This window comes from Salmo trutta, chromosome 3, assembly GCF_901001165.1.
Source record: "Salmo trutta chromosome 3, fSalTru1.1, whole genome shotgun sequence".
Taxonomy (NCBI): Eukaryota; Metazoa; Chordata; class Actinopteri; order Salmoniformes; family Salmonidae; genus Salmo; species Salmo trutta.
In genome coordinates, this window is record NC_042959.1 from 34,562,240 (window position 1) to 34,681,512 (window position 119,273).

Here is a 119,273-nt window from a genome sequence, read left to right on the forward strand (position 1 = left end):
CACATACACATATCACATCCAGTCACAGCACACACACCTACACACACTGTAAAACTGTCTTAGTAGTAATCAGCTAAAAGAATGACATCCAGACACAGCCATTGTTCCCAGTTTACGTCACACATTATTCCCAGTCAAACCACAACATTCTCAGACAGCTCCCTCACCATCGCAGGTCTCCTGGATGTGGACTGTGTCCCCAACCTCCAGAGACAGCTGCTTCACCCCAAGGCCAATGAAATTCCATGTTACTAGGGGAGACACAGAGAGATGGCCAATGAATGTCATATCAGTAAGAGAGAGGGTCATAAAGTATGCTGTAGAGAGACCCTAGAATAGAGAAACCTAACCGAAATGAACCATTAGCTTTTGTTTGCCACACTTTAAAGCCAACAAAAACAATCAATGTTCCTTGTTCGGGGGAGGGAGGGTATGTTAGATTTTTGTTTTGCTTGTTGGGGAACAAGTGTATACGATGACTGTACAAAACATTAAGAACACCTGCACTTTCCATGACATAGACTGACCAGGTAAATCCAGGTGAAAGCTATGATCCTTTATTGATGTCACTTGTTAAATCCACTTCAATCTGTCACGTCCTGACCATAGAAAGCTTTTATTTTCTATGGTAGAGTAGGTCAGGGCATGACTGGGGGGTTAGTCTAGTTTATTATTTCTATGTGGGGTTCTAGGTTTGTTTTTCTATGTTGGTGATTGTGTATGATTCCCAATTAGAGGCAGCTGGTAATTGTTGTCTCTAATTGGGGATCATACTTAAGTAGCTTGTTTTCCACTTGTGGGTTATGGGATATTGTTTATGTGTTTTTGCATTGTCGTCACGGTTCGTTTATTCTTTATTGTTTTGTATTTTTTCTATGTTTCACTTTCGAATAAATTATGTGGAACGCTACTCACGCTGCGCCTTGGTCCGATCATTCCAACGAACGTGACACAATCAGTGTAGATGAAGGGGATTACAGGTTAAAGAAGGATTTTTAAGCCTTGAGACAACTCAGACATGGATTGTGTATGTTTGCAATTCAGAGAGTGAATGTGCAAGACAAAAGACTTAAGTGCCTTTGAATGGGGTCTGGTAGTAAATGCCAAGACCTGCAATGCTGCTGAGGTTTTCAAGCTCAACAGTTCCCTGTGTGTATAAAGAATGCTCCAACACCCAAAGGACATCCAGCCAACTTGACACAACTGTGGGAAACATTGGAGTCAACATGGAAGCATCCCCGTGGAACGCTTTTGAAACTTTGTAGAAACCATGCCCTGACAAATTGAGGCTGTTCTAAGGGCAAAAGGGGGAGTGCATCTCAATATTAGGAAGGTAGTCAGTGGATACATAAAAAGTGGATTAGAAATTATGCAAGTAATGTTATTTGATAGACTCCAATTCTATCAGCAAATTTCGTAGTTGATATATCCACCCGCCCCCCCCCAAAAAAAATATAATTGCTTGTCTTACAGTACCTCCCCTCCTCCTCATCCGCCTCTTCTTCCTTCTCCTGCCCTCCTAGGGGCACCCTGCTGGCAGCTGTCTGTCTGCACTGCTACACACACATATATACTGTATACTGTAACTGACAAAGAAATGCTCTCTCTCATACTAACATATCCATACATATCCACGCATGTGCAGATAAACACACACACACACACACACACACACACACACACACAGTGAGGAAAGTTCCAGAGGTGTCTGTCTGCGTCATACGGTGTGGGGCCCATATGCGTGGGGCCGGGGCCCATATGCGCGACAGGTGATATTCCGCCCAAACTCTATATGCCGTGGGCTCTCCAACCCTGTTCCTGCAGCTACCCAGTGCTTAGTTTGGGAAACCAAGTGAAATCTGTTCGGGGAACATCGATAGTGACATGTTTTCGCAAACAGAACACATTTCACTAAACTGTTGACAGCCCCTCTGCCCCCTCAAGAAAGGAATAAAGGAGAGAAAGGAAGAGATGGAAACACACGGTGGTGAGATATTCTGTATAGCTAAAGGTAATGTGTCACCCAGTTAATTATGAACAATCCCTATTACTAAGCTATTCAAAATCAAATACAAATGCACTATAATTGTAGGCTAACTGTAAGCCACCCTTCACAATCAATGAATCAACAGCATCACCTAAGGCTATATGTTCTCTCCCAGATTTGTGGGTAGACATTTTGGAGTGTAGCATAAAGTAACCAGTCCATCCAGCTTGCATAATAATAAAGCCCACACTCAAAGGCGATTACTCAAATGTGTTTAATTTGGGAGTATACCTTACACCAATTATGTACGAAAGGCATCTTTAGTCGGTTTTGTTTTATGTTTTTTCTGCCAAGTGTAGTATGCATAAGCTCTAAAATACATATGGGTGTTTTGAATGAATCGTCACCTTAGAAAGAAAGCTCTGTCCACTTCATTGTGTTAGGCTTTGAAGCAACATCCACAACGAACATGTTTTACACTCAATATTTAAGAAGGTGTTCCTAATGTTTGGTATACTCAGTGTATATGTGCTTCTTCAGATTACAAAAAGAAAATAGGATATACTGTATGTTTGTACAACTATGTCAAGAATTGTGTGCCTTCTTTAATATGACCAATAACAATAGTTATACCGCCCATAAAACATTCTTGTTCATCAGTAATAATATGGTTGTACACTGTCTTCCATTGTTCTGGTGTTTTACAAGTCTGTGTACACATGATGCTAGAAATGGAAACCTACTCACACCACTGTGCTGCTGCTCTATTTGTGACACCCAGAAACCTCATGCTACTTCCTCCCTTCTACACTTCCTGTGTTTTCAATCTAACATGAAAGAAGATTTATCCATTTTACAATTCATTTCCTGCAATTCTACACATTTTGCCCTGAGATGTAGAGAAAATGTTGCAGTTTTACACATTTCGTCATGGGACGGAGACTATAGGGCTGTGGCGGTCATGACATTTTGTCAGCTGGTAATTGTCATGCAAATGCTGCCGGTCTCACAATAATTGACTGTTAATAAACCTAAACATGTTTAGCATCTCCAGGCTTCCCCGCATACAAGCTGCCGATGCAAGCCTTCGGGAAAAAAAGTTGAATAAATCCATTTAATATAGCCTACACCATCACAATAACATGAATTATTTATTTAGTTGTGATAGGACTATAAACCTGGGAATGTATTAGAAAAATTAAAACATGATGTGACTTTATACTGATGGTTCGGAAAAAGTTGCAAGAAAGGCATGCACTCTGATCCTTGCGCTTCCAGCGGAGAGAGAGACATTTGCATTACTGCTCTGCACTCTTGGAAAAACAGGTGCTATCTAGAACTTAAAAGGGTTTTTCAGCTATCCCAGTAGGATAACCCTTTTGAAGAACCCCTTTTGGTTCCAGGTAGAACCCTTTTGAGTTCCATGTAGAACCCTTGCCAGAGAGGATTCCACATGGAACCAAAAAGGGTTCTACCTGGAACCAGAAAGGGTTCTCCTATGGGGACAGCCGAAGAACCCTTTTGGAATCCTTTTTTCTAAGAGTGATCTTGTATACCAAGCAAGTTATGGTATATCTAATCATTGGAAGATGACATAATTAAAAGTGAAATGTGAAAGAAAGGCTACAACGACCAAAAGCTGCTATTTAGGCTATAATCTGAATGGAGTTGTTGATATGTGTAGGTAAACTGTAGGACGGTGAGAAGTGCAGTAATGTAGTTAGCTAGTTTCTCTCAGTGTGACGCAGTCAAGACAGGTACTATGTAATCGGATGGAATAATAAATAACTAGCAAGAAGTTAGTCTGGCATGAGTTAACAGCGTTGGCAGTCTCTCCCACTGTGCCTGCTCCAGTGCTCTGTCTTACACACACATTCACACACACACTACACAGACTCCACCTCCCCATAGCCTACAGCTTCTCGCTCTGTGCCTCTCTCTCTCCCTCCCTTTTCTCCACAGCTCCAAAGTAGCAAAACAATTGGCTTTTCTGCTGCTTCCCTCACTCGGATCGGACCGGGTGCATAAGGTGACGGGTCTGGTTGTCCTTTAGGTACTTTCGGAACGAGTTAAAACTGTTTATTTATACATATTGGGTCCGAGGCGTTCACGTGTCCATTTCGGAACAGGACCTGTAACTCAATTTGGGTCCGAGGCTTTCACGTGGGTCCGAGGCTTTCACGTGTCCATTTCGGAACAGGACCTGTAACACAATTTGTCCTCATCATTCAGGTTGTTCAAATTCAATCAGGAAGTGTTTAGAGAGTGATTAGAGGGACAATAGAGTGCTGAGTACCAGGCCATTAGCGAGGGCCGTTGGACTGCGGGTCATGACTCATGACTGCCGGCGTGGCGGTAACAAGGTTACCATGATAGCCCTAGGCGGAGAGAAGATTTTGCCATTTTATAACAAATTTCATGCAATTCTACTCATTTTGCCATGGGGTGGAGAGAAATGTTCGACTAACAAAATCAATGGGGGTGCTTCAGTCTGTAATTTGACCATGATTACTACACGTTTAGACTAACTAACACATTTCTTTTTTTTAATTTTGGAACTCATTCGGGGTCTCAATTTACTGTTGAGAGATAGAATAGTTGTCACGTTTGTCGTAAGGATGGGACCAAGGCGCAGCGGGAATGTGTAAACTCATCTTCTTATTTATTGAGAAGAAAACGAAACAAAACACTTGAATCAAAACAACGACGAAGAAACAGTCCTGTGAGGCACACAGCTACACATGGAACAACTACCCACAAAAACCCATGAAAAAACACCCCTACTAAATAGGACCTTCAATTAGAGGCAATGAGGAACAGCTGCCTCCAATTGAAGATCAACCCAATAAACTAAACATAGAAATAGAAAGACTATAACGAACATAGAAATATACTAACATAGAACATTAACCAAAAACCCCGAAACACCTAAAACAAACACCCCCTGCCACGTCCTGACCAAACTACAATAACAAACAACCCCTTTACTGGTCAGGATGTGACAATAGTAGAATACGCATGGTGAAATGAAAAACATTTGCTTGTGCATCAGCAGTTGTCTACTATTCTAACTCTCAATAGTAAGTTGAGACCCCGACTGAGTTCCTAAAAATAAAAAGGGATGCGTGTAGCCCGTAGGGCCAATCACTGTTCTAATGCATTGTAGAACTACTGCAACAAATACAAACCCTGCTCTGAAGATCAATATGTTTATGTTTATGAAAAGTGACAGTGATAGAATCAGTCTTTCTGATTAGGAAACATGCCAGGGTTGAGCCAGAGCAACTGCTATCATGTGTGTCAAGTGATACCTGACACTCATGTCACAAAGTCACTTGCTGATGCAGCCATTGAAGCACTCGGCCATTTTGTTTCTCTGAACATAGAGGTCTATCAGTGATCTCTACCTCATCTCTCTCTATCATGTCTGTGCAGACAGTCAGAACGTTAGTCAGTTACCTGAGGTCTGCTCACTTCCTGTCAAGGAGGAAGTGAGGGCGATCGGAGATCACCCTCTGCAAGCAAGCAAGCAAACACACACAAACACATACACACACACTTGGACTGCACAGGTACGTGTGGGTTACTTACCTATGCCATATCGCTCCGTTGTGGTCGTCATCCAAGGAGCCATGACTGCCTTTCTTTTCTCTCTCTCCACCTCTCTCCCGTGTACTCTCTTTCTCTTTCTTTGGGTGTCTGAGATGCGTTTTCTGCTCTACCTCTCACTTCTGCGTTTTTTTGGTCTGTATATATGAAAGCAGATAACTCCTCCCCCTCTCCTTCCTTCCTCTTCTCTCTCTTCTCTTGCTCTCTTCACAGTTGTCATGGGATAACCGTCTCAGTAGTTGTTTATGTAGAGGCCTGTTCACTAACTGTAGCTCTCTATGTGGCCTCATACTCTTAGAAAAAAAGGGTTCCAAAAGGTTATTCGGCTGTCCCTACAGGAGAGCCCTTTTTGGTTCAAGGCAGAACCCTTTTTGGTTCCAGGTAGAACCCTTTTTGATTCCAGGTAGAACCCTTTTTGGTTCCAGGTAGAACCCTTTTTGATTCCAGGTAGAACCCTTTTTTTGTTTCCAGGTAGAACTATTTTTGCCCGTTGTGTAGAGGGTTCTATCTGGAACCAAAACGGTTCTACCTGGAACCAAAAAGGGTTCTTCAAAGGGTTCTCCTATGGGGACAGCCAAATAACCATTTTAGGTTGTAGATAGCCCCTATTGTGTAGTCCGAACGAGGAACCTGTTCTCAATGAGTGTTCAGTGGGCAGCGCGAGTGTACTATGTGAGGCAATAGTTTAGTCTAAAGTGACAAATGATCTTACTAACTTGTTGGCAGCTTATCTGAAATACAATTTATTTCATAGGCCTACTATGTTTGATATAAAACACAACAGATACTTGGCAACATGTTTCAGCTCCTGCTTGGGCAGCGTTCCTAAAAACACAAGCTCCTCTTCTCTCTCCTCTTTCTGCTCCTTTGCATGTGTGATGGAGTGACCAGACAGAGTGATGTAGCCAGCCCTGCATCTAAAACAGCTTGTGCCAGTCCACTCCCACTCTGGATGTAGCCTAATCTTGGTAAACCATCCGGGAGCTAACAATTCTGTTCCGCTGCACAGATTCAATAGGCAATAGGAGGCTAGATGTAGCTTACTACTACTACACCAATCTCTCATTATGAGTGATGGGACTGTAAAATTGATGTGTAGCATGTAGTTGCCTTTCTTATCCACAAGAGGGTAGTATACGTTACATTTTACAAGAGGTCATAACAAAATACAGTAGTTGCACAGTACAAGCAAGTGTTCGCTTTTTAGAAATATGAGAACTGAACAGACCCACACATAAATGATGAACCTTTATAAAAAAAAAAAGAATTGACTTGATAACATAATAATCGATTGTCTATGAGATAAAACTATCCAAATTTGGTGAAATTGATTTCTGTATAACACACACGATTTCATTCAAGTGACCTCTCATGCTCAGTCTGCCACAGCATGCATCCATGGTCCATTACCTACATGTTCTTGTGGCAACAGAATGGAGAGATGCTATATCAGAAGACCAGCGGTGGGAAAAAACGTACTCAATTGTCATACTTGAGTAAAAGTAAAGATACCTTAATAGAAAATGACTCAAGTAAAAGTGAAAGTCACCCAGTAAAATATGACTTCCGTAAAATTCTAAAGGTATCTGGTTTTAAATGTACTTAAGTAAAGTGGTGGAAAAACTTCTCAATTGTTATACTTGAGTAAAAGTACAAAGTAAAAGTAAACGCTACACATCAAATTCCTTAAATTAAGCAAACCAGATGGCACAATGTTCTTTTTGTATTTATTTTTACAGACAGACAGGGGCACACTCCAACACTCAGAAATAATTTATAAACGCAGTATTTGTGTTTAGTGAGGCAGTAGGGAGGACAACATGTTATATTGATAGGTGGGTGAATTGGAACGATTGTCTTGTCCTGCCTGAGCATTCGAAATGTAATGAGTACTTTTGGGTATCAGGGAAAAGGTATGGGAGTAAAAAGTACGTATTTTCTTTAAGAATGTAGTGGAGTAAAAGTACAAGTTGTAAAAAATATAAATAGTACTTTCAATTATTTTCACTTAGGTACTTTAAACCACTGCCGAAGACCTTTTCTTTCAAACTGACAGACAGGAAACCACAATGGAACATACAAAAGGACTGAATATAAATGATAACATATTTATCTAGTTTTGAAAATGTGTCTGGGTGCATGTTTGCAGAGCCGCCGGAAAACAGCCCCAGTACTACACACACACACACTAACGCACATTAATTTATAAATTATAATTGATTCATAATTGGTCCATCCCACTCAATTAAACAAATCAATGTCCCCTTGCAACCCTAAATACGTAACTCAAACGTCCCAAAAAAAGAAAACAATCTGTGCCTTCAGACCTTTTTCTTCAGTGTGTGTTGCATACTGTATGTGTATTTCTGTAATCGCGTTAGAACTCACAGACTGGGAATAGTGTGTCACAATGTATATACAGTTCAAGTCGGAAGTTTACATACACCTTAGCCAAATACATTTAAACTCAGTATTTCACAATTCCTGACATCTAATCCTAGTAAACATTCCCTGTCTTAGGTCAGTTAGGATCACCACTTTATTTTAAGAATGTGAAATAGTTGAGAGAATGATTTATTTCAGCTTTTATTTCTTTCATCACATTCCCAGTGGGTCAGAAGTTTACATACACTCAATTAGTATTTGGTAGCATTGCCTTTAAATTGTTTAACTTGTGTCAAACATTTTGTGTAGCCTTCCACAAGCTTCCCACAATAAGTTGGGTGAATGTTGGCCCATTTCTCCTGACAGAGCTGGTGTAACTGAGTCAGGTGTGTAGGCCTCCTTGCTCGCACACGCTTTTTCAGTTCTGCCCACAGATTTTCTAGAGGATTGAGGTCAGGGCTTTGTGATGGCCACTCCAATACCTTGACTTTGTTGTCCTTAAGCCATTTTGCTCATTGTCCATTTGGAAGACCCATTTGCGACCAAGCTTTAACTTCCTGACTGATGTCTTGAGATTTTGCTTCAATATATCCACATAATTTTGCTCCCTCAGGATGCCATCTATTTTGTGAAGTGCACCAGTCCCTCCTGCAGCAAAGCACCCCCACAATAATGATGCTGCCACCCCCGTGCTTCACGGTTGGGATGGTGTTCTTCGGCTTGCAAGCCTCCCCCTTTTTCCTCCAAACATAACGATGGTCATTATGGCCAAACAGTTCTATTTTTGTTTCATCAGACCAGAGGACATTTCTCCAAAAAGTATGATCTTTGTCCCCATGTGCAGATGCAAACCTGGCTTTGGCTTTTTTATGATGGTTTTAGAGCAGTGGCTTCTTCCTTGCTGAGTGGCCTTTCAGGTTATGTTGATATAGGACTCGTTTTACTGTGGATATAGATACTTTTGTACCTGTTTCCTCCAGCATCTTCACAAGGTCCTTTGCTGTTGTTCTGGGATTGATTTGCACTTTTCGCACCAAAGTACGTTCATCTCTAGGAGACAGAACACGTCTCCTTCCTGAGCGGTATGACAGCTGCGTGGTCCCATGGTTTTTATACTTGCGTATTATTGTTTGTACAGATGAACGTGCTACCTTCAGGCGTTTGGAAATTGCTCCCAAGGATGAACCAGAGTTGTGGAGGTCTACACTTTTTTTCTGAGGTCTTGGCTGATTTCTTTTGATTTTCCCATGATGTCAAGCAAAGAGGCACTGAGTTTGAAGGTAGGCCTTGAAATTAATCTACAGTTACACCTCAAATTGACTCAAATAATGTCAATTAGCCTATCAGAAGCTTCTAAAGCCTTGACATATTTTTCTGGAATTTTCCAAGCTGTTTAAAGGCAGTCAACTTAGTGTATGTAAACTTCTGACCCACTGGAAATGTGATACAGCGAATTATAAGTGAAATAATCTTAATGACTCCAACCTAAGTGTATGTAAACTTCCGACTTCAACTGTATGGATCCACATGTTTAGCAAGGATGTTCCATACCATTCTTCTCTCCCGTAAGGACACTCTGTGTTGTTTCATCCTGTTATGAGGTCTGGATGTATATACCTCACTGTATAGTCTGGAGTTAAACAGGCTGGGGCCAGGAACTACTGTAAAACTCATATTTTAAAGTTAATCCATACAACTTTTACATATACAGTACATATACAGTACCATATACAGTACAGACATGCGCACATACATGCACACGCACACACAGGGTTGGATGGATTACTTGAAAAATCTAATCAGTTACTGATTACAGATTACATGACAATAAAGGTAATTAGTAAAGTAATCCATTGGATTGCTCAAAATGAGTAACGTCATTTGATTAATTTTGGATTACTTTCTTGGTTAGCCAACATTCTGCCTCGTCAGTTTTTGGTGCAGACCAATCAGTTCCCCAAATCCCACAGAAGTGCTTGCTGAACTTCCTGCACCTCCTTGATGAAATGGCATCACTGCTAAAATGTTAGATTTACTGTCAAGTTTCAGGGAAAGCTTTCCCAATCCTCATACTTTGAATGTGAAATTATAGGCCTACTACACCCAACCACCAAGCAGATTGTGGCCAGTTATAGAGGAGATTGTCATTTGAATGTCTCACCCATCTTTAACATTACAGTCTGGCATGATAAAGCCTTCAGTAGACAGATATTTTGTATTTTTTTATTTAACCTTTATTTAACTAGGCGAGTCAGTTAAGAACAAATTCTTATTTACAATGACAGCCTACACCAGCCAAACCTGGACGACGCTGGGCCAATTGTGCGCCGCCCTATGGGACTCCCCATCACGGCTGGATGTGATGCAGCCTGGATTCAAACGAGGTACTGCAGTGACACCTCTTGCACTGAGATGCAGTGTCTTAGACCACTGCGCCACTCAGGAGCCCAATATAACAGATGTAACAGAAATCTTAATTATTTCATGAGGTTTGCGTAAATACTATGAATAGTGTTGCAAATACTATGAATACTGTTGCAAATACTGTTGTCCGGACCTCTGGCAGTCTCTATGGGGGTGCCACAGGGTTCAATTATCGGGCCGACTCTCTTCAATGCCATACAACTCTGCTTCCGTGGCCTCCAACTGCTCTTAAATGCAAGTAAAACTAAATGCACGCTCTTCAACCGATCGCTGCCCGCACCTGCCCGCCTGTCCAGCATCACTACTCTGTACATTTCTGACTTAGAATATGTGGACAATTACAAATACCTAGGTGTCTGGTTAGACTGCAAATCTCCTTCCAGACTCACATTAAGTATCTCCAATCCAAAATGAAATCTAGAATCGGTTTCCTATTTCGCAACAAAGCATACTTCACTCATGCTGCCAAACATACCCTCGTAAAACTGACCATCCTACCGATCCTCGACTTCGGCAATGTAATTTACAAAATAGCCTCCAACACTCTACTCAACAAATTGGATGCAGTCTATCACAGTGCCATCCGTTTTGTCACCAAAGCCCCATATACTACCCACCACTGCGACCTGTACGCTCTCGTTGGCTGGCCCTCGCTTCATACTCGTAGCCAAACCCACTGGCTCCAGGTCATCTACAAGTCTCTACTAGGTAAAGCCCCGCCTTATCTCAGCTCACTGGTCACCATAGCAGCACCCCCCCGTAGCACGCGCTCCAGCAGGTATATCTCACTGGTCACCCCCACTCCTTTGGCCGCCTTTCCTTCCAGTTCTCTGCAGCCAATGACTGGAACAAACTGCAAAAATCACTGAAGCTGGAGACTCATATCTCCCTCACTAGCTTTAAGCACCATCTGTCAGAGCAGCTCACAGATCACTGCACCTGTACATAGCCCATCTGTAAATAGCCCATTCAACTACCTCATCCCCATACTGTATTTATTTATCTTGCTCCTTTGCACCCCAGTATCTCTACTTGCACATTCATATATATTCTGCATATCTACCATTCCAGTGTTTAATTGCTGTGCTGTAATTACTTCGCCACCATGGCCTATTTATTGCCTTACCTCCCTTATCCTACCTCATTTGCACATACTGTAAAAAACTTACAACTGTATTATTGACTGTATGTTTGTTTATTCCATGTGTAACTCCGTGTTGTTGTTTGTGTCGCACTGCTTTGCTTTATCTTGGCCAGGTCGCAGTTGCAAATGAGAACTTGTTCTCAACTAGCCTACCTGGTTAAATAAAGGTGAAATAAAATAAATAAATAAAAACAAGGTTTGCAAAAAAACACTTCAAAGAAGTTTCCACTATTTAGCTGAGTGAGCAGCTGATTTATCATGTGGTTTATCTGGGGCACAGGAAGTGGCTGTGTTGACTAATGAAAAATGTTCAAATGTTCTTTGACACAGAGAACTTGGAGGCTGACTTTTTCTGCTAAAAAACATTCTGTGGAAAGCAACCAAGGATATTACACGTGTGTGTGTGTGTGTGTGTGTGTGTGTGTGTGTGTGTGTGTGTGTGTGTGCGTGTGTGTGTGCGTGTGTGTGCGTGCATGCGGACATGTTTAACTATTCCACAAGAATAGAAAACCAACAACATTTGTACCAACTAGGGACGTTTTGTTAGTCCCCACAAGGTCAAATGCTATTTCTAGGGGGTTTAGGGTTAATGTTAGAATTAGTGTTAAGGTTAGAATTGCGTTAAGGGTTAGGGCTAGGAGCTAGGGTTAGTTTTAGGGTTAGGATTAGGAGCTAGGGTTAGGTTTAGGATTAGGAGCTAGGGCTAGGTTTAGGGTTAGGGTTAAGGTTAGGTTTTGGGTTAAGGTTTTGGTTAGGGTTAAGGTTAGGGTTAGGGTAAGAGTATGGGTTAGGGTTAGGTAAAAGGTTACGGATTAGGGAAAATAGGATTTTGAATGGGACTGAATTGTGTGTCCACACAAGTTTAGCTGTACAAGACTGTGTGTGTGTGTGTGTGAGAGAGAGAGAGAGAGAGAGAGAGTGTTTGCGTGTGTGTGTGTGTGTGTGTGTGTGTGTGTGTGTGTGTGTGTGTGTGTGTGTGTGTGTGTGTGTGCACTGTGATACGTTATCACCTTGACCTGATAACAGGAGGGAGTCAGACACCTTGCGACTCACAAGGAGAAAATAGGGTGGAGTTTACAGGTGTGTGGGGTCTGGTGGGGCTGGAGAGAGGTCGTCGTGTAAGGTGATTAAGGGACAGAGATGAGTGTTTGTGGGTGAACCCATATGTAAGCAGGAGAAATGAGGCATAGACACTTGGATAGAAAAGAAGTTGTGGGACAGAGAGCAACAGCCACAGACAGATAGAGCAAACGAGAGGAGGGGAAAAGGTAAATAAAAGATTGGTAGGGAATGCAAGACAGAGAAAAAGAGACCCACTTGAAAAGATTTAACACAAGATCAGTAAAGTGATTCCAGAGAGAACAACTCTGCTAACTCTGAAAGCTGCGTGTTCTCGACTAAAAATACCATCTAATACCAGTAAAAATACACAACAACTGTCTGAGACTCCTTATAATGACCCATTAAAGAACATTCCAGTCCTCTCAAAAGTCCCGGGGCAAATCTCAAATAAGGACACTCTATGGTGAGCTCTTGTGAAAAGTAGTGTAATGCTGTATATGAGGAAGACAGAAAAGAGACGTAGAAGGATAGCATGAGAGCTAGCATCGAATTAACTTGCTAAGCATGGGGGCGAGTTGTACAAAAGTACCGTGGCTAATTCAGATCTGTATGCTAACTGGCATCTTGTTTTGAAAGGCTTCCCTAATTGGAGGACAGCTTGTTTACCATGCATTGTGAACAGGTACGAAACTAAATTATAAATTGTATTTATATGCAAGTGGAAGACTATTAAAGTTATTGTCAAAGTATATTAACCACGGTAGAGAGAAAGAGAACAAGGGGGCAAGAGAAAATGAGTCATACACACATGCGCGCACCCGCATCATGAACGAGTCTTTGGTTCCCATACAGCCTGACGGAGTCGAGGAACGTTAGAGCAGAGAGGAGGAAAGTAGAGAGGGATGACACAGTACAGGAGTTGGAGTACCACTGAGACTGCGGTGAGTTTTACACGTTATCTTATTCCAATGTCAGTGACAAGTGAGTACATTTGTACCAGGTGACAAAAACTTCCTCAGGAGCTGAATACATAAATGCCTTTACTATCAAGACCTGTTTTTGACCAAGTTCAAAAACCCATTTATAGGTGATCTGTTCTGAAGCTTATTAATAAGCTAACAAAAATGACTTTTCAACTCACTCAGCCAGTCACATGCACTGTTGTAATACAGTGTACACGTAACCTGCACGTAACTGGGAACACAATGACAAACACAGAGGTCACCAATTCTCTGGACCTGAGAATGTGGGAGTGTGAGTGGATGATCTGTCTATAGAGTGAAACCCGACGGAGCTGTTTGTGTTTCTATTTCAGTAGAAATAGAGGGGATTTGGCTGAAACAGAAACAGAAACAACTATATCTGGTTATGATTGTATTTTTTTAATCCAGTTGGATAAACACTCCAAACAGCTTACCTGACCGCTTGGTTCTCAGGCAAATCTCTTGTTAAGACAAAGGTGTTTGATCACACTAACAAAAAATGTTAAATTGGTATTCAAAGCATCTCACCAATCATACTGTCTTGGCACTTTGGGTGGGGGGGGGGGGCAGGTCGCCTAGTGGTTAGAGCGTAGGGCCAGTAACCGAAAGGTTGCTACAGCAAATCCCCGAGCTGACGAAGTAAAAATCTGTTGTTCTGCCCCTGAACAAGGCAATTAACCCGCTGTTCCTAGGCTGTCATTGTAAATAAGAATTTGTTCTTAACTGACTTGCCTAGATAAATGAAGGTAAAAAACATGAAAAGTCTCATTAGTCATTCCAGGCCCAGCTCTAGAGAAAAAACACAGCTGAAACTCTGGCTGGATTCCAACTTGCTATGCAAGAATGGCTTCCTTTAGCAGGACGGTTAGGTAGATAAATCGTTCCTTTGCTTCCCTTAAAACTACTGATTCAAACCCATCCAGTCCTTTCACCTTTCAATGGTCCTGAAATAACACAAGTAGACTCAGGTCAAGAGAATTGGAATGTAGATCATCTAAAAGATCATGTGAGGTCACTTTCACTTAGCATAAATCCTTGTCCTGTCACTGTGTCGTGACACAATGTATACACAGACCCCCCCAAAATACTAAACACTAATTATACTGTCTCATTATACTGTCTAAGTCCCAAATGGCACCCTATTCCATATATAGTACACCACGTTTGACTAGGGCCCATAGGGTTCCTAAAGGGCTCTGGTCAAAAGTAGTGCACTGTGTAGGGAATAGGATGTAATTTGGGACAAAGACCAAGTCTATCTAACAATAACAGGTCAACTCCTCTCTGTATGACACAACAACAATTGGTCTTCGAAGATACAGTTGAAGTCGGAAGTTTACATACACTTAAGTTGGAGTCATTAAAACCCATTTTTCAAGCACTGCACAAATTTCTTGTTAACAAACTTTAGTTTTAGCAAGTCGGTTAGGACATCTACTTTGTGCATGACACAAGTCATTTTTCCAACAATTGTTTACAGACAGATTATTTCACTTATAATTCACTGTATCACAATTCCAGTGGCTTAGAAGTTTACATACACTAAGTTGACTGTGCCTTTAAACAGCTTGGAAAATTCCAGAAAATTATGTCATGGCCTTAGAAGCTTCTGATAGGCTCGAAGATTTCAGTTTGTTTTTCAATTGAATTGTTCACATTATAGGTCACATTAACAGTAGAAAAAGTTCTGACATGATTTATCTTTGTCTCATTCTTTTACATCACAAAAACCTGGCATTTTAACAGGGGTGTGTAGACTTTTTATATCCACTGTAGGTCTGTAACAGTTTGGGTCTAGAGTGTCTCCCCCTTTGAAGAGGGGGATGACCGCGGCAGCTTTCCAATCTTTGGGGATCTCAGACGATGCGAAAGAGAGGTTGAAAAGGCTAGTAATAGGGATTGCAACAATTGCAACGGATAATTTTAGAAAGAGAGGGTCCAGATTGTCTACCCCGGCTGATTTGTAGGGGTCCAGATTTTGCAGCTCTTTCAGAACATCAGCTGTCTGGATTTAGGTGAAGGAGAAATGGAAGAGGCTTGGGCAAGTTGCTGTGGGGGTTGCAGGGCTGTTGACCGGGGTAGGGGTAGCCAGGTGGAAAGCATGGCCAGCTGTAGAAAAATACTTATTGAAATTCTCAATTATCGTGGATTTATCAATGGTGACAGTGTGTCCTAGCCTCAGTGCAGTAGGCAGCTGGGAGGAGGTGCTCTTATTCTCCATGGACTTTACAGTGTCCCAGAACTTTTTGGAGTTTGTGCTACAGGATGCACATTTCTGCCTTTGCTTTCCTAACTGCCTGTGTATATTGGTTCCCAACTTCCCTGAAAAGTTGCATATCGAGGGGGCTATTCGATGCTAATGCAGTGCACCACAGGATGTTTTGTGCTGGTCAAGGGCAGTCAGGTCTGGAGTGAACCAAGGGCTATATCTGTTCCTGTTTCTACATTGTATTGAGGTGTTGTGTTCATATTTTAGACAATCATATCATACACTTTCTCTCTCAAATTCCAACACACAACAAAAAAATCAATCAGTCAAATCAATTCAGAAATACACATAGAGAAATGTGAACACGATAGTTCTTTAAACACACAGATGTACTGAATATGTATTTGTATTCATTTATTTTAATTACGCTTTATTTAACTAGGCATGTCAGTTAAGAACAAATTCTTATTTACAATGACAGCCTACCAAAAGGCAAAAGCCTCCTGCGGGGACGGGGGCTGGGATAAAACATTTAAAAATAGAACAAAACACACATCACGACAAGAGAGACACCATAACACTACATTAAGAGAGACCTAAGACAACAACATAGTAAGGCAGAAACACATGACAACACAGCATGGTAGCAACACCACATGACAACAACTTGGTAGCAACACAGCATGGCAGCAGCACAACATGGTAGCAGCACAAAACATGGTACAAAAATGATTGGGCACAGACAACAGCACAAAGGCAAGACGGTAGAGACAACAATATATCACGTGAAGCAGCCACAACTGGCAGTAAGAATGTCCATTATTGAGTCTTTGAATAAAGAGATGAAGACAAAACTGTCCAGTTTGAGTGTTTTTTGCAGCTCGTTCCAGTCGCTAGCTGCAGCGAACTGAAAAGAGGAGCGACAGGGATGTGTGTTCTTTGGGGACCTTTAACCGAATGTGACTAACAGAACGAGGGTTGTACTGTACTTGGAGGATGAGGGTTGCAGTAGGTACAGTATCTCAGATATACAGTGACTACGGAAAGTATTCAGACCACTTGACTTTTTCCACATTTTCTTAGGTTACAGCCTTATTCTAAATGCATTAAATGTGGGGTTTTTTCATCAATCTAGACACAATACCCTATAATGACAAAGCAAAAACTGTTTTTTATTATTAATAAAATGTTCTTTTATTATTTATAATTAATTTATTACAAATAAAAAACTGCAATATCCCTTTTACATAAGTATTCAGACCCTTTGCTCAGTACTTTGTTGAAGCACCTGTGGTAGCGATTACAGCCTCAAGTCTTCTTGGATATGACGCTACAAGCTTGGCACACCTGTATTTGGGGAGTTTCTCCCATTCTTCTCTGCAGATCCTCTCAAGCTCTGTCAGGTTGGATGGGGAGATTTGCTGCACAGATATTTTCAGGCCTCTCCAGACATGTTCGTTCGTGTTCAAGTCCGGACTTAGGCTGGGCAACTCAAGGACATGCAGAGACTTGTCCCAAAGCCACTCCTGCATTGTCTTGGCTGTGTGCTTAGGGTCGTTGTCCTGTTGGAAGGTGAAACTTCGCCCCAGTCTGAGGTCCTGAGCTCTCTGGAGCAGGTTTTCATTAAGTATCTCTCAGTACTATGCTCCGTTCATCTTTGCCTCGATCCTGACTAGTCTCCGAGTCCCTGTCGCTGAAAAACATCCCCACAGCATGATGCTGCCACCACCATGATTCCTTGTAGAGATGGTGCCAGGTTTCCTCCAATCTTGGTTTCATCAGACCAGAGAATCTTGTTCTCATGGTCTAATAGTCTTTAGGTGCCTTTTGGCAAACTCGAAGCGGGCTGTCATGTGCCTTTTACTGAGGAGTGGCTTCTGTCCGGCCACTCTACAATAAAGGCCTGATTGGTGAAGTGCTTCAGAGATGGTTATCCTTCTGGAAGGTTCTCCCATCTCCACAGAGGAACTCTAGAGCTCTGTCATTTTGACCATCATTTTCTTGGTCACCTCCCTGACCAAGGCCTTTCTCCCCCGATTGCTCAGTTTGGCCGGACGGCCAGCTCTTGGAAGAGTCTTGGTGGTTCCAAACTTCTTCCATTTAAGAATGACGGAGGCCACTGTGTTCTTGGGGACCTTCAATGCTGCAGAATTTTTTTTGGTACCCTTCCCCAGATCTGTGCCTCAACACAATCCTGTCTTGGAGCTCTAATGACAATTTATTCTACCTCATGGCTTGGTTTTTGCTCTGACATGCACTGCCAACTGTAGGACCTTATATAGACAGGTGTGTGCCATTCCAAATCAAGTCCAATCAATTGAATTTACCACAGGTTGACTCCAATCAAGTTGTGGAAACATCTTAAGGATGATCAATGGAAACAGGATGCACCTGAGCTCAATTTCGAGTCTCATAGCAAAGGGTCTGAATTCTTATGTAAATAAGGTATTTCTGTTTTAAGATTTTAATACATTAGCAACATTTTCAAAAAACTGTATTCGCTTTGTCATTATGGGGTATTGTGTGTAGATTGCTGAGGATTTTTTTTATTTAATCCATTTCAGAATGTGGAAAAATTCAAGGAGTCTGAATACTTTCCGAAGGCACTGTATGCGTTCTCACAGACTGAGTCAAACAGACATACAGACACACCCCTTTGTGCCTTGTCTGTGGAGTGGCAGTCTGTAGTGGGGGTATGTCAGGCCAGCAATAGACATTGGGGGCTGCCCAGATATGGACATACACTATGGGAACGAAGCTTTGCCAAAAGTCCTCCAGTAAAACATAGAGTGGGTGAGTCAGAGAGAGAAAGTGTGTGTGTGTGTGTGTGTGATCGGTAGAGGTATATGTTATGGTGAGAATGCGTGTGTGTTTGGGGGATCTGAGAAATAAGTCTGTCTGAAGAGATGAGTCTTCAATTTGGTGCCTTTCCATATGTGGTCAGAGTCAAGGCAAACAGAATCTCTGCATATATTTTTGTCTTTCTTCCTATTTCTTCCTATTTTCTACTCTTTTCCCTTTCTCTCTCACTCCACCCTCCTCTCTACCCTCTCCATCTTTCTCCACCACCCTTGCCCCCCCCATTTCTATCCCTCCCCCACCCCCTCTCTAACACTCTCGCCATGTGGTGGTAAATTATATACCGTTTGAGTGATTAGACTTCTACATTCCAAACCTGGAGCGTGTCCCAAATTTCCATTTAAGCATAAGAGGGAGGGAGAGCAAACACCCCTTGCGACTTACTGACGCACATTCACAGACACACGCACGCACACGCACGCACACACACACACACACACACACACACACACACACACACACACACACACACACACACAGTTTATCTTATCAGCCTCTCTTATTGAATATTCCACCACTAGACATGTGTAACTGCTGCCCTCATTTTCCATCTCACTAATCTTGATAGCTTAGTAAGTGAGCAATATTCGTCTGCTGCCATTTCCTTTAATTTGCTTCCTATTTTCTGATAGTGGAAGTACCTGCACTTGTAAGTAGCTCGGTAAAGTATCTCCTTGCAGTATAGAGGCCATGTTACTTTGTTTTTGGGGCTGTCTGACTTTCTGTTGCTCTGTGTTTTTAGATGAAGTTGTGACCTGAATGCGAAAGCCAGCTGAGTGATATGGATAACATGGAGCAGTGTGGACCAGTCACCAACAGAGGGCAGTGTTCTACAGCCCATCACCACATACTGGACCAACCATCGGACTCCTCATCGCCCCTTCTCTCAAAGGACCTGTGATACACTGACCTCTCCATCCAGAAACCAATACAATCGGATATATACATATATATATATCAAATATACACAAACATACCAAGGAAAATAGCTCAAACACACAGATGAATGTCCATCCACGTACATCAGTATGGATACAGCCACACCAAGATGAATTTTCTCTAAAGGATTTATCCACTAGTCTGGACTGAGTTGTTGTAGGGCAGGGGTTAGGGTTAGGACTGGGTGTAAGGGAGGGGTTAGGGTTGTGACTGGGACTCCACAGTGGTGTAGGGCAGGGGTTAGGGTTAGGACTGGGTGTAAGGGAGGGGTTAGGGTTGGGACTGGGACTCCACAGTGGTGTAGGGCAGAGGTAAGTGTCAGGACTGGGTGTAGAGCAGGGGTTAGGGTTAGGACTGGGACTCCAGTGAGGATGCTGTCTATGGTGATACTCGGTGTTTTCCTGTCCCTGCTCATCCTGCTGACAGTGTTTGGTAACGTCCTGGTTTGTCTGGCCGTCTGCGCCACACGACGTCTCCGCTGCCTCACCAACTGTTTCATCGTCTCCCTCGCCATCACTGACCTGCTGCTTGGCATGCTTGTCCTGCCTTTCTCTGCCCTCCTCCAGCTCAGCGATTGGCCTCTGGGGCCGACCATCTGCAACATCTACATCTCATTGGATGTTATGTTATGCACCGCCTCCATCCTCACGCTATTGGCCATCAGCCTGGACCGCTACCTGGCCGTGACCGCGCCCCTTAGATACTCCTCACTGGTGTTGCCGAGGCGAGTTGCCTTTGCTATGGCGTTGGTGTGGGCGGTGTCGCTAGCGGTGTCATTCCTGCCAATCCACCTGGGCTGGAACACTGTGGACGGCAACGTGCAGAATCGCGGCCAGGGGGACAACATGACAGAGTGTAACTTTGAGCTGAACCCATCGTACACTGTTGTGGACTCCTCCTTAACCTTCTACCTCCCCCTGCTGATCATGTGCTGGACCTACCACCGTATTCTTCGCATCGCCCGGGCGCAGGCAAGGCGCATCATCCACGCGCGCCCCAGACTTAACAACAACAACAGCTCCTCGTCAGCCCCTCGTCAACTCACCTCAGTAACAGCGGTGGCTCTACGGGAACACAAAGCCACAGTGACTCTAGCAGCAGTGATCGGGGTCTTCGTGGTGTGCTGGCTGCCCTACTTCACCCTGTTTACCATTATGGGTCTGAAAAAGCAGAACTACCCAGCAGCCTACCCCGTGGTGCAGTGGCTGGGGTACATCAACTCAGCTCTGAACCCTTTGCTCTACGCTGCCCTAAACAGAGACTTTAGGTCCGCCTACGCCCGCCTGCTGCGCTGTGGTTACTACGGATACGGCAGGGGGAGGGGCCGGCCACCATCCCCCAACACATTCATGACAGGTAAAAGGAACAAGGGAAAAGACAACATACACTGGGAAGGAACATACACAATAACTCATAACTTCAAAATCCATTTTTTTTCTGGTGTCTAATCAAATCAAATCACATGAAACTTTATTTGTCACACGTGCCGAATACAACAAGTGTAGACCTTACCGTGAAATGCTTACTTACAAGCCCTTAACCAACAGTGCCGTTCAAGAAGAGTTAAGAAAATATTTACTAAATAAACTAAAGTAAAAAAAAAAGAAAAAGTAACACAATAAAATAACAATAATGAGGCTATATACAGGGGGTATAGGTACCGAGTCAGTGTGCGGAGGTACAAGTTAGTTGAGGTAATTTGTACATGTAGGTAGGGGTGAAGCGACTATGAATAGATAATAAACACTGAGTAGCAGCAGTGTACAAAACAAATGGAGGGGGGGGGGGTTCAGGTCAATGTAAATAGTCCGGTGGCCATTTGATTAATTGTTCAGTAGTCTTATGTCTTGGGGGTAGAAGCTGTTAAGGAGCCTTTTGGTCCTAGACTTGGCGCTCCGGTTTCGCTTACAGTGTGGTAGCAGAGAGAACAGTATATGACTTAGGTGACTGGAGTCTCTGACAATTTTATGGGCTTTCCTCTGACATCGCCTATTATATAGGTCCTGGATGGCAGGAAGCTTGGCCCCAGTGATGTACTGGGCAGTACCTCTTTAGCACCTTATGGTCAGATGCCAAGCAGTTGCCAGACCAGGCGGTGAATCAACCGGTCAGGATGGTCTCGATGGTGCAGCTGTAGAACTTTTTGAGGATCTGGGGACCCATACCAAATCTTTTCAGTCTCCTGAGGGGGAAAAGGTTTTGTCGTGCCCTCTTCACGACTGTCTTGGTGTGTTTGGACCATGATAGTTCGTTGGTGATGTGGACAAAAGGAGCTTGAAACTCTCTACATGCTCCACTACAGCCCCGTCGATGTTAATAGGGGCCTGTTCGGCCCGCCTTTTCCTGTCATCCACGATCAGCTCCTTTGTCTTGCTCACATTGAGGGAGAGGTTGTTGTCCTGGCACCACACTGCCAGTTCTCTGACCTCCTCCCTATAGGCTGTCTCATCGTTGTCAGTGATCAGGCCTACCACTCTGGTGTCGTCAGCAAACTTAATGATGGTGTTGGAGTCGTAATTGGCCACACAGTCATGGGTGAACAGGGAGTACAGTAGGAGATTAAGTACACACCCCTGAGGGGCCCTAGTGTTGAGGATCAGCATGGTAGATGTGTTGTTGTCTACCCTTACCACCTGGGGGCAGCCCGTCAGGAAGTACAGGATCCAGTTGCAGAGGGGGGTGTTTAGTCCCAGCTTAGTGATGAGCTTCGTGGGCACTATGGTGTTGAACGATGAGCTGTAGTCAATGAACAGCATTCTCACATAGGTGTTCCTTTTGTCCAGTTGGGAAAGGGCGGTGTGGAGTGTATTTCAGATTGCGTCCTCTGTAGATCTGTTGGGGCGGCACACGAATTGGAGTGGGTCTAGGGTTTCCGGGATAATGGTGTTGATGTGAGCTATGACCAGCCTTTCAAAGCACTTCATGGCTACCGACAAGAGCGCTACAGTGGCTTGCAAAAGTATTCACCCCCTTGGCATTTTTCCTATTTTGTTGCCTTACAATCTGAAATTAAAATTGATTTTTGGGGCGGTTTGTATCATTTGATTTATACAGCATGCCTACCATTTTGAAGATGCAAAATATTTTTTATTGTGACGCAAACGAGAACAGAAAACTTGAGCGTGCATAACTATTCACCCCCCCAAAGTCAATACTTTGTAGAGCCACCTTCTGCAGCAATTCCAGCTGCAAGTTTCTTGGGGTATGTCTCTATAAGCTTGGCACATCTGGCCACTGAGATTTTTGCCCATTCCTCAAGGCAAAACTGCTCCAGCTTCTTCAAGTTGGATGGGTTCCGCTGGTATACAGCAATCTTTAAGTCATACCACAGATTTTCAATTGGATTGAGGTCTGGGCTTTGACTAGGCCATTCCAAGACATTTAAATGTTTCCCCTTAAACCACTCAAGTGTTGCTTTAGCAGTATGCTTAGGGTCATTGTCCTGCTGGAAGGTGAACCTCCGCCCCAGTCTCAAATCTCTGGAAGACTGAAACAAGTCTCCCTCAAGAATTTCCCTGTATTTAGCGCCATCATTCCTTCAATTCTGACCAGTTTCCCAGTCCCTGCTGATGAAAAACATCTGACCAGAGTACCTTCTTCCATATGTTTGGGGAGTCTCCCACATGCCTTTTGGCGAACACCAAACGTGTTTGCTTATTTTTAGGTTTGCAGGTTTGTTGTGGTGCCATGTTCTTTCCATTTTTTAATAATTGATTTAATGGTGCTCCGTGGGATGTTCAAAGTTTAAGATTTATTTTTATAACCCAATCCTGATCTGTACTTCTCCACAACTTTGTCCCTGACCTGTTTGGAGAGCTCCTTGGTCTTCATGGTGTCGCTTGCTTGGTGGTGACCCTTGCTTAGTGGTGTTGCAGACTCTGGGGCCTTTCAGAACAGGTATATTTATATATATATATATATACTGAGATCATGTGACAGATCATGTGACACTTAGATTGCACACAGGTGGACTTTATTTAACTAATTATGTGACTTCTGAAGGTAATTGGTTGCACCAGATCTTCTTTAGGGGCTTCATAGCAAAGGGTGTGAATACTTTTCCGCTTTAAATTCTTTCAAATTTTTTGTAACAAGTAATTTTTTTCACTTCACCAATTTGGACTATTTTGTGTATGTCCATTACATGAAATCCAAATAAAAATCAATTTAATTTATTACAGACTCGGTCAATGGTGAGACTGTGTGGACAGAATATACAATTCTTGTCTTCTGGTCTTGTAACCCTCTCAGGTGGGGGGAAAGTATGTGGAGGGGAGGTGGATCTATTGTGTGGACACTCCTCTTCCTGCAGGGCGGGGCCAAGTGAGACAGGTATGATGCTACAGGAAGTCAGCAGAGGAACGGCCACGCCGTCTCCTCAGCTAAACAACGGGGCCGCTGTCGCCAACGGCAACGACAGGTGATTGGAGATCACTACTGAGCTAAAAAAAAGCACAAAATGATCTGTATATTAATCTGTATTATTACACAGTTGATACCTTATACCATTCTGTGTCCTGTGTGTCAGATCCTGCTGACCCTGCGTCTAACTGTGAGGAGGATTCAGTGTCCCACCAGTCATGAACGCTGAGCCCAGCCAGCCTGACCCACACACCTAGCCCAGGGGTCAATCACATCACTGACAAGTAAGACACACCCTGAAGTTATTCATGAGTTCAAATGAAGGTCATTGATGAAAGCCGAAACGTCAATCTTTTAATAGTTACACAAATAACATAAGATGTTTTTTATGGTGAGAAAACGTTGCGCCTTTTTCCTTTCCAATAAAATGTTCATAAAAGTGAACCACTACTCTATGTTCTCCCCCAGGACACAAGGACTATTTGGCCATCTCCAGAAAGGAGAGCAGGCTACGGATGTGAAGGAACTCATCCAAAATATCACAGGCAATCCAGAACAAGGATTCAGAGGACTTTCAACCAAAAATGTTTTTATCAGATTCTATTTCTATCCCCTCAACCAATGAGCAGTGACTGGGGAAAGCCACGAGTCACTTTGTTCTCGAACACTGATACCTGGAAAGAAATATCACGGGATGGACAGAGAGACAGAAAGACTAAAACTCTCTTCCCAGACTGGTAGTGGACTCTAACCACTGGTGTTATTCATATGAACCTGACTGTAAGTTTCCAATGTAGCAGATACTTTGCCCCCAAGCAATGGAATATGATACCACAATCTGACAAGGAGACTAGACGCTTAGCAATTATTTAATTCATATCAAAATAATCAGTCTTCTGAGAGAAAAATAAAAACAATCTTTGACAGTGTTTCATCTTTATGAGGAATTGTTTGATTGTGCAGCTACTGTATATGGGTCTTCTACGATGTGTTATAGATGTATGTATGTGTACATGTACTGGACTAAAACATGCTCCAGAAAGTCTTGGAATCCAATATTTGTCATTTCTAACCACAGTGCCATCTCTCTGTTCTTGAGAGGCTGTGAAGGTATGCCCCCTCCATCCAGGGATGGTACTGAATGCCGGAGGTGGAGTGGTACAATAAATGGTATTTACCAGTAGTCAAGGATTCTAATAATAGTATAGCATTTATTTGCTTCAGGAGCTCTGTCATGGAAGCCTAATCATAACTTTGTACAAAAATGATGAAAAATAAAAGTAAAGTTCTTGAAAAAAAATAACATAACTTGTTTAGGACAAATTAAGAGAGGATTTTTAGTTTGTAAAGAAATGTGGCATATTGCTGGTCTGCACACATCAACAGCCAGTCGCTTAGGCCCAACCTGCGTGTGTGTGTGGTGGTACTAATGGTTTCTCACAACTGATGGCTTATACGGTTGTGGCTAGATGGAAGTGACTTTACGCAGCAGGTTATGAGAACTAACGCAGCAGGTTAGGAATTTTAAAATAGCAGGTTAGGAGAATTGGAATAAGGTTAGGAAAAGCTAAAATGCTACAGTTGTCCCCGACGCAACAACTCGATGGAGTTGTACTCCATCTACAGACAACCATAAAAGTCATCAGTTCCAAGAAACCATCCGTAGCCTACCGCCACACCGGTCTGCACACATTAACCTCCTGTCGCTTACAGAAGCAGCATTGAGCTGGCACTGAAATACCTTTAAGAAATACACTGTTTAAGAATTAGCGGGTATGCTAGTAGGCTAGTGCTAACCTCATAGCTAGGTCTACAGAGACAGCTATACAGTAAGGATAATTTTACATAGCAAATATCATTTACCCAAAATAAAATAAACCATTCTTGATTAGAATAAACTAAGTTATATTGAAAATTCAACCAAAATTACCCCCCCCCCCCACCCAGTCTGTAGAAATATAGGATAACTGAAACTAAAATCAATGTTAGGCCTACAAAACTCAAGGAAAGAAACCGAGCGCTCGATCAACCTTAATGACAGTCCCAAGGAGGAGACTTGTGCGTGAGATGTGTTCACAAACGTTCTGATGAGGCAGAAACTGTCTTGGAATCTGATATTTGTCATCTCATTTCTAACCACAGCAGGCTACAATCAGTGTTCTCTATTTCCACAATCCATCCATCGAGTCAACAAAGCACATGAATCATATCTAAAGAATGCTTACTGATATAGAGATAAGTGAGGAGAATGGGCAGATACGAGTGCCTGTTCTCACATACAATATGGAGGTCAGTTTTGGTCTTAGAGCTTTATCCAATCAGATCCGCTTTAGCCAACATCCGCATAGCAGTTGTTTTGGTGTGTCAAAGGTGGAACTGCTTTAAAGCTGTCAAATCCACAAGTGGCTCCCGGCATTACACCTAAAGTGAACATTGCCAATGTCTGCACGGAGTTGCATTAACAGAAATCCCATGCAGCCTTGTTTACAAGTTTCAACACCGAAACTTGAGTTGTAATGTACACCTCATTAGGATTTGAGTAAGAGATTGGATTGAAATGTACATAATGGGTACCTGGAGGAAAATGGGGGAGGGTCATGATTTTTCAATTTCAGTCAATTTAGATGTTTATTTTTTTTATGGAACCTTTATTTAACTAGGCAAGTCAGTTAAGAAACAAATTCTTCTTTACAATGACGGCCTCACCGGCCAAACCCGGACGACGCTGGGCCAATTGTGTGCCGCCCTATGGGACTCCCAATCACGGCCGGATGTGACGCAGCCTGGATTCAAACCAGGGACCGCTGCGCCACTCAGGAGTCTTAAAGAGGAGGGGTATAGTATTTTTAAATCTAGTCCATGGGAGGGTCATGCAATTTGTAATTGATGAAATGTGAATATGTCTCAGTGTTTTAGTAGGAGTTGCTTATAAGGCTATATATCGATGTGTGTTTCTTTCCCATGATGTGGGATTATTTATCAGAGTTATTGACCTCCCAAAAAGGCAGATTTGAGTAACTTACATTGTGGTGCTGAAACTTGAAGAAGCAGCCGCGGCACAATCGATCGGAAATGGACAGCTCATGGTGCTGAGAAGGCATTTCAACCGTCTTTTATTTTAGACTTTACGAACAACAGGAGGGCTTTGTGTTGGAGCCTATTTCTTCCTATTTAAGAACATAAGGTAGGCCTACCTGTTTGACAGACGAAATTAGGCTATAGGCTGCTATATCCATAGATTTGTCGGTCAATTCCTCTACCCACCATGCACTCTTTAAATAGCCTACCTCCGTGAAGGGCTGTTATTAAGTGAAAACCAAGACTGGAATTGTGGGAGTACGAGAGGGTATGCCATAGACCTGCACAGACCTACCTACCCCTTGTTAGCTTAAGCTTTTTAAGAAAATAAAACGGATCCGAAAATATAAAGTGATTTATAACAGCGCTTCGGTCCGCGATGCTATATGCTAAAAACAAGCTGTTGTGACTCCAGTGCATATGGGAATATCACTGTTTCATTTCTTTGGCATTCAGAGGCTGAGCTACAATGTTTAATAGCCGAGGAGACAAAAACACGACTTTGCTTGGGAAGTAATCTAATTCTCTCACTGTCAATTGATTAAGCTATTCACTTTCTGTACAATAGACGATGTTTAAATCCAGACAGCTTTTAGGGAAACACTTGTGACCTTCTCTCGTTGGGTTAAGCCACTGAAGAAGAGTAGCCAGTAGTTAATTAAAGCTTACGTTTTTCTGCGTTGGTAGGCTTACTCTGTCTGAGGTGGAAAGGTAGGCCTAACTTTTGAAATGACCATGCTCAGATTCCTAATGATGTCTCTGTCACGCCCTGACCATAGAGAGCCTTTTATTCTCTATGTTGGTTAGGTCGGGGTGTGACTAGGGTGGGTAATCTAGGTTGTTTTATGTCTATCTTGGCCTGGTATGGTTCCCAATCAGAGGCAGCTGTTTATCGTTGTCTCTGATTGGGGATCATATTTAGGCAGCCATTTCCCCACTGGTTTTTGTGGGATCTTATTTTGAGTTAGTGCATGCTGCACCTCTTATGTTACGGTTCGTTGTTGGTTTCCTTTTTGTTTTTTAAGTTTCACAAAAATAAAGATGTGGAACTCAGAGCACGCTGCTTCTTGGTCCGTCTCTCCACACAATCGTAACAGTCTCAGATTTTGTTATTTGCAAACAGGGACCGTTCCGTTGCAAACAAGACACACAGATTTGGCATTGGAGAAATATGAATAGATGAACACATAGGCCTATCTCTCTGTGATTTCAGTCATTTGTGTGGTATTAAAAAAGATTCCGCTAATACGTAAAATGACATAGAATGTTAATGAAAAGCCATTTTTTCTCGGACCTGCGAATACAATGATAGATTCATGCAATGCTTTTACTATAAAGGAGATATTTCCACCCCTACTCTTGTCCACGGTGGTCTGCAAACCCACAGCCTTCTGGCCCGCAGCTACGTGTATTATAAAAATTCCTGCATTGCCATGAAATGCTTACAGGACGAAGAACAGTTTCTAAAATGACATATCTTAGGCCCTGGTCTGTCCAATAAGTGAGGTTAAACAGTAGACATGTTCTCTGCTATCCATTTTATGTTTTAATTGTTATTTTACAGGAGTATACGGGAGGGTCATCCATTTTCATTTCAGAGATGTCCGATTTTCTCCGTGTAACCCTTATAATGCTGTAAATAACATTCACTACCTAATCATTTCTATATAGCCTACACTTTCTTGTCCTGAACTTCTAACGAGAGTGGGGCGGGTGTCACGACTTCCTCCGAAGTCGGTCCCTCTCCTTGTTCGGGCGACGTTCGGCAGTCGACGTCACTGGTCTTCTAGCCATCGCCGATCCACCTTTCATTTTCCATTTGTTTTGTCTTGTCTTCCCACACACCTGGTTTCAATTCCATCAATTACATGTTGTGTATTTAACCCTCTGTTCCCCCCATGTCCTTGTCTGGTATTGTTTATTGTAAGTGCTTGTGCACGTTATGTCTGGTGTGCGTCGGGTTTTGTACCGATTGTTCTGTTTTCCGGTGCTTTTTATTATTAAACTGCTCCGTTGGAAACACCGTTTTTGCTCTCCTGCATCTGACTTCTCTGCCGCCAGTACGCACCCATTACAGCGGGTGTGGCTTCTGTGACAATGATCTCCAGAGGAGGGGTGTCACTAGTTACCATAGCCACAAAGTCAAAATTGGCTATAATCATAAAAATGCATGGTTTATTTTTTTAAAGATTAGGGGTAGGCATAAGGTTAGCAGTTGGGTTAAGGTTAGGCATAGGTTAAAAATCTGAATTTAAAGAGCGACTGACCCTAAAAACCAACTAATCCTTTTAAAAACAGACTATATGGCATCGATATGAGTCCAATTTTTTTTTTCTAACGCCAAAATTGACTACAAAGTGTAAATAGGATCATTTTTGGTCATTAAGTCAGTCTCGTCTAAAGTTTGGAGTAATGAGTAAATTAAGGTTGGGTTTGGATTACAATTATGTCAACAATTCATGCCCCCTTTTGCCAACCTCCATGTGCAAATCGCACCTCGGCCCCTTTGCTTTGCTTCATGATTGGGGCTCCTTTGTTTCATCTGCCCCCAAAGGATCACGGCCGCTTGAGACTGAAAAGCCCAATAGGGCTTGACCACAGCCGACTATGGTTTGCATGCCCTGCGGAAGGACCCTAGTACCCTACCATGCAGACGGAATATGTGGTTGGAGTCCATTGGTTCCTAATGGTGGTGAGTATACTGGTAGCTAGACCATAGACTGCTGATTAAGTATCTGGTTTTGTATATTTTCATAATCACTATCACTGTCATTGCTAGCATAGCTGACGTTACCTAACTAGCTAGCTAACTACCTAACTAGCTAGTTACCGAGCTGGGAATGCCAATGAAACGGGAAAGGAGCACATAGTTATATTAGCACAACACTGCTTCTATGGTATTATGTAAAGGGTTGTTTATTCTACATGGACCTGTTACTACATTTGAAAACTATCAAATCACGTAGTTTAGAATACCTACATCAATTCAGCAATTGCATTCTTCTCATATTACTCTGTAGGATACTGACCCGTTGAAAGCTTCCGCCAGCACATCACCATACATCTGCCTGTAGTTATTGAACTTGTTTGTTGTGATTGTTTGTTGTTATTGACTGAGGGGAAACAGCTGAGGGCAACGTTCTAACGGATGGGTGCCTCTTGACGGTACCAACTCTAGATTGGCTTCTGTCATGGCCGCCAGCATTTCATGAGGAGAAACCCTAAAAAAAAGAGGCCAAATCAGTGGGTGCAGTTCCCCTTTAAAAAGAGAAATTATGGAAATAGGCGGGGTTTATGACTTTGTGGCTGTGGTAACTGGTGACGGCCCGAGAGCAACTGCTCACCGATTTGACGACTCCAACGCAATTCCACCTCTGACACCGCCGAAAACATCCGCTATACGGGTGTCTGCTATCGCCGGTTAATGCTTGAGCTGATTGAATCTAGGCCTTAAAGGAAGAAGCAGATGAGACCAGAAGAAGAGTGGGAAGAGGGGAGGAGAGCAGGAGAAGTGAAAGAGAGGGAAAGAGGAAGGATACGGCGCCCCAGAGAGGCTGGAGTCATAACTCATCTTTTATTAAAAATAATGAAAAAAGTTAATGAGTTAATAAGATCTGGAGAGAGGAGGGGTGGAGAGCACAGGAGGAAGGGGGAAGAGCGAGAGAAAGGAGACCAGACAAAAAGATAGATTGGGACATAGACAGAGATCAGATAGTGGAGTTATGTAGCACAATTCACACTTGCCTCCATCATTTGTTGAACATTTACAAGCACCAAAGATATCTTCCAAAACATTTAGGATGGATTCCCTTGAAAGATTTAAAAGGATGGATTGTTTAGTTTAACTTCAATCAACTTCAAGAAGCTATTTTCTGATGAGCCAACTCCCACAGTCATAGCCTTGTAATTAAATGTAGTTAGTAAGCAATTAACAGTGAAGCAGCTTCACATTGTCTCCTTCCACTAGGGTTCTGCATTAACACTGGATTAAGGGAGAGATACTGTTTGGAGAAGAAATCTCTATGGTCCATATTTGCATATGGACAAATGATGGATTAATTACTATTAAAACATCAGCATCTTAATGAGTTAGAAAGCAATTAAGAGGTTGTTAGCAATAACACAGAACAGCTAGGAACACACATAGATGTTTAGAGAGAACACAAACACGCATACCAGTATGTACAAGATGTACAAAGAGAGAAAGTTACAGACAGAATATTTTCTCCCCTCACCCTCCCACCCTGTGCTTCTCTATCTCAGTCTCTCGTCCTTTCTTATTCCTCTCTCTTTTTCCCGAAATCAGCCTTTTTTCTCTCTCTCCCCCTCTCTTTCCACTATCTATTATCTGTCTCTCTTTCCTTTTTCCCTGAAACATGCTTACAGGGTGCAGTCCTGTGAAGGAATTTAATATGCAACTTTATATGAGAAACCTATTGTATGTGTCTCTGCCCATTCGGACTGCAATCTATCGGTTAGCCGGGCTAATGCAATAGAGAGAGCCTGGGCTATTTATCACAGCAAAGCCAAGCCTATATCTTCCTCTCTCGCTATCTCTGTCCCTTTCTCTCTCTCACACTCTATCTCTCTACTTATCCATCTTTCTTGTTCTCTCTCGTTCCCTCCCTTTCTCTCTCTCACAACTATCTCTCTACACATTCCTCCCTCTCTCGTTCTCTCTCCCTCTCTCTCTTGTTCTCTCTCTCCCTCTCTCTTTTTTTCTCTCTTTGTCTTTATTCTACTCATACATTCCAGCATGTGATTAAATCACTGGAACGATGAGCTATCACTGTCCAGAGGGCTTCTCTGTGTTAGAGATTGGGATTCTGCATTATCCAGCAACACTGGTCATTTCAACCATGTTTAAAGTCAAGACTTTAAAAAACAATGAAAACAAGTTTAGTGTCTTTATACTTGTTCTTTAATGTCCCCTTCCTCTCACACACATAGGCTACACAAACTCACACATACAAACAAACACAAACACACACACAGACACACACAGAGATTAGTCTTGGGTGGTATCCAGATTGTCATACTGACCTTGTGCCATCCTGGGATTTTCAGTAATACAGACCCTGAACACAAGGGGCACTATTTTCAAACCCCACTGAGCCTCTGTAATCCAAAGGTTAGCAATGCTAAAAAAGTACATGTAAAATCCCATAGAGAATGCTAACTAAATGCTATCAAATGCATTGTGAACATTTTATACTGTCTCTGACCTAAACTATTTGCAGGACAGACATCCCAGCTCATAAAGTTATACAATTAACTCAAAAATGCTACTAACAGTTTTCTGCACGCACAAAACAAATATTCGACAGCAAGGCTCTTGATCCAGGAGGGGAAGAAGCTCTGCTGAAGAAGCTAACCACTAGCTAGATAGCTAACTAGATACTAAATTAGCAGACCAAATGCACAACTGCAGAGCATTTAGCACATTTTAAAAAGTTAACTAAATAGTTATAAAATATCTAGCTGGCAAAGATTTAACTGTAAATTCCATACTGTAACTAGATCACCTGGCTCATGCTGCACAACAGTGAGTGACTCACAGGGCTCTGGTCTCTTGTCGTTGTGTGCTTGTAAACAAACACCACATGACTGGGGACAACTAGTAAGCTTCATAATTAAAAATTATGTGACTGGTGAAATGAGGAATACAGCATTGCACAAGTTGACTGCAGGTATTTACTTAAAAAAGTGGCTACAAATATTCACATTTATAAAAACAATTATAGTTTCAACGGTATTGACGGTATTGAAAAACCATCCCATGCCTATTTCCAAATACACTGGTACAGTATACCGCCCAAGCCTAACGGACACACACACAGACACACAGACACACGAACACACACACAAAGACAAAACTTTTGCATTAGCATACAGACTGATGAGCCACCTGCAGCGATTAAAAAATGCACATTGCTAAATTCATTACACAAATCAGCCGGATATATGGCCATTGTGTAATAGCTGATGGCAATTAATAAGAGATTAGTGGAAATCAGACTTATGATAACATCTCACCCAGAGGGCACTGCTGGAAATTAATAACCACACATTCATCTTCACAAACACACACACACACACACACACACAGGCACACACACAGGTGAGAGCACACACATCTCCGGTAAGTTATTCATGAAGAAACTGAATGGTGCAATACAATACAATCTCTCTCTCTCTCTCTCTCTCTCTCTCTTTCGCTCAGTTTGTAGCACAATCTGCTGAACTGTGTCAGCCAACCTTCTTTTCACTGCAGTGGGAGATCCCCATTGAAGACTGTGTTTCAATGTGTGTACAGTATCAATGGTTGAGGGTGTGTGGTGTGTGTGTGTGTGTGGGGGGGGGGGGGGGGGGGGGGTCACAGAGATGGGGAGGGGCAGCTGGATACTCTCCCCACCCCTAGGGGTCCTCACACCAATCAGCAGAGTGCACTGAGAATCAATTAACACCAGTGGGAGGGGGCAGAGGGTACGGACACACACACACACACAGACTCCCCGTCCACACACACACTCTGTCCACACACATGGTCCTGTCCGAGAAAATATCCATCAGAACGCACACACGTGTTGTATGCCAAAAACCACGCACACACACACAGAATTACACATGCTCATAAGCTTCTGTGTGTGTGTGTGTGTGTGTGTGTGTGTGTGTGTGTGTGTGTGTGTGTGTGTGTGTGTGTGTGTGTGTGTGTGTGTGTGTGTGTGTGTATCTCACTCTCCTGGTGTGCCCCGGTCTCTGGTGGTGAGAGGTTGGGGAACAGATTGGGGGTCAGCAGGGGAGGCAGGCCTGGGTCACCCCCATCCGTGTGTGTGTGTGTGTGTGTGTGTGTGTGTGTGTGTGTGTGTGTGTGTGTGTGTGTGTGTGTGTGTGTGTGTGTGTGTGTGTGTGTGTGTGTGTGTGTGTGTGTGTGTGTGTGTGTGTGTGTGTGTGTGTGTGTGTGTAGAGTGAGAGAGAGGGGGTACTATAATCACATGGGTGTAAAATGAATATGATAAATGATGTTCACTCCAAATTAACTTATACAGCCATCCTTTTGAATCCACAGGGAGAGAGAGGGGAAATCCCACTGGTCCAGGTGAGACTAGGAAACCTACTTACCTCTCCCTCTCTCTCTCTCTCTCTCTTTCTCTCTCCCTCTCTCTCTCTTTACATAGTTAAAAAGGCAGACGGCAAAGAACTAGAATGGAACGAGAAGTAAAAAGAGGAGAAAAGTGTGTGGTTCAACAGAAAAATGATTCTCTCCACTGCTCCACTACCGACAGTATCCAGACCCATCTGTTAACCCATTCCACACAGATACGAACGCACACACACACACTCTCCTCCTCCCTGCCCTGAGGGAGGGTAAGCTGATAGCCCTGTGCTGGTGTGAGTGACTGGTATTAGTTTCTCTCTCTGATACACACTAATGACGCACCAGGGACTAACTGATAAATAATGGGAAATCAATAGAGAAATAGAGCTCCATGCTCACTAACATACTACCTCTCTCTCACTCACTAACATACTGCCTCTCTCTCACTCACTAACACACTACCTCTCTCTCACTCACTAACACACTACCTCTCTCTCACTCACTAACATACTACCTCTCTCTCACTCACTAACATACTGCCTCTCTCTCACTCACTAACATACTACCTCTCTCACTCACTAACATACTACCTCTCTCTCACTCACTAACATACTACCTCTCTCTCACTCACTAACATACTACCTCTCTCACTCACTAACATACTACCTCCCTCACTCACTAACATACTACCTCACTCACTAACACACTACCTCTCTCTCACTCACTAACATACTGCCTCTCTCTCACTCACTAACATACTGCCTCTCTCTCACTCACTAACACACTACCTCTCTCTCACTCACTAACATACTACCTCTCTCTCACTCACTAACATACTGCCTCTCTCTCACTCACTAACACACTACCTCTCTCTCACTCACTAACATACTACCTCTCTCTCACTCACTAACATACTTCCTCTCTCTCACTCACTAACACACTACCTCTCTCTCACTCACTAACATACTACCTCTCTCTCTCTCACTCACTAACATACTACCTCTCTCTCACTCACTAACACACTACCTCTCACTCACTAACATACTACCTCTCTCTCACTCACTAACATACTGCCTCTCTCTCACTCACTAACACACTACCTCTCTCTCACTCACTAACATACTACCTCTCTCAATCACTAACATACTACCTCTCTCTCACTCACTAACATACTACCTCTCTCTCACTCACTAACATACTACCTCTCACTCACTAACAAACTACCTCTCTCTCACTCACTAACACACTACCTCTCTCTCACTCACTAACATACTACCTCTCTCTCACTCACTAACATACTACCTCTCTCTCACTCACTAACATACTGCCTCTCTCTCACTCACTAACATACTGCCTCTCTCTCACTCACTAACACACTACCTCTCTCTCTCTCACTCACTAACATACTGCCTCTCTCTCACTCACTAACATACTGCCTCGCTCTCACTCACTAACACACTACCTCTCTCTCACTCACTAACATACTACCTCTCTCTCACTCACTAACATACTGCCTCGCTCTCACTCACTAACACACTACCTCTCTCTCACTCACTACATACTACCTCTCTCTCACTCACTCACATACTACCTCTCTCTCACTCACTAACATACTACCTCTCTCTCACTCACTAACATACTACCTCTCTCTCACTCACTAACACACTACCTCTCACTCACTAACATACTACCTCTCTCTCACTCACTAACATACTACCTCTCTCTCACTCACTAACATACTACCTCTCTCACTCACTAACATACTACCTCTCTCTCACTCACTAACATACTACCTCTCTCTCACTCACTAACATACTACCTCTCTCTCACTCACTAACATACTACCTCTCTCTCACTCACTAACACACTACCTCTCTCTCACTCACTAACATAGTACCTCTCTCACTCACTAACATACTATCGTCCTCACATCACTAACATATTACCTCTCTCACTCACTAACATACTACCTCTCACTCACTAACATACTACCTCTCACTCACTAACATACTACCTCTCTCTCACTCACTAACACACTACCTCTCTCTCACTCACTAACATACTACCTCTCACTCACTCACTAACATCTACCTCTCACTCACTCATAACATACTACCTCTCTCACTCACTAACACACTACCTCTCTCACTCACTAACACACTACCTCTCTCTCACTCACTAACATACTACCTCTCTCTCACTCACTAACATACTGCCTCTCTCTCACTCACTAACATACTGCCTCTCTCTCACTCACTAACATACTGCCTCTCTCTCACTCACTAACACACTACCTCTCTCTCACTCACTAACATACTGCCTCTCTCTCACTCACTAACATACTGCCTCGCTCTCACTCACTAACACACTACCTCTCTCTCACTCACTAACATACTACCTCTCTCTCACTCACTAACATACTGCCTCGCTCTCACTCACTAACACACTACCTCTCTCTCACTCACTAACATACTACCTCTCTCTCACTCACTAACATACTACCTCTCTCTCACTCACTAACATACTACCTCTCTCTCACTCACTAACATACTACCTCTCTCTCACTCACTAACACACTACCTCTCACTCACTAACATACTACCTCTCTCTCACTCACTAACATACTGCCTCTCTCTCACTCACTAACATACTACCTCTCTCTCACTCACTAACATACTACCTCTCTCACTCACTAACATACTACCTCTCTTTCACTCACTAACATACTACCTCTCTCTCACTCACTAACATACTACCTCTCTCTCACTCACTAACATACTACCTCTCTCTCACTCACTAACACACTACCTCTCTCTCACTCACTAACATAGTACCTCTCTCACTCACTAACATACTATCTCTCTCACTCACTAACATATTACCTCTCTCACTCACTAACATACTACCTCTCACTCACTAACATACTACCTCTCACTCACTAACATACTACCTCTCTCTCACTCACTAACACACTACCTCTCTCTCACTCACTAACATACTACCTCTCACTCACTCACTAACATACTACCTCTCACTCACTCACTAACATACTACCTCTCTCTCACTCACTAACACACTACCTCTCTCACTCACTAACACACTACTTCTCTCTCACTCACTAACATACTACTTCTCACTCACTCACTAACATACTACCTCTCTCTCACTCACTAACACACTACCTCTCTCTCACTCACTAACACACTACCTCTCTCTCACTCACTAACATACTACCTCTCTCTCACTCACTAATATACTGCCTCTCTCTCACTCACTAACACACTACCTCTCTCTCACTCACTAACATACTACCTCTCTCTCACTCACTAACATACTACTTCTCTCTCTCACTCACTAACATACTACTTCTCTCTCACTCACTAACATACTACCTCTCTCTCACTCACTAACATACTACCTCTCTCACTCACTAACATACTACCTCTCTCTCACTCACTAACATACTACCTCTCTCTCACTCACTAACATACTACCTCTCTCACTCACTAACATACTACCTCTCTTTCACTCACTAACATACTACCTCTCTCTCACTCACTAACATACTACCTCTCTCTCACTCACTAACATACTACCTCTCTCTCACTCACTAACACACTACCTCTCTCTCACTCACTAACATAGTACCTCTCTCACTCACTAACATACTATCTCTCTCACTCACTAACATATTACCTCTCTCACTCACTAACATACTACCTCTCACTCACTAACATACTACCTCTCACTCACTAACATACTACCTCTCTCTCACTCACTAACACACTACCTCTCTCTCACTCACTAACATACTACCTCTCACTCACTCACTAACATACTACCTCTCTCTCACTCACTAACATACTACCTCTCTCTCACTCACTAACACACTACCTCTCACTCACTAACATACTACCTCTCTCTCACTCACTAACATACTGCCTCTCTCTCACTCACTAACACACTACCTCTCTCTCACTCACTAACATACTACCTCTCTCAATCACTAACATACTACCTCTCTCTCACTCACTAACATACTACCTCTCTCTCACTCACTAACATACTACCTCTCACTCACTAACAAACTACCTCTCTCTCACTCACTAACACACTACCTCTCTCTCACTCACTAACATACTACCTCTCTCTCACTCACTAACATACTGCCTCTCTCTCACTCACTAACATACTGCCTCTCTCTCACTCACTAACATACTGCCTCTCTCTCACTCACTAACACACTACCTCTCTCTCTCTCACTCACTAACATACTGCCTCTCTCTCACTCACTAACATACTGCCTCGCTCTCACTCACTAACACACTACCTCTCTCTCACTCACTAACATACTACCTCTCTCTCACTCACTAACATACTGCCTCGCTCTCACTCACTAACACACTACCTCTCTCTCACTCACTAACATACTACCTCTCTCTCACTCACTAACATACTACCTCTCTCTCACTCACTAACATACTACCTCTCTCTCACTCACTAACATACTACCTCTCTCTCACTCACTAACACACTACCTCTCACTCACTAACATACTACCTCTCTCTCACTCACTAACATACTGCCTCTCTCTCACTCACTAACATACTACCTCTCTCTCACTCACTAACATACTACCTCTCTCACTCACTAACATACTACCTCTCTCTCACTCACTAACATACTACCTCTCTCTCACTCACTAACATACTACCTCTCTCTCACTCACTAACATACTACCTCTCTCTCACTCACTAACACACTACCTCTCTCTCACTCACTAACATAGTACCTCTCTCACTCACTAACATACTATCTCTCTCACTCACTAACATATTACCTCTCTCACTCACTAACATACTACCTCTCACTCACTAACATACTACCTCTCACTCACTAACATACTACCTCTCTCTCACTCACTAACACACTACCTCTCTCTCACTCACTAACATACTACCTCTCACTCACTCACTAACATACTACCTCTCACTCACTCACTAACATACTACCTCTCTCTCACTCACTAACACACTACCTCTCTCACTCACTAACACACTACCTCTCTCTCACTCACTAACATACTACCTCTCTCTCACTCACTAACATACTGCCTCTCTCTCACTCACTAACATACTGCCTCTCTCTCACTCACTAACATACTGCCTCTCTCTCACTCACTAACACACTACCTCTCTCTCACTCACTAACATACTGCCTCTCTCTCACTCACTAACATACTGCCTCGCTCTCACTCACTAACACACTACCTCTCTCTCACTCACTAACATACTACCTCTCTCTCACTCACTAACATACTGCCTCGCTCTCACTCACTAACACACTACCTCTCTCTCACTCACTAACATACTACCTCTCTCTCACTCACTAACATACTACCTCTCTCTCACTCACTAACATACTACCTCTCTCTCACTCACTAACATACTACCTCTCTCTCACTCACTAACACACTACCTCTCACTCACTAACATACTACCTCTCTCTCACTCACTAACATACTGCCTCTCTCTCACTCACTAACATACTACCTCTCTCTCACTCACTAACATACTACCTCTCTCACTCACTAACATACTACCTCTCTTTCACTCACTAACATACTACCTCTCTCTCACTCACTAACATACTACCTCTCTCTCACTCACTAACATACTACCTCTCTCTCACTCACTAACCATACTACCAACCTCTCTCTCACTCACTACACACTATCTACCATCTCTCTCCTCACTAACATGTACATCTCTCTCACGCACTAACATACTTATCCGTCTCTTCACTCACTAACATACTTACACTATCTCACTCACTAACATACGACCTCTCACTCACTAACATACTACTCGCTCACTCACTAACTAACTACTAAACTACCTCTCTCTCACTCACTAACATACTACCGCCTCACTCACTCACTACATACTACCCTCCTCACTCACTCACTAACATACTACCTCTTCTCCGCACACTCACTAACATACTACGAACACTCTCTCTCACATCACTAACACCACTACCTCTCTCACGCACTAACATACTACTGGCTCATCTCACTCACTAAACATACTACGTCTCATCTCACTCACGAACATACTCACCTCTCTCTCACTCACTAACACACTACCTCTCTCTCACTCACTAACATACTACCTCTCTCTCACTCACTAATATACTGCCTCTCTCTCACTCACTAACACACTACCTCTCTCTCACTCACTAACATACTACCTCTCTCTCACTCACTAACATACTACTTCTCTCTCTCACTCACTAACATACTACTTCTCTCTCACTCACTAACATACTACCTCTCTCTCACTCACTAACATACTACCTCTCTCACTCACTAACATACTACCTCTCTCTCACTCACTAACATACTACCTCTCTCTCACTCACTAACATACTACCTCTCTCTCACTCACTAACATACTACCTCCCTCCCTCACTCACTAACATACTACCTCTCTCTCACTCACTAACATACTACCTCCCTCCCTCACTCACTAACACACTACCTCTCTCTCACTCACTAACATACTACCTCTCTCTCACTCACTAACATACTACCTCTCTCACTCACTAACATACTACCTCTCTCACTCACTAACATACTACCTCTCTCTCACTCACTAACATACTACCTCTCTCTCACTCACTAACATACTACCTCTCTCTCTCTCACTCACTAACATACTACCTCTCTCACTCACTAACATACTATCTCTCTCACTCACTAACATACTACCTCTCTCACTCACTAACATACTACCTCTCTCTCACTCACTAACATACTACCTCTCTCTCACTCACTAACATACTACTTCTCGTTCCCTCACTAACATACTACTTCTCTCTCACTCACTAACATACTACTTCTCTCTCGCTCACTAACATACTACTTCTCTCTCACTCAGTAACATACTACCTCTCTCTCACTCACTAACATACTACCTCTCTCTCACTCACTAACACACTACCTCTCACTCACTCAGTCACACCTCAGACCAGCACGTGTGTGCAGGGAAATGTATGAAAGTTTGTGCATTGTGTCTGTCTTTGTGTGTGTGTGTGTGTGTGTGTGTGTGTGTGTGTGTGTGTGTGTGTGTGTGTGTGTGTGTGTGTGTGTGTGTGTGTGTGTGTGTGTGTGTGTGTGTGTGCGCGCGTGCGTGCGTGCGTGTGTCAGACTGCAGCCTGGGGCAGGACAGGTGGGACTGGTGGCAGTGCAGGCCAGGCGAAGCAGGGGACTGGAGTATCTCCTCTATCAGGGAGGGGAGCACTACGGCTGGTGGCAGCTGGTCCCTTCCCCCCCTCCCTTCTTCCCTCCACCAGCACCCCGCGGGAAGGCAACAGGAGGGGTGAGGAGGTCAAAAGGCAGAAGAATGGGCAGAACGGCGACACGCAGGATAATCGGCTTTTATGAAGCGCAGAGAACAGAGAGGGCTGGTAAGCGCTGCTCTGACACAATGATACTGAGATGAACACTAATGAATTAACACATTAACACAGGACCAAGGGGCCTGCAGGTCGCCTCAGCTGCTCACACACACACAAACACACACACACACACAAATCAAGTCTGACACATCTACACACTCGCTAACGTGCTCACTAATTAATTTCATTAGTCATTTGTCAAGGACAGCCAAACGCGTTTTGAAATGTGATGCTTTTTGAAACATTGGGGTGTCTGGGTCTAAAAACTATGACATACAGACACAGACAGACAGACAGACAGACAGACAGACAGACAGACAGACAGACAGACAGACAGACAGACAGACAGACAGACAGACAGACAGACAGACAGACAGACAGACAGACAGACAGACAGAGGGATGCAGGGATGCAGAGAGACAGACAGTCATGCGGACAGAGAGGCAGTCAGGTAGACATGTAGCAACACAGACAGGCAGACAGACAGACAGACACTAACCAAAGCCATGTGATACTCATTAATGTGTTAATGCCGATTCTCTTACATCTCAATCTGGTCCATCCTTTTCCTCTCCATCCACCCCTTTAACTCAAGATCGTGTGGTTACCTTCCTGCCCCCCCTCCTCCTCTCCCTCCCCCTTTCTCTTTCTTTCTCGCTGTCTCTGTCTAACCAGCATGAAGAGGCAGACGTGCATTCAACCATCAGACAAATGTTCCACACACAAACACACACACTCACACACTTGATCTAAGCCAAAACCCATCCTTCCTTTTATTTTTTACAAACCAAGAACACAATACTCAACAAATATCTCAAAATATATTCAATAAAACAAACATTTTCTGTGATTGGCTTTGTCTTCCAAAACTATTTTAGCCAATAGTAGCCTACTAAGGACTTTGTGCAATGTCCTGTACCCACAAGGGCAAAGCCCTTCCACCCCATAGTCCTGTGTTTCATGCTCTAACACAGTGTAAGTCACAGGCAGGGTTATCCTCGTCCCCAAAGGGACTGCAGATCCCGTTCCACCCATGTCCGACCTATTGAATCATCCCACCGAGCATGTCAGCATGCAACACAATTCACACACTGGGAACACCATACACTGAGCATGGAAAAGAGAAAGCATTATATTTCTCTTTCATTGTAAACAGAGATGTATTCTGTCAAGCAATGTAGGCTAATGTGAAATAGCCCCAATAAATGCTGTATGACACAAGCTTCATTGATTGCTATAGCTGCCTGTTGCCCAATAGCCAGCACCAATGTCTTGGAGCTTAATATGTATATTAAATACTTTAAATATTTCATGAGGATGGCAGGAAAAGAATCGTTGGGAGCGGTAAAGTTTCATTAGCAACTCCATTTGGCTGCGAGGCAATCTCGTCCTCTACTACTGTCGCTTCTATTGCAATAAAACACATCTCTCTAGTCCCTCTCTCCTTCCTTATCCCACACTCATCTCCCCGTTTTCCCTCCCTTTCTACATATCATAATAAAACATTTGTAGATCCTCTTTAAATGCACTATTACTTACGGCTGCCTTTTCATATTCTAACATCACGGGCACTTTAGTGACGACAGAAAAACGCGTCATTCATTATTCAAAAGAAGACGATCACGTCCCTAAGAGAGACAGAAGCCCGCTCGTGAAATTGATAACAGTGGAGACTCGTGCAATAAAAATGGAGCCCGCGGGTGCCACGAGCCCGAACCTCGATTATGCAGATCAAGTGGTAATTTCTCAAACAAATCGCACGCTTTCAGTCTTTTGTTCCCTTTTCTTTGGACTGGAGCATATCTCTCCAGAGAACCAGAATGCCAGCTGAATATATTGGCTTTGCAATTTTGCACGAGAATTGACGTTCTAGCAGAGGGTCATTTAGATGAAGAGAGCTCACCAAAGTCCAGTGTTACGCCAATTACTCGACTAATAATTATAAGTGTTACAATTATTTTAGCCTACTATAGTATTGGCATAGTTGTTTTTTTGTAACCACTATTATATAATTGTTGTTAAAGGCTTTAACATTTTTGTTCGAAAGTAGGCATATCTACAGGGAGTCTTGTTTCCTGATCTGTTTGTGCTCTTGCCAAGTCCATTGGTGTCATTGTCAATCAAGCACACTCGTCTTTTTTATAAAGTTAATATGTTTTGTATCCATTAGCGTATTTATTTATTTCTAGTATTTCTATGATTTACTACAGCTATTGTTATTTTATAAACCTAATTATGATTTTATAATCCATACAGTGGGCCTATGATGCTTATATGTAGTTTCTTGTATGTAGTTCTGTCTTTGAGCTGTTCTTGTCTATTGATGTTCTGTATTATGTCATTCTGTATTATGTTTCATGTTTTTGTGTGGACCCCAGGAAGAGTAGCTGCTGCTTTTGCAACAGCTAATTGGGATCCTAATAAAATACAAAATACCAAAAGCTTTCTCCGCAATTAGTGACATCATGGGTGGTTTTTCGGAGTATATCGGGGCTAATGTGACATCATTTCGGAAAATCTGAGGATTACACAAACTCATTTACACCCACGGCCCCTGGACCAACGTTTCCCGGTCCCAGTCCGCTCATTCCATTTCCAGTGGCGCCTAGCCTATGGCACGGTTTCCGCTGCGTTCCAAAATCCAGTGTAGCAAAAAGTACGAAAAAGATATAGAAAAAAGCAACGGTATATGCGTACAGATTGCATACATTCGATTTAGATTTATATGACAATCTAAAAATAAATATATATGAAACATATGATTTTATAAATCTATGAACAACATACACAATGAAAAGTGTGTATGATTTTAATATGACATAGCCCTGATAACTATATAAGCAGTAGCCTAAATGTGTACGGTGAAATGAGAGCTTCTACAGTCCAATTCTTCCCCATGGAAATATGGCCACCAGTGGGGTCACATATGGCGGGGGAAACTAGCCAATTCTGCCAGTCCGTATTGCTAAATAACCACCTCAAGTTTTAGTTTTTTGATTCCTCGTTTATTCGTTTACAGATAACACATGTATTGTAAACTACTTCAAAAGTATTACTACGAAATAATTATTAATCATAGAGGAATTTCCGCTGGATGAATATGAAAAACTTAACGCACTTTTGATATAAAAAAAACCACGTTTAATGGTGAGATGGAACAGAATAGCCTAATGTGCATTGGTCAAGAAACAAACAACACGATAACCTCAATTTACTCGTGGAACAAATTTGATCGAGCTGATAATTGTGGGCGGTAGGCTGCCTATCTCATATTGACTCATCAAATGAATCATGAAAACAGTCTTGTTCATTATAGTTACAGTTATCTATGCGTGTCAAAATTAAAACGTATTGCAACCCAAAATATAGGGTTCAATTATAGGCTAATAATAATACAATTTAAAAAAAGTGAAACCTGTGTTGAAAATCTTGGCTATTGTAAATAAATTAAATGAAAATGTTAAATGGGTGAAAGACTAGGCCTATATCAGCACTGGAGATGAGGACAGGAACCCATTTCAGCAAGGCTCTAGCCAGGGGTCGAGAAACAGTTAATTGTGTCCGTCTTTTCATTGCGTCTGATGGGCAGCAGGTTCCAGCGACCATGCCGGCCCTCCACTTCATCTGTACTAGCCCGTGGCCTCGTCACACAATTCCCTTTTATTAACATTTGATGTGGCACAGCGGTGGCATAGTTCAGGCCTTATAAGGACTTTAAGCAGTATTCCTATTATAATTATTAATCCTGGCGTGTGTATGACATAACCCACTGGTTTACTTACAGAGGAGGATTAAACTGTAGCTGTGAACGGATGCTCGTAATCATAACTGAGAGGTGATGCCTCGCTTGTTCTATACCTCAAACCAATGGCCCTAACCAAGGACCACTTCAATCCGTGACGAATAGAGAGAAACTCTTGTGTTAATAAAGGCCCTCTCGTGTTTCTCATAGAAGAAAAAAATATATATAATACGACTGAACTGCCTGCATTAATCTCCACTACTCCATACTGGTCCGGAGAGAGACGCAACACACGTAGCGTTATGGACTGTTTTGCCTATCACAGATATACCACAGAGATAAAACAGAGGCATAAACAAGAAAGAGACAAGAGCTATCGAGATAATCAACGATAAAACAGAATATTATACAAATAGGAAAGGCAATAGGAAATATAAATATAGGTAGGCCTAAGTGTTGCAACTCTTGTCTGTTATTTCAGTTCAATGGAAATATTATATTACAGCATACTGCATTTCCATGGAGACCGGGACAATGGTTACAAAATAGAGATTAGAAAACATGGACTCGGATCCCCTTTTGAAAACCTGTAAACCCACTATGTCAAGTGAAGGATTGTCCAAACAGGTCAAATTAAAAGGTTTAGAAATCGATGCTCTGATATCGCACTAAATTGACCAACTCTGAGATCTAGGAAGGAGTATGGTGTCAAGTGATACCCACCATGCTTCAATCAGTCATTAAAATGACAACCAATGAACAGTCAAGGCGTTGACAGCATCAACCAATAGAAGCACAGGAATGGGTTTTTTGGGGGGAAACAGCAAGACCAAGATGTTTTGACGCAGGGAGTAGAGCGTCAGAGACGTCTCCAAACGCACATCAAACTTTCACTGGCGCTCCCGAGGATGATCTGAAGGAGGCCTTTCCGAAGTTGCAGACGGTGGGATTTTGAAAGGAAGATGACATTGGAGACAACGGCATCTTCTCTTTGGCACAAACAGGCCGTTTAACCTCGTAATTTAATTTCCATCCAGTCCAGCCATCCCACGGTCTATTGAAAGGTGAGGATGGAGCGCGCACCCAGCGCCCCAAGTCCTCCTCCCAAAGCGGCCCAGCACGAACCCATCAGCTTCGGTATCGACCAGATACTCAGTAGCGGTGCTGACTCAGAGACCGGCCGGACCAGCAGCAGATACGGTTCGGATACAAGCAGTGGAGACGGTTACCGTTTGGGAAGCCCAACTGGAGGGAACGCTGCCTCCTACACTGCGCTGTCCATCTCCCTCTCCGGCATGGTACCACAGTTAGAGGATCCTGGTTTGTACGGAGTGAACTGTAGCCTGGGCAGCAGAGGAGTGATCCGGGTGCCTGCTCACAGACCGTTGACTACCTCGGGGCCGCCGCACTTGATGAGCGCTGTACCCGGGTATGGAGGCCTGTGTTACCCGTGGGTCGGGAATAGGTTCGCCAAGGAAAGGTTATCAGGTAACTTTCCGATAGAACCCTTAGCATCAAATAATGTTAGTGAAAAAAATACACAATTTCATGCGCAGTGATTTAGGTTATCTATGTTTCCCGTAATGGCAATTTTACTTTCAATGTGTTCAAAACAGCTTAGTTTACAATAAGCGTGCAATAAGCTTAGAAAAAGTGAAACGACTAATAACAACGATAACGATACAGCAATAAACATTTAAATAATAAGGATGATGTGATCAATAAAATAACAAGGCACATTAATTCAATCTTCAACCTTTTATGCATACAAAAAAAATAAGAAAATGTAGGCTTACATTTTTTTTAAATGCAGTCATTTAGCAGACTCGACCCATGCAATTTTACTGAAATTGTAGCCTGTTTCATTGTTTATCTTAATCATTTAGCTTATGTGAATATTACAATACTTAGCCTATACTATAGCAACGAAAATCACACAAATATTTAATTGGTCTATAAAAAGATGGCCTTTCAAAACGAAATGAGTGAGAAAAATCTCAAACAAATAATTTGGTGCTAGAAGACCCCAAGCCTAAATCAATGAAAATGGAGGCATTTACAGAGAGATAAAATAAAATATAAATATACTATTTTGGTGGATACTTACAATGAAATTTCAATCAATTATAGGCTACCAATTAAAACGTGATTAACATACCACGTGAAATAGGAAAACATAATAAACAATAGTTTTGTAGCAATTATGTTGGGCGTCATTATTTTCCACAACGAGTTTTTTTTTCGCCATAATTCACACCCAACAGTTTAGACAAAGATATATGAAGAACTCAAAAACATTCTCGCCAAGAGTGGTCTCCCATAGTTTGAATGTTAGGGAATAATACTATAGATTTATTTACATTTTTTTATGTTCCAATTCGGCACCCAGAACTGAAGCCAAAATGATTTACTCCCTGTATTTACTAGGCTATTTCATGTGATTGTTTGTTCACGCTAGAGGAGGCAAGCCTAACTTCAATAGCCAGACAGGAATGATATCTTTATTCACAGAAAATAATCGGATAAAATAGAACTGCTCGGTTTTATTCAGACGCCAAATTAACCAATAGAAGAAATATTCTTCTGTTCTACTACTTTCTTTCTCCAAAAACATTTATAGCCTAACCTTTGTTTTCGGGTGAGGATTATGTAGGCCCTACAAGTAGGTCTACTACCAAACCTTATCCACTGTACAACAAAGTTGGAGGCTCACCTCACTTTTCCACTGCGTAAACTCAACCTCCAGTCTGTCTGTCTTTCTGCTCTCTCCATCAGCTCTCGTGCCATTCACGGTGACCCGGCGAATAGGTCATCCATACCAGAACCGCACGCCGCCCAAACGGAAAAAGCCTCGGACATCGTTCTCTCGTGTGCAGATTTGTGAGTTGGAGAAGCGCTTCCACCGGCAGAAGTACCTCGCGAGCGCCGAGCGGGCCACCCTTGCCAAGAGCCTGAAGATGACGGATGCGCAAGTCAAGACCTGGTTCCAGAACCGACGGACCAAATGGAGGTCAGTTGATCCATGAGCTTACCTGTTTACTCAAACCTTGAGTTGACCTCATATAGAGGGACAGGGGCGCAACTTTGGTTTCAGAAGTGGGGGGGACATAATTATTATATATTTTTTTAATCCAGTTGGATAAACACTCTAAACAGCCTACCCGACCGCTCGGAGGCATCCGCATGGTCCTAAACACACCGTTGCCTTGTTTTGTATCACACATAAAACTGGGGGGACCAAAAATGCAATGTCCCCCGTCACCAGTGAAAGTTGCGCCCATGGAGATGGATACAGGGCTCTAGTGCCCAAAAGCCCGTTTTAGCATGGGCGGGCCATTGATGACTCTCACCGTTTTGAAGTAGTCAACTGGGTGGGACTTCCTATGGGTTAAGGAAGGATCACATGATTCCACCTGGTCGTCAGGAGGGATCAGCCAATTAATTATACTAGTGAGCAAACATCCCATAACTGCAGACGGCACTAAATCGCCAAACTTGACTTTATACCTTTTCAAACAACACACTACAGCTGACAGTATTCACCCTTCCAGTTTCTTTGCCAAGTCATAGAAGTAGTCGAAGATGAAAATCGTCTACTTCAAAATAGACATGGCCTCAATGGCGCTGCCCATGCTCTCACAGACACCATAAATAGGACAGGTGCAACGATGTGATGTCTATCTAAGTCTACGGTTTACCTCTTCATTTGACATGTTTTCAAGTCTCATTCACCAGTCACTTCCGCTCATGTGCAATTAGTCTGGGGGGAGAGGTTAGCTTTAGCTAGGCCTTAATGGGGGACTACTAATGTTTGGGTTGTGTGAATGTATAATTGCAGTGGATTTTAAACTAAAGGCAAAACAGACGCAGGCTGTTCTTACCATTATGTTTCTTTCTTCCTGGCACTGACTTCTATTCCTGGTTCTGCTGGTGGTAGGCCTACAGATATTCCCAGCGTTTTTTGGGGAAGAAACATTTGGGATTTACCAGCTGGTTCCAGTTGCCTAGTGCGCTTATTATGGGCTTGTTCAGGAGAGTCGCTATGATCTATGTACTGTGAAGCCAATTTTTTTACACTTGTGTTCTAAGAAGAAATAAGCTATAGATGCATGTGGAAAGTTGAGGCGGTTTATAAATGTCCACTATAGGCTACCTAAGTTTGACCATCGCTGAACGTCAACATATCAATATTCTTTGTTCATAATTCAATTTTATGCAATTCATCTCTCTCTCTCTGTCTTTGCTCTCTCAGGAGACAGACAGCGGAGGAAAGGGAGGCTGAGCGTCAACAGGCCAATCGGCTGATCCTGCAACTGCAGGCCGACGCCCTCCACAAGTCCCTCGGCGAATCAGCAGGCTCCGACCCACTGTGCTCACATAACTCCTCCCTGTACGCCCTGCAGAATATGCAGCCCTGGGCCGAGGAGAGGGAGTAGGAGGAAGTCTCCCCCAACCGCTGTTCCAGGGTCACACATTTGTTTATCCGTCCAATTGGGGTGATCTGATCTGATCTGATCTGATCCTAGATTATTTGTTGGTGCCAAAATGGAGGGTATGGACAGTGTGATGCCACTTTGAGACTGTGTAGAGACTAGGCGCCTGATAGGACCACACCCTCAACCTGAATGAATGACTGCACTGTCGACATTACACAAGCACCCTTACCAGTTTCCACAAGTGTTTTTACCCCTATCTGGCCTTATGTTACATTCCACACTGTGACTCTATGGCTAAAGACTGAGGTTGTAGACTAAAATTGACAAGGAAGGATAGGAGGAGGACTGTGTGTAAGGTAGAGGGATAGATAGAGGAGTGTAGGAGAGAGGGAGGAATTCCTATGAGGATGTAAATGTTTCATAATTTGTACTTGGGATGTATACATATGTAAATAACGATATAAACTCTTCACTTGAGATCACTTTGCTTATGTTTTTTTGTGAGATAGAGACATGAATGGAAAGCTTTAATTACTCACAGCCTCTCTCCCTTGCTAAAGAAGACACTTCAAAGGTCATTACTTTCTCTGAAAAGTTTATTGTTAAATATCATTTTGTACAACATTTCAATATACACTGATGTGACTTAATTTTTTCTGTCTGTCATTCTCTGTCTGTTAGTCTCACCTTTCTGCGCTTTGCTGATCATGAATCTTGATATTGTATAAAAGTATAGGTGAAGGTAAGGTAACAGGGGACTGTGAAATAAGGGATTCTGTGTTTTGTTGTCAGTGAGTCTTCACATTATTTAGGCTATTGTCATCATCACCCATGTCATGGCTTTCATTCCTGTATCCTCAGTGACAAGGTATAATTCTATTCTCTCTCTCTCTCTCTCGTTGGGTATTGTCTTGAGAGTTGTTACTATACAGTTGTAATGTCCCACAGGAAACCATGCACACACCCATATTGGCACAATAGAAGCATAAGAGCACACTTCAAAATAGTGCTGGGCGATTAGCGCTTTTTGAGGTCGGTTCAGTTTTGGTTTTTGAAAAATAATCACGGTTTTCTTATTTTTTCTTTTTTACAATAAATGCATTATGTGTTCAATGCTGTAACAACAATGAATAAAACAATTGATGGTAGTGAGTGACAGCCTATTACTATCAGTTATTAGGCTCTAAACCATAATTTATTCACATTACATTACTTACAGTAAAGTCAATATTTTGGTTGTGTAAATTACATATTTGTTTTTAGTATGGTGATACTAAGATATGCAATTACTGCAGATCACTTATTAACAAACCATCCCTTATTCACATCACTTTAATAAAATATTTCAGTTGTTGTGTATATTTTTTTTATTTCATTTGATGACTTAATATTTTATTCCAAGTCATCATCTCATCTCGGTCAGGCTGTAGCAGCCAGCCAGCCATCTATCTCTGTTCTGCCAGAGTCATCCTTCAGGATAGCAGGCTTTACATAGCTGGCTAGCTGCCTGCTGTCTGATGATATCCCGTTTAAGTAGTTCTTTAAAGTAGATAAGGCATACTTTTAACACTGCTAAATAACAACTATTAATCGATTAGATACATCAATCAATTATATACATTCTCTCCTATCTCTCTATCACTCTTCCGCTGTGTCTGTCTGTCGGCCACACAGGCTTGCCCGGCAAAGAACCAATGAGAACAGGAGGCAGCTAGCTGTAGGCAATGGATTCTGGTCAATGTAGTTCACTACCACGTTTTCGGCGCTTAACTCTGATGAGTTGGACTCTTCCGCTTAACTCTGATGAGTCAATTAGTTATTTACAAACTGAAAATAAACCAACATTTCGGTTATTTGCTCAGCACTACTTCGAAATTGCCATAGGCCACAAAACATTCAATCCAGGCTCTGTGGGTTGGAATATCATCTGGCCAGATTGACAGACAAAGAGACAGATCAACGGAGCTCAGTGCAGACAGAAAGATAGAAGCCAAAAACCCAACGACACAAGGCACCACAACACGAAAAACATTGACTAACACTAACACACATACAGTAGGAGTGCTGTATATAGCGGGGTTAGGGCGGACTTGTTTTAAATGTATATTTCTTAATATGTTGCGGTCAAATACAGATCACATGAATTCTACAAATGAAAATGTACAGGAAATGTCCTCAATTTGTATTTGTAAACTGTATTTGTGGTGAAATTGAGGCCAGGATTCAATCCAAGGAGCGTTATAGAGCAGCGCACTGACTGCCGACAATGCGACTTTTAAGGGCAACTTCCCCGACGTTCAAAGAGATCGCTCTATAGTGCGCCTAGGATTGAATCCCGGCCTGACACAGTGTAGGTATGTGTATGTCTTAATGTGTGTGTGTGTATGTCTCTATAATGTCAGTATGTCAATTAACAGGTGTTATATACACTCTCTGAGAGAACAGTAACCATAACAACGACGACAACATCAACAGAACAAGACTGAGAGAGTTCGGACCAAGGGTGAAAGATTACAGAGTCACAGGAAGATCAAAACAGGTACAAGGGGTCAGAGGTCAGTGGGAGGGGTAATAACCCAGCCTGTTGATTGGTCACTGTCATTGTAACGTGATGGTGAGACACTGTGCCACACGGCAGATGCATATAGCTGTTGCTGGGCGACAAGTGTTGAGTACCTCTCATAACCATGCTGACAGCAAAGTTTGTGTCCCTTTTTGCCATTAAATGGTGGGCTGCTCTTTCTTCTCACAGTTCAAAGGTCTTTCCTATCTGTCTTTTATTTTCCCACGGTGTCTCTTTTGTCTGTTTCGTTTATATGACGTTTTCGAAAAGCTGCAGGGACCTCATGATGTTTTCATCCTGGGGAAGAAAGTATGAAAAAAAGGAGGAAGCTGATCATGAGGAATAAAACAGTAACACCTCTGAATTTGCACATACACAGTGGTGGAACAAGTACCCAACTGTCCTACTTGAGTAAAAGTAAAAATATCTTAATAGAAAATGACTCAAGTAAAAGTAAAAGTCACCCAGTAAAATTCTACTTGAGTAAAAGCCTAAAAGCATTTGTTTTAAAATATACTTATGTATCAAAAGTAAAAGTATAAATCATTTCAAATTCCTTATATTAAAACAAACCTGATGGCACCATTTTCTTGTTTTTTAATTTATGGAAAGCCACAGGCACACTTCAACATTCAGACATCATTTACAAACAAAGCATGTGTGTTTAGTGAGTCTGCCAGATCAGAGGTAGTAGGGATGACCAGGGATGTTCGGTTGATGAGTTTGTGAATTGTACTATTTTCCTGTCCTGCTAAGCATTCAAAATGTAACGAGTACTTTCGGGGGTCAGGGAAAATGTATTGAGTAAAAAGTACAATATTTTCTTAAGGAATGTAAGTAAAGTACAGATAACCCAAAAAACAACTTAACTAGTACTTTATTAAAGTATCTTTACACTACTGCACATACTGTACAGTGCTCAGTGTAGTGCTCTGACTGTATCACATAAGTACCACTAGGTGGCAACGAAGACTGAGAAGAGGTTATAAATGAAAATGTCTTACTCAGGCAGTTTAAAATAGAGTTCCACATTATGAGTCATAATACCCCAAAAGCCAAGCGGTCAAACAAGGAAATGGTTCCAATAATATTTCCACCATTCATTTTTTTCCCCATATGCGATTTTAGAAACACTTAAAATAAGGGCTGTGTTTTGTGTAGGCTCACCCTGGTGTGACGTTTTGATAACCGTGTAAATTTCTCTAGGACAAGGTAACTTCTATCAACACATTCGCCTGTATTTACCCCCCAAAAAATGAAACGCTAATTAGCTGCTAATGTGGCAATCATAAAAAAAGCTACAAATGCCATGATGAGCTGTGGGGGCCCATGCGCCTGACAACAATGTCTATATTTTCATTGACTAAATCATTTTGACAGTAACCCTCCAAAAATTCATTCATAAACCTTTTTTTTAACTGACATATGTACTAGGAAGCTAAGTGTTTGTTCCTTGGGCTTCGGGCATGTGACTGAAAAAATGCCCCAGGTCTTGAAAAATAGTGCAGTGAGTCGAGCTTATGAGTTTTAGTTTAGAAAAGAATCTCTCCGCAGACGCGACAGTTACAGGGACGGTAAAAACCCGCTTGAATACCATACGAACATCAGGAAAACTGGGTTGTAGGGAGTGGTGCTTCAAATACAGCAGTTTCACAACAGTCCCTTATCACTGGTATATCTTGGCATGCATTATTCAAGAATACGTTTAGATTGTGTGCAGCGCCATGAGCATACAATGCACAATGTCTCAGGAAAGGCTGTCTGGGTTGGCAATACTCAGTATAGAAAACAACCTGCAAACTGGACCTACGGGCCGTGGTGAATACATTTGCTCACAAAAATGCAAGGCAACGGAGTCACATGCTGTAGCTACTATAGGCCTCTACATGAAAAAGAGAGACAAGCACAGACACAAATAGACTTTATTCTAAGAGAAAGAAAGAGAAAAAGAAAGACACAGAGAGAGAAAGCAAGGAGGACTTCACCAGACCAGGGGAGTCTCTCAAAGCGGCATTAGTTGAATTGAATTTGATTCAATTTAATTTACCTTGAATACCGCTGCCCATTTGTGTAGGCTATTAGCCAGACAGAACCCGCTGAGCTCAACAACAAACAGTGGCTGAATTTATCCTCAAGCCAAGTACTTTTTTCTTAATTGTAAGGCTGTTTGATGTGTAATTTTGATAAAAAGTGTATAAATAGCAGCTAAATGCGATATATAGCTATAGATAGTACACTGCATAATGAAAGTGTCCCTAGTAAGCTAGTGTTTTGAGGGTGGACTGACTGTATTATTTGGAATTAAAAGACTGGCTTCAAGCATAACAACTTTCTATCCAAGCTGGGAGAGAGCCCGAGGATGGCTCATGTCATGCAGGTTCCGGCAGGCTATACAGGACAATTGATTTAAAAAATCAATTGGTAGCTGTTGCATCAAACATTTATTTTACAATCTGCAATGTTAAAATGTCCAACTTTAATTACTGAACAAGCAATTACATTATTGCCACCAGCCAGCAGTCTACTGTAAATGGCAGCATTTCAACACCATGTATAGCTTTTATGAAATGTTAGGCTTAACATGAGAAAATTACAACCAAATAGGCCTACCAATAAACATTTATTCATTAGCTAAAGCACAGCTATAGGCTACATGCCCTGGCATGTAGCCTATAGAAAGCCTGTCATCGATTCAATAGGCAGCCGCACAGACCTGTAGCGATTTCAGCACCATGGACAGTGATCGGTAGTCTATACTTTTTGAGTTGCTGTCCGGCTGATGCGTTAAACATTTTTTTGGGGGGGGGGTCCAAGCTTGCAGGGATCCAGAGAAACTACATTATGGCAGTGGTGTAAATGTGTGAGACCAATGGCTCTGGTCTATTTATTGTCCCCTCCCTACTCTCTCCACCCACCCCGCCCGACCCGAAAAAATGAGGGAATGGGGTGTCTCGCTTTCTCTGCTGTCTCTGGTAAAGGGTAAAGACCAACAGAAGGGGGAAATGATAGTGTAGGATTATTTTATAAGTTATATTATTTTCTAAGTCACTGCACAAAAGTGTTTGGAATTGTAATGATAATTGATTATCGACTACCTTGCTCTATTCTGATTGGTCACATGTTTGTTGGTGGTTAGAAGAATACAGGAAATAGTTGAGTTGAAGAGTGCTGGCCTAATGGCCGTGAAAATGGTCAGTTGATAAATACATTTGCATGAGAGTAGTCAGTCTCCATCCAGTGTTCTTCTACATAGAGCGGGATCAACCCACCATCTAAAACCCTCAAACTACAATAGTATTATACAGGATTAAGTGGTAAGGATGTTTAATGTGACTAGTCAAAAAGTGACTAGTCAATCAGGATAGATAATAAACAGAGTAGCAGCAGCATATGTGAAGATTGTGAAAGGGTGTGAAAGTGTGTCTATGTGTGTGTGTGTGTGTGTGTGTGTATTTTGTGTGTGTGAGCATATGTAGTGTGTGTGAGCATATGTAGTGTGTGTGTGTGTGTGTGTGTGTGTGTGTGTGTGTGTGTGTGTGTGTGTGTGTGTGTGTGTGTGTGTGTGTGGTGTGAATATGCATGTGTGTGTGTATTTTGTGTGTGTGAGAATATGTAGTGTGTGTGAGCATATGTAGTGTGAGTGTGTGCATAGAGCCAGTGATAATCAAAGAAGTCCAGAGAACTCCAGTTTACCTCCTGGCAAGACAGAATGAACTCATCCAGAGTGACTACTCCATCTCTGTTCTTGTCCATCTTCTGGAAGAAAGCATCCACATGTTGTTTGGGAGTGTCCGTCTTCAGGGCAGGGTATGTGTACTTCCCCATCATGTCATATATCGCTCTGACGATGTCTGTCATCTCCTGTAACACACACAAAAGCACAGTTTGTCTGTCAGTGGATGTCGAATGTGAAACAAAACACACAATTATTTCGAAATGTACTACACATGTATTTATTCTATTTTATTTAACCTTTATTTAACTAGGCAAGTCAGTTAAGAACAAATTCTTATTTACAATGACGGCCTACCAAAAGGCAAAAGGCCTCCTGCGGGGACGGGGGCTGTGATTTAAAATAAAAAGATATAAATATAGGACAAAACACACATCAAGACAAGAGAGACAACACAACATTACATAATGAGACCTAAGGCAACAACATAGCAAGGCAGCAACACATGACAACACAGCATGCTAGCAACATAACATGACAACAACATGGTAGCAACACAACATGACAGCAGCACAAAACATAGTACAAACATTATTGGTCACAGACAACAGCACCAAGGGCAGGAAGGTAGAGACAACAATAAATCATGAAAAGCAGCCACAACAGTCAGTAAGAGTGTCCATGATTGAGTCTTTGAATGAAGAGATTGAGCTAAAACTGTCCAGTTTGAGTGTTTTTTGCAGCTCGTTCCAGTCGCTAGCTGCAGCGAACTGAAAATACGGGATGTGTGTGCTTTGGGGACCTTTAACAGAATGTGACTGGCAGAACGGGTGTTATATGTGGAGGATGAGCACTGCAGTAGATATCTCAGATATGGGGGAGTGAGACCTAAGAGGGTTTTATAAATAAGCATCAACCAGTGGGTCTTGCGGCAGATATACAGAGATGACCAGTTTACAGAGGAGTATAGAATGCAGTGGTGTGTCCCATAAGGAGCATTGGTGGCATATCTGATGGCCGAATGGTAAAGAACATCTAGCTGCTCGAGAGCACCCTTACCTGCCGATCTATAAATTATGTCTCCGTAATCTAGCATGGGTAGGATGGTCATCTGAATCAGGGTTAGTTTGGCAGCTGGGGTGAAAGAGGAGCGATTACGATAGAGGAAACAAAGTCTAGATTTAACTTTAGCCTGAAGCTTTGATATGTGCTGAGAGAAGGACAGTGTACCGTCTAGCCATTCTCCCAAGTACTTGTATGATGTGACTACCTCCAGCTGAGTATAAGACTGTATCATCTGCATACAAATGGATGAGAGAGCTTCCTACTGCCTGAGCTATGTACTCCCTTGGTGACAGGCAGTGGCTGAGACAGCAGATTTTCTGACTTTGTACACTGCACTCTTTGAGAAAGGTAGTTAGCAAACCAGGCCAAAGACCCCTCAGAGACACCAATACTCCTTAGCCAGCCCACAAGAAGGGAATGGTCTACCGTATCAAAAGCTTAGGCCAAGTCAATAAAAATAGCAGCACAACATTGCTTAGAATCAAGGGCATTGGTGACATCATTGAGGACCTTTAAGGTTGCAGAGACACATCTATAACCTGAGCGGAAACCAGATTGCATACCAGAGAGAATACTATAGACATCAAGAAAGCCAGTCGTAAACTGTATGCTGTACCCACTTGCATGTGCACACACACACACACACACACACACACACACACACACACACACACACACACACACACACACACACACACACACACGAACGCACACAAACACACAAACACCTCCTTGCTGATGTAGCCATCTCTGTTTATGTCATACAGGTTGAAAGTCCACGTCAACTTCTCCCTCACTGATCCCCTCAGTAAGATGGACAGAGCCATGACAAAGTCCTGGAGGAGGGAGAGAATGAGACACTGTCACAGGGAGAACAAGAGGAAGAGTGATCTAGCATGGAATGCACGAAGGGTAAGTGATCAGAGGATCGTGAGGGGGGGGGATTTGAGACGCGGTAGAGGAATGTTAACCTCAAACTTGATGGATCCGCTGTGTGCTGAGTCAAAGGCGTCGAACAGGTAGTGTGCGTAGGAACTGGCATCTGCAGAGCATTGGAGAGAAGACAGATACTCTTTATGGGCTTACGCAACATACCCACAACACAACTCAACACCTTTACATGTTATGGAGACACACACATACACAAACTCATTTCTTACCTCCATGGGGAAAGAACTGGGCGTATATCTGTTTGAAGGTGTCCTCGTTCACCACCCCACTAGGGCACTCCTACGATGGAAATAGAAAGAGAGAAAGAAAGACGGAGAGACAGAAAGAGAGAGAGAGATCAGCCCCAGAGAGACATCGGTGACGGACACTAAGTGATGGAGAAATGGAATGATAAGTATAGACTGACTACATACGTTTTTGAAGCCACGGTAAAGGACTTGTAGCTCTCTCTTGCTGAAGTTGCTCTGAGCCTCCAGTTTATCCAGCCCTTCTGGCCGATGACACACAACGCTCAGCTCAAAATCATCATCAATTTTATCTAGAGAGAGAGACATATATACTGTAGATAGGAGATTTTCACAAAAGGTTGCATTTTAATGAGCTATGGAAAATAGAAATAGGTAGGGAGAGAGAGAGAGAGAGAGGGAGAGAAAGGGGAAGTAAAGAGCGGTTCAGGTAAGAGAGGGCACAATAGGACAGTGGGAGAGATGGAGCAGAGAGAAAAAGAGAGACAGGAGGGTAGAGAGAGTGACCTGATCATTAACAATTCATTACTGCCTCTGCCAGAGGGGAGGGGAACAGAGGACGGACAGACGGACACACGGGCACACACACTCCTCCAGGCCATTTGGTTTCATCCTGGTGGCAGAGCTATCTCTGTCAGTGTCTCATTAGTGAGAGGTGGAGAGTGCTGACTCTAGCCCGAGGTGAGGTAATTCAGACACAACTCACCTGGGAAGCCAAGTGACACTTACGTTACAGGTGCTCTGACAGATGCACTGTTCAACGATACTGTACAGTCACATAAAACCAGTCTCACACAGAGCTAGGGTTGCAAAGCTGCTGGTATTTTACCAAAGCTACTGGAATCTGCAGTAATTTTGGTAATTAACAGCAAATCTATGGCAATCTATCGTAACTTTGATCATTTATACTAACTATACTACTTTATGTTAACTTAAGACATTTATTCATGTACAGTATTCCTTTTTTGGGCCCGCTTTAAATGATGTGCGGCTTATAACGGCTTCATAAACATCACTTAAATGTGTGACAAATCATCTATAACCGTATGTCATGCTTTATAAAGTGTTCATAAATGTGGCATAACTGTGGGACATAACTCCCAATGTCAAATGTGGCATAACCCACTATGTCAAATATTACATAAACCTGTGCTTTATAAAGGGTGACATAAGCACCACTTAATAAAGGCCTTATAAATCATAATAAATTGAGGCTTCACAAAGGATTTCTAACCCTGTCATGCATCTTGGTAGAGCATTGCAACGCCAAGATATTGGGTTCGATTCCCGGGACCACCCATACGTAAAAATGTATTCACGCATGACTGTAGGTCGCTTTGGATAAAAGTGTCTGCAAAATGTTATATTATATTTCACTAAAACATTTTTAGGATGGCCCAACCTCTTTCCCTCTTCGGTGCATAGTCAATATTGGACCTGACCTCAATTTTCCCCAAAATGCTGAGCTGCAGGATGACACACACTCTAAAGTGCAGTCATTACAGGGCATCCATCAATTTTTTTAGCCTACTTCTTTTTTTGGCCAAATTCTGTTTTCTTGATTTTGTTTTCACAGGTTTCGGATTTCCCCCAGTTTTTCTGGCTTAACCAATTTTTTTCACGTTTTTTTAATAGAAAAAAAACCTAAAACTTTTGATTTGCTGTCTTCACAACATCAGGGGTTGAAACGTAGATTTGTTTTTAGTGTAATTTCCTTTTCATTCAGTGAGCATGCCCTGCACTGTTGTTCGGTTAGCGGGTTTTCTATGTGATATGATTCAGATGCCAATGGAATACTCTTCTTGCTGGAGCCTCACGTGGAGGAAAGACTAGCGGAGGAAGGAGTTCGCTTCTGCTGCAGTGTTCACGGTCAAATATTACGCATTGTGGCTGTGCTTCGAGTAAAAGGCCAGAAACACTCCGTATTATTCAGAGCCCCACGAAAGGACACCATATACAGTATACATTCTACAGACCCTACTGAGTAATCCCTAACATACATTTACTGCGGCACCCAGAATAGTTATTGCTGAAAGCCAATATGTATTCCATATACAGTGATTCGCATTGGCGGCATTTATTTATTTAAAACCCAAATGTAATGCAAATGTCACTTAAATATGAACAAATATGAATCATTTTAATGTTTCAACAATAATTGTTCATATATCATGAATGGGTTTCGAATCGTTTATACTACTACGTGGGAGACTTTTATTTTGAACATTTCGTAAATTCCGAGATCCGGAAGTACTTTTTTAGTGTTGCTGACGAGATGCTGAACATGTGATGAGTTTGAACATCAAACGCCAACTTGTGCTGCCACCGGACAGTAAAAAATAAGTAAATTAAGCTCTATGTATTATAATCAAAATTATTTTGTAGTCGTTAAGTGTTGAGTTAGATTACATACAGTAGCTACCTCAATTGTTATTTTAAATCATTTCGGTGACTTCACCGAAATGTAGCTTGCTAGCAGGCTCAGCTAAATACATTTCACCCTAGATACAGCCTCACATAGTCACGTTATGACATTTGTAAATTAAAGAGAAATATAATAATACGAATTGAATGGAGTTTCCCATCTTCCCATTCGGAGTTTCTGGCGCAGCACAGAAATGCCCTTATCCAGATGGTGGGACCAAAGGCATTTCCTAACGAACCTGCTAGCTTTCTTTTAAGGTTGGAACGAACATGCAGTACCTCCAGCAGGAAGAAAGACATAACCATTTGCCAGCTCAAAGACAAGCTACACTATTCACACCCGTCATCAAGGCAAAGGGTGGCTACTTTGAAGAATCTAAAATATATTTTGTTTTGTTTAACACTTTTTTTGGGTTACTACCTGATTCCATATGTGTTATTTCATAGTTACTTATTTTCACAACTTCCACCAGTTTGATGCCAAAACATTGACAACAAATACATATTTGCATAGTAAAATAAATAGAAGTGTGTACAAAACAATACATTTCATGATCAAACTTTCATATTAAACACCAACGGTGTTCACTAAGTTGATGGTTTATATTTAGGATAATGTTTTACAGCTTTGTCATTATATTTTCATCTTATTTAATCATTTCATATATTTGACGTGATAAGGCCAGTGAGAGGGCCAGAGATAATCACAGACACCCATGGTAATCTGAAGTCCCCAAAAGGGCCACTAGATGTCTTCTTATGGATTACATGGATACTTCTTATGGATACAAAAAATATTCGGTAGTTTACATTGAACATTTCTAGCAATATACCCTCCCTTTGCAACCCTACACACAGTTAACAGTAGTTCTCCCCCCCCCCCCAACTATTAGCCCTGTCCCCCCTGTTCCTTCACACCCCATAATACTACAGCAATAGTCATAGACATCAATACTTATAGCTATCTTCCATTCATATGGAAGTAATATCAGAGTTTTACACAGTACACATTTACAACCTTTTAACTCTATTTGCTCAGCAGGCTTACACGGTCAAGAGACAGGCTATCCGGGTTGATATTCAGCATATGGTGGCAGTGGTACCTACTCACCCTCAACATGGATGACCCCCACAAGGTGCAGTAGTTTAACCGCCCCGCAGATCAGAAGCATAATAGCTATGATATGGAGACTGCTCGCCTCATGTTCTCCCTCATTATCCATCTCTCCTTTATGTATCAGGTCTACCGCTGGGTTTTCCTTTTCTTCCTGTTCTCCTATCTTCCCCTGCTCTGGCGGTACGCATCTAAACTTTCTACAGGACGTATCCCACCCCTCTCTCCCCTTCCCCTCTATCTCTACTTCTGTCTCCTCTCACTGACTGCAACCACTATCTTTATACCTGCCTCGCTCTCTCTCTCTCTCCCCACCTCTCCCCTCCTTATCCCCCTCGCCCTCCCTCGGGCATCTCTTTCTCTCCCTCTTACCTTCGCACCATGCCTGTGACCCTCACTCCCCCTATCCCCAGTTTCCCGCTCTCACTCTCTCTCATTCCCTCCCCCTTTCTCTCTGTTTAGTAATAGAATGTCCTTCACTCTCAGGATGGACCCCACCTCCAGGGCGAGAGATGAACCACTGAACCTACCAGAACAATGATACATTCACCTTCAACCTGCAGCTGTGTGTGTGTGTGTGTGTGTGTCACAGAGCTGTGCTTAACTTGCTTGAAGGTAACTGCTAAATTGACGTTATATCCTTTAAATGATACACAATTACAATAGACACAAGTTATTGTCCCCCATGTAAACCAACCAGTGACGCCAAGAGCTTTTATTTTGACCTAGAAATTACATCCCACTGTATGTGTAGGCCGTCATTGTTCTTAACTGACTTGCATAGTTAAATAAAGGTTCAATAAAAATCAAAAATACAAATGAATAAAGTAAAATCAAGTTGCAGTAATTAAAATGTACCAGTAGAGGGAGGCAGACACTTGCAAGATTAGATCCTTGACTGTCATTATCCACTTCCTCCTTTCATATTGGTCTAGTGGTATTATTTCCAGAACCTGTTCAGCACTTTGAACATGTCTCGTTAGGGTTTCCTTACAATGGAGTGGGCGGCAGGTAGCCTAGCTGTTAAGCGAGATGGGCCAGTAACCAAAAGGTCTCTGGTTTGAATCTCCAAACTGACTAGGTGATTTTTTGTTGTTGTCAATGTGTCCTTGAGCTAGGCACTTAATCCTAATTGCTTCTGTCGGTCTCGCTGGATAAGCGTGTGATGTCAATAAGTGTATGCATCCCTATTCTTCTCTTCTGTCGTTCTATTCAAGCTGATCCCGGTAATCCTTCTGTATGTGACGCTCGTTTGCATAATCTGAATCAGGCAAGGGCTACAGCTGCTTCTCATTGGCCATTTAACAGCGAGGAGCACTCTCTAAGAAGCATAACCACTACTCTGACATCACAACACTGAGCAGGTACAGTGCCTTCGAATGAATTCGCACCCCTTATCCACATTTTGTTGTGTTACAGCCTGAATTTAAAATGGATTACATTGAGATGTTGTGTCACTGATCCATCCACACACAATACCCCATTATGTCAAAGTGGAATTATGTTTTTAGAAATGATCAACAACCAATTTGACAGAGCTTGGAAGACTTTTTGAAAGAATAATGGGCAAGTATTGTATAATCCAGGTGTGCAAAGCTCTTAGGCCCCAATTCCGACCCGAGTTAAGAGCGTGTAAAGGGAACGTAGCATTAGAAGAGCACGCTATTCACCCACTATTTGTTTTGGGTGGAGATGGAATAAATGAAGGTGTGGCGGAGGCGTGTCTACAGATACACCGTATTCTGACCTTGACTTCATTCCCCCATAATTCCACCACCTTTACAGGTGAGGAAACCATGAGTAAGGTCAAGCGAACCTGCCGGTTCCAAGTGGAAAAAGCATCTACTTTCTTTTTCCTGATGGAAATAACAGAATTCTCCGTGCACAGTCATTTATAAATTGGTAAGTGCTATTGATAAGAGCTAGGTAAATGAGTAATCCGTTTGTAGAAGGGGATTGTAAATACAAATAGTAATTGTTTTAGATGATTTTTCCTTACGACCCCTGGGGATTAGTGTGAAACTAGCCATACGGAAGCAAACTGAAAGTCATATCAACATGACATGTATTGCGGCCCCTTTTCCACAGTAAAATTGGAAATAAACAGTTTTGCCGTTATTCTGAATTTGAATTGTGTGCCCTCATAATTTGCACGGATGAAATGTGGAGACTAATGCTATAGACATCAGTAGGGCTGATGAGTTGATCTATGCACTTTGTTTTGATTATGTGCCCGGGCTTTTCTCCATTTTATTTGACAGTTTGTAACATGTTAAATATTAGCCACTATCGGGAGCCACCGTCAGTAATCATTCCATTCTGTTTACCTTTCTTCCCTCTGTCACATCCTTGTAGTTGTTCCTGAGGGTCGCTGGCATTAGTGGATCATATTAGGCTTAACGTTGTACAATCGTTTGGGACATGTAGCCTATTTGAATCGTTATGGAACTCAGACCACACGTAGCAGGTTAAACCTGGAGCCTGGCGCACGGTTCATAACGACTGGATCGTTGTGGTACAGTTCCATGATCAGTGAGGATCAGGGTAGATTTATAGGACTGTTGTTCAACCCCTGTTGTACGCTTCTTTTCCACCTTCCAATATTTCGTGGATTGAACTTGAATATGGCAACTTTCAGGGTGAATCAAACCACTGTACTTTTTAGTCATCGTTATATTTTGTGTGCAAAGGTTCATTTTTGTACTTTCCTAACCCTAAAATTTGACTGAATAATCTACAATTGTTGGTGCTGAAACAGAGATGACTATGCACAGATGGCTTTCTTTCTTGGCGCCCTATATTCTGACCCTGTTCTCTCAATGTATTCTAATGAGTCTGTCGACCAAATTCTAATTAAAGGTACACCTTATTTAAAGGGATGGCTTAAGATAAATGTACTTTAAACTCCATTGAATGAAAACTCCACGAGAATATCTGTTGGCAACTCGATAAGGCAAGTCTGAATACCAATTACTAAGAAGTGTGTAGGAAGGGCATAAATTCCTAAGTCGCCATAAATGCCCAAGTCAGGATCGGGCCCTGAGACTTATACAGAATGATGGAGTTTTTCTTCCACTTTGACATGACAAAGTATTTTGTGTAGATCGTTGACAAAAATAACAAGTCCATTGTAATCCAACTCTGTAACAACAAAATGTGAAAAAAGTAAAGGTGCGTGAATACTTTCTGAAAGCACTACATATGGATCACTAACATAGACATATTACGCACATTTACACACACAAATGGAGTACCACAGCCTTACCTCATACACTCACAACCAGTGGAAATCAGATACTAATTTCTAAATCCCATTTGACTAAAGCAACTGTATCGACTTCAGGGTGGCAAATTGGCATACCTCAACATACACTATGCATGCCGTAGGTTCACCATTCACACGGCAATAAATCACTGTCAAATTTGAGGCAGCCCTACTGCCAATGTACGTGATCACCAGCCTTTTGAGTGGCTCGCTATGTCCAAAACAGACACACAGAGAGTGGCATCTCCACATATTCTTAGAGAGTGCAAAAGCAACACACCCAGGCAAAACAGGCAGAAACTGACCGACAAAGATTCAGCAAACACACACACACACCACTGCACTAATTATTACGCTAATGCCACGAGACAGTCAGTGTGAAAGGCATTAGAGTTCATCCGTCCGCTCATCCCCATGGACAAGAAGAGAGGTTTCTGCATATACGGTGTCCGCCGATGAAGACACACACGTACTACTAGATAGTCAACTGAGGCTGTCGTCACAGGATGTCTTGGTTAATAAGCACTCTCACACCCTGTAATACAAAGTCTACACCACAGTGTGGGTGAGAGGAGGAACGGGAGGGAGGGAAAGGGGATTGAATGGGAGAGGTGGATGAGAGAGAAAAAAGAGGGATGTGGAAGGGTTGGGATGAGCGCGAGGAGAAAGATGCAGATGATACAGTCTGAAGTGTGTGGGAGAGAAAGACAGAAAGAGATAAAGAGAAACAGAAGAGTGGAATGAGCAGGAGAGGAGGATACGAGAGCACAACTGAGAGGGAGGAAGGAGACAGATTGGGGACAAAAAAAAGATGAGGTTGACAGATAGAGCGAGCGAGGGAGGAAGAGATATGGAGAGAGAGATGACGAGGAAAGGAAAACAAGAGAGAGATGGCGGAAAAGACACAAAGGGACAGAAGATATGAGAGCGAGAGTGGCAGGGGGAGAGAGAAGGTGAAGACAACATTGCTTCAGGGGGCCAGGTGAGGGAGGGAACGATGGAGGCGGAAGAGAAGGAATGAACAATTCTCCAGAGAGAAAAAGCCATCAAAAAGCCTCTGTTGAAACTCAGTCAGACTGACTGTCACAGAAGAGACACACACAGACACTGTCACAGAGACAACAAGCAGCAGAGAACATCAAGGAGATAGAAAGACCCAGAAACAGAACAGGATAACACGCGTCCATAGCACAGCTTTATTATGATAAAGCAATGACATGACAATGCATTGCTAGAATAGGACTATAATCACCTTATACATATCACATATTATCTGTAACATGTCACAAGGGATATCTGACGTTCTCACGGCCTTGTATTGAACACAGTAGGCCTAGCACACATCATTGATATGTCAAGACTGATATGGAGGGAACTGGGAGCAAGACATATAATGTACTAAACTATATTTAATCATGTACGTGTTCATGTACAGTATGTCAGTATTTCATAATATGAAACATGTTAGCCAATGGGATTTACACTGAACAAAAATAAAAAACCCAACATGCAACTATTTACAGTTCATATAATGAAATCAGTCAATTGAAATAAATTCTTTAGGTTTCACAGGACTGTGAATACAGATATGCATGCATCTGTTGGTCATAGATACATTTAACAAAAAAGGTAGGGGCGTGGATCAGAAAGCCAGTCAGTATCTGGTGTGATCACCATTTGCCTTTTGGAATTTTGTCCCACTCCTCCTCAATGGCTGTGCGAAATTGCTGGATATTGTCGGGAACTGGAACGCGCTTTCGTACACGTCGATCCAGAGCATCCCAAACATGCTCAATAGGTGAAACATGAGGTGATTGGTGGCGGACAAATGGCACGACAATGGGCCTCAGGATCTCGTCACATTTTCTCTGTACATTCAAATTGCCATCGATAAAAGGCAATTGTGTTCGTTGTTCATAGCTTATGCCGGCCCATACTTTAAGCCCACCACCACCATGGGGCACTCTGTTCTCAAAGTTGACATCAGCAAACTGCTCGCCCACACAACTCCATACACACTGTCTGCCATCTGCCAGGTACAGTTGAAACCGGGATTCATCCGTGAAGACAACACTTCTCCAGCCTGCCAGTGGCCATCGAAGGTGAGTATTTGCCCACTGAAGTTGGTAATGATGCCGAACTGCAGTCAGGTCAAGACCCTGGTGAGGACAAAGAGCACGCACATGAGCTTCCCTGAGACTGTTTCTGACAGTTTGTGCAGAAATACTTCAGTTTCATCAGCTGTCCGGGTGGCTGGCCTCATACGATCCTGCAGGTGAAGAAGCCGGATGTGAAGGTCCTGGGCTGGCGTGGTTACACATGGTCTGCGTTTGTGAGGCCGGTTGGACGTACTGCCAAATTCTCCAAAACATTGTTATCTTGGCAAAGGAGAAATGCTCACTAACAGGGATGTAAACAAATTTGTGCACAAAATTTGAAAGAAATAAGCATTTCCTGCACATGGAAAATTTCTTGGATCTTTTATTTCAGCTCATGAAAATGGGACCAACACTTCACATGGTGCTTATATATTTGTGTTCAGTTGAATATTATAATGTTACAATATGGCAATAGCCTATATGGAAATATCCTAGAATGACAGAGTAATATGAAAAAGTATGCAAATTAGCAATAAGTAATATGCAAAATAATGCAAATGAGCAATAAGCACATTTTCTTCTGGCTAACATGGAGAGCAGCAGGTCCTCAACACCCCGTTCTCTCCCCTCTCCCTTTCCATAACCCCCCTCTCTCTACTTCTTTCTCTCTCCATCTCTGTCTCTTAACCTGTGAGTACATGCCCTATATGGCCTTGGTTAACTTTGGACCCACATGTCTTATAACACCGCGCTGACCTGTCCCTCCCAAAACTGACATCTTTTGTTGCCATGACGACCGTGCTTCCAAGGTAACAGGCAAGAAAAGAGTGTGTGAGCAGAGTGATAAATACCTTGTGCATGTGTGTGTGTGTCACCCCTCCACTGCTGTGCACACACACACACACACACACAATGTCACTTCCTTCCACCTCCAAACACACAGACACCACCTGGGCATGCACATAGACATGAACACTAGCTATACATTCTCTCTCTCCTGATGAAACTCTCTCGCTCTTTAGTTTTTACACACCTGTTACCTCAGTCTCTCTCTCACACAAACATTCAACAGATGCTTCCATGGTGTAGTGACACAGTTACCTGATTATTAGTGTGTGTGTTTGACTTTATATTGGTTGCATGTGTTATTGCTAGGTGTAGGTTGTGTTGTTTCCATAAATGTGTGTATGTGAGTGCTAACATCCTTTTTTAAGTTGTGTGTGTGCGTGTGTGCACGTACATGCGCATGTGTCTCTCCTCTGGACGGCCTCCCCTCCTCTCCCCCTTGGTTCACGTGCCCACCACAGCGCCCATGTTGTCGTCATGGTAACAGCCATGTCTACGTCCTGTCTGTCTGAAGAGGTTTCGTCACATGTCTGACAGTTTGCACTCCCACTGCCCCCCCACCTCCCCCACCCCACTCCTTCCCTCTCCACTCATGCCGCTCATGAACCGACCCTCTCTTCCTCTCTTCTACTCTCTCAATCTCTGTGGTGGCGCTTTGCTCCTCTCCCTCCCTCTCCTTCTCTCTCTCACCTGTTACACATTAGTAGTTGCTGCTGTGCTCCTACCCCCAAAATACTCTAGAGCAGACCTGGGCAATTCCAGTCCTCGGGGGCCTGATTGGTGTCACACTTTTCCCCCCATCCCCTAGCAAACAATCAGTGAATCAGCTAATCAGTGAATCATTTAATCATATAATCAGTGAATCCGTGAATCAGTAAGAGGTTGATTAATTGAATCAGAGATCATGATTCGGTGACTCGGGTTTCACTACTGTTAAACCATTCCATCCCCCCTAAGTATAAACATGACACTCAAACACACAGATAGACACCACACACACACACACACCTCCACAAACCAATTATTTACGTTAACGAAATTGATTTCATTCATAATCATACTGTCACAAAACACCTTCACAGACACACACACACAAATAATTCTCAAGTGGACAGAGACCTGTGTGTCACATCTTCTCCTGCCTCTTTCTCCCTCACCCCCCACCCCCCACACACACAGCCCTCATAGCTTGTACATGAAGCACACACAACCCTCCAATCCATCAACCATCTCACTTATCACCCAGTCCATGCATCATTACATCCCCCTGTACATACATAAATCTATAAAAATGCACACTAGGAGAGAGAAGAGGGAGACAGAAAGGAGGCGAGAGAGAGAGGGGATGGGAGGTGGAGGGGGAGAAGGAGTGTGAGGAAAGGGTGGGAGAGGAAAAGGAGGAGGATGAGGAGGTGATGGACTTAAAAAAAGGGAAGAGAAACAGGAAGAGAAGGGGAGAGAGAGGATGTAGAGCGAGAAAGGTGTAATAGACGGGCGTTAGGGAGCGAGGTGGAGAGAAGGGGGAGATTGTGATATGTTAGTTTTTTTATCATCGCTAGGACCCATTTCTCAATACTTACTGTATGTCACTTTTTCCAAACTATTCACACAGTTCTCCTAACCAACTTTCAGCTTGGCACAGCAGTTCATTTCACATCCAAAATGCACTAAAACGACCAAAACACTTCATACATGTCTCAAATCAACTCATTCTTCCATAACACTAGCAAAGGCTGTCACCCAACAAGCACACTTTGTCACTCGCAAAACAATTACCTAAACAACACTAACAACGAGTAGCATTACACAATGTTTTCTTTTGTAAAATGTCTTCACAAAACAATAATGACACCTCTCTACTGTTTAGAATTCACTGCAGTATATGTTACAGGAATGAATCGGACATGATGCAATATGCTTCAATATGTTTTATGTCATTTTTTGGCATTGAGTGATTCCAAAATACAAGTATTTGTATATACACCACCTACCAATACAGATACAGCAGCAATGCTAGTCAACCCTGTCTTCTGCATTTGGCCACAGGTTCTCATCCACATCACATCTTATGTCATCTTGGGCAATACATCTAGGAACTAATCTATTGGCATGCCTGGTCCATCCCTGGCAATCTTCTGCAGATATGTCCAGGCATCCAGCATTTATTGCGTCCAGGAGGGACATTTAATCATGTGGATGGTGGTCATAAACCTTCCATCTCCGTGAGGAAAATAATTCCTCTATGGGGTTGAGGAATGGAGAGTAAGGTGGGAGGAAAAGTGACACCATCCTGGGATGGGCTGCAAACCGCTCTGTGACTGCACGAGAGTGCTGAAATGCCACATTGTCCCATACAATTACAAACGTTGGCCGATTTCGCCTCACTGCAACCCTTTCCTCACCTGGCACAACCCTTCCATAGAGGTCATCCAGGAATTAAATGAGACGCTCGGTGTTGTATGGCCCAATTAGCGGTTTGTGTAACAACAATCCATCAGAGGATATTGCTGCACACATTGTGATGTTGGCACCCCTCTGGCCCGGGACATCCACTGTGGCTCTATTCCCAATCACATTCCTTCCTCGCACGCCGCGTTTTGGCCAAGTTGAACCCAGCCTCATCCACAAAGATGAATATGTGGGGTGTTTGCCTGGCTTCAATCTCCATGACTCTCTAAAATAAATCCACATGGCAACATAAGAGTTAGGCTATTACGGTAGTTTACATTATACCTAAAAACATGCCATTGTGTGCCTCAGCCCTGTTTGGTTTTGTTCAAAACAAATTCTGTATTTTATGGTCATCTGACCTGGACATATTGGTTCCTGAGTTGCTTGACTCGTTCAGAGTTCCTGTCGAAGGGGACAGTGTACAACTGCTTCATCCTGACTTGATGTTGTTTCAGGAGTCTAGAAATAGTTATGCTTACATTGTGAATATTTCCATACGCAATGTTGTCTGCCAACACTCTGTCACAAATCTCTGAGTTCTATGCCATTGTTTCTGATGACCATATCAACGATTGCAGTTTCCTGCACAGCAGTGAGAATCCTACCTCTCCCGCCTGTGGGAGGTAACCATTGGGTCCTTAGCAGAAATACAAAAACAATTACACACACAAGTCGGTTTGGAGGCTTTGCTCAATTGACTTCTGTAATATGCAGTTCAATCAGATGCCCTTGCAGAATGCACATCTTACTTGTTGTTTTGATGGAAATTTCTCACAATAGATGCCACTGTTGAGCGTTGCAGATTTGGCTGCACTCTCAGACCAGCCTCTCTCATTGATAGACCATGATTTATTACATGGTCAGTTATAGTAGCCCTAATCTCATCTGAGACCACAGCTCTTGATCTTCCTCTGTCTTCTTCCACCACGCGTACGTACTCCTCTCCCTCTCCCGCTCTCAGCCACTCTTTTTCCTCTGTCAGCCACTTCTCTATCTTTGGCTGAGTCCATGTTTACATTATAGTACAGCATTATTCCTCAGATGTCCCCTTTTGTATAGATAGTAATGAAATTGAAAGACTAACAGCTGGGTAGGTGTTCAGCTACAATGGGATTCAGCTGTGGTTGGTCTAATTGTTTTGATAGTATTTAATTTTTTAGATTTGGAATATATTTCAATACGGTATTACTGTAGAAATGTAGCAAATTGCTGTTTTATTCAATTTTGTGTTATGTTAGATTTTGAACTTAAGTTTAACAGTTTTGAAAAGAGTATGTAAACATGTGCAAATTGGCCTGTAGGTACATAGAGTTTTGGTGGTGGTTGTGTCTGAGTGAGAAAAGAATTCATGAAATTTGAAAGATGTAGCCATTGAATGCATTTTGTGCCAAAGCAATGACAAATGATCCACAGTTTAGCCCACATGGACTGCTGTTGTGCTCACTGTGAGAATAGTTCTGAAAAAGTGACCTAAGTATTGAGAAATGGGTCCTATGGGTTGCAAAAAACTGTAAAATGTGATTTATTGTGTGATATCCTGTGCAGTGTCACACACGTGTGTGTTCTATACGTTCTGTACTGTATGTTCTGTCCCCAGGTGTGAACAGAGACGAATGTATGATCACAGTGCAGCCAGGTCTCTGAGGAGTACGGCAGCATTTGTCCTCTGCGACTACATGTACTGTATGTATCATGATCCATGTCCACTGTAGCTAGCTACCACTCATCATGCTCAGAAAATAGAAAGAGGTACAGTGCCAGGTTTGTGATGCCGATAAAACACAAATACTTTAGTGGGCTCTGCTCTTCTCTTTCAACGGTCTGTCTTTCTCTCTACCGTTCTCTCTCACTCACTTCATCCCTCCAAGGAAACCATCTCCACCTCTATCTTTCATTATATTCCGTTATCTAGAAATCTCTCTCTCTACAGTAGCTCCCACTCCACACTACTTCCTCAAGGTGTAGCCTAACTTAACACTCCTGGGCAAGTTGTTATCTCCTGCTCCATCTCTCTAACTCAACAATGACAGGGAAAGTCATTTCCCTGAGGTACCATAATAGTTTTTCTTGCTAGTAACCATTTTACTGAAAGGAGGAGGAAGACCCAGAAAGGGTGTGTGTGTGTGTGTGTGTGTGTGTCGTACTATGTGTGTGTGTGTCATATTGTGTGTGTGTGTCATAGTGTGTGTGTGTTATATTGTGTGTGTGTCGTATTGTGTGTGCGTGTGTGTCGTAATGGGAGTGCCATATTGTGTGTGTGTGTGTCTTATTGTGTGTGCCTCTGAAAAGCTTGTTGAATCCCTGCGGGCAGATTGAGAAACAGCTACACTGTTTATTAAGGTCCCTGTCGAGATGAAAGAAAAAGACTGAGGAAGAAGAAAGAGCAAGAGAGAGAGCGAGGAAGAAGAATCGGGTAGAACAGGAAATGAGAAAGAAAGGAGAAGACAGAGAGGCAGAGGAGGTATGGAAACTTCTCTCTGGAACTTAGGAGAGAAGAGAGAGAAACTGGAAATGGCAGGAAAAAAGAGGGACAGTAGGGGACATACATACCGATCTCAATGAAGATGAAGTCAGTCAAGCCAGAGGCTTTGAAAAGCAACTCAAACTCATCCCTCAAACTCCAGAAACACTAATTTCCCCTAAAGACCATTGATTTCACATCTACATGCATCCCTTTATCAAGATAGATTTTGTGAGCCTAGAGACAAACATACTGTATCTCTTCACAAAAATGTTTTTTTTTTTAAATGAATATCCATTAATTTCGGGTAGATATCAGTCCTCAGATATATACATCCGTCTGGGTAGATATCAGCCCTCAGATATGTATCTCCATATGGGTAGATATCAGCCCTCAGATATGTATCTCCATCTGGGTAGATATCAGTCCTCAGATATGTATCTCCATCTGGGTAGATATCAGTCCTCAGATATATACATCCGTCTGGGTAGATATCAGCCCTCAGATATGTATCTCCATATGGGTAGATATCAGCCCTCAGATATGTATCTCCATCTGGGTAGATATCAGTCCTCAGATATGTATCTCCATCTGGGTAGATATCAGCCCTCAGATATGTATCTCCATCTGGGTAGATATCAGTCCTCAGACATGTATCTCCATCTGGGTAGATATCAGCCCTCAGATATGTATCACCATCTGGGTAGATATCAGTCATCAGATATGTATCTCCATCTGGGTAGATATCAGTCCTCAGATATGTATCTCCATATGGGTAGATATCAGTCCTCAGATATGTATCTCCATCTGGGTAGATATCAGCCCTCAGATATGTATCACCATCTGGGTAGATATCAGTCCTCAGATATATATATCCTACTGGGTAGATATCAGTCCTCAGATATGTATCTCCATCTGGGTAGATATCAGTCCTCAGATATGTATCTCCATCTGGGTAGATATCAGTCCTCAGACATGTATCTCCATCTGGGTAGATATCAGTCCTCAGACGTGTATCTCCATCTGGGTAGATATCAGTCCTCAGATATGTATCTCCATCTGGGTAGATATCAGCCCTCAGATATGTATCACCATCTGGGTAGATATCAGCCCTCAGATATGTATCTCCATCTGGGTAGAAATCAGTCCTCAGATATGTATCACCATCTGGGTAGATATCAGCCCTCAGATATGCATCTCCATCTGGGTAGATATCAGTCCTCAGATATGTATCTCCATCTGGGTAGATATCAGTCCTCAGATATGTATCTCCATCTGGGTTGATATCGTATATTATATCCTCAGAAAATCTATTCTGCATCAATATCAATTCCTTTCCTTCACTGTCTTCAAAAATGGACACACAGTATATATTTAGCAGGATATACTTCACAAGCTTTCAGTCATGAACATATCTCTTCAGAATATCAATTTCATGTTATGCATTCCTTTCCAACACTCTTTTTTTTAATCTCTCCCAGCACAGACGTCATGAGCCCTTCAGACATGAACAGATCTCTTCAGAATACCAATTTCACATCAATATCTGTTCCTTTGACTCACAGTCCAAAAGATGAGTCTCGCTGCTCAGACAGAGAAAGCTGTATCTCTCAGAGTCTCAGACCTAGCTTTACCTCTACCAGCATAGAGATGATCAACCTTCCTTCAGACTCAAATCTCATTCAGTCAATCAATCAAATGTATTTTATAAATCCATTTTTACATCAGTAGTTGCTTTACAGATACGCAGCCTGAAACCCTGACGAGAAAGCAATGCAGAGGTAGCTGAACACAGGTTGATTAAGAATCCCAGTCCCATTTATCTGTCACCAACGCCCTGAGAAAGACAGAGAGGGAGACAGAGAGAAATGGAGCCACCATACTCTGACACGCTTTGCCTTTATTCTCGGCTAACTGGGGCTGATGTGATTTCTCTGCTCCCGGTGCTGTGACAGACTGGGGACTCGGATTTAGAACAGCATCTCCTCCCATTCTGATTTGCTCTCTCATTTGTTTGTGGGGTTGGGAGTGGGAGCAGGGAGGAAAGCAATTCTGACAGTCAATCTATGGGTCTGTTGGGGATGGGGGCACATATGAAGAGATACCACACACACACACACACAACTTAGAGATGACAGTACACAAGCTTGGACACACACATATTGGATAAGGTGGAACACACACACACGCACACACACGCACACACACACACACACACACACACAGTTCAGTTGACGGGCAAAACTCAGTTTGAGCTACAGCATGACTCATTGACCTCCTGCTGTTTAGAGCAGTCACATAAGCCTCTCTTCACATCATAATCGTCATGGCCACAGCCATTTACAGTGACACGTCATATACAGTGAGGGGAAAAAAGTATTTGATCCCCTGCTGATTTTGTACGTTTGCCCACTGACAAAGAATTTATCAGTCTATAATTTTAATGGTAGGTTTATTTGAACAGTGAGAGACAGAATAACAACAAAAAAATCCAGAAGAACGCATGTCAGAAATGTTATAAATTGATTTGCATTTTAATGAGGGAAATAAGTATTTGACCCCCTCTCAATCAGAAAGATTTCTGGCTCCCAGGTGTCTTTTATACAGGTAACGAGCTGAGATTAGGAGCACACTCTTAAAGGGGGTGCTCCTAATCTCAGCTTGTTACCTGTATAAAAGACACCAGTCCACAGAAGCAATCAATCAATCAGATTCCAAACTCTCCACCATGGCCAAGACCAAAGAGCTCTCCAAGGATGTCAGGGACAAGATTGTAAACCTACACAAGGCTGGAATGGGCTACAAGACCATCGCCAAGCAGCTTGGTGAGAAGGTGACAACAGTTGGTGTGGTTATTCGCAAATGGAAGAAACACAAAAGAACTGTCAATCTCCCTCGGCGTGGGGCTCCATGCAAGATCTCACCTCGTGGAGTGCAATGATCATGAGAACGGTGAGGAATCAGCCCAGAACTACACGGGAGGATCTTGTCAATGATCTCAAGGCAGCTGGGACCATAGTCACCAAGAAAACAATTGGTAACACACTACGCCGTGAAGGACTGAAATCCTGCAGCGCCCGCAAGGCCCCCCTGCCCAAGAAAGCACATATACATGCCCGTCTGAAATTTGCCAATGAACTGGGTGAAAGTGTTGTGGTCAGATGAGACCAAAATGGAGCTCTTTGGCATCAACTCAACTCGCCGTGTTTGGAGGAGGAGGAATGCTGCCTATGACCCCAAGAACACCATCCCCACCGTCAAACATGGAGGTGGAAACATTATGCTTTGGGGGTGCTTTTCTGCTAAGGGAACAGGACAACTTCACCGCATCAAAGGGACGATGGACGGGGCCATGTACCATCAAATCTTGGGTGAGAACCTCCTTCCCTCAGCCAGGGCATTGAAAATGGGTCGTGGATGGGTATTCCAGCATAACAATGACCCAAAACACACGGCCAAGGCAACAAAGGAGTGGCTCAAGAAGAAGCACATTAAGGTCCTGGAGTGGCCTAGCCAGTCTCCAGACCTTAATCCCATAGAAAATCTGTGGAGGGAGCTGAAGGTTCGAGTTGCCAAACGTCAGCCTCGAAACCTTAATGACTTGGAGAAGATCTGCAAAGAGGAATGGGACAAAATCCCTCCTGAGATGTGTGCAAACCTGGTGGCCAACTACAAGAAACGTCTGACCTCTGTGATTGCCAACAAGGGTTTTGCCACCAAGTACTAAGTCATGTTTTGCAGAGGGGTCAAATACTTATTTCCCTCATTAAAATGCAAATCATTTTATAACATTTTTGACATGCGTTTTTCTAGATTTTTTTGTTGTTATTCTGTCTCTCACTGTTCAAATAAACCTACCATTAAAATTATAGACTGATCATTTCTTTGTCAGTGGGCAAACGTACAAAATCAGCAGGGGATCAAATACTTTTTTTCCCTCACTGTAACGTCATATTTCCCCCCAGCTACTAAAACACACAGCTATAATCACTCAAGCATATAGAAACACATACAAGATAAACGTATAGCGGCACAATGGGGGGAAAAAACACCACAGGCATGTTTTAAATCATGAAGTATTAATATGAGTCTTATGGCATGTGTCAGAACCATACAGTGCAGCTACATCATGTATCACTTCTGTCATTTCAATGAAGCCATCTATCAACCATCACACCTATATTATAGCACACAGCTCATTACAATAACACTGGGCTGGGACGTCGCTCTTAGAAGTTCTGTCTTGAAATTTAGGGTGTTTGAATAATTCAGATGTCCCTAATCTCTTATCATTAAAGCAAGTCAGTGTAATTTTTCAAATCTAAAATGTCTGCCGGTCATCTTCCCTGGGCATGTCAGAGATACTGTGTTTAGCCACTCTCCCCGGGGACAACCGAATCAAATCAAGCTTTATTTACGTAGCACATTTCAGCCATGAATGCAACGCAATGCGCTTCACAGGAACAAAACGGAAATAAAAAACGATGACAATAAAAACATAAAACAAACATAAGATGAAAAACAGAAGAATAATAATAAAAATTGAAAGACTAAGGAAAAGCAAAGCTAAAAAGGTGTGTTTTAAGAATTATTTTAAACATGTCCACAGTTTCGGCCCCCCTCAGGTTCTCTGGCAGGCTATTCCAGAGGCTGGGGGCATAGTAACTAAAGGCTGCCTCTCCATGCCTCTTGGTCCTGGGCTTTGGGATAGTTAAAAGGCCAGTGTCAGAGGGACCTACTGGTTACATAACTCAAAAGCGTGTGTGATATTTATTGGGGTGCACAATCATGTATTGATTTAAAAACCAATCAAAGAATCTTAAAATGAATTCTAAAACTCACAGGCAGCCAGTGCAGAGACCTTAAAACCAGTGTACTGTGTGCTCTCCGTCTGGTCTTGGTCAGTACCCATGCTGCAGCATTGTGTCACGTCCTGACCATAATAAGTTGTTATTTTCTATGGTAGAGTAGGTCAGGGTGTGACAGGGGGTGTTTGTCTGTTTTTGTATTTCTATGTTCAGTTTCTAGTTTTGTATTTCTATGTTGGTGTTGTTTGGGTTGATCTCCAATTGGAGGCAGCTGATCCTCGTTACCTCTAATTGGAGGTCATATTTATGTTGTTTGTCCCACCTGTGTTTGGGGTGATTATCTTTTGAGTAGTGTGTTTTCCTCTCTGCGTTACGGTTTGTTGTTTTTTTGTGTTTCAAGTATTGCGTGTATTGCATTTAGTTTCACGGAATAAATAAATAAATATGTGGCACTACGAACGAGCTGCATTTTGGTCCGATCCTTCAGACAGCAGTGACACATTGTGTATGTTTTGCAGTTGACCAATTGCTTTCTTGGATAGACCAGACAGGAGAGCATTACAGTAGTCAAGCCTGCTTGTAACAAAAGCATGGATGAGTCTCTCTGTATCAGCCTAAGAGCGAAACGGCCTGAGAGAGAAGCTCAGGTGGTAAAAAGCTATTTTTGTCACATTCCTGATGTGTGATTCGAAATTGAGTTCAGAATCTAAAATGATAGCACCTAGGTTTGTTACCTGGTGTTTAATCTTTATTTACCGTGAATTAAAATGTGCAGCCAGATTCTCTCTCTGTGCTTTGGCTCCAATAATAATTACTTCGGTCTTGTCTTGATTTAGCTGGAGGAAGTTGTGAGCCATCCAAGTATATAAATTACTAATACAGTCTAATCATTTATCCATGGAGATAAAATCCTCTGGTGACATAGAAATGGGAAGTTGTGTATCGTCGACGTAGCAGTGAAAATCAATGCCGTGCTTTCCGATAATGGCCCAAGGGTTAACATATATAAACTGAACCATACCGGACCCAAAATCAAACCTTGTGGAACACCACAAGTGATATCTATAATGACATTTTAATAGAAAGTGTTTCTTTATCATTAAACCCCAACACGTTTCAGCACACCAGCTTTAATCAGGGTGCTTCTTACATCATTGAACAAGCCTGGCTCTATCTCAGACTCTGGGATTGGATATAAAAGGAAAGGAAACTGAAAACGTAAACCGTGGCAAATATCGTGGAAGCGAGTGAATTTAAACTTGGCAACCACTCAAACAATCGCACATCAAGCTAATTAAATACTAAAAACTGAATTAAGCACATACACCGGCAAATACACACACATGAACACTCACACACACCCACACACACAAAGACACACACACAGGCACAGTGCTGTGGGCAATATCACCCCTGGATAGAGCCATGTGTCTAGTAAAGCTATCTGGCAGTTCTAATTGCTCCTTTTGGTGGGTGTCTTTTGATGTGGGGGGGGGGATGAGGGCCTCACTGATTAAGCTCTAGAAGCAGAGAGGAGATGTGCTGCTCCTCTAATGCTGCTGCTGTAGCCTCTTTAGTCTGTGTCTGTGGGAGATATTAACCCAAAGACCCACCCACTACAAGCACACGCACAAACTCTACCCTAGGTAGACCCACATTCACTCTACCTGATTAGCCCAACACTTCAAACGCTTCGAAGCCTGAGATCAGCTTTAGGGGAGCGCGCAGCGTGGACGTCCCTATCAGACCTCATAAAGACAGAACGAGGCAGAGAGAAGGGCGGAGAGAGAGAGAGATTAAATACAGAGTGAGATGGGGTGAGAGAGAGAAAGAAGGGGGATGAGGACATTTTTGATAGAGTAAGAGAGGGGTGGACGGGTGGAATATTTTCTTTATAGCTAGGTTTTCATCCAATTGGGGGAAAATGTGCATATTGTATTGATGCGGCTTTTAGAATATTCACATGAACATTTTCCCCACCACAGATGTATTTCCATCAAGTTGACTTGCAGATGAAAGGCTGTGCGTGATGATGGAGCGCACGTAAAAATCCCTTTGGTGGTTGAATTCCCATGTGTCGAATAAAAAATAAGTTAATTGAAATGGGTTTCCATCGTATTTTAAACTCTACTGGTTTTGTCACAAGAAATATAGTGTGCCCACTTCGGTATTTCTGAATATTCGCATGGAAATCTGTCACCAACTGGATGGAAACCTCGCTAATGTTATGGATTTTTGTTATTATCTTCTCTGGGGAAATCGTTCTTTTTGGAGGTAAGTGTGTTGAGAGGTGACAGAAGATAAAGGACCATCGTTCCCTGAGGCTCCACGGAAGCAACGGCAGAGCTATGATCTCCTGCTGTACTGAATAACGGTCTCTTCGTCTCTCAGCAGACCTTTGCTAATCTCTTTCTCCACCTCTCTCTCTCTCTACCTACCCATGTTAAAGGTTCAATGCAGCCGTTTTTATCTCATGATCGTTTTCAACAACAACAAAAAAATCCCCCCCCCCCACACAAAAAAAATTGCTTCTTAGCAAATTTCTCCACCACTCCCTATCTACCCATGCTAACCACCTCTCTTTCTCCACCTCTCTCCATCTACCCATGTTAACCTCCTCTCTTTCTCCACCTCTCTCCATCTACCCATGTTAATCCCTTTCCTTTCTTTACCTCTCTCCATCTTAATCACTCTTCTTCCCTCTTTTACCTATTCTCTGTCACCTCCTCTTGCTCTCCTCTCTCTTTGTATCCCCCTCTCATTACAAACCTCTGTTCACCTCTATCTCTCCTGCCTTTTGGGACACACACTCTGAAGCTACGTCCTGGAAGTTGAAGCGGAGGTTCTGTACGCCTGTTATCACATGTTCTGTTTCTCAGGAGCTTGTAGCTCTGGACTGCAGGTCCAACTCTGTAGAAACTGTACCGTTTCAGCTGTGTTAAATAGAGGAATAGATAATGGACAGTGTCTTTATTGTAATGGTTAATGCTCTTGTAGACCTTGTTCCTGTTGATCTAGTATTTTATAGCTCTACATCTGGGAGTTCTATGCTCTTTAGTTCTGGGTCCACAGGCAATGGCTGACAGATTACAGTGATTTCCTCAACACAACATCTCAAAGGATTCTTCTCGTCTGGCCCCCTCTGAGGACTAGAAAGTCGCCCCTATAACCTAAAGACAAACAGACAGACAAATACGCACTCAAGCACACACACAGACAGACAGACACACACACACACAGACACACAGACACGCGTGTGCGCTCACAAACACAGTTTCCTGTCCTTGTCAGACAGAACACAGGTGCTGTTTCAATGAACAGAAGGAGAGACGTTGAGGCTAGTGAATACCATCACCTTTTATAGACATCGGGACCCTCTATTTACCTTAGCAGAGTGCTGTGTACACACACACACACACACACACACGCATGTACATACGCACACAAGCAAGTGCTAGCACTTTTTTCCTCACTGTAACTTTGCTCTCCTCCGGTATCCAATATTTATTTGCACATTCACTCACACAATGTACATGTAATGACATATGCATAAACAACCTATCATGAATGGATACAGACACTAGTGGATACCAGGACATATGCATCCATATGCAGTCAAACTCACGTGCATAATGTTGCCCACACACACACTCACGTAAGTGGAGTACATACACCTACAACCAAGTCTCTCACACCCACAGTGAACTGGATCAGCTTACAACTCTGAGAATAAACAACGGAGGTCTTACCTTTCCGATAGGTCCGATCCTGCTTATTGGATTGCATGGAAAAGGTCCCCATGACGAGCCCCATGTTTACGGCCGCACACGGGGTTTGTGCGTGCGATTGATTGAGTATGTGTGTGAGTGCGTGTGTGTGTGTGTGGGGTACAACTGATTCCGTTAAGATATGAACATGAGGCTACTGTGTGCAAGCCAGTGTCATTCCTCTTCCGTCTGACACCTACGCAGTTGTAATGCCTGTGTGTGTAAGTGTGTGTGTGTGTGTGTGAATGAGAGAGAGAGAGCAAATGCACTACGGAGCTACCTTTGTCTGTATGGCAACACTGACACCCCTGGGTTTACAGCCATCTGTCTCTCTCTCTTTCTAGCTCTCTCTTTCTAGCTCTCTCTTTCTTTCTCTCACACACTATCCCTCTCGGTCTCTCTCTTACTCTCTCTCTCTGTCACTGGCTTCCTGTCGTTCTATCAAGTCCTTTCACACTCTCCCCATTTTCTCTTTACATACGCCTGTTACTCCCCCTCTTTTTCCCTCTCCGTCTCTTCCTCTCTTTGTCTGTCTCGTGGGGAGATGATGAACACACTGTTGCTTGCAGAGGAACAAGAAGCCAGACACAGTCTCCCTCTACCTCACAGGGGAAAGCTGAAAGCCCGGAAGGAGAGAGGGAAGAAAGCCTTGAGGAGAGAGGGAAGAGGGATGCAGAAGGAATGGAGGAAAGAAAGATAAATATTCAGTTTGACGAAAAGATCATTTGAGAATTTGACTCTAGGTAATGCAAAAAGCAGCTGAGTGAGAAATGAAGAGAGAGAAAGAGAGATATGAAGTGAGAGGGGAGGGGGCTCTTCTCAGTCCCTCTTGCTATTCCGCAGACGCGCCGTCTGCCTGTTGTGAGTGGTTTTGGGATTATCTCACACATGACTGGCTTGGCGCGCGCGTGTGTGTGTGTGTTGCTTGTGTCTGTGCGTATGCAGTGTGCGTATACATGTGCAAAGTGTCTGTGTACTAGTATTTCAAGTGGGTATGTGCTATCGTGTGTGTGCAGAGTGCTGATACATGCACCGATACACTGAGACATACATGTCTGGAGTGGTGCTCATCGTTCTGTCACCACTGACCTGATACACAAGGGACTGCCTGGGACCACAATAAACCTCCTGTGTAATCACACACACCAAACCACATGGGACCACCAGTGAGTGCTCTCACACACAGAAATGGATATTAGACCAGGAGTGCTAACACACACATGCAACCACATTAGAACACTGGCATTCTGATTTACAGGAGACCCCATGGGATCACTAGTACCCACACACACCGATGCCACTACTTTGGCATTGTGATAATATAATCCAAATATATTTCATTTAGCATCCGCCTTTTATTTAAAGCGACTCAGTGATACCTGTATACATTTATGTACAGGTGTTCCCAGGAATCAAACACACTATCCTGGCGTTGCAAGCGCCATGCCCTACCAAATGAACGACAGAAATGAGGAAGTGAAACCACAAAAAAATGACCTGAAATCACAAAGGACCATTAGCATCATAGCATACACACCTCTGTGATCCCTATAAGACTTCCTGTCCTGTACTGGCAGGACTGCTACGGTTTGGAGCCCTGTGAATCGACTAGAGCTTATTGAAATTCCCGGCATGACTTTACTAAAGAAAACTATTTACAGCAACGAGGTCCTCTCTAAGGCCCAAGCATAAATGCCAATAACAGTCATTAGGGCAGCACTCTCATTAAACACACCGCTCCCTCAGCACCGGTAATCAATCAGAACAGGAGGGAGAGAGAGAGAGAGAGAGAGAGAGAGAGAGAGAGAGGAGAGAGAGAGAGAGAGAGAGGAGAGAGAGGAGAGAGAGAGAGAGAGAGAGAGAGAGAGAGAGAGAGAGAGAGAGAGAGAGAGAGAGAGAGAGAGAGAGAGAGAGAGGAGGAAGAGGCAGAGGAAGGAGGTGAAGATAGAAACAGGAAGGTAATGATAAGGGATGTTTTCCGGACATGCAAGAGTCATCCACCACACCCCGTCGTTCCTTCCCATTCCCTCTGCCTCCTGTCTCTCTGGCTCAGTGAAAGTGATATGACAGCACTTTACATCCACCCTCACATAGAGAAGCACACACTCTCTTTATCTCTCTCCATCTCCCTGGAATGCACAGGAGGTTTGCAAGGAATACAAAACAGTGTGTCGGATCAGACATGTCAGGCAGGGCAGCAACATTCAGGCGGCCATTCAGCACCAGCTGCTCTAGCACCCGACAACAGGGCCACAACACCGAGCTTGTAACATACTGAAGTGGAAAGATAAAGCAGTGCTAGCCAGCTGGTGTTGGTTTTGTTGATCTCTTTGTTGCTTCCTGAAATAGACAGAGTAGACAGCCCAACACATTAAAATGATCTTCTCCCCCTGCTATTCGGTGTACACTCTTAGAAAAAAGGGTTCCAAAAGTGTTCTTTGGCTGTCCCCATATGAGAACCCTTTTTGGTTCCAGGTAGAACCCTCTGTGGATAGGGTTCTACATGGAACCCAAAAGGGTTTTTACCAGAAACCAAAAAGGGTTCTTCAAAGGGTTCTCCTATGAGCACAGCCAAAGAACCCTTTCAAGTTCTAGATAGCACATATGAAAATGTTGAAAGCGGTCTATCCGTGTTTGTATTCGTACTTGGGGAGAAATAAAGTACAATTAAATTCAGTATGAAGCAGTTTAGCACAGTGAAACGCTAAGCCAATCTCGGCACGTTAAGTGGAGAGCCATAAAGGTTAGTGTGGTGGGGCTTTACATATTCAGTGTTTCCACACCGTGGAATCATTCCAAAACTATTTCAAAACGGCTGTTCCTCTTCCTCATCGTAAAATGTGTAGAAGTCTCTAGGATGATACAAACAAGAACAGCAAGGTTGATAAATGCCTAGAGCATTAAAGGACATTGAGGGAGAGCGAGAGTAAGAGAGGGAGAAACATGGAAGGTCAGAGAAGACTATGTAAGCACCATGGGTCGGGTGAACTAGAGAATGAGCAGCACTTCCTACTCTATGGCTGAAAAACCAACTCAATCAGAGGTAATTCAGGCCAGTATTCTAATGTGGTTGCGTGTGTGAAATTTAAATAAAGAATTGTAGGATATCTTGAACTGATTTGTTGAGGAGAAAATCTGCATTTGGTTAGGAGAAAACGTTGAGACGGTAGATCTTACTGCAGATTATGTCCTGGCATGTCACAATATAAGAGAGACGATATCTCCCACCATCATACACATGATGTCACATCCTGACCATGGTAAGCTGTTATTTTCTATGGTAGAGTGGTCAGGATGTGACAGGAGGTGTTTTTCTATGTTTTGTATTTCTATGTTTAGGTTCTAGTTTTCTATTTCTATGTTGTTGTTTTTTGGGATGATCTCCAATTAGAGGCAGCTGGTCCTCGTTGTCTCTAATTGGAGATCATACTTAAGTAGGGTTTTTTTTTCCACCTGTGTTTGTGGGTAGTTGTCTTCTGTTTAGTTTTCTGTACCTGACAGAACTGTTGGCTTGTTTTCATTTTGTCCAAGTATTTCATAGTGGAATAAATCATGAGCACTCAACACTCTGCACCTTGGTCACCTCTCTACGACAGCTGTTACACATGAGCCCTTGTAGATTGAATTTCTCCGTTGTAGCTATTGTTTACTTTTGTGTATTATTTGCCATGTATAATTGTTTCTGTTGATATATATGTTATTATTGCTCCAAGCCAATAATTAAAGCATTTATTAAAATGATGTGAGGGGGAGGGTGAGGCAGAGGGGCTGGGAGGGGAGGAAGGAGGTAGAGATAGCAACAGGAAGGTAATGATAAGTGACGTTTTTGGGACATGCAAGAGTCATCCACCACACCCTGTCGTTCCTTCCCATTCCCTCTGCCTCCTGTCTCTCTGGCTCAGTGAAAGTGATATGACAGCACTTTAGATCCACCCTCACATAGAGAAGCACACACTCTCTTTATCTCTCTCCATCTCCCTGGAATGCACAGGAGGTTTGCAAGGAATACAAAACAGTGTGTCTGATCAGACGTGTCAGGCAGGGCAGCAACATTCAGGCGGCCATGCAGCACCAGCCACAACACTGAGCGTGTAACATACTGAAGTGGAAAGATAAAGCAGTGCTAGCCAGCTGGTATTGGTTTTGTTGATCTCTTTGTTACTTCCTAAAATAGACAGAGTAAACAACCCCAACACATAAAAATTCTCTTCTTTGGTATTCCTCTGTGGAATACTGTGTCTCTGGTACTGATGAGCAGAGTTAAAGACACAGAGTTCTCCACGCTTCTGTTGAGTTTGGAGGTACTGTGACATAGTTCCACTGAATGTCACAGCCTAGTCCTGGAATCAAAATAGACAGAGAGCCACCTTGCAGACAGACTGGGATAAAATATTTTATTTTCCATATGCCATATGAATATTTTACACACACCATTACCCTACCTCAGGGGTCCACCTGCCATGCACCTTGTGTGAGTGTGTGTGTATGGGGGGAGGGGCGGGGGGGTATTCTATCACCTTACTCCTTTACATATGGGACATGTTAGCAAAGCATTCAACTGCGCAGCTCCCAACCATTACTTTGCTCCGCTCATTTTTCTCTCGATCCTGACTAGTCTACCAGTCCCTGCCGCTCAAAAACATCCCCACAGTATGATGCTGCCACCACCATGCTTCACCGTAGGAATGGTGCCAGGTTTCCTCCAGACGTGACGCTTGGCATTCAGGCCAAAGAGTTCAATCTTGGTTTCATCAGACCAGAGAATCTTGTTTCTCATAGTCTGAGAGTCCTTTAGGTGCCTTTTGGCAAACTCCAAGCGGGATGTTATGTGCCTTTTACTGAGGAGTGGCTTCCGTCTGGCCACTCTACCATAAAGGCCTGATTGCTGGAGTGCTGCAAAGATGGTTATCCTTCTGGAAGGTTCTCCCATCTCCACAGAGGACCTCTGGAGCTCTGTGAGAGTGACTATCGGGTTCTTGGTCACCTCTTTGACCAAGGCCCTTCTCCCCCGATTGCTCAGTTTGGCCGGGCGGCCAGCTCTAGGAAGCGTCTTGGTGGTTCCAAACTTCTTCCATTTAAGAATGATGGAGGCCACTGTGTTCTTGGGGACCTTCAATGCTGCAGACATTTTTTGGCACCCTTCGCCAGATCTATGCCTCGACATAATCCTGTCTCAGAGCTCTACGGACAATTCCTTCGACCTCACGCTTGGTTTTTGCTCTGACATGCACTGTCAGCTGTGGGACCTTATATAGATAGACAGGAGTGTACCTTTCCAAATCATGTCCAATCAATTGAATTTACCACAGGTGGACTCCAATCAAGTTGTGGAAACATCTCAAGGATTTATCAATCGAAACAGGATGCACCGGAGCTCAATTTCGAGTCTCATAGCAAATTGTCTGAATACTTAAAGTATTTCTGTTTTTTGTTTTTATTATATTTGCAAAAAATTCTAAAAAGCTGTTTTTGCTTTGTCATTATGGGGTATCAGATTGCTGAGGAAATGTTCTTTTTTTATACATTTCATAGAAGAAGGCTGTAAAGTAAAAAAAACGTGTAAAAAGTCAAGGGTTCTGAATACTTTCTGAAGGCATTGCAACCTCAGCTGGCCTACAATATTCTTCCCACCTGCATGCACGTGACACATGTCCAAATCTTTTGCATTTATAAAACTGAAGGGGTTTGTGCACCAAGCTCTTACTAGGTATCTCATAAAGCCTAGCTGTACATGAGAAGGGAGAGACTTCATCTGGATCTCCCAGGTAACATTGATCTAAACCCTCACTCTGACTAAAAACACAACTTGACTTCTTTTGTTTCCTTTCTTTTTAGCGGCTGTCGTCCACTCATTCTCACTCTCTGTTCTCTCATCTTCAGCCAACTCGCCATCAGTTTCAAACAGAACATTAGTTTCTGCCATCTTCCCACCCTCTGACTAGTGCCATGTTGCCATTAAATGCTGCTCTAAATGGTGAAACCCTAAATGTCCAGCAGGTGTCATCATAACCAAAACAAAATGGGGTTTCTATAAACAACAGATATATTTTCTAAATTATATTATATTATATACACAATTCAACACATTTTCTTTTCCAACAAAATGTCTCTCCTACAATATGAAAAAGAGCAAATGGCCAATAAGTAAGGTCTCTTCTTCTATACTATTTATAAAGACATATGTCACTTTGCAGAAGCTTTTATCATTTTTTATTTTATTTCACCTTTTAAACAGTTGAGAACAAGTTCTCATTTACAACTGCGACCTGTCCAAGATAAAGCAAAGCAGTGCACCACAAACAACAACACAGAGTTACACATGGAATAAACAAACAGAGTCAATAACACAATAGGAAAAAAAGTCTATATACAGTGTTTTCAAATGAGGTAAGATAAGGGAGGTTATGCAATAAATAGGCCATAGTGGCAAAATAATTACTTTTCGCAATTAAACACTGGAGTGATAGATGTGCAGAAGATGAATGTGCAAGTAGAGATACTTGGATGCAAAGGAGCAACAAAAAAAACAGTATGGGGATGAGGTAGTTGGATGGGCTATTTACAGATGGGCTATGTACAGGTGCAGTGATCTGTGAGCTGTTCTGACAGCTGGTGCTTAAAGTTAGTGAGGGAGATATGAGTCTCCAGCTTCAGTGATTTTTGCAATTCGTTCCAGTCATTGGCAGCAGAGAACTGGAAGGAAAGGCGGCCAAAGGAAGAATTGGCTTTGGGGGTGACCAGTGAAATATACCTGCTGGAGCGCTTGCTATGGGTGGGTGCTGCTATGGTGACCAGTGAGCTGAGATAAGGCGGGGCTTTACCTAGCAAAGACTTATAGATGACCTGGAGCCAGTGGGTGACGAATATGGCGACGAATATGATGCGAGGGCCAGCCAACGAGAGCATATAGGTCGCAGTGGTGGGTAGTATATGGGGCTTTGGTGACAAAACGGATGGCACTGTGATAGACTGCATCCAATTTGCTTAGTAAAATGTTGTAGGCGATTTTGTAAATGACATTGCCGAAGTCGAGGATCGGTAGGATAGTCAGTTTTACGAGGGTATGTTTGGCAGCATGAGTGAAGGATGCTTTGTTGCGAAATAGGAAGACGATTCTAGATTTAATTTTGGATTGGAGATGCTAAATGTGAGTCTGGAAGGAGAGTTTACAGTCTAACCAGACACCTAGGTATCTGTAGATGTCTACATATTCTAAGTCAGAACCGTCCAGGGTAGTGATGTTAGATGGGTGGGCAGGTGCTGGTAGCGATCTGTTGAAGAGCATGCATTTAGTTTTACTTGCATTTAAGAGCAGTTGGAGGCCATGGAAGGAGAGTTGTATGGCATTGAAGCTCGTCTGGAGTTTAGTTAACACAGTGTCCAAAGAAGGGCCAGAAGTATACAGAATGGTATCGTCTGCGTAGAGGTGGATCAGAGAATCACCATCAGAAAGAGCAACATCATTGATGTATACAGAGAAAATTTATCGGCCCGAGAATTGAACCCTGTGGCACCCCCATAGAGACTGCCAGAGGTCCGGACAACAGGCCCTCCAATTTGACACACTGAACTCTGCCTGAGAAGTAGTTGGTGAACCAGGCGAGGCAGTCATTTGAGAAACCAAGGCTGTTGAGTCCGATAAGAACATGATGATTGACAGAGTCGAAAGCCTTGGCCAGGTCTATGAATACAGCTGCACAGTATTGTCTCTTATCGATGGAGATAAGATATCGTTTGTCGGGGTCCAGATTTTGCAGCTCTTTCAGAACATCAGCTATCTGGATTTGGGTGAAGGAGAAATGGGGGAGGCTTGGGCAAGTTGCTATGGGAGGTGCAGGGCTGTTGACCAGGGTAGGGGTGGCAATGTGGAAAGCATGGCCAGCCGTATAAAAATGCTTATTGAAATTCTCAATTATTGTAGATTTATTGGGCAGCTGGGAGGAGGTGCTTTTATTCTCCATGGACTTTACAGTGTCCCTGAACGTTTTGTGTTTCTGCATGCTGGATGCAAATTTCTGTGTGAAAAAGCTAGCCTTTGCTTTCCGAACTGCCTGTGTATGTTGGTTCCTAACTTCCCTGAAAAGTTGCATATAGTCGGGGGCTATTCGATGCTAATGCAATACGCCACAGGATGTTTTTGTGCTGGTCAAGGTCAGTAAGGTCTGGAGTGAACCACGGGCTATATCTGTTCCTGGTTCTACATTTTTTTGAATGGGGGATGCTTATTTAAGATTGTGAGGAAAGCACTTTTAAAGAATAACCAGGCATCTTCTACTGACAGAATGAGGTCAATATCCTTCCAGGATACCCGGGCCAGGTCGATTAGAAAGGCCTGCTCGCTTAAGTGTTTTAGGGAGCGTTTGACAGTGATGAGGGGTGGTCGTTTGACTGCAGACCCATTACGGTCGCAAGCAAAGGCAGTGATCGCTGAGATCCTGGTTGAAGACAGAAGAGGTGTATTTGGAGGGCAGGTTTGGGTAGGATGATATCTATGAGGGTGCCTGTCTTTACGGATTTGGGGTTGTACCTGGTAAATTCATTGATAATTTGTGTGAGATTGAGGGCATCAAGCTTAGATTGTAGGATGGCCGGGGTGTTAAGTATGTCCCAGTTTAGGTCACCTCAATTCACATATGGTGTCCAGGGCACGGCTGGGGGCAGAAGATGGTCAATAGCAAGCGGCAACGGTGAGAGACTTGTTTCTGGACAGGTGGATTTTTAAAAGTAGAAGCTCAAATTGTTTGGGCACAGACCTGGATAGTAAGACAGAACTCTGCAGGCTATCTCTGCAGTAGATTGCAACTCCGCCCCCTTTGGCAGTGTTATAGTTAGGGATGGAAATTTCAGGGTTTTTGGTGGCCTTCCTAAACCAGGATTCAGACACGGCTAGGACATCCGAGTTGGCAGAGTGTGCTAAAGCAGTGAATAAAACAAACTTAGGGAGGAGGCTTCTAATGTTAACATGCATAAAACCAAGGCTTTACGGTTACAGAAGTCAACAAATGAGAGTGCCTGGGAATGGGAGTGGAGCTAGGCACTGCAGGGCCTGGATTAACCTCTACATCACCAGAGAAATAGGATAAGGGTACGGCTAAAGGCTATGAGAACTGGTCGTGTAGTACGTTCGGAAGTAAGAGTAAAAGGAGCAGGTTTTTGGGCGCGGTGGAATAGATTCAATGCATAATGTACAGACAAAGGTATGGTAGGATGTGAATACAGTGGAGGTAAACCTAGGCATTAAGTTACGATGAGAGAGGTATTGTCTCTAGAGACATCAATTAAACCAGGTGAGTTCACAGCATTTGTGGGAGGTGGGACAAGAGAGTTAGCTGAGGCATATTGAGCAGGGCTGGAGGCTCTACAGTGAAATAAGACAATAATCACTAACCAAAACAGCAATGGACAAGGCATATTGACATTAGGGAGAGGCATGCGTAGCCGAGTGATTGTAGGGTCCAGTGAGTAGCCAGGCGGGCTGGAGACACGGCGATTCAGACAACTAGCGGGCCGGGGCTAGCAGGCTAGCAGAAGGGCCTTAGAGAGACGTCGCAATGGAAGAAGTCTGTTGTAGCCCCCTCGTGCGGTTACATCAGCAGACCAGTCGTGATGGATCAGCAGGGGTCCGTGTAGTAAAAGGGTCCAGGCCAATTGGCAAAATAGCTATAGTAGCCCAAGAAATTGGCTGATGTACCTCTTCAGCTAACAGTCCTGTATGCTCTAGACAGCTAGCGGGCCGCGGCTAGCAGACTAGCAGATGGGCATTCACGGGGACGTCGCGACGGAGAAGCCTGTTGAAAAACCCCCTCGGGCGGATTACGTCCGTAGTCCAGTCATGATGGATCGATGGGGCTCCGTATCGGCATAAAAGGGGTCCAGGCCAATTGGCAAAATAGGTATTGTAGCCCAAAGAGTGGCTGATGGACCTCTTCAGCTAGCCGGGAGATGGGCCTAGCTTCCGGGCTAACTGGTGCTTGCTTCGGGACAGAGACGTTAGCCAGGAGAAGCCAATCGGATAGCAGCTAGCTAGCTGCGATGATCCAGGTGAAGAGGTTCAGAGCTTGCGGTAGGAATCCGGAGATATGGAGAAAAAGAAGTCCAATAAGCTCTGGGTTGACTGGCAGGAGTTGTCCGGGCTAAAGGTTAGCTGATGACCGCTAGCAGTGGCTAGCTGACTACTAGCTAGTAGCTAGATAGCTGGTTAGCTTCCGTTGGGGGTTCCGATTCTAAAGTAAAGTAAATAGCAGATCCATACCACATTGGGTGAGGCGGGTTGCAGGACAGTATGTTGAATTTGGGGTTAAGAAAGATATATGCAAAGAAAAAAGATTTTAAAAGATTGATATATACACAGGACACGACAAGACGAAGACAAAGACGCCTGACTGCTACACCATCTTGGATTTTAAATTGACTTACAGTAGGCTATTAGTGTGTGAATGAATGCATTTATGTGATCTACATATCTTTTAATTGTTAACTTGTCTTTTGAGACAATGATTGTAAGCAATGATGAGCTTGCAGTCTGCACCTCATCACGATAGTAAACCAATGAGAGAAGCAGGACCTCTAGTGGTCATGAAAGGAACTGACATATCATAGCAGAGCTACACAGCTACCAGCAGAGGTCAGTGTTACTCTGTCAGTGACTGCTCAGTGAGCCAAAGCCCAGACAGACCTGGGGCCTTATTCATTAAGCCGATTCTTTTTCAAAGCGTTTCTTAAACAGACGCAAACTGAACGAACGGGGAAGGACCTACATGAATTTGTCCAATATAAACTCTAGTTTTATTTGCAAATTGAAATGGTTTGCAACTGTCTGGACTAATGATTATACAATGGATGTGCTTTTTGTCCTCCGTTTGAACTGAAATTAGAAGCAATTGATAAGCAATGTGCACAAAAGAAAAATCTATATACCTACCAAAGACAAAATATGTGTGGTGTTTTGTCTCACCCATTGCCTTTATGACCATTGTGTAATCCAATGTTCATAGATACAGACATAGCTCTTGTTCCCTGTGGAGCACTGAGATTGTGCAGAGACAGCCCAGTGAGATAGTGTGTGTGTGTGTGTGTGCGTGTCTGTGTGTATTTGACGTTATGCAGACCCTGGTCTCTTTCTTTTCCTAATCACTGTGTGTGAGTGTGCGCGCTTGTGCATGCCGTGCTTGTGTGTGTATGTGTCTTTGTGTGCGTGTGCATGCGTTTGTATGTGTGTGCGTGTGTGTGTGCTTTCAGCTTTTAAGGAGCCATTTGTTACACAACATAACCTCTGCAGGGCCCCCTAATGACATCATCTCAGTGTGACCTGGAGGCCAGTTTTACCCACTCTCTCAGAGTACAGAGCCAGCTTTACCACCAGTGTGTGCTGTCAAGTTTGTTGTACCCTCCAAGCACAAAGTAAATTGCAGTATGCCTGTGCATGTGTGCGCACAGCCTGGTCTCATAGACTAGACGTAACATAGCAAATGTAAATCTGGGACACTCAAATTAGTATGATATGTCACATTTGGAACGTAGGGTGGTTGGGTAGGCTTATAAGGCGAACGTCTAGCAAACCTGAGGTTTTTTGCTTGAAACTCATCACGGACAACATTAGCCTTTTAGCAACTTTGATACTACTTACAACTAATTAGCATGTTAGCTAACCCTTCCCCTAACACTAACCTTAACCCCTAACCTAGCTAACGTTAGCCACCTAGCTAATGTTAGCGTTAGCCACCTAGCTACGTTAGCCACAACAAATTGGCATTTGTAAAATATCACACCTCTGAGTCCAGGTTGGTGTGCAGGTTGGTGTGTGTGTGTGTGTGTGTGTGTGTGTGTGTGTGTGTGTGTGTGTGTGTGTGTGTGTGTGTGTGTGTGTGCATGCTTGTGCTGTATATCCTCCAGGCTCATAATGTACTGTACTGTACAGTACTGTATTTGAGATTGAGCTCTTTGTTCTTCCTCTTGCCCTGCTTTCCTTCAACAATAGAGGCAGTGGAATGAGATAATGAATCACAATAACATGAACACGCACACAATAATACAATGAATCACAACAATAAACCCCTTCCTTTTTATCCTATAGTGAGAGCATCACTGTGTTCCCCCGCCCCGCTCTTGCGTTGCCACGCCGACATGTTATTACACACATTCATCACACACACACACACACACACACGTTGTTCTCTATCACGTTTATCACTCCTCCGTTAGCACTCACTCCCTCCACCGCTTATTTATACAAGAATGAACATCATTCTGACAGAGATAGGGGAGGAGAGAGGGAGCGAGGGAGAGAAGGAAAGGGTGAAAGAGAGAGTGATAGAGTAAGATAGTGGCACAAATAAAGAGAAATGGATAAAGAGAGTCGGGGAAAGGGAGATATATCGATGGCTCTATAGCAGGGATGGGCAAGTCCAGTCCTCGGGGGCCAGAGTGGTATCAGACTTTTCCCCCCCATCTCAGCTGATTAAACTAATTGCATTCTGAACTGAAGATCCTGATTATTGGAGTCAGGTGTGTTAGCTGGGCCTGGGGCAAAAGTGTGACACCATTCAGGCCCCCTAGGACTGGAGTTGCCCATCCCCGCTCTATAGGATAGATGGAGCTATCCAAGAGAATCCACACAAACTCTATACAAACTGACACACATACACATGTACTCAGCTGTATACAAACTCCCACACAATCTCATGCACTTACATACAGTACATACAACCCCACAACAGACACTCAAAACCAGGTACAGCAACTTAAACCCTATAAACTCCCATACACACACACACATACTGTACAAACAGTATATTCACTTGACCATGCTCAAACTTGTCCTTGGATGCATGCTTGCACACTCACTCACTCACTCACTCACACACACACACACACACACCAGTGACATACCTTGTTTGAGAGTCCCTGTGATGAGTTTGTGCAGGGACAGGACAAACTTCACCAGTCCCTGTTTACAGCGCTTGGCACAGCCTGCCATTCTGACTCCAAGTTGGGCCAAAGCAGGCCAAGAATGGCCAAAGGGTGCCAATGTGTTCTGCAGCTGGAGGTACAGTCTATGTTTGATGTCGAAGGAGTTTATAGATATTTATTCAAGAAGATACGCAGTTCAGAGGAGGACCTCTTCTGAATCTCTCTTGCTGGGCTGAAAAAAACAGTGATCTCACCCTCTGTTTCCTGATCTCTCCCTCCGTCCCTCCCTCCGTCACATACCCCTCCTCTTTCCCCCTGAATCTTTCCAATTCTCGGTGTCCGAGAGAAAGAGAGTGAATGAGAGAGAGTGAGAGAGTCAGAAAGAAACAGACATGATTGGTAAGAGAAGTCTGATGTCAGAATCAAACTTTTGAAAATCATATATCTGGTTATGTTCCCTTACAAATGACTCCAAACTTCAAAAAGAAAACCTGTATAGACAATCCAGTGCGCTCTGAGTGCCAGAAATGATCCTGCTTTAGTTTAGTCCTCTTTCTTGTCTCTTTCTTCCATACTCCACTTTCAGCACCACTACCAGTGGACAGCTTCTAACAATGCAGGGCAATGCACACATACTGAGATCTAACACTTGCTTTCTCTTTCTCTTTCTCTCTCTCTCTCTCTCTCTCTCTCTCTCGCGCTCACTCTCTCCCTCTCCCCTCCCTCTTCCCCTAGCACATACACACACAAACCCCTGCACTGCGCTCACATATGCCTTATGCATCTCTGTATAATTCCAGTACATGACCTCACTAACAACCTCTCCATATAGTCTCATATAATGTATAGTACCGGTCAAAAGTTTGGACACACCTACTCATTCAAGGGATTTACATGATTTTTTTGTATTTTCTACATTGTAGAATAATAGTGAAGATATCTAAACTATTACAGTGCCTTGCAAAAGTATTCACTCCCAAAAGTATTCACTCCCAAAAGGATTCACACATTTTTCCTATTTTGTTGCATTACAACCTGTAATTTCATGTAATGGACATACACAAAATAGTCCAAATTGGTGAAGTGAAATTTAAAAAAATTCTTGTCTCAAACAATTCAAGAAAATGTAAAACTGAGAAGTGGTGGGTGCGTATGTATTCACCCCCTTTGCTATGAAGCCCCTAAATAAGATCTGGTGCAACCAATTACCTCCAGAAGTTGCATAATTAGTTAAATAAAGTCCACCTGTGTGCAATCTCGGTGTCACATGATCTGTCACATGATCTCAGTATATATACACCTGTTCTGAAAGGCCCCAGAGTCTGCAACGCCACTAAGCAAGGGGCAACACCAAGCAAGCTGCACTATAAAGACCAAGGAGCTCTCCAAACAGGTCAGAGACAAAGTTGTGGAGAAGTACAGATCAAGGTTGGGTTATAAAAAAATATCAGGAACTTTGAACATCCCACGGAGCACCATTATATCCATTATTAAAAAATGGAAAGAATATGGCACCACAACAAACCTGCCAAGAGAGGGCCGCCCACCAAAACTCACAGACCAGGCAAGGAGGGCATTAATCAGAGAGGCAACAAAGAGACCAAAGATAACCCTGAAGGAGTTGCAAAGCTCCACAGCAGAGATTGGAGTATCTGTCCATAGGACCACTTTAAGCCGTACACTCCACAGAGCTGGGCTTTATAGAAGAGTGGCCAGAAAAGAACCATTGCTTAAAGGAAAGAATAAGCAAACACGTTTGGTGTTCACCAAAAGGCATGTGGGAGACTCCTCAAACATACAGAGAAGGTACTCTGGTCAGATGAGACTAAAATTGAGTTTTTTGGCCATCAAGGAAAACGCTATGTCTGGTGCAAACCCAACACCTCTCATCACCCCGAGAACATCATCCATATTATGACATGTACAGCTCAAATTAGCAAAGAGAAACAACAGTCCATCATTACTTTAAGACATGAAGGTCAGTCAATTGAGAACATTTTTAGAACTTTGAAAGTTTCTTCAAGTGCAGTCGCAAAACAAATTGAGATTCTTCAAAGTAGCCACCCTTTTCCATGATGACAGCTTTGCCACCTCTTGGCATTTTCTCAACCAGCTTCACCTAGAATGCTTTTCCAACAGTCATGAAGCCTTCCCTGTAGCTCAGTTGGTAGAGCATGGTGTTTGCAACACCAGGGTTGTGGGTTCGATTCCCACGGGGGGCCAGCACAGGAAAAAAAAAAATATATATATATATATGAAATGTATGCATTCACTACTGTAAGTCGCTCTGGATAAGAGCGTCTGCTAAATGACTAAAAATGTAAAATGTAAAAAAAAATGTAATGAAGGAGTTCCCACATATGCTGAGCACTTGTTGGCTGCTTTTCCTTTACTCTGTGGTCCAACTCATCTCAATTGGGTTGAGGTCGGGTGATTGTGGAGGCCAGGTCATCTGATGCAGCACCATCACTCTCCTTCTTGGTCAAATAGCAGTTACACAGCCTGGAGTGTTTTTGGGTCATTGTCCTGTTGAAAAACAAATGATAGTTGCACTAAGCGCAAACCAGATGGGATGGTGTATCGCTGCAGAATGCTGTGGTAGCCATGCTGGTTAAGTGTGCCTTGAATTCTAAATAAATCACTGACAGTGTCACCAGCAAAGCACCCCCACATCATCACAACTCCTCCTCCATGCTTCACAGTGGGAACCACACATGCAGAGATCATCTTTTCACCTACTCTGCTTCTCACAAAGACACGGCGGTTGGAACCAGAAATGTCAAATTTGGACTCATCTTTACAGCAGTTCAACCATGAAGGCCTGATCCAGTTTCCTCTGAACAGTTGATGTTGAGATGTGTCTGTTACTTGAACTCTGTGAAGCATTTATTTGGGCTGCAATTTCTGAGGCTGGAACTTATCCTCCGCAGCAGAGGTAACTCTGGGTTTTCCTTTCCTGTGGCAGTCCTCATGAGAGCCAGTTTCATCATAGTGCTTGATGGTTTTTCCGACTGCACTTGAAGAAACTTTAAAAGTTCATAACATTTTCCAGATTGACTGACCTTCATGTCTTAAAGTAATGATGGACTGTTGTTTCTCTTTGCTTATTTGAGCTGTTCTTGCCATAATATGGACTTGGTCTTTTTCCAAATAGGGCTGTCTTCTGTATACCACCCCTTCCTTGTCACAACACAACTGATTGGCTCAAACGCATTAAGAAGGAAGGAAATTCCACAAATTAACTTTTAACAGGCACACCTTTTAATTGAAAAGCATTCCAGGTGACTACCTCATGATGCTGGTTGAGAGAATGCCAAGAGTGTGCAAAGCTGTCATCAAGGCAAAGGGTGGCTACTTTGAAGAATCTCAAATGTAAAATATATTTTGATTTGTTTAACACTTTTTTGGTTGCTACTTGATTCCATATGTGTTATTTCATAGTTTTGATGTCTTCACTATTATTCTGCAATGTACAAAATAGTACAAATAAAGAAAAACCCTGGAATGATTAGGTGTGTCCAAACTTTTGACTGGTACTGTATATATATATATATTCCATCCAGGGCATTCTCAAATTCTCAAGTCTGTACATAAGCAACAAATGTCACACACACCAAGTCTAACATCTCATTTCACTTTCAATCTGTCCTGTCTGATCAATCAACCCACCAATCACATCCATACCAGTTCTGCTGTCAATTTTTCTATCAGCCAATCATTTATAGTGACGAATTTAGCCTGTTTTCACAGGTCAGATATGAGTGACCATAAAGTGTAGGCTCCGCCTCCTCCTTCTCAGTCTCTCCGTTCAGACCCGGAAGCTTTCCTTCCTAAACAAACACACTTCAGCTATTGGTGAGGAAAAAGCAAGGGACAGGGAGGGGGCTGAGAGAGAGAAGAAGAAGGGGAGAGAGAGAAAGTGAGAGAGTTAGAGAGCATAGAAGAAAGGATGGAGCAGTAATCTTGTAAAATGGAGAGCTTCCATGCCTGTACTATGTATAGATACTTCTTTATTAATCCCCAAAGGGAAATCATTTCTCAACACAGCCAAGACAATAGTCATACAACACAAAGCATTTCAATGCATTTATTCATAAAACACAGGCTAGGTAATGGTCTAATAGCATTAGCACATTAGAAAATGGGGGAATGCAGATACACAGCGGCATGAAGGAAGGGAGAAGAGGGGGAATGAAAAATAAATATACAGGAATAGCAAGTTAAAAAGCGAGTGACTATTGGTTGAGAGAAAGAGCTAGAAGGGTCGATGCCGGTGGTGCTGTATAATGTGTCCAATGCGCCATAAACTCCCATAGTTTATACATGCTCAGGCTGTGGGGCTTGCCAAGGACAAAAGATCAACATCTGCATATAGACAGAACTAGCCCTGAGACTCACCTACACTAGTTTACTACCTCTGTGACTGTGACTCCTGGAGGAGAGGGGAAGGAGAGGAGAGAGGAGAGAGGGGAAGGAGAGGAGAGGAGAGAGGGGAAGGAGAGGAGAGAGGAGAGAGGGGAAGGAGAGGAGAGAGGAGAGAGGGGAAGGAGAGGAGAGGAGAGGACGACAGGGGGGAGGAAGGAAGAGGGAAAGTGTTTGGGGGGGCTTATGGTCAGACAGATACAACAGAACAAAATTGGAAAGATTGGAACATAAGATGGGGGAGAAGAGAATGAAAGGAGATAAAGTAGTAGTGACCATTTAAGCAGAGATCTCATAATGTATGAATTAGAAGAGAGGAGGGTGGAAATAAAGAGATAGGTGGGGGAGCAGAAAGTGGATGAGTGGACGAGAACTGACGAGTAGAGTAGAGAAATGAGGAGAGATTGTTTCCATACAGCTTCTCTGTTTGCGGTTAATAACTGTGGAGATTGTTGAGAGAGGGTGAATTTGCATAAACATGTTTTCTTATTACAGCCTTCATTGTTATACCACCTTCATTGTTATTCATTAATACGATTAAGGTTACGTTTACATACCGATTCAAGGCGGTAATATGAGATAATTGCTTGTCTCTTCCCAAATTAGAAGTGGTTTTGTTTGATGTTTGTTTATGCAGGGATTAACTAGTGTTTCCATCTCTTGCCTGGCAGGAGAGAGAAAAGAGCAGCTTACCTGATTGGCACTACGCCTAATTAAGATGGAGGAAGAGAGGGAAGAAAGAAATAAGGGGATGGAGAGAGAGTGGAGTGGAAGAGAGATTGGTATTGGTATGTATTAGGATCCCCCTTAGCCGCTGCAAAAGCATCAGCTACTCTTCCTGGGGTCCACATGAAACATGACATAATATAATGTAGAGATAGAGTTTCTTCCCTTTTAATGCCAATAAAGCTTCTTGAATTGAATGGAGAGAGAAAGAAAAGAAAGGGGGTGAGGGCGTGGAAGAGAGGGGGTGAGGGCGTGGAAGAGAGGGGGTGAGGGCGTGGAAGAGAGGGGGTGAGGGCATGGAAGAGAGGGGGTGAGGGCGTGGAAGAGAGGGGGTGAGGGCGTGGAAGAGAGGGGGTGAGGGCGTGGAAGAGAGGGGGTGAGGGCGTGGAAGAGAGGGGGTGAGGGCGTGGAAGAGAGGGGGTGAGGGCGTGGAAGAGAGGGGGTGAGGGCGTGGAAGAGAGGGGGTGAGGGCGTGGAAGAGAGGGGGGAAATTGGCAAAGGGTTGAAGGGGAGGGAATGGCTAAAATAAAGACATTGTAGATTAAGAGATTGAAAGGGGGGTGAGGAGATATGAAGAGAGGAGGGTGGTGCAAAGGGATAGAGAGAGGAAGAGGGGAATCGGGATACAGTATATGGATGGGAAGGGGATAGGAGGAAAGAGGGAGAAGGGATTGCTTTGAATGCAGTCGGTCTGTCAGAGCATTACACACACAGCTGTAAACTCAGATAGCGTCCTGCCTCTAAATATAGCACACCCTAAGATGGACAGATAAGACCAGAACAAAACAGAGGGGGGGGGAGATGGTGGTGTGACAGAGAATAAGAAGTTAATGCTAACACATAAACATGCAAAAGAAGCCCATCACCACAGAACAGCTTATTTACATACTCAGAACACACAAGCACACACACAAAAAAAGTTGCACACACAAACACACTGCCCACATAGATATTGGCACTAAAACAAATTATTGCTTGAGCGAAAACATTGTAAAATAATTAGCATTTGATTTTGACCGCCTACATGGAATACAATAACGTCAGTAACATGAAACGTCATGTTCATTTACAGTTTCTGTCAGAAAAAGACTCAAAATCCAATTTCCATCCAGCTGGGTGTCCCAGACATGCTGGAGGAGGAAGCCCATTTTAGGAGCTCAACAGTGGGGTGTGAGCAGCGAGCTCTACCTGGAGAGTTGGAACTGGTGCTCCAGACACCCAGATACAGGTTGACGTTTAGATAGGGCAGCTGCAAAGTCACAATTTACTATATTGTAAACTTTAATTTAAAAAAATTTTGCTTTTTGGTCTTAATTTAAGGTTAGGCATTAGGGTTAGCAGTGTGGTTAAGGTTTAAAATCAGATCATTCTGCAGAGCTGCCCCCAGAACAAGATTCATGGGGGAAAAACACTAACCTGCCACCCAGACACCCAGTCTCCATATCCCCCTCAGGACGCATCACTGTGGGTTTGATGGAGTGACAGCATCCCTGTGGGACCTCCAAAATTAAAACACCAAAGCTAACATCGTAGCTCTGCCACAAAAATGGAAGAGGCAATCACTCAAAAGAGAAAGCAATTATTTGGTTTGTCTGCCTCCAATGAAAAATCATGCAGTACATGGCTTAAAATGACTAGTATATATCGTAAAATGTGTAAGTTTCAATTAAGTTCGAGAGGGTTGACAACTATGCGGCACACAATTCAAGATAGTTGGGAACAGATTTTTGATGTTCCAAATCAAATCAAACTTTATTTGTCACATGCGCCGAATACAACAAATATAGACTTTACCGTGAAATGCTTACTTACAAGCCCTTAACCAACAGTGCAGTTCAAGAAGAAGAAAATATTTACCAAGCAGACTAAAATAAAAAGTAATAATAAAAGTAACACAATAAGAATAACAAGGGTCTATACAGCGGGCACCAGCACCGAGTCAGTGTGCCGGGGTACAGGTTAGTTGAGGTAATCCGTACATGTAGTTGGGGGCGAAGTGACTATGCATAGGTAACAAACAAACAGCGAGTGTACAAAAATTGTCCGGTGGCGATTTTATGAATTGTTCAGAAGTCTTATGGCTTGGGGCTAGAAACTGTTGAGGCGCCTTTTGGTCCTATAACTTGGGTGACTGGAGTCTGACAAGTTTATGGGCTTTCCTCTGACACCACCTATTATACAGGTCCTGGATTGCAGGAAGCTTGGCCCCAGTAATGTACTGGGCCGTTCGCACTACCCTCTGTAGCGCCTTACGGTCAGATGCCGAGCAGTTGCCATACCAGGCGGGGATGCAACCGGTCAGGATGCTTTCGATGGTGCAGCTGTAGAACCTTTTGAGGATCTGGGGACCCATGCCAAATCTTTTCAGTCTCCTGAGGGGGAAAAGGTTTTGTCATGACCTCTTCACAACTGTCTTGGTATGTTTGGACCATGATAGTTCGTTGGTGATGTGGACACTAAGGAACTTGAAACTCTCTACCCGCTCCACTACAGCCCCGTCGATGTTAATGGGGGCCTGTTCAGCCGACCTTTTCCTGTAGTCCACGATCAGCTCTTTTGTCTTGCTCACATTGAGGGAGAGGTTGTTGTCCTGGCACCACACTGCCAGTTCTCTGACCTACTCCTTATAGGCTGTCTCATCGTTGCCGGTGATCAGGCCTACCACTGTTGTGTCATCAGCAAACTTAATGATGGTTTTGGTAATTTTTTGGCCACGCAGTCGTGGGTGAACAGTGAATACAGGAGGGGACTAAGTACACACCCCTGAGGGCCCCAGTGTTAAGGATCAGCATGTTGTTGCCTACTCTTACCACCTGGGGGCGGCCCATCAGGAAGTCCAGGATCCAGTTGCAGAGGGAGGTGTTTAGTCCCAGAGTCCTTACCTTAGTGATGAGCTTCGTGGGCACTATTGTGTTGAACGCTGAGCTATAGTCAATGAACAGCATTCTCACATAGGTGTTCCTTTTGTCCAGGTGTGAAAGGGCAGTGTGGAGTGCGATTGAGATTGCGTCATCTGTGGATCTGTTGGGGCAGTATGCGAAATGGAGTGGGTCTAGGGTGTCCGGGAGGATACTGTTGACGTGTGCCATGACCAGCCTTTCAAAGCACTTCATGGCTACCGACGTGAGTGCTGCGGGGCAGTAATCATTTAGGCAAGTTACCTTCAGTTCCTTGGGCACAAGGACTATGGTGGTCTGCTTGAAACATGTAGGTATTACAGACTCGGTCAGGGAGAAGTTGAAAATGTCAGTGAAGACATTTGACAGTTGGTCCGCGCATGCTTTGAGTACACGTCCTGGTAATCCTTTTGGCCCAACGCTTTGTGAATATTGACCTGTTTAAAGGTTTTGTTCACATCGGCTACTGAGAGCGTTATCACACAGTCATCCAGAACAGCTGGTGCTCTCGTGCATGCTTCAGTGTTGTTGCCTCGAAACGAGCATAAAAGGCACTTAGCTCGTCTGGTAGGCTCGCATCCCTGGGCAGCTCACGTCTGGGTTTCCCTTTGTAGTCCATAATAGTTTTCAAGCTCTGCCACATCCGACGGGCGTCAGAGCCGGTGTAGTAGGATTCAATCTTAATCCTGTATTGATGCTTTGCTTGTTTGATGATTCGTCTGAAGGCATAGCGGGATTTCTTATAAGCATCCGGATTTGTCTCCCGCTCCTTGAAAGCAGCAGCTCTAGCCTTTAGCTCGATGTGGATGTTGCCTGTAATCCATGGCTTCTGGTTGGGATATGTACGTACAGTCACTGTGGGGACGACGTCATCGATGCACTTATTGATGAAGCCAATGAATGAGGTGGTGTATTCCTCAATGCCATTGGATGAATCCTGGAACATATTCCAGTCTGTGCTAGCAAAACAGTCCTGTAGATGAGCATCCACGTCATCTGACCAGTTCCGTATTGAGTGAGTCACTGGTATTTCCTGTTTTAGTTTTTGATTGTAAGCAGGAATCAGGAGGATAGAATTATGGTCAGATTTGCCAAATGGAGGGCGGGTGCGAGCTTTGTTTGCATCTCTGAGTGTGGAGTAAAGGTGGTCTAGGATTTTTTCCCCGTGGTTGCACATGTGACATGCTGATAAAAATTCGTAAAACTGATTTAAGTTTTCCTGCATTAAAGTCCCCGGCCACTGGGAGCGCCGCTTCTGGGTAAGCATTTTCTTCTTTGCTTATGGCCTTATTTATAGAGTTGGTTGAGAGCGGTCTTAGTGCCAGCTTCGTTTTGTGGTGGTAAATGGACGGCTACGAATAATACAGATGAGAACTCTCTTGGTAGATAGTGTGGTCTACAGCTTATTATAAGGCGAGCAATACCTTGAGACTTCTTTAATATTAGACATCACGCGCCAATACCATGGAATCGGTTTTATGAACTGTTATACCAACGCATCAATCCCTTTTTTTAAATTTAAACTATTATATAATATTCTCACCATAAAAAGAATGCTCAATATATTGGGCATTGAACAGTCAGCCCTGTGCAGCCATGAGGAAGCATAATACATATATAATCTAACTGTTCTTTGGAGGCTTGCTTTTGGAATCAGGTTCAGGAGGGTTTAAGTCGTAATGTCAGTGTTCAGATAGACCTACAAACAGTACTGTTAGGTGAACTGAAAAACCACAATCAATCAATTAAAAATATGAGTGTACTCATAGCTAAAGTATTTAATTTCAGGGAAGTCTCAGTGGAAATGGTACACATAGAAAGGTTCAAGACCCTCATAAGACATCACAGTAAAATAGAAGGATGTATTGCAAATGGAAATAGTAAAATTGTAGTGTACTGGGAAAGATGGGTTCGTCTGTGGACATCTGAGGGTTGGAATTACGAAGGGAGTCATTGGTTGATTGGCCGATACACTTGGAAACCAGTGCGATTAGGAGAGCAACGTGTATACAGTGAGGGAAAAAAAGTATTTGATCCCCTGCTGATTTTGTAAGTTTGCCCACTGACAAAGAAATGATCAGTCTATAATTTTAATGGTAGGTTTATTTGAACAGTGAGAGACAGAATAACAACAAAAAAATCCAGAAAAAAACCGCATGTCAAAAATGTTATAAATTGATTTGCATTTTAATGAGGGAAATAAGTATTTGACCCCCTCTCAATCAGAAAGAATTCTGGCTCCCAGGTGTCTTTTATACAGGTAACGAGCTGAGATTAGGAGCACACTCTTAAAGGGGATGCTCCTAATCTCAGTTTGTTACCTGTATAAAAGACACCTGTCCACAGAAGCAAACAATCAAAGAGCTCGCCAAGGATGTCAGGGACAAGATTGTAGACCTACACAAGGCTGGAATGGGCTACAAGACCATCGCCAAGCAGCTTGGTGAGAAGGTGACAACAGTTGGTGTGATTATTCGCAAATGGAAGAAACACAAAAGAACTGTCAATCTCCCTCGGCCTGGGGCTCCATGCAAGATCTCACCTCGTGGAGTTGCAATGATCATGAGAACGGTGAGGAATCAGCCCAGAACTACACCGGAGGATCTTGTCAATGATCTCAAGGCAGCTGGGACCATAGTCACCAAGAAAACAATTGGTAACACACTACGCCGTGAAGGACTGAAATCCTGCAGTGCCCGCAAGGTCCCCCTGCTCAAGAAAGCACATATACATGCCCGTCTGAACTTTGCCAATGAACTGGGTGAAAGTGTTGTGGTCAGATAAGACCAAAATGGAGCTCTTTGGCATCAACTCAACTCGCCGTGTTTGGAGGAGGAGGAGGAATGCTGCCTATGACCCCAAGAACACCATCCCCACCGTCAAACATGGAGGTGGAAACATTATGCTTTGGGGGTGCTTTTCTGCTAAGGGGACAGGACAACTTCACCGCATCAAAGGGACAATGGACGGGGCCATGTACCATCAAATCTTGGGTGAGAACCTCCTTCCCTCAGCCAGGGCATTGAAAATGGGTCGTGAATGGGTATTCCAGCATGACAATGACCCAAAACACACGGCCAAGGCAACAAAGGAGGGGCTCAAGAAGAAGCACATTAAGGTCCTGGAGTGGCCTAGCCAGTCTCCAGACCTTAATCCCATAGAAAATCTGTGGAGGGAGCTGAAGGTTCGAGTTGCCAAACGTCAGCCTCGAAACCTTAATGACTTGGAGAAGATCTGCAAAGAGGAGTGGGACAAAATCCCTCCTGAGATGTGTGCAAACCTGGTGGCCAACTACAAGAAACGTCTGACCTCTGTGATCGCCAACAAGGGCTTTGCCACCAAGTACTAAGTCATGTTTTGCAGAGGGGTCAAATACTTATTTCCCTCATTAAAATGCAAATCCTTTTATAACATTTGACATTTTTTCTGGATTATTTTGTTGTTATTCTGTCTCTCACTGTTCAAATAAACCTACCATTAAAATTATAGACTGATCATTTCTTTGTCAGTGGGCAAACGTACAAAATCAACAGGGGATCAAATACTTTTTTCCCTCACTGTATATATAGACACCGTTCAACAGTTTGGGGTCACTTAGAAATGCCATTGTTTTCGAAAGAAAATCAACTTTTTTGTCCATTAAAATAACATCAAATTGATCAGCAATAAAGTGTAGACATAGTTAATGTCTGCAACACCACTAAGCAAGGGGAACCACCAAGCAAGCAGCACCATGAAAGACCAAGGAGCTCTCCAAACAGGTCAGGGACAAAGTTGTGGAGAAGTACAGATCAGGCTTGGGTTATAAAAAAATATTCAAAACTTTGAACATCCCACGGAGCACCATTAAATCCATTATTAAAAATGGAAAGAATATGGCACCACAACAAACCTGCCAAGAGACGACCACCCACCAAACTCACAGACCAGGCAAGGAGGACATTAACCAGAGAGGCAACAAAGAGACCAAAGATAACCCTGAAGGAGATGCAAAGCTCCACAGTGGAGATTGGAGTATCTGTCCATAGGACCAGTTTACCAGTCTGAGCTATGTTGTTGATGTAAATTGAGAAGAGCGTGGGGCCTAGCATTGAGGCTTGGGGTACTCCCTTGGTGACAGGCAGTGGCTGAGAGCTATATTTTCTGACTTTATATACTGCACTCTTTGGGAGAGGTAGTTAGCAAACCAGGCCAAAGACCCCTCAGAGACACCAATACTCCTCGACCGGCCCACAAGAATGGAATGGTCTACCGTATCAAAAGCTTTGGCCAAGTCAATAAATATAGCAGCACAACATTTCTTAGAATCAAGCGCAATGGTGACATCATTGAGGACCTTTAAGGTTGCAGTGACACATCCATAACCTGAGCGGAAACCAGATTGCATACCGGAGAGAATACTATAGACATCAAGAAAGCCAGTCAGTTGATTATTGACAAGTTTTTCCAACAATTTTGATAAACAGGTCAAAATAAAAATAGGCCTATAACAGGATCAGCTTGATATACAGGATAAATACAGGATGAACCGTGGCTGCCTTCCAAGCAATGGGAACCTCCCCAGAAAGGAGAGACAGGTTAAAAAGTTCAGAGATAGGCCTGGCGATGATAGGGGCAGCAACCTTAAAGAAGAAAGGGTCTAAACCATCTGACCCAGATCGTTTTTTGGGGGTCAAGTTTCAGGAGCTCCTTCAGCACCTCGAACTCAGTGACTGCCTGCAGGGAGAAACTTGGTAGCGGGGCAGGGGAAAAAGAGGGAGAAGCATCAGGGATAGTCGCATTAGAAAGGGTGGGAGATGAGGAAATGTTGGACGGGCAAGGAGGCATGGCTGTGTTAAATAAGAATCCTGACTTAATGAAGTGGTGATTAAAGATCTCAGACATGTGCTTCTTGTCAGTAACAACCCCATCATCAACATTAAGTGACATGGGCAACTGGGAGGAGGAGGGTTTATTCTCCAGGTCTTTAACTGTTTTCCAGAACTTTTTGGGGTTAGACCCACAGAGAGAGAACTGTTCCTTAAAGTAACAAACATTGGCCTTCAGGATAGCTTGAGTGAACTTTTTTCTCATTTGCCTAAATGAGAACCAGTCAGCCTGAATATGCGTGTGCCGAGCCTTTCGTCAAATGCAATTCTTGAGGTGGAGTAACTCTGCAAGATCATGGTCGAACCAGGGGCTGAACTTGTTTTCAATTCTAATTTTCTTTATGGGGCGTGTTTGTTAACATTACCACTGAAAATATAAAAAAAGAAGGTCCAAGCATCTTCGACAGAGGGGACCAAGCTGATTCTATACCATTTTACAGAGGCCAGTTCATGAAGGAAGGCTTGCTCATTAAGGTTTTTTAGCAAGCGTCTATAACAAATCAGGACAGGTCGTTTCACTGAACAGCCATTACGAACACAGGCTGTAAAACAGTGATCACTAAGGTCATTACAGAAAACACCAGACTGTATCTATCAGTATATACTGTATAGAAAGTGTATTAGAAATGATGCAATTAATGTTATTTGATAGACTCCAATTATATCTCTCCCTCCTCCTCATCCCCCTCTTCTTCCGTCTCCTGCCCTCCTAGGGCACCCTGCTGGCAGATGTCTGTCTGCACTGCTACACACACACACACACACACACACACACACATGGTACACACACAGTAGACTGTATCTGACAAAGATATGCTCTCTCTCATACAAACACACACACAGTGAGGAAAGTTCCAGAGGTGTCTGTCTGCGTCATACAGTGTGTTCCAGAATCCGTAGTGGGGCCGAGGCCCAGATGTTGCCATCGTTGACAAGTACACGCACACACACGCAAGCATGAACGAAGGCGCGTACGTACGTACGCACACACACACACACACACACACACACACACACACACACAAAAACAAATTATTGCTTCAGCGAAAACAACATCAGAAAACCCATTTGCCTTTGATTTTGACCCCCTACATGGAACACAATACATCAGTAACATGAAACATCATGTTCATTAACAGGTTCTGTCATAAAAGACTCCAACATCTCTCCAGCTGGGTGGCCCAGACATGCTGGAGGGGGAAGCCCATTTTTGGAGCTCGACAGTGGGGTGTGAGCAGCAAACTCTGCCTGGAGGGTTGGAACTGCAACTCCAGACACCCAGTCTCCATATGCCCCTCGGGACGCATCACTGTGGGTTTGATGGAGTGACAGTGTCCCTGTGAGACCTCCACAATTAAAACACCATAGCTAACATCGCAGCTCTGCCACAAAAATGGAAGAGGCAATCACTCAAAAGAGAAAGGAATTAATTGGTTTGTCTGCATCCAATAAAAAAAACATACACTACATGGCTTAAAATGGCTAGTATACAGTAAATTGTAAAATATATCAGTTTCACTTAAGGTCGAGAGGTTTGACAACTATGCAGCATACAATTCAAGAGAGTTGGGAACAGATTTTGATGTCCCAATACCATGGAATCGGGTTTATAAACTTTTGGTACTGTCCTTCAGTGGCTCACATTTAGAGTCAGGTCCAGGAGTGGTTGTTAAGTCAAAATGGCTGTGTTCAGATGGACCTATAAACAGCACTGTTAGGAGAACTGAAAAACCACGGTCAATCAATGGGAAATATCATTATACTCTTAAAGTATTTATTTTTAGGGCAATCTCAATAGAAACTGTAAAAATAAAGAGGTTCAAGACCAGCTTAAGACATCACAGACAAATAGAAGGATGTATTGCAAAAGGAAATAGGTTAGTCTGTGGACATTGAGGGTTAGAATGAATATGGGAATGATTGGTTGATTGGCCAATACACTTGGAGTCCAGTGCGATTTGGAAATATACTATATGTAATTGACAAATACTGTATATAAAGTTTAAGTTGTGATCCCTTGTTGATGTCACCTAAATCCACTTCAATCTGTATGGAGGGGAGGAGACAGGTTAAAGAAGGATTTTTAAGCCTTGAGACAATTGAGACATGGATTGTGTATGTATGCCATTCAGGGGGTAAATGTGCAAGACAAAATATTGAAGTGCCTTTGAACGGGGTATGGAAGTACGTGCCAGGCGCACTGGTTTGAGTGTGTCAAGAATGGCAACGCTGCTGGGTTTTTCACGCTCAACAGTTTCCCATGTGTGTATCAAGAATGGTTTTACCACCCAAGGGACATCCAGCCAACTTGACACAACTGTGGGAAGCATTGGAGTCAACATGGGCCAGCATCCCTGTGGAATGCTTTGGACACCTTGTTGAGTCCATGCCCTGACGAATTGAGGCTGTTCTGAGGAGGTGCAACTCAATATTAGGAAAGTGTTCACAATGTGTTGTACACTCCATGTATATATTTATTATATACATGGGGCAAAATAAAATAAATAAAATAAATAAATACATAGTGTTTTTTAAAGGGGGTTAGAAATTATGCAACTAATGTTATTTGATAAACTCCAATTCTATTCTAATTTCATAGCTGATCTATCCCCTAAAAAGCATACAGTTGAGGTAAACAGTTGAAGTTTACATACAGCTAGGTTGGAGTCATTACAACTCGTTTTTCAACCACTCCTCAATTTCTTGTTAACAAACTATAGTTTTGGCAAATCGGTTAGGACATCTACTTTGTGCATGACACAAGTAATTTCTCTAACAATTGTTTACAGACATTATTTCACTTATAATTCACTGTATCACAATTCCAGTGGGTCAGAAGTTTACATACACTAAGTTGACTGTGCCTTTAAAAAGCTTGGGAAATTCCAGAAAATGATGTCAAGGCTTTAGAAGCTTCCGATAGGCTAATTGACATCATTTGAGTCAATTGGAGGTGTACCTGTGGATGTATTTCAAGGCCTACCTTCAAACTCAGTGCCTCTTTGCTTGACATCATGGGAAAATCAAAAGAAATCAGCCAAGACCTCAGAAAAAATATTGTAGACCTCCACGTCTGGTTCATCCTTGGGAACAATTTACAAACGCCTGAAGGTACCACGTTCATCTGTACAAACAATAGTACTCAAGCATAAACACCATGGGTTCATGCAGCCATCATACCAGCTCAGGAAGGAGACGCGTTCTGTCTCCTAGAGACAAATTTACTTTGCTGCGAAAAGTGCAAATCAATCCCAGAACAACAGCAAAGGACATTGTGAAGATGCTGGAGGAAGCAGGTACAAAAGTATCTATATCCACAGTAAAAATAGTCCTATATCGACATAACCTGAAAGGCCGCTCAGCAAAGAAGAAGCCACTGCTCCTAAACCGCCATTAAAAAGCCAGACTACGGTTTGCAACTGCGCATGGGGACAAAGATCGTACTTTTTGGAGAAATTTCCTCTGGGCTGATGAAACAAAAATAGAACTGTTTGGCCTTAATGACCATCGTTATGTTTGGAGGAAAAAGGGGGAGGTTTGTAAGCCGAAGAGCACCATCCCAACCGCGAAGCACGGGGGTGGCAGCATCATGCTGTGGTGGTGCTTTGCTGCAGGAGGGACGGGTGCACTTCACAAAATAGATGGCATCATTAGGGAGGAAAATTATGTGGATATATTGAAGCAACTTCTCAAGACATGAGTCAGGAAGCTAAAGCTTGGTCGCAAATGGGTCTTCCAAATGGACAATGACCCCAAGCATACTTCCAAAGTTGTGGCAAAATGGCTTAAGGACAACAAAGTCAAGGTATTGGAGTGGCCATCACAAAGCCCTTACCTCAATCCTATAGACAATTTGTGGGCAGAACTGAAAAAGCGTGTGTGTGCAAGGAGGCCTACAAACCTGACTCAGTTACACCAGCTCTGTCAGGAGGAATGGGCCAAAATTCACTCAACTTATTGTGGGAAGCTTGTGGAAGTCTACCCGAAACATTTGACCCATGTTAAACAATTTAAAGGCAATGCTAGCAAATACTAATTGAGTGTATGTAAACTTCTGACCCACTGGGAATGTGATGAAAGAAATAAACAATTCTCTCTACTATTATTCTGACATTTCACATTCTTAAAATAAAGTGGCGATCCTAACTGACCTAAGACAGGGAATATTTACTAGGATTAAATGTCAGGAATTGTGAAAAACTGAGTTTAAATGTATTTGGCTAAGGTGTATGTAAACTTCCGACTTTAACTGTATCTACTCTTCTCCTATACCACCCCATCTCCCTCTTCTTCCTTCTCCTGCCCTCCCAAGGGCACCCTGCTGACAGCTGTCTGTCTGCATTGCTACACACACACACACACACACACTGTAATTGACAAAGATATGCTCTCTCTCATACAATCACACATGTGCAGATAAACACACACACAAGCACACACGCTGTGAGGAAGGTTCCAGAGGTGTCTGTCTGCGTCATACAGTGTCCCAGAATCCGTATTGGGGCCAGGGCCCATATGTTGCTGTCACTGACAAGCAGAAAAACAGACACACAAACACACAACGTTTTGCAAGAGTAGGGAAGCATACAATAATCAATTCATTCATATCACCACCCATTTTTCCATAGCAATCTCATATCTGTCTCTACCTTCCTGTAACTTTATCTCTAGAACAGTCAAGATCAACTGACCTACATGGAGACTGAATAACAAGAATAGCTTCATTAATCAGCCTAATCTTAATTACAGTAATATGGAGGTAATTAACTCCTGTAGAGGAGAGTTCTACACTGCTCGATGGTGCCTGGTGTGTTTTATAAAGATAACGTTACAACACACAAGTCTTCACCAGCTCTCCATACAGAGAAGAAACACCCTTCAAAACAGACAACACACGCTGTGCTACAACCTGGTCTCAGAGCATTTTGTATTATTCTGTACATAAATCCTATTCACACAATTTAGTAAGATATGTTATGAATTCCATTTCCAATGATATGTTGCAAATTTTCAAAATGTGCAATATGTTACAAATTTAAGAACGTTTAATTTGTTACGTATTTGCAAAAAATACAAATTCTAGCTATGTGGCTAACATTAGCTAGCTCGCTAATGTTAACTAGGCTAGGGGTTAGCGTTAGGGATTAAGGTTAGGGTTACATTTAGGAGTTAGGTTAAAGGGTTAATGATAGGGTTATTGTTAGCTAATACATCAAGCACTTCCACACCATCACCTCCTCCATGTTCCACGGTGGGAACCACACATGCGGAGATCATCCGTTCACCTACTCTTTGTCTCACAAAGACGGCGGTTGGAGCCAGACATCTCAAATTTGAACTCATCAGACCAAAGGACAGATTTTCACTGGTCTAATGACCATTGCTCGTGTTTCTTGGCCCAAGCAAGTCTCTTCTTCTTATCGATGTCCTTTAGTAGTGGTTTCTTTGCAGCAATTCGGCCATGAAGGCCTGATTCACAAAGTTTCTTCTAAACAGTTGATGTTGAGATGTGTCTGTTACTTGAACTCTGTGAAGCATTTATTTGGGCTGCAATCTGAGGTGCAGTTATTCTAATGAACTTACCCTCTGCAGCAGAGGTAACTCTGGGTCTTCCGTTCCTTTCGTGGTCCTCATGGGATCCAGTTTCATAGCACTTGATGGTTTTTGCGACTGCTCTTGAAGAAACTTTCAAAGTTCTTGAAATTTTCCGGATGTGGTTTAATGTAGTTCTGTGCTCAGCTCTTTTGCTGTTACTTGCTCTCGGTTTATCATACAAAGCATACATTTTATATATATTTTTATTGTATATATTTTTTTCCTTCAGGATATGGGAAATTCTACCGCGACCCCATTTTCATATCAGGCACATGGGGTCACGACCCCTAGTTTAGAAACCACTGGGTTAGGGTTAGCCAACATGCTAAGTAGTTGCAAAGTAGCTAAAAAGTGGTAAGTAGTTGAAAAGTTGTTAAGTAGCTCAAATGTGAAAGTTGTCCCTGATGAGACTCGAACTCGCAAACTTTGGGTTGCTAGACATTCGCGGTATACGCCCCACCATCCAACCACCCTACATTTGTTTTTGCGTTAAGTAACCATCTGTCTTATCTAACCATACAAAACGTAACATATCATATTCAATGGAGTGTCTTGGGTTTATGTACAGAATAATACAAAATGCTCTGAGACCAAGTTGAGTGCTAGGAGTGTGGGATGTCAGGTCAGTTGTGTGTGTATGAGCTCTCCTCAATCAGTCACTTGAACACTGTTCCTGACAGTTTTAAACCATCCCATCATCATTCCCGTTCCAAAGAAAATATCCTGCCTGAATCACTACAGACCGCTTGCACTCACATAAGACATCATGAAGACCTTCGAGCTCCTCATAAGACATCATGAAGACCTTCGAGCTCCTCATAAGACATCATGAAGACCTTCGAGCTCCTCATAAGACATCATGAAGACCTTCGAGCTCCTCATAAGACATCATGAAGACCTTCGAGCTCCTCATAAGACATCATGAAGACCTTCGAGCTCCTCATAAGACATCATGAAGACCTTCGAGCTCCTCCTTGACCCCTTGCAGTTCCCCTACAGTGGCAACAGGTCTGTGGACGACGCTATCAAAATGAGTATCCAACAGGGAGGACAGCTCATAATAATGGCTGGAATGGAGTCAATGGAATGATATCAACCACATGGAAACCACATGTTTGATACTATTCCGTTTACCATTCCAGCCATCATTATGAGCCGTCCTCCCTTCAGCAGCCTTCAGCAGCTTCCACTACATCCTTTCGCACCGACAACCCAAGAACATACGCAAGGATACCGTTTGTGGATACCCTCATCCCAGAGCTGACAAAACGTACCGAGCTGAACATTTCTGACTCCATCTGTCTGTGGATCACCGACTTCCTGACCAACAGGACACAACACGTGAACCGAGGGAAACACCTCTCTGACTCTTTGTCCCTCAGCACAGGAGCGCCGCAGGGTTGCGTACTCTCCCCCGTCCTCTACTAACTCTACACCAATGACTGCACCTCCAACAATGTATCTGTCAAACAGTAAAGTACTTAAGTAAAAATACTTGAAAGTTCTACTTAAGTAGATTTTTTGGGGTATCTGTACATTACTATATAATGTACTTTTTACTCCATACATTTTCCCTGACACCCAAAAGTACTCGTTACATTTTAATACTTAGCAGGACAGGAAAATGGTCCAATTCACACACTTTTCAAGAGAACATCCTTGGTCATCTAGAGATGCTCTGATCTGGTGGACTCACTGAACAGAGATGCTTAATTTGTAAATTATGTCTGAGTGTTGGAGTGTGCCCTCGGCTATGTGTAAATAAAAATGTAATTAAATTGTGCCATCTGGTTTGCTTAATATAAGGAATTTGAAATGATTTGCTGATGACGTCATCCTGGTCAGCCTCATCTCCAACGGTTATGAGTCCATGTACCGGAGAGAGGTTGACCGGATGGTGGCCTGGTGCAGTCACAATAACCTGGAGCTGACTTCATGAAGCATCCCTCACCCCTTCTTCCCCTTGAAATCAATGGCTCAGCTGTAAGAACGACAGAGTCATTCAAATTCCTGGGGACCATAATCTCCCAAGTGGGAGGACAACATAATAGCAGTCACAAAGAAGGCACACCAGCAGATGTACTTCTTGCGCCAGCTGAAGAAATTCAGACTCTCACAGACAATACTGATCCAGTTCTACCCGGCCATCATCAAGTCCATCCTCAACTCCTCGATCCCTGTCTAGTTCGGGAATGCGTCTGCATGATCTAAGGGCAAACTGCAATGGATTGTCCAGTCTGCTGAGAGGATCATCAGCTGTAACCTGCCCTTCATTAAAGTCATGCACGACTCGAGGGCAAATAAAATCAAACTATTTGTCACGTGCCAAATACAACAAGTGTAGACCTTACCGTGAATGCTTACTTACAAGCCCTTAACCAACAGTGCAGTTCAAGAAGAAAATATTTACCAAATAAACTAAAGTAAAAAATAAATTTGTACAAGTGGGTAGGGGTGAAGTGACTATGCATAGATAATAAACAGCCAGTAGCAGTAGTGTACAAAACAAATGGAGGGGGGTTGGGGTTTCAATGTAAGTTAAGGAGCCTTTTGGTCCTAGACTTGGCGCTCCATTACCGCTTGCCGTGCAGTAGCAGAGAAAACAGTCTATGACTAGGGTGACTGGAGTCTGACAAGTTTATGGGCTTTCCTCTGACACCGCCTATTATATAGGTCCTGGATGGCAGGAAGCTGGGCACCAGTGATGTACTGGGCCGTACACACTACCCTCTGTAGCGCCTTACGGTCAGATGCCAAGCAGTTGCCATACCAGGCGGGGATGCAACCGGTCAGGATGCTCTCGATGGTGCAGCTGTAGAACTTCTTGAGGATCTGGGGACCCATACCAAATCTTTTCAGTCTCTTGAGGGGGAAAAGGTTTTGTCGTGCCCTCTTCACGACTGTCTTGGTGTGTTTGGACCATGATAGTTCGTTGGTGATGTGGACACTAAGGAACTTGAAACTCTCTACCCGCTCCACTACAGCCCCGTCGATGTTAATGGGGGCCTGTTCGGCCCGCCTTTTCCTGTAGTCCACAATCAGCTCCTTTGTCTTGCTCACATTGAGGGAGAGGTTGTTGTCCTGGCACCACACTGCCAGTTCTCTGACCTCCTACCTATAGGCTGTCTCATTGTTGTCGGTGATCAGGCCTACCACTGTTGTGTCATCAGCAAACTTAATGATGGTTTTGGAGTCGTTGTTTGGCCACACAGTCGTGGGTGAACAGGGAGTACAGAAGGGGACTAAGTACACACTCCCGATGGGTCCCCAGTGTTGAGGATCAGTGTGGAAGACGTGTTGCCTACTCTTACCACCTGGGAGCAGCCCGTCAGGTAGTCCAGGATCCAGTTGCAGAGGGAGGTGTTTAGTCCCAGCTTAGTGATGAGCTTCGTGGGCGCTATGGTGTTGAACGCTGAGCTGGAAGCGTGCAGGAAAGATCATCGCCTAGCCCTTTCAGGCCCTCTGGGAAACAGTTCAGTCCAATCACGACCAAAACCTCCCGCCACCTGAACAATTTTTTCCCCCACGCCGTGGCCCTTACCAACCAGCCACCTGTTCCACGATGATATTCCCAATCATAGACTTTGCACTATTCAGCCACGGACTATGCACTTCATCTGCACATTGCTCTTTGCACTGCCTTGCACACTGCCCCAGACTGACTCCCACATATACCGCATATTTCCCCCATGTCACATCATCCTGTTAAAGTGTTTCTTTTAAATGTGTTTTATTAATTTATCTCTACACGTATAGTTATAATGTAGCTTACAGTGTTTATAGTGTAGTCTGTAGTTTTTAGCTTCAGTACCCATTGTATACAGAACGTATTGTATGTGGATTGTATTGGAAAGTATTCAGACCCCTTTCCTTTTTCCACATTTTGTAACGTTAAAGCTTTATTCTAAAATCGATTAAATAAAAAAAAGTTCATCAATCTACTCACAATACCCCATAATGACAAAGTGAAAACAGGTTCAGGCATTTGTGCTAATTTATTAAAATAAAAAACAGAAATATCTTATTTACATAAGTATTCAGACCCTTTGCTATGAGACTTGATATTGATCATCCTTGAGACATTTCTTTTTGGAAAGGCACACACCTGTCTATATAAGGTCCCACAGTTGACAGTGCATGTCAGAGCAAAAACCGAGCCACGAGGTCGAAGGAATTGTCCATAGAGCTCCGAGACAGGATTGTGTCGAGGCACAGATCTGGGGAAGGGTACCAAAAAATGGCTGCTGCCTTGAAAGTCCAAGAACACAGTGGCCTATAACATTCTTAAATGCAAGAAGTTTGGAACCACCAAGACTCTTCCTAAAACTAGCCACCCGGCCAAACTGGGCAATCGGGGGATAAGGGCCTTGGTCAGGGAGGTGACCAAGAAGCTGATGGTCACTCTGATTGAGTTCCTCTGTGGAGATGGGAGAACCTTCCAGAAGGACGACCATCTCTGCAGCAATCCACCAATCAGGCCTTTATGGTAGAGTTGCCAGACGGAAGCCACTCCTCAGTAAAAGGCACATGACAGCCGGCTTGGAGTTTGCAAAAAGGCAACTAAAGGATGCAGATCATGAGAAACAAGATTATCTGGTCTGATGAAGCCAAGATTGAACTCTTTGGCCTGAATGCCAAGCATCACATCTGGAGGAAACCTGGCATCATCCCAACGGTGAAGCATGGTGGTGGCAGCATCATGCTGTGGTGATGTTTTTCAGCGGCAAGGTCTGGGAGACTAGTCTGGATCGCGGGAAAGATGAATGGAGCTAAGTACAGAGAGATTTTTTATGAAATTCTGCTCCAAAGCGCTCAGGACCTCAGACTGGGGCAAAGTTTCACCCTCCAACAGGACAACGGCCCTAAGAACACAGCCAAGACAACGCAGGAGTGCCTTCGGGACAAGTGTCTGAAAGTCCTGGAGTGACCCAGCCAGAGCCCGGACTTGAATCCGATCGAACATCCCTAGAGAGACCTGAAAATAGCTGTGCAGCGGCGCTCCCCATCCAACCTGACAGAGCTTGAGAGGATCTGCAGAGAAGAATGGGAGAAACTCCACAAATACAGGTATGCCAAGCTTGCAGCATCATACCCAAGAAGACTCGAGGCTGTAATGTTATAAACCAGCAAACATTTCTAAACAGTTTTTTCTTTGTCATTATGGGGTATTAGATGTAGATTGATGAGGGGAAAAACACATTTAATCAATTTTAGAATAAGGCTGTAACGTAACATCTATATAATATGTCCATATTTTCTGTTTGTCTGTCTGATTATTGTCTGTCTGTTTATTGTCTGTCTAACTGCACCATTTCACAGAGTCAAATTTCTGTCCAAGCAATGCGTTTCTGATAAGTGTCTCCGGGGACTGTGGTCTCTCGATGGGCTGCAGCAGTGGAGTAGCAGCTCTACAGACAGCTGCACTGGTCTTGAACGACGCTCATGAGGCATTTATAAATTATATTCTTCTAGAATCAATGGGTATATATCATTAATTCATAAGTCCAAAAAATGTATGTTGGCAACTGCGGCTTGCTCTTTTAAGGCCTGCTAGGGCTGGTGCAGCAGGACCTCGTAGGACTCCTTAGTATGACCAACACCATGACCACATTCACCAAGGTTCTCTCTTTTCTATGTGGTTGTCCGACTCTTCGTGCGTGTGTATGTGTGTGTGTGTGTGTGAGAGGATGATGGTACACGTGTTCTTATCTCTTCTCTGTTAAGGCACGATTGAGCCCCTCTCCATATCTTCCCCATACACACACGCATACACTTTCTTTCTGCTGAGCCGCACTAACGGTTCTGGGGGGGGGGGGGGGGGGCAGGACCCCCTTGTCCAAAATTGGAGTATGAAATAAGTTTTACATACATTTTTGCTATCGTTCTGTTTTTACATCCGTTATTAGACAGTGGCAACGATGATGATTATGAACATGGTCTTTTGCCTGCTAATGCCTGCAATGCAGTGAAGAAAACGATAATGTCTAATGTAACTGGCCCCTCAAACAGTACAACTGGCCTCAGCTTGGCCCCTCCAGCTGAAATGGTCTAGAACCACCATTGCTGAGCCGAGGGGTTTTACACAGCAGCAGACCACAGCAGGTGATTATTAAGCCACTTTTGCCTCCAATACTTCTATCCCTCTATGTGTGTGTGTGTGTGTGTGTGTATTACCAAACAAATCTACATGTAGGTGTTTGTACACACCACACAGTAGGGGTTTTGAGTCCAAACACAATGATCTGCATCCCATGCATCTCAACAGCATCTATCACAATAAACCTGTCAAAAGCACAGACAAATATAATGTACAGAGTTTCTATGATGTGTAGTATCCCACTGGGC

At 43.1% G+C, this 119,273-nt stretch overlaps 4 protein-coding genes and 2 long non-coding RNA genes across 11 annotated transcripts in view; 4 read left to right on the top strand and 2 right to left on the bottom strand.

The window, feature by feature from the left end:
- The window catches only part of LOC115173846 (dedicator of cytokinesis protein 2), a 153,347-nt gene extending 147,567 nt beyond the window's left edge, over positions 1-5,780 (bottom strand). For both annotated transcript variants that reach the window (XM_029732302.1, XM_029732296.1), the window contains exons 1-2: positions 5,579-5,780; positions 168-251 (exon numbers count right to left, since the gene is read on the bottom strand). In XM_029732302.1, the coding sequence (XP_029588162.1) occupies positions 168-251; positions 5,579-5,621 (127 nt within the window). In that variant the 5' untranslated portion in view covers positions 5,622-5,780. The remainder of the gene's footprint in view (positions 1-167; positions 252-5,578) is intronic.
- Positions 5,781-13,478: 7,698 nt separating this feature from the next.
- LOC115173867 (uncharacterized) lies at positions 13,479-19,634 on the top strand. The gene is made up of 2 exons (XR_003871683.1): positions 13,479-13,552; positions 19,405-19,634. It is a non-coding gene; the product is annotated as an uncharacterized LOC115173867 (long non-coding RNA).
- Positions 19,635-19,911: 277 nt separating this feature from the next.
- On the top strand, positions 19,912-25,228 carry LOC115173856 (histamine H2 receptor-like). Its single transcript, XM_029732314.1, has 4 exons — positions 19,912-20,957; positions 23,853-24,021; positions 24,130-24,247; positions 24,432-25,228. The coding sequence occupies exons 1-3, from the start codon at positions 19,973-19,975 to the stop codon at positions 24,137-24,139; spliced, it is 1,164 nt and encodes a 387-aa protein (XP_029588174.1). The 5' UTR covers positions 19,912-19,972; the 3' UTR covers positions 24,140-24,247; positions 24,432-25,228.
- A 20,842-nt stretch (positions 25,229-46,070) lies between these two features.
- On the top strand, positions 46,071-50,265 carry LOC115173868 (T-cell leukemia homeobox protein 3). The gene is made up of 3 exons (XM_029732347.1): positions 46,071-46,831; positions 48,119-48,353; positions 49,596-50,265. Exons 1-3 carry the CDS (start codon positions 46,414-46,416, stop codon positions 49,777-49,779), a joined length of 837 nt encoding a protein of 278 aa, XP_029588207.1. The 5' UTR covers positions 46,071-46,413; the 3' UTR covers positions 49,780-50,265.
- Positions 50,266-50,360: 95 nt separating this feature from the next.
- LOC115173873 (Kv channel-interacting protein 1) lies at positions 50,361-94,668 on the bottom strand. 2 transcript variants are annotated; one of them, XM_029732359.1, is made up of 7 exons: positions 94,400-94,668; positions 58,445-58,569; positions 58,241-58,310; positions 58,052-58,122; positions 57,809-57,916; positions 56,036-56,203; positions 50,361-52,639 (listed from the first exon to the last, which is right to left on the bottom strand). In XM_029732359.1, exons 1-7 carry the CDS (start codon positions 94,485-94,487, stop codon positions 52,592-52,594), a joined length of 678 nt encoding a protein of 225 aa, XP_029588219.1. In that variant the 5' UTR covers positions 94,488-94,668; the 3' UTR covers positions 50,361-52,591. The 2 variants fall into 2 exon arrangements, with proteins under 2 accessions (XP_029588219.1, XP_029588228.1); XM_029732368.1 differs by lacking the exon at positions 94,400-94,668 and adding an exon at positions 81,494-82,135.
- LOC115173887 (uncharacterized) lies at positions 60,440-63,002 on the top strand. Of its 4 annotated transcripts, XR_003871689.1 has the most exons (4): positions 60,440-60,619; positions 60,947-61,058; positions 61,740-61,836; positions 62,301-63,002. It is a non-coding gene; the product is annotated as an uncharacterized LOC115173887 (long non-coding RNA). The 4 variants fall into 4 exon arrangements; XR_003871688.1 differs by lacking the exon at positions 60,947-61,058; XR_003871685.1 differs by lacking the exon at positions 60,440-60,619 and having other exon boundaries at positions 60,643-61,058.
- Positions 94,669-119,273: the final 24,605 nt, after the last annotated feature.

What these genes read in the sequence shown, in the direction of transcription:
- LOC115173856 (XM_029732314.1), top strand. Translation starts at nt 19,973, where the DNA reads ATGCTGTCTATGGTGATACTCGGTGTTTTCCTGTCCCTGCTCATCCTG. An exon ending in CCCCAACACATTCATGACAG is followed by an intron (nt 20,958 to 23,852) that starts GTAAAAGGAACA and finishes TAACCCTCTCAG; the next exon opens with GTGGGGGGAAAGTATGTGGA.
- LOC115173873 (XM_029732359.1), bottom strand. Translation starts at nt 94,487, where the DNA reads ATGGCAGGCTGTGCCAAGCGCTGTAAACAGGGACTGGTGAAGTTTGTC. An exon ending in TTTACCGTGGCTTCAAAAAC is followed by an intron (nt 58,311 to 58,444) that starts GTATGTAGTCAG and finishes TTTCCATCGTAG; the next exon opens with GAGTGCCCTAGTGGGGTGGT. An exon ending in ATGGCTACATCAGCAAGGAG is followed by an intron (nt 56,204 to 57,808) that starts GTGTTTGTGTGT and finishes TGTGTGTTACAG; the next exon opens with GAGATGACAGACATCGTCAG.
- LOC115173868 (XM_029732347.1), top strand. Translation starts at nt 46,414, where the DNA reads ATGGAGCGCGCACCCAGCGCCCCAAGTCCTCCTCCCAAAGCGGCCCAG. An exon ending in CGCCAAGGAAAGGTTATCAG is followed by an intron (nt 46,832 to 48,118) that starts GTAACTTTCCGA and finishes TCTCTCCATCAG; the next exon opens with CTCTCGTGCCATTCACGGTG. An exon ending in AACCGACGGACCAAATGGAG is followed by an intron (nt 48,354 to 49,595) that starts GTCAGTTGATCC and finishes TTGCTCTCTCAG; the next exon opens with GAGACAGACAGCGGAGGAAA.